General features: G+C 38.7%; 3 protein-coding genes and 1 long non-coding RNA gene across 7 annotated transcripts; 3 read left to right on the plus strand and 1 right to left on the minus strand.

The window, feature by feature from the left end:
• Positions 1 to 54,474: 54,474 nt before the first annotated feature.
• Positions 54,475 to 61,240, plus strand: LOC127620011 (endoplasmic reticulum membrane sensor NFE2L1-like). 2 transcript variants are annotated; one of them, XM_052093067.1, is made up of 4 exons: positions 54,475 to 55,337; positions 58,346 to 58,462; positions 58,724 to 58,807; positions 58,920 to 61,240. In XM_052093067.1, the coding sequence occupies exons 1-4, from the start codon at positions 54,822 to 54,824 to the stop codon at positions 60,105 to 60,107; spliced, it is 1,905 nt and encodes a 634-aa protein (XP_051949027.1). In that variant the 5' UTR covers positions 54,475 to 54,821; the 3' UTR covers positions 60,108 to 61,240. The 2 variants fall into 2 exon arrangements, with proteins under 2 accessions (XP_051949027.1, XP_051949028.1); XM_052093068.1 differs by having other exon boundaries at positions 54,475 to 55,208.
• Positions 61,241 to 66,470: 5,230 nt separating this feature from the next.
• Positions 66,471 to 73,529, plus strand: LOC127620024 (chromobox protein homolog 3-like). The gene is made up of 5 exons (XM_052093090.1): positions 66,471 to 66,678; positions 67,383 to 67,522; positions 67,662 to 67,830; positions 67,906 to 68,000; positions 72,888 to 73,529. Exons 2-5 carry the CDS (start codon positions 67,389 to 67,391, stop codon positions 73,012 to 73,014), a joined length of 525 nt encoding a protein of 174 aa, XP_051949050.1. The 5' UTR covers positions 66,471 to 66,678; positions 67,383 to 67,388; the 3' UTR covers positions 73,015 to 73,529.
• Positions 73,530 to 76,006: 2,477 nt separating this feature from the next.
• On the plus strand, positions 76,007 to 94,866 carry LOC127620133 (sorting nexin-10A-like). 3 transcript variants are annotated; one of them, XM_052093238.1, is made up of 8 exons: positions 76,007 to 76,065; positions 76,208 to 76,405; positions 91,012 to 91,051; positions 92,054 to 92,140; positions 92,704 to 92,804; positions 93,014 to 93,112; positions 93,734 to 93,949; positions 94,205 to 94,866. In XM_052093238.1, the coding sequence occupies exons 2-8, from the start codon at positions 76,254 to 76,256 to the stop codon at positions 94,374 to 94,376; spliced, it is 867 nt and encodes a 288-aa protein (XP_051949198.1). In that variant the 5' UTR covers positions 76,007 to 76,065; positions 76,208 to 76,253; the 3' UTR covers positions 94,377 to 94,866. The 3 variants fall into 3 exon arrangements, with proteins under 3 accessions (XP_051949198.1, XP_051949199.1, XP_051949200.1); XM_052093239.1 differs by lacking the exon at positions 76,007 to 76,065 and having other exon boundaries at positions 76,133 to 76,405; XM_052093240.1 differs by lacking the exons at positions 76,007 to 76,065; positions 76,208 to 76,405 and adding an exon at positions 89,713 to 90,131.
• Positions 94,867 to 100,621: 5,755 nt separating this feature from the next.
• Positions 100,622 to 101,702, minus strand: LOC127620134 (uncharacterized). The gene is made up of 3 exons (XR_007967673.1): positions 101,609 to 101,702; positions 100,870 to 100,968; positions 100,622 to 100,741 (listed from the first exon to the last, which is right to left on the minus strand). It is a non-coding gene; the product is annotated as an uncharacterized LOC127620134 (long non-coding RNA).
• Between the last annotated feature and the right edge of the window lie 42,477 nt (positions 101,703 to 144,179).

Genomic DNA, 144,179 nt, shown 5'->3' on the forward strand with positions numbered 1-144,179 from the left:
TAAAATTAGGATGAGAAAGAGCGGACCAGGAAATAAGGTGAAAAATGGATCGGAGCCACAATGAGCTGAGTGACGTCAGAGGCAGAGCAGAGTTAAGGCACACGATAGCAAATTAGCAATGTTAACATTAGCAGCTGAGGCAATGAACGAGTAAATGTCATTATAGTTTAAAAGGGCAAAGAGTCGAAGTTATCTAATACTAGATACAAAAAATTGCAGTCACGTTTGTCTAAACAGGTTGCGTTTGTCATCAGTCACCGAGACAGCAAGTGGACTTTTGAATCTGAAAAAATGAGTGGAATAGCTCTGTTGTTTCAATCAGCAAGATAGAAATCACAGAAAACCCGGATGTATTTTACCATCTTACTTGACAAGGAGGATGGATTATATGTGTCACGGCCAGGCACAGGGGAGAAGGCTACTAATGTTACATTATGTAAGACACAAAGTTTTGTTTTCACAACTCAGCTGTGAAATCGGTGTCAAATGGGTCTGTGTCTCCCGGCATCTGGGCCCCAGTTTTCAAATAATAGACGGGTCCGTTGCGGGTCTCTTTGGGTTTGCCAAGTGAAGACCTCTGCTGGGAATGCTGCTAAAAGTAAGTGTGCCACACCAAGTATTTTTTGTGAAGCAAAGTTCAGAATCTGACAAGGTGCTCTCAAGTGAAGGAATAATTGCTTACCATTCTGTTGTGCACGGCCATAGTTTGCACATTCATGAAAAGTCTCGCAGGCCAGGCTGGAGGAATCATTCATACCCTCTAACATTAAAAAGCAGTTGGATGGCCTGGTTGAAGCTGGTGACATGTGAGCAGATTTTCTTTTGTGCAGTGAGAAACTTTTATTCAGAATCTTGGATTACATCCAAAATTGGAGCCGCTCATTGGGGCCTACTGAGAGACATCCCAGAGTGGAAAGACATTCAGAGCAGCCTCGAACACTTCTACTTCAGTAGCACTTTTGTTTGATGAAACCATGCTCTTTGATGAGTGGGCTTGCGTGAAAAACATTGTCACTCGTCACATGAACATCGAACATGAACAAGACGGCCGTGTCTGTGAGATGAACAGACATTTTTCAGAGTCTTAGCCAATGCCGTGGAGTTTGTTTTATGCCTGCCTGGTACAACTGCATCTGTGGAGCGTGTGTTCTGCAGCAAGGACACCGGATAAATCTCGACTCAGTGTAACGGTCATGAAGGCAATGCTGTTAATACATCTTAATTTTGGACTGGACTGCTCTGCATTTTACGATAAACTCTTGAAAGAGAAGTGGACACTGAGAAAAATTGCTGCCAGTGAAAAGTACAAGGTGACAACAGTTATAGATGCGAATGCACTCTCTATTTCGCATTGATCTGCACCTAGGAAAGGATATATCAATTCCATTTTTGCTGGGAGGGTGGTGTCCTGTATTCCACAAGCATGAATCTGGTCACCCTATTTAAATGGGTTGAAGACACAGAGTTGTATCTCTTAAATGTAATGATAAACTCACACAATGCATCAGCAACATAGGATAGCAGCATGCTTTACATAAGCAAATCAGTGGCATACCTGCTGTTTCAATAGGCAACATAAATATGGGATTATAATACCACAGAAGCACAGAAAAGATAAAAGTTTCTAGAAATATACAAATGATTAAATAGAACGTAACAAAATGTGAGCATGACTGCAATTGGAAACATACACTTACATTAAATGAACATGTGACTAGGCGAACAAACATTGACCAGGTGTTAACTGTATACGTAGAGATGAACTATTACAACAGGGAGATGGTGAACTCTGGTGGTGAAATGGAGAATTTTTGGGGGCAGAAGTGTCACTATGCATGTTTGTACAGTTCAAGTGTAATTGGGTGTGAGTTTCTTTCATAAATATTACCCAGTATGTGTGTTTAAAGTGTGTTACAGAAAACTGATGTTGCTGAGCTAGATCTCTTCAAATATGCCATAAGATCATCCCTTTCCTCCTCCTTTTGGATTCCAACAAATGTCAAATTTGTTCCAGGAATGTACGTCTTTGGGTTCTATAACTACTCTATAACTGTGTCTTCATCCCAGGTAATGCCTAAACCAACCACACTGATGATTTTATATATTTTAAAAGTGTGAACCGAATGCACACTATTACTTCATTGTGCAGAATGGATATGCTTTGGTGAGGTTACATATATACCTTAGGTTAAACCGAAAGAATAACATTAAAAGTATTCTTTCTATGCAACTATACCTGTTTGTCAAGAATTGCAATACAGACAGCTTGAATGAAATTGAAAGAATGTTAATCACAGTTAGCTTTCTTTCTCTCTGTGTCTCTCCCTCTTTCTCTCTCTCTCTCTCTCTCTCTCTCTCTCTCTCTCTCTCTCGCCCACACTCACTCTTCTCCATGTTGGCCTGTGTGTAGGATTAGCCAGGAGCTTGACCATTCTTGTGACCAAAGAGGTTTGGGTCAACCTTGTGCTTACCAAGTGGAACTATAGCATTTCTGAACAAAGATCTTCTTTCCTTTTGCTGTGTCTCCTCCTTCCATTTTAATGTAATATAAAACATATATAAGATATTACATTGGGCAACAGACAGTATATATTTAGGAGATACAGTGTTAGGGATAGTACACTCTAAATTTTCCTGGGTTATTTTTTAAACCAGATTGTTGAGTTGTTGGTTTGTGTCTGCTGGGTCATTTTGATAGGTTATATTCACAGTGTTGGGAAGTTTTTAACCCAACTTTGCTGGGTTAATGGCTGGGTCATTGTTATTTTTACCTCCTGTTCTGAGAAAACATCCTGAGGGGAATCTTCCTCAGTAAAATTAAGATTTGTATTCATTTATATTCATATTAGTCATTACAGTACAGACAGGAACAACTTTTTTTTGTCTCACATGATTATTTTTGTTTTTAAATGTATTTATTTATATTATATCAACACAATACCAAGCTAGTTTGGCAGCTAAATTATTTAATATCTGTTAAGGTCACATTCTTTGCTCAAATGGTGACAGAAACAATGTGTACACCCAGAGGGCCGTCCCTCACATAAGTCACATAAGCTTGCCGTTAACGGCTCCATCAACGATGATGGGAGCCAATGACGTGCACAGAATGGGGGCCACAGGGCCGCAAGCCCCTGTCCCTTTTGTTCCCAAATCTAAAGGTGCCCTTCACAAATGTAAAGGTGCCATTTTAAGTGGAGGTGTCTTTAATACAGCTCAAATCAGTAACCTCATGCCAATACGATCTGTTTAAATCTCTCACCATACACTCGACACATGGGAACCTGTTTTCAGTCCTATTCAATTGAAAGCAAACTGAGTTATGTCTTTAACAAATAACATCCTAAAAGCGCATCTAACCTGCTCACGAGTATGAATAGCCTACCTGAAAATTCATATTTTGTTTAGATTTGAGGGTCTACATTTTCTGGAAAAGATTAGTTCCTTGGGCATTGCTTGTCTTGGGGGGTGACTGTGTCATTCTGACTTATTGCATTAATTCCAATATTTTTTCTCAATTTATTGCATGTGTTTTGTCAAGCATCTCCATTTTGTGCATCAACAATGGACTCCAATGGAAAGAAAGGGTTTTATTTCATATTTCCTGTGTGTGGGTGTGTGTTTAGAAAATGTAAAAAATACTATGTTGCTCTGGTGATTGTTGATGCATCCTCAGTTCCTTGGCAACTTGTAGCGGGCCATTTTATGAATCAGAATGAAACGGTTAATTAGAGAGCCTAATTTGTCCTCCTCACACCCTCAGTATTATTCAGCATCGTACTGCTGAGTGCATTTGCAGGTGAAAGCCAAGTGACCTTCCATATTCAGCCTGGTCCAAAGGGCATTTTTGTAACTAGTAGCCCAACTAATCAGAACTGTGACATTATAAATCAGAGAAATTGATTGTCAACTCCCCTGTTGCTGGCCAATGTCATGACAGGAGTGGGTGGCAACGAGTATAGGACAATAAGAGCTAGATTTGTGTGAATAGCATTTATAGTATTTGCTTCAATGCTGATTAACTCTATCTGGCTGTCTGGGGTTCTTGTTTAATGCACTAGCATTGTAGATGAAGGTCAGTGCAATGTCTGATTTTTGAGACAAATGTTTAAATGTATTTATCATTGAGGAAAGACCGGAAAAACTAACAAAGGGAAAGAAACAAAATCTGATGTATTCGAACTGGGTTAATTCAACACTTCCTATATTTATGCGTCATTATCAAAATAAGGTGACAAATGTGTCCCTTGAGTTTTCAGTCATGAAAAAGATTTCAAATTGTGAAGCCACCCCATTTAAAATGCATCTTTCTATTAACCTTTAATTAAATAATTTGAAATGCTGTGACCATTTTGTTTAACAAAAAAAAAAAAAAAAAGGAAATGCAATATCTAAAAAACTTTGTCCCCTTACACTACTGGTACACTACTGGACATTTGCAGTTATTTAACTGTTTATTTTTTACTCATTTAGTTTTCTCATGTCAAGCATTAGTGCAAGACCTAACAAGTGAGCAAAAAAAGCTAAACAAAATAATTAATTTCAATAACTTAAAAAGAATGTGTGTCCCTTCCCTTGATTTCATATCATTGGTGTTATCAATGTTAAAAACTTGTATTTTAAAAATACAAAAAGTTGTGGAAAAGAACGTCCAAATTCAAAGTTCAGAGGAAGAAGGGGCTGCTCAAATGTGTATACAGGGCGGCTGTGGCTCAGGTGGTAGAGCGGGTCGGCCACTAATCGCAGGGTTGGCGTTCAATTCCTGGCTCACATGACTCCACATGCCAAAGTGTCCTTGGGCAAGTCACTGAACCCCAAGTTGCTCCCAATGTCAGGCTAGAGCCTTACATGGCAGCTCTGCTGTCATTGCTTTATGAGTGTGTGGATGAATAGGTGATTGGGACACAGTGTAAAGCACTTATATAAGTGCAGACCATTTACCACTGTAAAAACTGATTTTAAGGTTTAGTTGTATCAACTAGATTTTTTGAGTTGACACAACAATAATTTCATGCTAAAGTTGGATTAACAATCAGAAAAAGAATCAGCTTAATTGCCAAGTATGCTTAAAAATACAAGGAATTTGTCTTGGTGACAGAAGGTTCCAGTACACAACAATACAAAACAGCAACAAGACATAGATAATAATAAAAACAAATAAAACTGAATAGAAAATAAAGTATATAGAATACACAATACAACGATGCCGATCAAAAGTTCATCTGAACAGCGGTAAAACAATTTCTTATGATGTGTTACATTCATACGAGCAGACAGAGAAGTAAGTTTAAATTAAGTTTGGAGCAGAAGAAATAGAAATAAACCTTGTGTATATTGTCAGCTTTACGCTAAGCTACAATGCTATTTCTAGCCATTTAAACGTTACCAGGCATGATCAAGAAAATTCACGTTGGATCATAACTTCTTTTCTCGTAAGACCTTTAATACTAGGGCAAAAATCTTATTCTTGATGATAAGTTTTGTATTGTTTTCCAGTAAAAATATCTAAAAATCCTTAAAAAAAAAAAAAGCTGCACATAATTATTACTCAATGGAGCAGTTTTATCTGTTCATGAGATGGATAGCCTGAAGGAAAGAATGTTTCCTGTGCCTGACGGTTCAGATGCTCAGAGTTCTGAAGCATCGGCCAGAAGACAACACTTCAAAAAGGAAGTGGGCAGGGTGACTGGGGTCTAGAGTGATTTTTCCAGCCTTTTACCTCACTCTGAAAAGTGTCTAGTTCTTGAAGGGAGGGCAGGAGGCAACCAATAATCCTCTCAGCAGTCCAAACTGTCCTTTTATAGTCTTCTGATATTCGATTTCGTAGCTGCACCAAACCAGACAGTTATTGAAGTGCAGATTACAGACTCAATGACTGCTGAGAAGAACTGTATCAGCAGTGCCTGTGGCAGGTTGAACTTCCTCAGCTGGTGAAGGAAGTACAACCTCTATTGGGCCTTTTTCACAATGGTGTCAATGTGGGTCTATCACTTCAGGTTCTGTGAGATGATAGTGCCCACGAACCTGAATGACTCAACTGCTGCCTCAGTGCTGTTTAGAATGGTAAGGGGGGACAATGTTGGGGTGGATCTCCTAAGGTCCACAATCATCTCCACCTTTTGAGCATGCTCAGCTCCAGGATGTTTTGACTGCACCAGACAGACAGCTGTTTAACCTCCCTTTTGTATGCAGACTCATCATCATCTCAGATGAGGCTGATGACAGTGGTGTCGTCTGCAAACTTCAAAAGCTTGACAGAGGGGTCCTTGGCAATGCAGTCATTGGTGTAGACTAGAAGAGTCGTGGGGAGAGCACACATCCCTGGGGGGCACCAGTGCTGATTGTACAGGCGCTGGATGTCAATTTCTCCTGTCTCACAAGCTGCTGCTTGTCTGTCAGAAAGCTGGTAATCCACTGACAGATAGACATGGGAAGGTGGAGTTGGTGTAATTTAGTCTGGAGTATAGCTAGGATGATGGTATAAAAAGCCGAACTGAAGTCCACAAAAAGGATCCTTGCATATATCCCTGGTCTGTCCAGATGTTGCAGGATATGATGCAATCGCATGCTGACTACATCCTCCACAGACCTGTTTGCTCAATAAGCAAATTGAAGGGGATCTAGAAAGGGTCCAGTGATGTCATTCAGGTGGGCCAACACCAGTCTCTCAAATGATTTCATGACCACAGATGTCAGGGCGACAGGTCTATAGTCATTAAGTCCTGAGATTTTTGGTTTCTTTGGGACAGGAATAATGATTGAGCATTTGAAGCAGCATGGGACTTCACACTGCTCCAGTGGTCTTAAAAATCAGTGTGAAGATGTGGGCCAGCTGGTTAGCACAGGATCTAAGACACGTGGGTGAAACTACATCTGGGCCATGTGCTTTCCTTTCGGAAGACATGGCACACTTCCTCTTCACAGATCTTAAGTTCAGGTTGAGTAGCAGGAGGGGGGATGAAGGGGGTTGCAGTAGGTGTTGGTGTTTGTGTGAAGTAAAGGTCAGAGTGGGTGTGGGGTGTGAGATTGGGCCTTTCAAATCTACAGTAGAACGCATTCAGGTCATCAGCCAGGTGTTGGTCCACCACAGGGTTGGGGGTAGGAGTCCTGTAATTTGTAAATTGTTTCATGCCACTCCACACTGATGCTGGGTCGTTAGCTGAAAACTTGTTTTTCAGCTTCTCGGAGTATATTATTTAGCCATTCGTATCTGCCATTTCAACTCAAAGTTGACTGAAAAGAAAAGATTTGCCGGCTCCCAGCATGCATTGTAGCATGAATAAATAATGAGTTTATTGTGCTATAGGCTTATTTTTTTTTTGTGATTTGTGGACTTCATGTGTGCTGTTTTTGTCATATCTGTTAGTTAATTGCTTTGTGGTGATGCTAATATGTTATGTTTTATTTAATGGTGTATGTTGAGTGTCACCATTACTGAGATTTGTATTGAATGTCCAGGCTTTGCTAGTGTTCTTAAAGCTCTAAAATAAGAACTTAAACATAAAAAATTGTATATATTAAAGTTAATAGAAAAATCCTGTTAAATCCAGATAACTACAAATAAACAGTTTTGCCAATGGAATTATTGGTGTGATAGTAGCGTAGTGGGATACACAAGTGGGCTTGTGTGTTGCATGCCTAAACTTCAATATACACTGGAAAAAGCAGGTTGTCCAATCTAAACAAAAATCAAGTATCTTAAACATGGGCAAGCGGATTTGTAGTTTCCATCATGCATTGTACAGGACTTGATGCAGAGAGTAAAAATTAGTTATTTTATAAATTTTTGAGAAGGATGAGAAAAGGGCGAGACTTGAGTTTAAAGGTGCACTAAGTAATTCTAATCCAATATATATTTGTCAAATTCTGCAAAAGAAATCTAGTACTTGTACACAGCCCTGGCTCTGTAAATGTGACAAAAACGTGGAACAGGCCGATCCACACAACACTACTCCACCCAGTCAGTAACAGGCGGTGGTTCTTGCTCGTGCACAGGATGGGGGGTGGGGGCAGAGCCAGAGGAGAAAAGGGATGGCAAATTTGGTTGATGCGAACTTTCTAAACTCCAAGGAGGACAAATGGTTAAGAACCAAACCAAAACAAAAAGGTCAGACGAATGTTAACTAAAAAAGAAAGATTACGATAAGTTGAGGGCTAGGAGCCGCATCAACATCAGCAATGCTTTTCAGTTGTGGAGAGACCTCTGATAAATAAATGGCTTGAAGACGATGCAGAAGTTGTTATTTTTCTTCTTGATAGGAGGGTAACATACATTTTGCTATGTTTCACAGAACCCACGTATGCTGGTGTTGCGATGTTAGATTTAGTAGCAGGAGAGATGTGAGTGTCTGGAGCTGGTGTGCGTAAAACCGTCTCGGCATGAATTTGAGGGGTGGAGCTTCCAAAGGAGCAATGAAGGGAGGGGTGTGTTTGTTTTGGCAGTTGAGCTCATATATCAACATTGTTTCCCAGGAATCACTGAGTGCACATTTATTGTTGTTATTTTGGGATTTAGAAGTGATAATGTTATAATGGGTTATCACTGTAGAGAAGACTGGAGCTTTTGCTTATGGACGTGTTAATGGCTGCTTAATTGGGTCTTTTAAAAATAAATGTATTCCATTATGTGAACAAATTATATTTTCTGACATAGAATTAATGATCTATACCAAGAAAAAAATATATATTGATGTTACTTCATTGATTCACGTGGAACCGATTTAATTCAAAGCAGTTTTTTTCAGTGTGCCTACTCTTTTACCTAACCTGTAGTTCTTGTTCCTGGTGTTCATAGATGGATGAACTGATAGCCTTGCTATCAGGAGGCATATCAGGTTAATTCACAATTTACTTTATTCAAACCATTTACAAGCAGACAGAGTACAGATGCAAAAACATAAATGTATCAATTCATCAAACTGACAAAACATCTCCCGTAAACCGCAGTCATTTCCGTGGGCTCCATTAGTCTAGAGCCGTGTATTTTGTGCTCTTTACCATTTCTTCTGAGTCTTCTGTTTCCAACATGTAGTCGTGGATTTGAGTCCTATGAGAGATATAAAATACAGCAATTAGCGTAACAAGGATTACAGGTGTTAATATGCAGGGGGCAGAAAATCTATATTTCTGAAGTTACTTGTCAAAATGGCAAAGTTATAGGGCTGGATTCACGAAAATGTTCAAGAAAAAATGTAAGAAAGTTCTTAGGAAAAATTATAAGATGTTCGTAAGAACATTCATAAGTGCTATTTTTGAAAAGTTCTCAAAAATCCAAAAAGGACATTGTCTGATCAGCCTGCTAATGGAGTCGCCTTGTCTAATAGCCTACATCAAATTCAATACATCAACTCTGGCAAATATAACGATAAATTGATTTATTTACCTTTCTTTAAAGCATGGTTTGAAAGATGAAAATAAAACTATAATTAAACACAAGTCAAAAATGTGTTTTGATCTAAAAAAATTAAAAAAAAAAAAAATATATATATATATATATATGTAAACAGCCCATTGCGATAGAGCATGTATTTGAAACAACCCAGTAACTTTAAGATGTTATTTATGACGATTTTTAAGAAAAATATAGAGAATGTTCTTAAGAAAAAAATAGTTTATTTGGTAATTACACATTTCTTAAGTTGCACATTAAGAAGAAAATGGTAGTTAAGAAGAAATTTCTTCTTATAAGAACATTTGGTGAATCCGGGCCATGTTGAATTTCAAAACGTTTACCTTTCTTTTCGAAATGGTGATTCAGGTGTGCGTGTGTACACACTAAAGGCACGAAAAGGGTTTACACTGAATATGTCCCGCCTCCCGAACCTTTGTGGGAGTGTTGCTGAGGGCCCCATCCCTGAGCGCGCACACATAGTGCAGGACCGGCCGAACCGCTGAGGGAGGTTGATGGTGGACTTGGGGGCGCGGTCACCTGTGGCCGCCTGCGCATCCCGGCCGAAGCGAAGCGGTAGAGTGGCGTGCAGGTGTGCTGGTTTTACAGTTATCGGGTGAAGTCGAAGGATAGTGGGAGAGCTCACACGAACACTGGTTGGGGCAACATTAAGAGTAAAGTCCTCAATCTCCAAACTCCGTGGAATATCTTGAGTGATCTTTGAACAACAAAAAAATACATATGTTCTTTGTAAAAGGTGTAAACGTATAGTTGTTACCGTTAAGGAGGTATTTCTGTCTGATCTGACCCTTATGTTACCTAACGTAGACAGGTCGATTCAGTCAATATTTCTGACTTGAATAGGCCTAATTAAGTCTAGTCCCAGTCCTAATTAAACATATAAATTATGAAATATTATTAAATATGCCTCAAGTATTCTATAAACAAATTAATCTCCATTGTGATTGGATCAGTCATGTGAGCCAATATGAGTTAAAAAATAAACATTTTTTAAATTTTACAAAAGTTATTACAAAACTTATTACAAAAGTAATAATTTATTACTTAGTTATTACAAAACTTTGATTTAATCACCTTGAACAAAAATGGAAAAACATAAATATGTATTTTGTCTAAAATTAATGTGGTGATTTCAGGCATTCTCATTTAAAATTACCTAAAATTACCTAAAAATCAAACTTATGATATTGCACGCAATGATCTCTCTCATTCCTCATCTGGAATATTTTGCAGTCTATAGTGAATGACTAAACAGGTGTTAAGGAAAGTACAGTTTTTGTTACTGTTTAATGTTTTGGGAGAAAATAAATTAAAAATCTGAGCCTTTAGCCCTGTTACCCTACCACATAAAGCACATTTATATAGGTAACCTGAAAAACATTATTACATAGAAGAAAAACCACAATGTTAGTCAAAAGGTTTATTGAATCAATGTAATTTCAATTTCTCCCAAAAAAAACCTCCCCCTTTTCCTTTAGAAAACCACTTAGATTGTGCTGACAACACTGACCCAACAAATGTTCAAATGTCTATAAACTTTGCTTTACATTTGACTTTTGGACCCACAATTTGGCACATCTGTGCATTACCACCCAAAATGTCCTGACTGCTCAGGCAGTAAAGGCCTGAGAAACTTTACAAAAAGAGAAAGAGTAAAACACTTACCCCTGGAAACACCCCCCATGTAAATCTATTAGGATCAATGTCACCTGGAAGGGGCAATCTGTGAGCAGTAACCTCTCTCAGAATCAAGCTGCTCAGGATGCTAAGGGCTAAAGAGAGGAGAGTGGAGTAGGACATCTTACAGTCTTTCACTGAAGTCTACATGCATCACAGGGATTTTATACATGTGGATCTGTGCAAAGTAACATGCTCACAATGACATTCCACAAAATGACATTCCACTCACAGCATTGCATACTTAATAACACACTAATGACCTTCTTTAATGTTTCATAGCAACACAGTGACAGGTCCAACTGAAAAGGAAACAAAAGTGGTTACCAATGGTGCCTAAGGTCTCTCTACATGGTCCAGAAGAAGATTAAGGTACAGAGGATATTTTCAAAAATTGAATTTCATCAGTGATCTTATAACTCTACACTTCTGGATAAATCATATATTTTCTTAATTCCTGCTGCTGTTTTTTTATGCAAAATTTATGCTGACAACAACTGAAAATGTATCTCCTTGTGGTCTTACAAATTCAGAGGAGGAGGAAAAAAGGACAACCAATGAGGATGTCAAAAAATCTCACATAAAAAGTGCACTTCATAATGCTAAATTTAGTGTAACATTAACAAACATACTGCAAACAACAGCTGTAAACATAAATACTGCTACATAAGACCTATTGCACATTTCACATGAAAAACAAAACCAGTGGGCTCACTCCAGATTAGCTGAAGAAGCATTCCATGCCGCAATAGTTTAAATCAATTAACTGTGAATCTCATTAAGACCTCAGTTGCACTCAGATATTTTTGTAATTGAGCAACGTGTGACGCTTTTCCATGTAAAAGATGGAAGACAATGACACACAGGAAATGTCTGGATGGGGTGTTGAAGACCACAGTGTTGCCCTCATCAATGGCTTGGTATTTTATTTAATCAAAGATGGATTTTAATTGCATTACTGTCATGCAGATGACATCCATGGCAGTGAGAGGTGGGGATATTTTAAATCTATATTTAGTGCTATTTAGAAAATGAGTTTAATTATTAGTGTGTGTAGTTTACTCTGTTATATTTAATAATGAATAATATATATATATATATATATATATATATATATATATATATATATATATATATATATATACTGTGTATATATACGACAGTTAATTCAGGTCCTCAAATCTGATTGGACAAGAGATGTTCCATGAGCGCTGATGGTCTGACACATCAGTACTCCGATGGTTCACTGTGTGTGTATCACTCCTCTTGTGTTCGTGCCATTCTAACCTAAAGTGTAAGAGCAGTGCAGACCTGTTAAGAGCTATGCTTTGTCTTTTTTTTTTTTACATTACATATGTTAGCCAGCAGGTGGTGGCAAAAGATAATTTTTGTGTGTAATATGAGCCAGTTAGGTGAAGTGAATCCACGTCAGCCACACTACACTACTAACGCTAGGAAATAGCTTTAAATGGCTTTAAAAGAACTACTTCAGCATTACGGCTCATCATATCTGAGAGACACAATAGACTGATTAATTACACAATTGGTGCTGTTTAAAATGGCGGAGGATATTGCGGTTTCTATATTGATCGACACTTGCACACCGGCTACTGCGAAACAGGGAGAAATACCCCCTCTTGGATGCTATATTTCCACTGAGAAAACTGATCTTCAGAAAGTTGACAGCATCTCTGCTTGGGTGTTATCACATGTGCTCCATCGCTCTCTCTCTCTCTCTCTCTCAGGCACACACACATGCACACACACACACGCACACACACACAGTTTGGTTTCCATGTTTTATGGGGACTTTCCATAGACATAATGGTTTTTATACTGTACAAACTTTATATTCTATCCCCTAAACCTAACCCTCACAGAAAACGTTCTGCATTTTTACATTTTCAAAAAACATAATTTAGTATGATTTATAAGCTGTTTTCCTCATGGGAACCGACAAAATGTCCCCACAAGGTCAAACATTTTGGGTTTTACTATCCTTATGGGGACATTTGGTCCCCACAAAGTGATAAATACATGCTCATACACACACTCACACACACACACACACACACACACACGTTGGGTTTCCATGTTTTATGGGGACTTTCCACAGACAATGGTTTTTATACTGTACAAACTTTATATTCCATCCCCTAACCCTAATTTCGTGTTTTCCTATCCTTGTGGGGACATTTGGTCCCCACAACATGAAAAATACACACTTACACACACTAATGACTAAATAACTAATGACACTATGATTACCTAATGTACTCGGCCTGCGGCCTCGTGCCTGCGGCATAATCACAGCTGTGCTGATGTAGGGCCATATCACACCCTTGCTTGTGTGATATTGCTTAAATATATATATATATATATATATATATATATATATATATATATATATATATATATATATATATATATATATATACAGCCTTGGCCAAAAGTATTGGCAGTGACATTAATTTAGTGTTTTGCAAAGTTTGCTGTTTCAGTATTTGTAGATTATTTTTTCACATGTTTCTATGGTATACTGGAAAACAATGAGTTTTAAAGGCTTTTATTGGCAACACTCAATTTATGCAAAGGGTCAATATTTACAGTGTTGACACTTGTTCTTCATAACCTCTGCAATTCACTCTGGAATGCTGGATATCAGCTTCTGGGCCAAATCCTGACTGATGGTGATCCGTTCTTGCCTTATTAGTGCTCAGAGTTTATCACAATTTGTGGGCTTCTATTTGTCCACTCGACTTTTGAGGATTTACCACAGGTCCTCTATGTTGTGTTGTTTCTTACTCAAGGTTGCACTTTTGTTTCAGGGATTGACTTTATTTACATTTGACACTGCTATTTGATGAACAAACAACATGGATGTAACCTATAGCAAGTAAAACACATGAACAGTATGAGATGACTATTGTCATTTGAGTGCACTATTTACTCAACAAGTGCCTGAGAAAATACTGATGTGTAACTTTATTGTATCATTTGTGTTATGTGTAGCTCAATATGTTTTTGACAGCCAGTTGCATCTCATGAAAATCTCAGTATGAATGTTAAAAATCATGTTCTTGATTTGTCCTGATTTTTTGCATTTTCTCTTTGATATATGAAAAATAAAACTATTCTATAGTTTACTATAACTTCTTTCATTTTCTAATCGTCTTAAAAATATTTAGAAAATTTGACACTATCCTTTTTATCTAATTATAGATATAAATGCAGTGTAGAGTGTTTGGGAAAATTCCCTTGCATTTAAGGGTTAACCCTTTCAGGCTCAGACAGAGAAATTATTTTAAACTTTTTTTGTTGTTGTTGTTGTCATGAAATGTTACAAACCATCAAAACTTAACTAATGTAGGGTAATATTTTTTAAGGTTTGGGTCAAAGGTAATTTTTTATGTGATTTCAGCAAGTAACCACCCTGCAATAAAGGGCTAGAGATGATATTAGAGAAGATGTGTATGTGTCTTGGTCTCTGCATTGGAGGAACAGTTGTCTCCATACAACTGTGATTATTTAACACCCATGAGTATGTTGATTGCCATTTAGTGATAAGAATGTTCACTGCCTCTTTATTTCACTGCCATATTGTGTTTTGCTTCAACCCTTCAAATCCAGCTCTCTGTTCACTCTCCTGATCTTCAACAGTATTATGATCTCCATCCCTACACACACACAGCATCACTGCCTCCATTTCCCTTCCTCATCATCTTCCCCACTGCACTCTCTCTCTCACTACTTGAATAATCTGATGGTATATCTCTCTAAAAATAGAAAGTAGAACCATTTTTATATGTGATTGTGTTTTCTGTATTTGCATGTTTTGTCCATGTGACAGTCTATTTAGCATAAATGCATAGATGTTACTCTGCAAAACCACCATATTTAACCTAATAATATTAATGTATTATACAGTTTATGATTATGATAATTTTTTCTTAATTATTATTATTATTATTATTATTTTTTACAAATTCTCATTCTGTAATATGTAACCTTCAATAAAACTTACAGGATTGTGAAAAAAAGGCGCAGAATAAAGTGGTAGCAAGAATTTGAGGAACACCAGCATCAACCACGAAGACCCAGCTTTACAGAGAAACTACAGCTATTACATCACTTCATGTTTGCTACTTTCTTTTTATTATGCTAAACAACATCAAATATTTTCACAAAATAGAAAGACTCATACTTTAAACTCTAATGCAAAAATATAAATGAAAAAAGAAGAGGTGGTTTCGCACAGTAAACTGTGCCTGAAAGGGTTAAAGGGAAAAAATTATTATAGTTTATAATTAGCACCAAATGAACATACAGTATAGCACATACTTTTAAAAACTATGATGCCATATGCTTGGCATCATACTAACATATAATATAGCATTCAGTTTAACCATCTGTCATACAGTTGACATTATTATGTTAACCTGCAATTGTTACCTCAATGATCTATTTCTTCTTGATTGAACCTTAAAAATTACTTTTTGTAAATTTTGCCATATAATATAAAAGCAATCCATAGAACTAAATGGTTAAATTAATATCTTTAGAAGCAATATAAGGGTGGGTGACAGATCAATATTCAAGTCTGTTTTTTTTTTTTTTTTGTTTTTTACAATAAATCTACATTTACCCTTTCACATTCTTTTAAATTTAGAAAGAGAAAGGGGAGATTTCTGGTAAAAACAAATAAATAAAAAATAGGAAATATGGATCTGTTTTTCATTTCTTATTGCTCTCTGTAGTTTCACACAAGATGAGGTGCTTGCGCCAGTAGAAATGTAATAATGCCCCTATTGCTTCTGCTCAAATACTGGGTCTCTGAGGTGATTACTGTAAATTTTGTATTAGTTTTCATGCAAGTTATTGTACATAAATAAAAATGCCACTTATTTCTATAAAAAAATAATACAAAAAAGTGTTGTAATAGGCCTAATAGAAATATTATAATAATATTTTTCCCCCTTTTTTTGTTATGTTACGAAAAAATTTTTTTTTGTTGTTGTTGTGTACAATGTTATCAAGTTTAAATAGCTAAATAATATAATTTTAAGTATTGATGGCGTCTCACCATCTCAACATTTGATGAATTCCGCATTTTTAATGGCGAGAGAAACAGACTGCATTACTTTATATTTCTACTGCCAAATTTATATTATAGTCCTATAAATAACATCACATCGATCATTAAAATGGGAGGACTACATATTGACCTAAAAAAAAACCCTGCTAAAAAACCACCTGGGCAATTGTATTTTCTGTTTATCAAAAGTTGATATTTCGGACACCAGCAGCAGAAGAGAAAATGTAAGTAGATGATCCATGGCTCATTTGCATATATCGCACAGTAGTTGTCTTCAAACATAAACTATGCAAGTAGCCTATCCGAAGCCTATTTTCAACTGATAGCTACACCGACTCGGCTGTTTTCCTCTTTATATCAAAAAACCGTTATATAGCTCAGGAAATTCAACAACAGCGAGTTTATTTTTGTCCATTTTGTGTTTGACTACATAAAAGTTAAATGCCGTTTGATTGGTTGTGAATAAAGTCAGTTCTGATTGGTCAGTGACAAGCGGCAGCGATATGAAATATGTGTAGCCTATCTTGCGCGGTGTGTGCCGCAAGCAAGCGGCAGGTTTCTCGTAAACGAGTTTGGAAAGCGACGCCGCTTCGACTGCCGCCTCCGTTTTGCCGCCTGCTGCACCGCTCTCATTGAAAATAAGGAAAGCGCGGTGAAAAATCGCCTTAAAACCGCTGTTATGGATACCAACATAGTGAAAGTCAATAAAAAGTTTCTAATTTATGCAACATATAAATAATATAGAGCATATTAGAATAGTAATAGATTGTCAGTGATAATAAGACATAGGCCTACATTAATTCAATTCACACAATGTTTGTTATAGGGTGAGGTCATGTGAGGCCTTTCTTACCCAGCAGGGGGCAGTGCAACATTACAACGCTCTTAGCCAAAACTACTTTACTATAAGAATTTAAACTGTGTTTATATGCAGTACCGTAAGTTTATGGTAATTCAGTTTTAACTAATTTAGTCTAATTTTTACAACACATTTTGCTGGAATGTTTAAAAAACGTTTAAACTGTAAATGCACAGCACAGCCCACAGACACGGGTGGAAAAAGAGGGTAAAACAGGAGAGACAGATGTGATACAGATGCAAAAATGTATATGATAACTTATACCTGGGGTGTGGTCATATCTTTGTGCTTGGCTAATGGCATTACCTTCTAGCAACTATCCTTGTATGAACTAGGCTACTAGACATAGAAATGAATGTAGAGTTTACCTATTGAAAATAAGCTTTTCATTCATAACCCTCACGCAATATGGGCTCCAGTTGGTGGGTTTGTTTTTCTATGTCAAAGTGCCTCAATGTTTTTTCAGATGCCCCATAAACACTGTTAAACATGGATATTCTATTGCCTTTTATGTAGCTTGTTAAAAGATGTAGGCTCAAGTGTGCTTCATGTACAAGTTTATTCAATCCTTCATTCAAACTGTAAGCTATTGAGCCCCACTGTACTATTTTCGTCACTCATGTCTGCCCCAGTTGATCAAAGACCAGAGCAAATAACCACACTACATTCTCAGACAAAAGGTTGAGACAAGACCTTACCTTTAACGCAAGACCTAAGGGTTGTCCAATCAGATGCCTGCTGAGGTCAACATGTTTCTGCCAATCAGGAGTAAAGCGGATGGCACGGATGAAGGAGCAGGAAGTCTAGGAAATGGCCTTAATGACAGAGGAGGGGTGTGTTCACACATGTGTGCTTAAGCATGTTACTATTTATGTACATGTTCTTGTTTTATCAGAAATGTGCATCTGTAGCTTTGAACATGTGGTCATGTATGAGTGCAGTGGAAATAAGAAACACAAGATGATGAGAAGTATAAAATATAGATAGATAGATAGATAGATAGATAGATAGATAGATAGATAGATAGATAGATAGATAGATAGATAGATAGATAGATAGATAGATAGATACCTGTAATAAATGCACTGTAAGTCGCTTTGGATAAAAGCGTCTGCCAAATGCAAATAGATAGATAGATCAAAAGTGAATGGGAGGGAGAGGAGAAGGAGAGAGAGAGAGAGAGAGAGGTGGTGTGAAGGAGACCACATCTCATGGGGGCTTGATCTTTGATCTCTAGTCTCTTCTTTCTGCAGATTCCTAAGTTGTGGCTGACAGTGATGATGGGGTCGAAGTTGGGCGTGCTGGCCATTCATAGAAAAGTGCAGTGGGTGTGGGGTGAGAGAGTGACCTTTAACCTTTCTATGCAACTGAACTATGACCCCAACACTTAACCTGATGGCAAGTGGCCAAACAACCACCACTGTTAAAACTGGACTGCACTGTTGTCAGCATTTCCCACCTCCTTATATATATATCCGGTCTCTCATAGCTCCTAAATCCCATAAATAATCCTAAAATCACTTAATTGTGGTATCATAAAAGTGACAGACACTATCTATCCCTTTCTACATCTTTTTTATGTTTCTCTCTTTCTATTTTCCTTTCTTTCCTATCTCTGTCACATTCCACTACTACATGTGGTAACATCTAAATCAGGGGTCCCCAAACTACGGCCCGCGGGCCGAATACGGCCCGCCCCCACATTTGGACCGGCCCTCTGAACAATGCCATGCAGAGAAATATTTTTACAATTTAATTTTAAATACGTTTTAATCATATCATATTTGTGTTTGATAATACATATTGGCTTTCAAAATAAAATTTCCCTTAGTTATAATTATTAAAGTAGCCAAATTATTTGTTAGATTCACCCGGATTAACGTTCCGTCGTGATCGAGCGGGTGCACGCGATCCAGCAAGAAAATTTAAAGTGACAACAAAATGGCCAAACGGTTGGGAAAGAGAAAAGTTGATTCAGAATGCAGGGTATTTAACCAAAAGTGGACAAGTGATTATTTTTTTGTTCAATGCAAAGAAATTGCTGTTTGCCTCATCTGTCAAGAAACAGTCTCCGTGTTCAAATACAATCTGCGCCGACACTATGAAACCCGCCACAGAGACAAGTATGCAAGTTTACAAGGCCAAATGAGGGCAGACAAAGTGTCGAAGCTAAAAAGTGGACTATCTGCTCAGCAAAATACGTTTGTACGGCAAACCCAGTTGAACCAGTCATCCATTCGAGCTAGCTTTCAGGTAGCTAAACTGATTGCAACCTGCGGTAGGCCATTCAGTGATGGTGAGTTCGTAAAGAAATGTATGAATGCTGTTGCGGAGGAGGTGTGCCCCGATAAGAAAGACGTCTTAAATGTGGTGAGTCTGTCCGCAAGTACAATCACCAGACGAATTGAAGAACTGGGGTATAATATGCCCAGCTGAAGGAAAAAGTGAAAGAATTAGATTTTTTTGCATTAGCGCTGGATGAAAGTAATGACGTGCAGGACACGGCACAGCTGCTCATTTTTCTTCGCGGAGTTAGCTCAAACTTTGAAGTGTCCGAGGAGCTGGCAGCCCTAAAAAGTCTCAAAGGTACTACGACAGGGGAGGATAAGTGTGCCAAACGATAGAAGAGTTGGATCTAGACTGGTCTAAGCTGGCCAGCATCACGACTGACGGAGCTCCTAGTATGTTTGGCGCGTCAAGGGGACATAGTTCACACTGATTAGCCTAATACGCATGAGTAAGTAAATAATTTGATTTCAATAGCAATGAATATGAAAAAATGTCATTACGATAGTAATAATTCTCTTTTAATAGGCTGTATATCACTTGATATGTATGGTGCATAAATAATAAATTAATCTAGCATTAGGAGGCATAATACTGTAAATCCATTTAAAATCATAATCAAATCTCCACAATAAATCACTCCGGCCCATGCCATTTTCTGTTAGACTACGGCCCTCCATTATAGAAAGGAAAAATGATGTGGCCCTCATAGAAAAAAGTTTGGGGACCCCTGATCTAAATTAATGGATATATAACCATTTGGTTACTCCAACAAAACCATTTCTATGGACTAGATCAGGTAAAAATATAGCCTATTAAGGGAACAATCACAGGTTACCACTTTTTACAGTGTACCCTACTACCTGATTAAAGCACATGACTGCTGTGCATTGAACAAGCACTAGACACCTTTAACGGTTACACATCGTCACCATGTCCAACAGACCCGCCTAAAACGTTTAAATGTTCTCCTTCCGCTGGACCCCATGTGAGTTGTAGGCCCCCGGGTTTCAGCTCATATAAGCCCAAGTGTTAATGCACCCTAGCACAAGGGTGAAGATACATAGTACCAACGAGATTATGAGCACCAATCACATTAGAACCAGCAGGCTATATTTCAGTCATGACAAGTTTTGAAAAGATTTAGCACATTAATGAGGGGATGACATATTAATAGGATATTGGTCTTGATGAATGAGATATGCTACGCTGCTGCTTCTTTGCTACTTCTAGACTTGCTACTGCTAGAGCATAAACAGACATACTGAGTACGGCATGTGGACATGGTGCTGCACAATTACACTTAAATATACAATCATGTGTAGCAGAACTAGACATCTGAAGCTGAGGAGGAGGGTTTCAGAGAAAACTGCAGAGAAACCAGCTGATTTGCAACCTGAGCAAACTTAATTGTAAGGCAAGTTGATTTGCTACCCGAAAATCACATCAAAAGGACTTGTCAATTTATGTTAGCCAAATGGCTTGACATTTCATATGTGATTGAACTGATTGACTAACAGATAAAAAGCTGTCAGAAATTAGTCATAGAAACGGACGGCATGCTTACAAAAGACAATAAGAGACAGACAGCGAAAGAGAGTCACTTGCCAATGGAGATGCAAACTAGCCATGAACTCGAGCTGTCATTAGAGCTCATGTTGACTGATGACAGATATGTAAGAGAGGCTGAGAAACTATGGGCCAGAAAAACAAAACATTCAAATGTGATGATAAAACAGGGTTAAAATTCCACACATTTTTTAAATGTAATTTAATGCTACTCCCCAACATCCCTAGACGAGCTTGGGGTCTTTTGATGAAAAGGTCCTTTAAATTTATCATATCATATTCATAACTCTAAACTGGTATATAATTTAAGTTGACAAAAATAACATATTTTAGTTGACGACAATGTTCAAAATGGCAAAAACATTGATCAAACTGTAGACAAAACTTTAACCAAATGTTCAGATATATTGTATGTTGAAATGTATAAACTTCTTGTTAAATTTTAATTATTGAAACCAGTTAATATCATGTAGAATATTTGTTTTCTTTATATATTTTATATATATATACAACAGCATGTTTTAATTAAAATTTTTATTATCATCATGATGTGACTTTTTTTGTCTGGTCTTTTTGGATATAGGTCTATTTATTGTACTTTCTATTACTGTACTGCTTTAGTCAGATCTATATGTTTCATCCACTTATACAGTATTGTATTTAAGCATGTAAGCCTTACTGTGGCAAAATTATAGTCATTTACACCCAGAAGACATTATTGCTCATTTTGTTGCTCAATGAAGTTCTCAGTCAAGTCTCATTGACATCAAATTTGTCTCATATTACTTTAGAGTAACATAGACTCACTGAGCACTTTATTTTATATGAGTTACTGTTGCCTTTCTATCAGTTTGAACCAGTCTGGCCAATCTCCTCTGACCTCTCTCATCAACAAGGCATTTCCGTCCACACAACTGGTGCGTGCCATGGTCAAAATCACTGAGATTACATTTATTCCCCATTCTGGTTGATGTGAACATTACCTAAACATAAGCTAAAGCTCCTGACCTGTATCTGCTTGATATTATGCATTGCACCACTGCCACACGATTGGGTGTTCCCAATAAAGTGCTCAGTGATTATAAATACACACACACGAGACAGCTGTTACATACAGTAAGATTATAGATCTATAATATTAATATGGATAGCACATTCAGAAAATGTGGTCTTGAAAAAATCTGAAAAAGGTTCATATTGAAATTGCAGACTTTGGTATCTTGGCAAATCACAGTTTGTAACTGTCTTTTGCTCAGGAAGAATATCTAAGCAGGAGGAAAAAAGTGTATATTTTGATCTACATTACAGTAATTTTGTGTTTTGGAGAAACAATTGAGGTATTAAAGAGATCTAATATGTGATTTTTCTTATCTATGGGCAGCCATGCTAATAAAGAAGGAACAAGGAAAAAGAGGAATGGAAAAAAGAAGATAAAGAGAAACGAGTAAATCTTGTCTCTCTTTTCCCCCCACATACTACACGTACGTACTCTCAGAGGAATCTTGTCCCCTTGAGATATTAATTGTAATTCTTTGATCTCCTACAGCTCTATCTTCCCACTGTTATTACTGCATTTCATTCTATTTTCCACCGTCAATCCTGCAAACACAATGTGCACCCACACAGACACCTCTAAATCAAAACCCATGGATCCCTTTGGAGGAATGTGTTTGCTTGGGCTGTGCAGTCAACTGACTGTGGCATTTCCTCACTGTGTGTGTGGTGATAACATCAATGTGTTGAAAGGCACAATCTCAACTCTTGGCACCTGCCAAATGGTCCAATGAAAACCACTTTGCAACTGTGTTGAAAGTGATTGGGAGTGAGTGAAGCAAAGGAACCAATTAAAAACAGCTGGGACCAAAACACTAATGCTGATTGACATCTCAGTGTAGCTCAGACAAATAAAATCAGTTAAAGAAAACATTCGCTTGGTTTAAATTTTATGGATGGATTCAATATTTCAAGCAACACCAAAAGCAGCCAATACATGTAAACCAGAGAGGTGAACCATGAAATGTCTGGGTAAGTCTAGCTATGCATAACTGTGTTTACATTTGTAAATTATAATGTACAATGCTTTTTCTGTATCAATTAGTTGGTGTTCATCCGAACGCTGTTGGCATATGCATTTTCTTAGTCTACAAAGAGGGGAAAAAAGTTTAATGTCAATCATGCTGACAATTTCTCTCTTAGCACATCCGGAGCTGACAAACAGATGAGGGTTTAGCAGACAGATCTTTTAAAAAGTGAAATGAATGGCTGGCATAAAAGAATAACATCTGGTTACAGAAGAAATGCTTGTGATGTAATTTTTGTGTATGTCAAAATGGCAAGAATGTATTTGTATTTGAATTCTGCTTCAACTATACCAAAGACCAAAACCAACTCGCCTCTTTTTCTTCATCAGTTCCACTGAAACCAGGGGAAGTGCACATGTAGCCTACTCAGTAACACAAGTATGATAGGAACTGTGACCTTTTTATTGAAGAGTTGTAGACTTGTCATTTATTAACTATTGTTCAAAGGTAAGACATCAGACAACAAATAGTAACACTTATACAGAGCATTAACTATGCAAGAGAATCAAATAACAACACACTGTGGACTAAGAGCCTGTGTGTGTGTGTGTGTGTGTGCGCGCGTGCAGGTTTGGGTAGTTTACGAAGAAATGTTTTTAGGTTACAAAATGGTAATTACAAGGGTATTATGCTATAAATGTGGTTTATGAGGACATTTCTAGTGTCCCCATTATTCAAATCGCTTAAAAATCATACTAAACTATGTGTTTTTAAAAATGTAAAAATGCAGAAAGTTTTTTGTGAGGGTTAGTTTTAGGGGTAGGGGTAGGGATAGGGGATAGAATCTATAGTTCAAACAGTATAACAATCATTATGTCTATGGAGAGTCCTCATAAGGATAGCCGCACCAACATGTGTGTGTGTGTGTGTGGGAAGTGGGAAGAATAAAAATAAGAGAGAGACAGAGCAAGTGGGAGAGAGAGAATGAGAGAGAGAGAGAGAGAGAGAGAGAGAGAGAGAGAGAGAAAGGGAGGGAATTAGTGTCTGACAGCTATGACTGATGATATATTGGTTCTACAGGCTGAAACAGTAGATGGTATCAAGGATACCCAAGATTAAATCAACCATAACACACCCTCACACACATTTTCCATTTACTGTCTTTGACTGCTTCACTTTAGTGTTGACTGAATCTCATCAAATGCGCAAGACACCAAAGACTCATAGATTTACTTTCAGATACCCTATACCACCTGTATTGGGCATTCATTAATGTGCTATTTCTTCACTTTCATGCATATCATGTAGACACTCACATACACTTACAATCTTCCCTACAGACTCGTTAGGATTCTCACACATTCTGCTAATTGGTCGTTTTGAACACTGATGTCATTGTGCAGAGAATGAGGTCACAATGATTGGTCTCTGAGAGAGACCAAGAGAGACAGACAGACATAGAAAGAGAGAGAAACAAAGAGAAAGATGAAGTTAGAGGGAGAGAGACAGACAGATGGGGCTGGGAGAGAAAGACAGACAGGGGTCAAAAGGCAGACAAAAAGAAACAGATAGGAGAGGAAAAAGAGGAATATTTGTTTTTTTTAAGGACATATTAAAACTATACATCATGAGGACTATGAGCAAATATTAGTGTAACTATATTTATACATTTAGGACAATTTGTTGCTTGTCTGTGCAAAACTTGTTACAATGCTAGGGAGTTGTGGGTGGTTGCTAGGGTGGTTGATTTCTGGCCCAATTCAAAAGGTCCATATGGCTTCAGAGACCCCCCCCCCCCCCCCCTTTTTTTTATTTGCTACCAGGTGCAAAATAATAAGATTGCTTAGATATGTGATAGCACACATCAACAAGCGGTTTGAGGTTTAATGCTTGCATTAGTGGTTTTGAATAGCCATATGTATAAGCTAATTACTTATCTAAAAAAGTAATCATATTACTAATTACTTTAAACTTATTATATAAAACACTTTTCAAAGAAAAAATTAGTTTTTCCGCTCAACAAATTCAAAATAATTTCAGTTTTTTTCTCCATGTTTATTGTCATACACTCTGCACCACACTTTGATCCCTTAAGTTAAGGCCCAGGTAGTTAGGAGTGGTGGTGGCGTAGTGGGCTAATGCACACAACTGTTAATCAGAAGGTCATTGGTTTGATCCCCACAGCCACCACCATTGTGTCCTTGAGCAAGGCACTTAACTCCAGTTTGCTCCGGGGGGATTGTCCCTGTAATAAGTGCACTGTAAGTCACTTTGAATAAAAGTGTCTGCCAAATGCATTTCTGCTTCAGTTGTTGTAGTGTTGATTCACATTGTTTCTAGATTATTGTGCAGAGTGATCAGATGCATTTTAAATAATTGCAAAAAGCTTAATTGGCCTTAAAGTCAAACTTTATCACAAAAACCCAAATTTCACAGTTTTTTTGGTCCTGGTACAAAATGACCAGCCAACATAATTTCACTAATCATATCAGCAGCACCTGGGAAAGTGTGAACGAGTACTAGTCAGGTTAAATCACTCTATCGTTCTGATTGGATTATAAGAGCAGACTGATTGATATAAAAGGAGGGAAGAAGTGCTTCCAATCATTGTGTTCTTGTTAGCAATGGGTACCTCTAAAGAAAGACATGCAGCCATCATCGCTTTGCATCAAAATGGCCTCACATTCAAGGAAATTGCTGCAAAGAATATTGCACCTGAAAGAACCATTTACCGGATCATCAAGAACTTCAAGGAGAGAGGTTAAACTGCAGAGAAGGAGGCTTCAGGGTGTCCCAGATTGTCCAGCAAGCGCCAGGACCGTCTCCTCCTGAGGAGTCAGCTGCGGAATCTTGTCACCACCAGTGCAGAGCTTGCTCAATATTGGCAGCAGGTTGGTGTGAGTGCATTTACTCGCACAGTGAGGCGAAGACATTTGGACAATGCCCTGGTGTCAAGAAGGGCAGCAAAGAAGCCACTTCTATCCAAGAAAAACATCAAGGACAGACTGAAATTCTGCAGGGAATACATGGATTGGACAGCAGAAAACTGGTGCAAAGATATTTTCTCTGATGAAGCCCCCTTCCGGCTGTTTGGGACATCTGGAAAATCGATAGTCTGGAGAAGAAAAGGTGAATGCTACCATGGGTCCTGTGTTGTGCCAACAGTTAAGCATCCTGAGACCATTCAAGTGTGGGGTTGCTTTTCATCCAAGGGAGTGGGCCCTCTCACAATTCTGCCCAAAAACACTGCCATGAATAAAGAATGGTATCAAAAAGTACTGCAATAGCAACTTCTCCCAACGATCCTGGAGCAATTTGGTGATGATCCGTGCCTTTTCCAGCATGATGGAGCACCATGTCACAAGGCAAGAGTGATAATGAAGTGGCTTGGAGATCATTCCATTGAAATTTTGGATCCGTGGCCAGTCAACTCCCCGGATCTTTATCCCATAGAGAACCTGTGGTCAATCCTCAAAAGGCGAGTGAACAAGCAGAAGCCCACAAATTGTGATCAACTCTGAGCACTAATAAGTCCAGAATGGAGCGCCATCAGTCAGGATTTGGCCCTGAAGCTGATATCCAGCATACCAGAGTGAATTGCAGAGGTTATGAAGAACAAGTGTCAACCCTTAGTGTTTTAAAACTTATGAAATGTTTATCATTGTTTTCCAGTATACCATAGAAACATCTTCAAATACTGAAGCAGGAACTTTGCAAAACACAAAATTTATGTCACTGCCAATACTTTTGGCCACGGCTGTACTTTACAATTTTCATTTTCATCTTGAGCACAGCTTTGAAAGTGTAATGTGAATGGATGCTTTCACACTTGCGCAGAACAAATGCTTTTTCACTCTGAAGGATAAAGAAGAAGAAAAACTGAGGATCCTCCATTAGAGGAAGCAAGAACAACGGCTGTGTCTCTATTGGAAGGCTGCATCCTCTGGAGGTCGCATTTGACTGCCACGTACATCATCGAGGCTGTCTCATTTAAAGTGAATAGGACACTTAGAATGCAGTCTTCAAATGCGACCTTCTTTCACAGGAATTCGGAAGATGCTTGAGGTGTATCCTTCGTGGAAACTCACAACCCACAATTCTTTGCTTCAACAAAATGTCGAAAAACAATTATGCCAATTTGCCCATACATATGATGTTCAAACGCAAGTAACGTTAATTCTCAAGTTGAAGTATCTCAGTAGATGGCGCAGAGTATATAATATGTATAAGTATATTAAAATAAAAAATAAATAAAGTATTAGACTAAAAGTACACATGTCAAATCTATTTTCTTTTTTCTTTACATTATTATAACTCTCCTAAAATTGACCTCATACATTCCCTTCTCACTCAAAGCACTCGCACTTGTTATAGAGTGGCGTGCAGTCATAGTTACCATGTTACGTTCTGTTACCTTTGTCCTACAAAGGCTGTCTCATTTAAACAAGGCTTGTATTAAGGAGGATGCTCAGTATACAGCATCCTACTTAGCATGCAGCCTTCCAAAAAAGACACAACGAACAACAACAAAACAACAGAGAAGGATGTGTTCTTCGGCTACTGCTTGACAGTACAGCCCAATTGTGTGTATTGCCCTCTAGTGGACACTTTTATCTCAACAGTCAAGCTTGTGCATGGCTGCACATTTGTTATTTAAATATTTGTTGAACAAAAGACTAATTAAAAAAATTAAGAAAACAGAATACTCGAGGTAGAGCAAGGCAATAATATATATTTTCAATCAAGATACAGTAAACAGAGATAGTCTACTAAAAACACGAATTCACAAAACATCAAAATCAATAGAAATTAAACACAATAAATGAATACTAAAAAAATTATAATCAAATAAAACTATATAAAATAAGATAATGATAAAAATAATAATAATAACTGTCACCTTCAGGAAATCAGGAGGTAACTCTTATAATGAAGCCATAATTTTTTTAATCAACAGAGTTTTAGTGGCTTTCTTGTTAAATGATAAACAAAGAGAGTCATAGAATAATTTTAGATAGATACAGAAAAGCCTAAAATTGGGCTTAGAATCAGTGACTTTACATTTATGGAGATGAAACTGTCCACAGAGAGTTAACAGTTTTAACCTGTCATCCATCTCATTTGACCCGGAGTCCCAAAACAAAAAAAGTAATATTATTTCAAAAATAAAATGTTTGTTGTAAGCAGAGAAAATAAGCCAGGCTACTTATTTCAACAACTCCTTTGCATAGTCACATTCAAAAAACAAGTGTGGTATTGTTTCAAGGGAAACTTAGAAAGAATAGAGTTACAGGGATAGTAATTATGAAGAATTTTCAGTTCTTTCATCCTGTTAGGTAACAGAAACGTATTAATGCCAGTCCATATATTAATAGTAGCAAGAGAAGGATAATTTAATCTCCAGTTGAAAAGAGCTTTGGGGTGACAGCTGATTTGCTTAATAAGGATTCTTCTAATCCAAACATTGTTACATTTATCATTGGCTAGCTCCATTCCTCCAATGGATAATTGTGGAATTTCACAGACTGACACTCTGTAACTAAAGTATGACTTGAACATATGCAATAGTTTAGGTGAAATGCAATTAATAACCCAGTCATAACTCTAGGTGAGGTATCCACTCCAAAAATGGCAATTAATTCAGTATAGGAACAAAAGGTGCCATCCTTTTTTAACAAATCCAAAATATAAATTACACCTTTGTCAAACCAATTCTTAATAAAAATAGATTTTTTTTTTGCACACAGCACATTCTGATTGTTCCATATGATACTCCTATGAGGGGAGACATTGTGGCAGAAGGCAAGCTTATGAAAATTAGCAAGCTTGACCGGAAGTTTGTTGCATTTGAAATTGTAGGCCAATAAAAAAATGTAACCCCAACATTTTAAAAAAATTATTTAGGAATATAAAACCATAATAGATTAGGATCAGCATTCAGGCAGTGTTTAATCCAAGCAATCTTGAAAACCCTATTGAGAGTACTGAAGTCCAAAGCATTCACACCTCCCTCCAAAGTATTTCTTATCAGAGTCTTCCTTTTAGCATTTGGCAGTTTTATCCAAAGCGACTTACAGTGCACTTATTACAGGGACAATCCCCCCGGAGCAACCCGGAGTTAAGTGCCTTGCTCAATGACACAATGGTGGTGGTCGCGGGGATCGAACCAGCAACCTTCTGATTACTTCTGATTACTAGTTATGTGCTTTAGCCCACTATGCCACCACCACTCCGTAGTATAGAGTCGATAGACAAGCAGGTTTTTGTGTCAACATATTAAAGACAAAGCTGGGTAAACAATCCTTGAAATGTCTTCAGCTTTAGTTATCAAGACACGACCATAGATAGTTCGATTTCTTTGTAGCCAGCAGTTGAAGACATTCTTTAATTTCTTTGTCTGTTGCAAAAAAAATCTCAAATTCTATCCGCAGGTGATTTACTTATTAAGATGCCCAAATATCTAACAGTACTTTTGACCACAATACTTTCTACATGACCTTTATCAAGACTGTGAACAGGTATAATTGCACTTTTATTTCAGTTGACCTTAAGACCAGAAGCATTAGAAAACAAATTCATAGCATCCAAAATAACAGGGACCTGTTTCTAATTTTTTTAAAACAGACAGGTGTCATCTGCCAGTTGACTAATTAGAAAAGTGTGTTCCGCGAATAAGATACCCTGAATATCTACACAACGAGTAATACAAATATTGAGAATCTCAGTGACCAACAAAAACAAAAATGGCGAAAAAGGACACTCTTGTCTGATGCCCCTGCCAATCATAAACCAGGGAGAAACACGATTCACCAAAGATACATTGATGTTGCTATTTTTGTAAAAAGTCTGAACTATTTTAACAAAGGAAGAGTCAAAACCAAACTTACACAAAGATTCAAATATAAACTCATGCTCAACCCTGTCAAAGGCCTTATAAAATTCTAAAAATAAAATAATTGCATTATCGTTGATCAATTCCTTATAATCTAAAATATCTAAAACAAGTCAAATATTATTTGCTATATGCCTACCTTTCATAAAGCCGGAGACAATTTATTCTAAGCATGGTTTCAATCTATTTGTGTAAAGGGAAGCTAACAATTTATAATCCAAATTAAGTAAAGTAACAAGGATTCTTTGTTAGGTTTTGGGATTAAAGTGATCAAACCCTGCTTCATGGACTCAGTCAATTCCCCTTGTACACAGTCTTTAAACGTTTCCAAAACAAACATTTTAATGTCTTTCCAAAAGTTTCTTTAGAATTCAAAAGGAAGTCCATCTGGACCTGGGCATTTATTGAGGGGAATTTTCTGAATAATCACATCCAACTCTTCCAATGTCAAATCCATCTCACAAGATGACTGATTTCCATCACTTATAATAGGTGTTAATGCTTGAACCCTCTCAAAAAAGCCATCAGAAAACTGTGGTTTAAAATAAGAAGTATAGAGCTGTGAATAAAAATGTGTGCGTGGACTGTCGCAGAACGCGTACAGGCGAAGAATACTTTGGACTTTACAATGACTCATTAGGGGGCGCGTGTGTAATGTTACCTAGGGGTCACCATGTATGTCTATTTTTCTCTGCATGACTTGTGTTTGATTATTGGCTTTGTAGTTCTTTTCATTGTCTTTATTTCATTGGTTCTTGTGATTATTAGTCCCAGCTGTTCCTTGTTTTCTCATTAGGTCCATGTATATTTAATCCCTGTGGTTTCCTCTGTTCATTGTCACTTCTTAAACCTTCATGGTTGTTCTGTTCTGTTCTTTTAAGTTTCTTGCGTTTATATTGAGTTTATATTAAAAAGCCTGCTCTTAGATCCTCTTTCTCTCGTCTCGTACCTGCAAACATTATAGCATGCCTTTCAGCTGTCACAGAAACACAAACAGGCCACATATTGACAATTCATGATTTAAATGTATTCTACATGTATATATTTTTTTAGAAATACAGGTAACCTAAATTATGTACTTCCAAGTAATTAAGTTAATAGAAGTCAGTGCCTGTAATCTGATTACATGTATTTAAAATGTAATTCTGTACACAAATTTTGGACTAAAAAGTAATTAATTACTTTGCAGTCAGATTACATCCAACGCTGGCATTAGTAATAGTGATTATTTCCTAAGCAAACACCACTTCTTTGTTCCCAGCATATGTAAACATTTGGCCCCTGTATCCTGTTACATAACCTTTACTCTCTAAACTCATTCTCTTCTGCCACCTTTATGAGAATGTGAAATAGCCTATTATGTGCATTTTCTTTTTGAAGTTGCTTTCTCCAGAAGGTCTGTGGTTGGTCTTTGAGCCACACACACAAACACCCAAGCACATAATACCTATATCAGTCTTTCTCCTCCATCACGTTTCATTTTTCTCTCTCCCTTTCTATTTTTCTTTTTCTCTCTCTCTCAGCACATAATGAAAGACAGGCGGAATCGTTTTCCTCCTTTCAACAAATCTTCTGTTTGAGCTGTCAGCCATGGAAACACTCACACTTCACTGACCCCTCTCTCTCTCCCCTTCTATTCATAGTCACACAGTAACCAAAAAAAAACACATCCATACACAACAAACATATACACAATTTGGAATGTACACAATATAGCATACAGTATTTCTAAATAAGGACATACTGTGTTACATACTTCAATTGCTTTATATAAAGGTAATTATAATGACTTAGGACTGCGCTAGGCCAAACCCTTCCCCTAAAAGAAAACGTTTAGCATTTTTTAAATTGAAAAAAATCATTTTTTATACTTTATTTATTAACTTTTTTCAAAGGATATATTTGGATGTCCCAAAAGTGTACAAATCTTTCCCTTTTTTCAGATTTAGCTAACTTCTGAGTAAAATGTTGTTCTCAAATTATAGCTAAATAACTTTATTAAGCTAAGTAATATATTTGTTTTTGTGCTCATTAGAAAAGGATATGCATTCAAACACCAAATCCAAGTCTACCAAATCCTTGTTAATTTGTTTAAATACATCACTTCATGATGTTACGTGTTTGTATAGTATAAATGCTCTATGCAAGTGAGTGTAAATGTATTAGGTATTATGAACAAACAATTAACAATATATTTTTACAGATAGATTTTGTTATATTTTAAGATGAATAAATGGAACCTTATATTAAAGAGTTAACAAAATCTTTTTATGCTAGACTGTTTGATCGCGGCACAATTATTATTTCTAGCACAATTATGAACCACATTCCTTGTGGGTAGCCAGAAGAGGAGACTTCTGGGAACACATAGATAAAAAAAAAAACAAGGTATACCACTGTTGCTCCGTGTCATTCTCACAATAAATATATGTGTGCGACTGTGGTGTGTGAGTGTGTGTGGGTTACTGTATGCATACCAAAGGGAAACTACTGTCACAATCCAGCAACCCCATGGTTTCATTTTAAAGTAGGACCAGGTGACACGTACCAGCATGCGTGTGACTGCTAATTTCCTGCCCCACTTTGAATGCAAGTGTATGTATACACACACGTCTGAGTGAAAATGGCAGCTCTTCCTCTGAAATATGGCAGCTATTGGCAAGAGGGTTATGAGTGAAATCAATCGGAGTTGTTGCTAATTGTCACTTAGCAATATGTGTCCATCTAAACAAAATTAAACTTTCACCTGGGAACCATCAAACTTAAACTTAGGGGTTTACTAACTAATGGCTTCCAGACTCCCTTTGTGTGTAAGTGTAATTGAAATGGTCACATAAGGCATTTTGTTGGCAGCCCCTCTGAAGGAGCCCAGTTGCTTTACAGACCTCATTGCCAATAAAACTTTTTTTGAGATCCCTCCTATTCTTTCTGAAGAAAGAAAGAAAGAATGAAAGAAAGAACAAACAAGATGCAAAACAAATAGCCATACTATAGATATAAAATGAGCTGGAGAAACAAGGAAAGCAGTGAGTGATGTCACGGCTCATTTTGCTGTTGCTCTTAGTCGCTGGAGCCTAGGAGCTGCAATTTGATCATCATCTTCATTCCTTTTGAATGAAAAATTTCCATTTTTTATTTCCATATTGATGACAAAACCGCTTAGTGTGAAATTGAAGTGCGAGAATGTATGATACACAAATATTCATCCTGAAATCGTGAGCATCTCTGTGTGTGTGTACCTTCATAGGCAGCTGTGAATGTTGGATGGAGACTGTTGGAGCCAGCGGGAAGCCTTCTGGGTAATTTAAACATTCTATAGCATTAAAATGGTCTGTCAGAAAATGGATGGTAGGTTGGCTGGTTTGAAGTAGAGCAAAAGAAAGTAGAGCAGTGAGAAAGGTGTTCTGCTTCTATTCAGCTGTTAACACTTTGGAATATTTTTCAGGATGGTGAGAATTTCATGAAGCTTTGTGTCATATAAGGGACAATTGGGGTATTTAAGATTAGAAATGTATTTTATTCAAATAAACAGATTTAAACTTTTCTATTGCCATGCCTTCATCACTTCTTCTTTTTATAATTTGCAAATGCCTTTTATTTATAGGTTGTATTGTTTTAGCCTTGTCCGAGACCCTGACTTTTAATATTAAACTATTAAAATACATTATATAGGCCTACATACATATTTTTACATGTTTAAAACTATGATAATCTAAACCAGGGCTATTCAACTGGTCAAATTTAAAAATGTTAACATTTTCAGTGGGCCACATGAGATTATCGGTTGTCTTTGGGGCTGTTCACACCGAATGCATGTTGTGTCTGTTCACGCTGTTTTGCAATGGTTTTCCTATGTAAAGTATGCTAGACTGAAGTCGCACCATGTGTCAATATTTTTACAGTGTCTCGTGCAAGAGCACCCGCTTTTTTTAGACACTTTCCAGAGGTTGTGCCATGAATGATCGTTATCCGTCATTTTGACACAATGGGAAGTTTAAATAACTAAAATCATGGATGACTAATAAGCGTGAGTTTGAGACTTATGTCTCTGCAGAACAAAAATGGGCTTTTCCCAATCAGTGGGAATTTTCAAAACATTGAGATTCCTTACTTTCTTTGGATAGTTTAGAAATGTCCATCCTGGTTTGGAAAAGCCCACTGATTTCTACTTTGAGATTCCCTACTTTCATTGTATACTTAAGAAATGCCCATCCCAGTTTGAAAATGCTCACTGATTTGAAAACACCCATTACTGTTCCGCAGAGACCTATACTTGGTGAGTTTGTAGAAACTGAAAAGTTCTGTTCATTAATTTGGTCAAGAAAACATTTGATTTTAAAAGTTTATATCATTGCATATATAACAAACTTAGATTTGGGAAACATCTGATGCAACTTAACCAACACACTGTCGCATGCTTGGGCAATTTTCTCCATTTATAAAATCAGTCTTAATTTTTCCCTATGATTATCATTTATTGTTGTTGTTGTTGTTTCAGAATTTCAAACTACAAAATTTTTCTCATGACAAAAAAATTAAGCTATAAACAGATGTTTTATTTATAAAGTGAACAATATTATAGACCTATTATAACATGATATCTGATCTAAATTTTATGTTAACAAAATATTTTTGACCCACATGCCCCTAAGTTTTTTTCAATCTTGCCCACTTGTTAAATTTGAATAGCTCTGATCTAAACAAAGAGTGAATTAAACATAAACTATTTTAATATTAATTTAATATTCAATTCTTATCAGAATACTTGTTAACCAAAAGTGTCAGTGAAGAATGCTTGAGATATAATATGTAGACAATATAGACAAATGATAGGTTAAGTTAAATATCACTTGAGAGCAGAATATTTTTATATGCCATTATTTCCAATCAAGTCGTAATTTTGCTAAATTACGTAAATAATTTAACATTTCTATTGTTGTCATTTCCACCATGAAATGACACTGTAGTGGGAATTTTCATGACTTTCACACAAAGTGAAAAATTCACAGTGGCAAAAGTTGTGTGGCCAGACATGTTGACTCTGATTGATAACAACAATGCCTAAGTGAATGATTTTCTAACGATGAGGAAAAGAGGAAATCAGCATGATATTTAGCAAGACATGCATGCTTGTCAATTACACTATATGATTCACTGTGCATCTCAGACTGTGAATCTGTGTTCATGAATTTTATTTGATATTTTCTCCCTGTCAAATTAATTAGCTTTTTCAAATGGGAGAAATGAGGCTTGGCATTGACGTCATGGTAACCACAGCCAACCGTTGCCGGGGTAATGTGATGTGCTGGCTGTGCCAAATGGATGATGTTGATAAATGTTGAGATTTTGGAATGGGAAAAGCTTGGGAAATTTCAGAATCAAAGAGATTTTTGGTTTCTCAAGGCCTACGAAGGAAGAATGACAATGTTTGTGTGTGGGTTTACTTGCTGACAAGAGATTATGTCTAAATCTTGCTCTAAAGTGCTCGTTATTTACCCTGAAATGTTACAGCTGAAAGTATTTTGATAGTGGAAACATTGATCCATATCTAGGTTACATCTTTTTTTTCTGTTCCTTGGTATACACAGTTTGTTTATGTGTCTGCATGTGTATTTATGAGTTCTGTAAATGTAACCCAGCCCATATAGTTTAGGCTTAATCAGAATTTTTTTTTGTGTACTCCTGCACTTGATTTGGGACTAGTTTTACATGTGTATGTGTGTGTATTCCCGTCTCTAATTGCTGTTTGTTTTATTTGCTTTGCTCCTTTAATCAGTGCTGAGGCCCCTGCAGCCAGCGGAAGGAAACCATATCAGACAAGCCCAGTCTCCAAAGGAATAACAAAGCCACTCAACTGAATCTGTGGCTTTACATGTAAAACATAAGCACCACCATCATGTTTTATTCTGTTATCCTACAGTATGTTATATCTGTTAGAACTTTATATAATCTGACTGCAGTTTTTTTTTTTTAAAGGAAAATGCACACTATTTGTTTTGTTGTTACATTAGCCAAAATCTAGCTTGATTAAATGGAACTTGAGAGGAGAGTACATGTGTGTTAGAGGCTGTTCACACAGGATGTGCTCTTACGTTCAAAATAGCACGACGAAGCACAAAGGAATGAAAAAAAGTATTAAGATTTGATTTATTGGGTTTTAACTGGACACAGCAACTTAAAACACTGCGGTCATGGTGTGAGAAACTGAAAAAAGCAAGATGTGTTGCAATGGTCAAAGAGGTCCACCTAGCACACATGTTTACATTAAAAAACAAGGCCCCTTAGTCTAAACCATATTTCTTGTAGAATTCAAGCTTCTTCAGATTGTTATAATTGTTCCCACCTGCAAGATCAAGATATAGAGAGAGGGCAAAAAAGGTGAGTGGACGAAATCACTCCTCTTGTCACATCAAATGAAGTTACTTTTGACTCCCAGTTTCTCCAGCTGCTCGATGATAATCAGGAAGGATTTCTTAGCAGCCTCATGAGTGCATCAGGAGGTAAGATCACTAGTTGACTCACAGTGTGATAAGTTATCTGATGTCCATGATTGTCCATGATTCAGTGCACTGGCATATCTCTTATCCCTGACCTATGAACTGTGTTTAAGGGCCTAATCAAAGTCTGCAACATCTCACCTCATCTAAGTGTGTGTGTGTTCATGTTTCTGAAAAAATAAAAAATAATCTTTGGGGGACATTTTGGGGCATAATTTATTCCCCACAAATATTAAATGCACAACAAAAATGCACAAAGTTTTCTTTTAGGGTTCACTGTAAACTCAAATATGTTAAGAAAGCTCCCAAGTTTAAGTTAATAGAACATTCAGATTGTGTCTTAAACATGCATGTTAATTGCTCTTAACTTGAAATATTGAATAAGCTACCTCATACATATTATTGGCACTTAACTTTAAATTTAACTCACTGGCTGAACTTAAATTTACCATTTTAGCTTAATTTGAATATTTCAAGTAGAAGGAATCTGACTCGCTACTATTTGCCAGAACTAGCTAGTACAGTGAATACTAGCATGTTGAATGCATGCTAATTGGAAACACTATGCTTTGATTAGTACAGTAATTGCCCTGTTGAGTGCCATGCAAAACCATGCTAGGAAATAAAAATCCCTTTCCCAGTTTCAATTAAATTAAAGTTACTCTAAATTTACAAGAGACAAGTTAATTTAACTCAAAACATTAAAACTATTCAGATTACTTAAAAGGTGTCAGTTTCATGAAAAGTTTCTAAATACTCATCCAGTTTAATTTATTAAACTAATTTTTCCCTTCACAAAACAATTAATTATTTTGAGCATTAAGATTGGTCAATATTCAATATAACCATTAACAATAGAAGTCTATATGTCCTTGTGGCAGGGCGGAGGGCGGAGGGCGGGCCGGGTCGTGATTCTACACACCCGGTCCCTTATCAGGCTAATCAAGCCTCCGAGAGGGATAAAGGTTGAATGCGGAGGATTGTGTTGGAGAGAGAGATAGTTTACGGACATGTCCGTCGTGTGTGTGTGTGTGTGAGCGTGTATTTATCACTTTGTGGGGACCAAATGTCCCCATAAGGATAGTAAAACCCGAAATTTTTGACCTTGTGGGGACATTTTGTCGGTCCCCATGAGGAAAACAGCTTATAAATCATACTAAATTATGTTTTTTGAAAATGTAAAAATGCAGAAAGTTTTCTGTGAGGGTTAGGTTTAGGGGTAGGGTTAGGTTTAGGGGATAGAATATAAAGTTTGTACAGTATAAAAACCATTATGTCTATGGAAAGTCCCCATAAAACATGGAAACACAACATGTGTGTGTGTGTGTGTGTGTGTGTGTGTGTGTGTGTGTGTGTGTGTGTGTGTGTGTGTGTGTGTGTGTGTGTGTGTGTGTGTGTGTGTGTGTGTGTGTGTCTTCTGTTTGAGTTTGAAATTAAACTATTATTTATATTGACAAGCCGGTTCTCGCCTCCTCCTTCCCATTTAACTTCTTTACAGTCCTATTTTGTGTGAGTGTGTTCTCTGTGTCAAAGGCAGGATGTGGGACTATTTCACCACAAGAGATCTGTGGATTCTTATCTATATTTAAGATTATCTCCCAAACACAAATTTAACATAATTAAACTAATCTACCTTATTTAGAGCAGTTTAGTGTGTAAAATGGAGAGTCATTATGATGCCACTAAATGACAAGCCTTTTTGATGTTTGACACTTTCTTAAAATATACATACTCTATGTATGTTAATATGGAGTATGTGGTCTAAATTTCCACAGAATAAAATGTTGTGCCAATATGCAAAACAAAAACACTATATGCATAATGATGCCAGTGCCATAATATATATATATATATATATATATATATATATATATATATATATATATATATATATATATCCACCATGGAAACACACATGTAGACAGACATATGTACACACAGGCACTCTTTAAGCTTTTCAAATCTGAACAGACGTATGTGGATTTTGGACTGACTGGTGTTATTCTATGAAACCACAGGGCTGTCAACCTCTCACCCGGGTGGCTGGTCAACTGTCCCACCTTCCACCTTTCACTGTTGCGCTAACATTTATATCAAAGTGACTGTTATATTTTCTAGCATACCTCTGTCATCAGCAGAAATTAACAATGTTTTTCTCCAAGTAATATGCAATTAAGTCTTATTTTAATCTTTTGCGGGGGTGTTATCGTTGAGCGAGCTATATTTATGTTTCCATGCATATTTCTGCCAAAATAAAGACAGTAGTAGGACTTTCCTTTTGATTTTTATTACTTCTAATGAATTCCTGAAATAAAACTGTTCCTCAATGTCTCTCTCTTAATCAACTCAAAATGGGAGAAACTAAAAAAGTACAGCCCAATAGCCCAGATGTGTAGCTTTCCCCAGCAAAACTTCATAAACCCCCAAAACATATTTTCATTTTCTCATACATTGCGTGACCTTGATGTAAATCAATGACTTCAACTTTTTTGTTGACTGAGGTTTTGCATCTGTTTTAAATCAATCTGAGGTTCTCTTTTTGTCACCAAGAGTACAAGAGACTGAGCGATACAAACAGTCACGCGAGTGGTCAGTGAATTGTTTTTTATATATAGAAATATTGTAGTTGAAATAGTGAAGGGAGCCAGCCACTGATTAGTGGTTTAGATTAGACAGTTCAAGTGATGAAAATAAAGTATGAACAAACAACGTTTGCTGGTGCACAGGAAGAACAGTTCATACCACTGATGGATGATGTACCATGGAAACGTTTTTCTTTATTTCTGATCATTGATCCCTTTTTATATCGCTTAATCTCTAAAGTGATCATTTAAATATATCAACTGTCAGTCAGTGTGGTTGCAAGTTCTAAAAAGCCCCTATTTTAATGGTGAGTTAAAGAAAGAAAAGAGTGATGTCAGGAACTGAACCTCTTAACACTGGAAACCCTAAACCACCTTCCATCATCCTTATACAAAACACACAGATGCCCCTCGGCACACACTAACACACACACACACACACACACACACACACACACACACACACACACACACACACACACACACACACACACAATACTGTATCTTTTTATTCAAAGTAAATCTCTCGCTGGCCACACAATGACACACAGTGGTAAAAATGTAAGTTATCATTATACTCCATTTGTTAGTGTGTATATATGCAGAAATGAAAGACTTGATGCCTCTCTGCTTGCTCATTATTTCTACATGTTTAAATGTATTAAATTTGCACTGAACAACAATTTAAAAAGACAAAGAATGTTGTTGTAATCTCTATTTAAGTCACAACTTCTACTCCCCATCTTTACTTTTTTATTTTAGTAATTTGATTATCTATTAGTTAACTCTTTAACATTCTCTGCTAGAAATACTGAAGGGAAAACATAATTGGTAACACTTTACAATAAGGTTCCATTTGTTAACATTAGTTATTATATTAGGTGTCATATACTAAAAATGAACAAATAATTTTTTTAAGAATTTATTAATCTTTGTTCATTTTAGTTAATAAAAATACAATTGTTCATTGTTAGTTTACAGTGCATTAAAGGTATAGTTCACACAAAAATGTAAATTCTCTCATTATTCACATACCCTGCCATCCCAGATATGTATGACTGTCTTTCTTCAGCAGAACACAAATGAAGATTATTAGAAGAAGATTGAGCTCTTTCAGATCCTTATAATAGAAGTACACGGGTGCCAGCATTTTGACAGTCCAAAAGTCACATTTAGGCAGCATAAAAGTTATACACACTCTCCAGTCGAAATCAAGACATTTGTGTAAAAAGTAAATCGATAATTAAAAAGTTATTAACTTTTAAAAAGCGCTTCCTACCAACAACTGATGCAAAGTGTGACGTAAACGCATCGGTGAGTTCACGTGAGAATTCGGACAGAAGAACGAACGTCATATGAGTGTTTGGCCATTTCAAATGGCATCAGAGCCCTGGATGGAAGTGCATTAAAACGTTATAATTATCGTCTTGCTTCTTACATAAACCTATTCTGTCTGTCATTTTGGCAGATAAAAAAGAAACAAGAAAAACATTTTAACCTATTGCGTCAGTTTTGACTTAACTCTTTGTCCCTCACATTCCCGCTGTGCATGTGCCGTTTATTCCCTGTATTAATATGCATATTAGGTGCATATTAACCAGCACTATCATCATTTACACCTGGTTTAGATTAGTAGAGTAGAGGGTATCTGATTTCATGACTGCATACATCAATCATTACTTCAGTGTGTTAAAATGATAATAAAGTGCAAACTGCATAATAACAAAAAGAAAACACAAATAAAAGCAGCACATCATTTCAGTTATATTAGTGGAGTAACTGTTAACTGAGCTTCACAGATGTGATTCTCACGTTACTCTTTATGTTCACACCAGGGACTATGAAGTTCTGTGAAATTGTGCAAGTTTAAAAACCTTGGTTTAGCGCAGCAGTTAATTGACTGTTAGACGTTTCACACTAGAACTTATTGGTTTCACCAGACTCCAACAAGGGAATTCTAAAAATCTATCATTAAAGCAAGTCGACTGTCATGTATGTGCCATTATAATAGATGCTATGCCCCTCAATGTTCTAGTACTTATAAAATGAAAACAAGTATGACAGAAATTTTACAGAGAGTGACGAATAAAGTCATTTTTGGAGGCAACCTCTGAACATGATGTCACACAAACATCCCTAATAATTTAATCTCAGCACGAAACACCACTAAGACATGCACATCCACGTCAAAAAGCTCAAGTGACTGTGAAAGTAATCCACAAATAGGCAAATTGTCAAAGGGTGTGCATTTTATCTTACTAACTCGAATGAACAGCATAACAAAATTAATCAAAACAACAGACTCTCAATATTTAGCAGTGTTTGATATCTAATACAAACCAATGCATCAACAAAACCTCAATGCAATGGCATACAATTAAATTACATTGACATTGATGCATTTGGCAGACACTTTTATCCAAAGCACTTACAGTGCACTTATTACAGGGACAATCCCCCCGGAGCAACCTGGAGTTAAGTGCCTTGCTCAAGGACACAATGGTGGTGGCAGTGGGGATCGAACCAGTGACCTTCTGATGAACAGGTTAGTGTTTTAGTCCACTACACCACCACCACTCCGCACAATTAAATGGTGAACGGTGCTTAACTAATCCAACCAATAGCAAATTAGAAAATATTTTGCTTTTAAAACTCCCAATGAAATTCATTACGCATAGCATATGAAAACGATAAAATTGCTTTTACGCAACATACCTGAATAATAATATAATTTTTCAAAAGAATATATGAAAAAAACACAACTTATATACTTTTTAACTACAAGTGTTTTCTTCCATACGTCTCTGTGATGAGCGCTCATGAGAGGGATGATGTAAGCTCGTTAGTTAGATCACGCGTCACATGGAAGAAGCATGTCTTTGTTTACATAGTTTTTTTATTATTATTATTATTTGTAAATCATTTTTAATTTTATTTTATATTGTTTTGAAATTGTTTTGGACTGTGAACGGCACTTGGTCTGTGCAAGTTTCTATTGTAAACAATTATGCGCTTCCTGCCTCCTCTTCCACGTGACACGTGACCTTACCAACGAGTTTACATCATCCCACACATGAGCGCTCATCACAGGGATGTATGGAAGCGAACACTTGTAGTTAAAAAGTATATAAGTTGTGTTTTGTTTCTCAAAATAATAAATCGTTTGCATTCAGAAGAACTTTAATTGTCGGAGTCATGTGGATTATTTTGATGCACCCTAAATATGCAGTTTGGACCATTAAAAAAATGGAGTACATTCACTTGCATTGTTTAGAGGAGGAGGCCTGAAATTAAAAAATCTTAAATTCAGTTTTTATGAAGAAAGAAAATCTTGGATGGCCTGAGGGTGAGTAAATAATCAGCAAATTTTCATTTTTGGGTGAATTATTCCTATAAAGTCATTGAAGGTGGGGATCTGATTTTCAAAGTTCAGAAAATGAGCAGTTCAGAGCTGGGCCTAATTCACAAAGTTTTGACAATTTTAATCTGCTCCAAACTATGCTCTACCAACTTGTTGAGAAAACTGTAAAGGTTGAAAAATACACCTTTAAAATGATTAGTAGAGTAGGCCATACACATTGTGCCTTGTACTGCATTATCAGCTTTAAAAACTTGGGACAAGACTTTAATTTAATCCCACCAAGGACGGAAAAATATAGCCCAAAATTGTAATCGAAAGTTATCTTTCACAATTGTGACTGTATTTCTTGTAATTGCAAGTTTTACTTGCACAAGAATAGTCACAACTGTGAGATTAAAAGTCTATTTTTCTATTTTTTTATTCTGAGGCAGGATCCTTTTCCCACACCTGTAAAATGTTACAAATGTAAATAAATACATGTAAATGTAAAACAAAAAGGTATAAAAATTATTACATTTTTCATTTGGTAGAGCTGGATAGTGCACAGGTAATCACAGACACAACCTGAGAAATGCTGAGAAAAAAAAGAGCAAAGGAAAAACAGACAAAAAGCAGTACACACTGAAAAGACACTGGAAATCATCAAGTATGCCAAGAGGGTGAGGAAGAGCAAGAGATTGAAAGAGAGATTAAACTACTTGATGAGAGGTTAGTCTCTCGGTCAGTCAGTAAACCTCAAATAGAAGAGGGATGGTGAATCCTCATTGGTGACACTCAGTCATCCATCAAATTGGCAGGTGAACCACAAGCGCCCGTGTCACTGGGCGGAACTTGTCTTTCAAACACCCAGCAGCTGCTAAGATATCACGATGAGAGCTGGAACACAGCCAGGCTGCCCTGACCTTTTTACCCCTCTGGCACTTTCACACAAGCACACACACATGCAGCCAAACAATCTCACACAATCAAAAGATTATTACATCTTTATACAGACACACCCATAATCTTATGCCACGACATTCTCATGGACAGTGAAAACAAAAATATTTCCTTCAAATTGTGGTTTATAAGATCATAAGAAAATATTTGCATCCATTGAATACCCCACTGCACACACATACAACTCTCATAACAAATGTAACTTTGGTATTCCAATTCTAGTTTATATCCGTTATGCACACCTACACACACATTTAATTGTAAAATAAAAAAGACGACAGATTATTGTGTGAAAAACACAATAATATCATGTTTGCGAGAAATGGAACCCACGGATCTGTATCACAATGACAACAGAGATGACAGATGGCTGCATCTTCTAAAGAGACTCTTTCTTAATAAACTGTACTTAGTATGTGGGTGTGTTTTCTAGAAATTATTGCCTTTCAATGCATCAATACAGAAATATTTACTTTTTGGTTCTAGAAGATAAAAATTAAATAAAATGTTCTGTTTCTGGAGAATTAAAGATAAACGTTTGAGAGAAAGAGGCCATATGGGTCCTTGAGAAGTTTTGTAGTCTGGGCAGCTGGAGTGTGTGCGTGTGTGTGGGGGGAGTGGGAACCAGAGGCCCCCTTTTCCAGCTGCTGTCCTAACTTTTCTTTTATTTCCTTATTTGCCACTCTTTTGTGGTTCTTCCTTTTCTGTTCATCCATTTCATGGACTCTAATTTTCCAGACTGCAAGTCTTTGAAATGCTGCTCTCAATGAACCACAGAGGAAGAAAGAGTTTGAGATGTTTATCTCAATCTGTACCTAGGTGTTTTGACTATACCGTCTACTGAATGTTAGATTTAACTGTTGTGTAAAATTTGCCAATAAAATCCATTGAGCTTCAGAAAGTCAGAGTGACCTGATGAAAGAACCTCATTCAGCTGAAGTGACTCATCTCCCTCCATTATGGAGAACATTAAAAACACATTCAGCACAAATGAATCTCAAGCATTCAATATTGTTAGCTTTTGACCAATCATAATAACTACATAACCAAACAAACTCACTTCCTTTGTTAAAGTGTCAGACACTGTCACATAAATCTAAACTTCAGAGAGTCTCAATCTGATCCAAAGTACATTTTATTTGCCTATTCCCATGTATATCCACACACATAATGTATTATTTTCTTTGGCAAAATATTTAAATTGTCACCCTGAGATTGTTCCTGAGATTCTGGGTCAAATGTAAAATGACAGGAGTGGTTTTACAGCATCTGGTTATTGCCATGTGTGAACAGAACGCTGACAGCTACTTGATGGTGGCTTAAGAACATATTTTCAGGGAAATAATTTTATTAAAACTTGATTTAAGTTAGAGAGTGTGTGAGGCCTGTCAACAGGGTTTATATGTACATATGTGCAATATGGCAGTCATTATAGCTAAACCAAAAAAATAAATAAAACACTTTTGCTTGTCAGGGCAATTAAAAAATAACAAAGTTGACACAATTGGTGCTGGACCAGCAAACATTTGAGAACGTTGGAATCTGGTGTGTGTGTTTGACAAAGCAAGTTTCAGTGTTTTAAGAAAGAAATTAATGCATCACAAATTCTACCCCCACCCAAAAACATCTGTCCATCATTACTGCCCCATCCCCCTCGGCTTTTGAACTTTGACCTACAGCATACAGCTCCACTTAATTGCCCCCCTCTCCATTTCCTCTCTCTCTCTCTCTCTCTCTCTCTCTCTCTCTCTCTCTCACTGTGTTTTCCTCTCCTACTTGAATACAGAATTATTTATACATTTAACAAAGACAATGTACATATGACAATGTTATCACCCATAACTGACACACTATAACATCTTGAGACCGCAGCGTGAAAGCTGTGTGAAAGCTGTGTGCAAACAACTTGCTCCACTACTAGCTTTTGGCGACCTCTCCTGGACATAAATTGAGCTCACATGTGCCCATATGCCCTACAACATGTACCACTTTGGCCACTGGGGCAGCGTTTTGAAATTTCGGTCAACGTATACTGATTTTGAAGAACGAAAAGTCGGTCTACTATTTCCGATTTCACTGTGACATCAGGCTGGCATTTTCCATTTCCCTTTTTGATTTTGAACAGTAGTAGCACCTAATAAACATGCACAAAACAAATCTAATAATTCTTGAGCAAATAGTTTTCCAAAAAATTGATGGCAACATATGTGGACAGCAGGACTAAGTTGGGAAATTTTAAATAATACCAAGCAATAGATATTCAGATTTTTTTTGTTTGTTTGTTTGTTTATTATGTTTCCAGGTGTGTTGTTATTGATGTTTTTGAGATGTTACAGACATTACATCAGAAATTAGCATAATTAGTTTTGCATTAAAGTAATGGCTAGCATCATCCAATCACTGACAACCATGATAAAAAAAATTTATGACATGTTATCAATTCTAAATCTATGTACTGTTCACCATTGTATCATGTCTGACATGATGAGTGGTTCAAACATCATCTGCAGCCTGAAACTGAACTTTTGGTCAGATTTTACGATTGAATGCACTTAGCTGCATAGGAAAGCTATAGGATGCTCCCTTGGTCCCTAATTAGTGGATGACTTAACTACCAGTGTGCTGTCTGTCTGCACTTGTCTCAGAACAGTTCAAAATTCACCAAATTTTCACCCTAACTCCATATTAAACCTCTGAAAGCAAATTTAGTTTAGTTTTTGGATGAACCCATTGATTCTCCATGTGATAATGCACAGTACATTTTCATTTACACACATTAGTGTATATTGTGTTTAGTAGTGTGACATTACTGACTGTTCTTTTTACTAAAACAGGTTTCAATAAAAAAAACTGAATTAGGTTTCTTACCAGATGTAGTTTTGTTGGAGTTTCTCCCAAAGACAAACTCCACTGTGATCGGCACCATGTTGTTTTATCATATAACTGTGTGCGACTAACGTTTGACCATTTACTGACAGCACAAAGTTTCCTGAACTGAGATCATTCTGTTCAAATTAAATAAAATGATGCGTTGCCTATAGCGAAGCCAAAATACAACATACACACGTGTTGCACACGGTTAAATGGATTAGCAATCCATTTAACTTTTGGGTTAATAAAAGTATTTTTTTAATTAGTGCAGAAGCAATGCTAACTGTCACATAAAAAAATATATATATATAACAAGCAGGATTTCTTATAAGTGTGATGTTTGGGATCAGTATTTTGTGGTTTTGAATGGTTGTTGTTGCTCACATTGTTTTTGCCATTTTTATAATTTCTTTAGAAAAATTACGAGGCAGCTTTTGTTCCTGTTTTAAAACACTTTAAAATTTACATGGATTTTTCCCACTTGGATTTCTCTCAATCTTTTCTCTCTTTCTCCTTTAATTTTGTGTTATGATTTAACACCCTCCTCTTTTATCTGCCCTTCCACTCTCATCCTCTCCACCTTGACATATGGTCAGTATATATCATCCTTCCTCAGTGTCTTTAAGTGTATATCTCCATCTATCTGTGCTCTTCCTCAAATCAATAGCAGACTGCAGACACATTAGTGTTTTGTGAGGGGGAAGAATACAGGTGATCCGGTATCGACCAGGAGACATAGACACACTTTCAAATACTTACACACACACACACACACACACACAGAACATGTTGGTGTGGCTATCCTTATGAGGACTCTCCACATATGAGGACTCTCCACAGGCATAATGAGTTTTGTACTGTATGAACTATAGATTCTATCCCCTAACCCTACCCCTAAACTTGTTCTCATAAACCACATTTATAGCATAATACCCTTGTAATTTAGCCTAATAAGTTACCAGTTTCTAACCTTTAAAATAAAAGTGTTGCACACCAACATAATATGTTGTCAGATTTTGTACAAGGAGCTCTATGTGGAACCTAGTTGACAGCGATCCCTTTTGGCCAAGTAAATTGCTCCCATCAGTGCTGCTGATTTTAAGGGTTTGACCACAGCAGGGCGCTACGGAGCTTGCGATTGTCTTTAGATTCGTCATATTCGGACATTTTGCTATTGGATATTTTGAGTGATGATGTAACCAACAACGGACAAATGAAAATGCGGTAATTAAGACAGCGGCTCTGATTGGACAGGGTTGAAATGTCAATCAAAGAGCGGCATACGCAAAACAACATTTGTCAGTCAGTTGAAAATGTGCAAGGCAACAGGCAACATCTCCGCGCTCTCATATACAAAGCACAGATTTAATCAGAGACAGTTCTTACATTACTAGCGTAACTGAAATAAAACATACTAATATACTACTACTACTAATAACAATTATTATTGCTTTTGCTTATTATTATTGTATTAAATACAATTCATTATATAATAGTGTATAATTTATTTTAAAGTTTTAAATTATTATTTTATATGATTATACTATTAGAAGTAGCCAATATAATTATTATATGCAGTATAACACATAATAATAATAACAACAATACACAATAGAATTGAATTATTGGTTGTAACTTTTAAGAACATCCTTAGCCTACTATAATTGTTGTATTTGTCTTTATTCTTTATCTGGGTCCCCATTAGCTTCCACAAAGTGGTTGTTAGTCTTCCTGGGGTCCACACAAAAATACATAATAAAAAAAATAACTATATGTAAATATATGTAAATATATATATAAATATATAATATATATATAAAATATATATATAAAAAAAATATATATATATATATATTCTGCTTTAAGTAAAATAAAACTCAAATCACCAGAAATAATTAATAGTAGTGTCAGTATGATTATTGCTATTATTATATTTATTGTCATAATTATATGATCACATTTTGTTATTGCCACAACTGCTTGATTGCAAAATAAAAAAAATATTATATAATTCTACAAAAGGTTATAGAATGTATATGCGACAAAGCATAATTTTCCAAATAAAGCAGTAATATTAAGTTTAGGTTTATACAAATTTAGGCTCATTGTTCAGTTTGGCTTTTATTTTATTTTTTTAGAAATGATAAAGTTATTTACCCAGCTACAAAAATATGATCATATTATATCGGTATGATTGATATTTACATAAAAAAACAAAAATAAAGATGAAAAGTTGAGATTAATGGTCATGTAGGTTTTGCAGTCTTGCATTTAAAAAATTTTTTACCACTGTTGTGCTCACTTATAACTAGGCCTATTACACTTGACATGGCATATGCTCATTTAGCCAAGGGATATTCTTCTTTCCACAGACCTCAGCCAAATGAAAACTACTTCCTTTTTGCCCTTCAATCCATGTGCTATCCCACAAAACCTTGCATAGAAACGGATGCTTATGCGCATGCCCAATGTTGCCCAGTAGTTGGTTTGTGACGTCGGAGGTTTTTAACCTATCACAAACACAGCTAACCTCTCTCTCTCTCTCTCTCTAATATTCTTGATTTTAAGGGAAAATAATTATTAATATGTATTAATTACATAACTCTATCAACATCCATTTATTCTATAGATTATAGATTTTTTATTTCAAAATATAGTTGAATTAAAATATATTTTACAGTTGATGAAATTCGCTACAAATATATTAAATAATACTTGACCCTTGTCATTTATTGAATTTTTTTAATATATTATTTTTTTTGCACAGCTGGTTTAAAGTGATCAAATCCATGTGTCAAAAATGTGTTAACTTTATACTTTTGTCTTTTTTCCAATCAAATGTTAAATGTATTAAATTGGTGTTAACAGCATATAATTTACATTTGACCAATGAACTATCATGGTTATTTTTGTGGAGATTGAAGGAAGGTCATTGATTTCCACACTTCTACTGCATTTCAAGCATCACCAATGAGAAATCAAATAACGTGTGTGACTGTGGACTAGGATCCATGAATCCTCCCCAATTTTTCTTTCAGTAAGTTCACTGAAATGGCAGAAGACCTCGATAACTTTGGTTGCAGAAACACAAACCTGATGGTTAAATGTCAATTGATTATTTCTTAAGCAAAATATAGCGTTGGGCATTGTTGGGGATTCAAGCTGTCAGAAATGGAATATCAATGATACAAAACTATGAAACAAGTATTTTTTCTATACATGTCAATTTTCAGTTGGTTGACAAAATGAATTAATGGTTTAAAGGAGAATCATAGGCTAGGCCTACTGATGTAACCTAGCCTGTGGCGGATTTAGGCATTTTTAAAAGTCCTTTTTGGGGGTAAGAATGTATTGTCACCAGGGCTGGACTGGGAAGAGAAATCTGCCTGGGGAGTTGATCCAAAAGTTGTTGAGCGGAGGGGGGGAGGTTCGCTGTCCTTTTCTGCGCCATTTTGTGGTCCGTTCTGCATAACGCGGTGGCCCATTTTTGCTTATCGCGGCCCATTCGGCACGTTTGGTGACCGACCCACCGGCGCGCTCGGTTCTCCCGCTGGCCAGTCCGCACCTGATCGGCCCTAAATTGCGTCAGCCCTCCGGGAAAATGCCCGGTATGCCAGATTGCCAGTCCAGCCCTGATTGTCACCCTAATCAAGCAAATATTAGGCCTACATCTTTTCCTACATACATTACAACTTGTGGACAGTTTTGCCGCTTCATTTGGTGATCGTTGTGCTGCCCTGATAGACTGAACACCAGGGCAGATGCATATATCTTCTCCCTCATAACGAATATTATCCATAGCAAGCTAATTAAACATTAAACATGATTGTCACTAGAGGGCGAAATGCAACTGTCATATTTGCAGATCAAAGATGGAGAAACTGGTGTGTGAAAATGGCCGCTGGAGCACTTCAGGTGGCTTCACCTCCTGCTGGCAGTTTAATGTTGCGTCAGCGATCCAGTTGCATTTCCCCCCCTTAAGTGTTTAAACTTAAAGGTACACTCACTAACTTTTGTCTTGTGTCATCTTGGACTTACACTGACACCTAGCCAATAGTCTCAGTTTCAAAGGCCATTGTAGAAATGTAGTATTCACAGTCAGCCATGATTACTTTAATCAAAGAGTGTCTAATAACAGGACGGTTACTGAGATTAAGTGAGCAGTATTTGGCTGGACATGTGGTTCTTACATGGCAGTCCCCATGTGCAGACCCTCTCCATGAAGAATAAAACAGCTTAATTTTAATGTGAGTGGTCATGATTTCCTACATATACTAAAAAATTACAATTCATGTCTTTGGGAATTAAACTTTTTTAATGAGGAAAAAATGACTGAGTGCACTTTTAAATTAGTAGCAAATTATCAAGATGCATGCTTGTGTAGCAAATTTATTATCAAGACGATATTAAAAAAGTCAAGTAAATTGCATGATTATTAAAAATAATATTTTTTCAAATTAACAATTAGAACAAAGGAAAAGTTCACCAAAAAATGAAAACTCTCCCATCATTTAATCATCCTCATGCCATCATGACATTCTTTCTTCTGCAGCACACAAATGAAGATATTTTTAGAAGAATATCTCAGCTCTGTAGGTGATACAACGCAAGTGAATGGTAGCTAAAACTCAGAAGGTCCAAAAAGCACAGAAAGGCAGCATAAAAGTAATCTACAAGACTCCAGTGGTAAATTCCATGTCTTCAGAAGTGATAGATGTGGGTGAGAAACATATCAATATTTAAGTACTTTTTTCACTAAATTGAAAGTAGATTTATGGTAGATAAAATGACTAAAATATTTCTCTCTTTATAGGTATGTGGTAAGAAATAATTGGGGTTTTTAAGAACTTTCAGAAAAGTGAGATATACATGGTCAAATATGAATAAAAAAAATTGCTTTCCAACCTTGATGTCTTAAAAATATAATAATGCATCTGCCGCCATATATTATTCAATCAATTCAAGTTCTGCTTTAAATTTAATAAAATTGATTTGAAATAGTTTCAGTTCCAAGGTAATTCAGATAAAAATGGGATTCTGTAACTATAGGCACTTGACCATATATATATATATATATATATATTTTTTTTCAGTATAAAAATTCAGTATAACTATCTTCTATCTAAAATTGAATTTCTTCACATTCCATCTCTATGCAATAATTATTGCAGCAATATCAGAAAAGTTTGAAATAGTTAACTACAAAAACTACATATTCTCTCATGGGAAGTGATAGTTACCTTGATATTTCATGTTGTTATATTGGCACAGTGAAACCATAAATGTGGGAGCCAGGCAAAATCAGTTTGTCCAAAAAATATTTTTTTTTAAAACAAAACAAAAACACTTGCATTCACATCACTCATGATTGTTTGGGACAAAGTGCTATGTCACATATAACCAACTAAATTCTTTCCAGTACATTTATTCAGCCATTTACTTTATAAATCCAGGTTCATGAGAAACCTCATCGCAGCTGTGGTACACTAAAAAAAATTCCAGTAAAAAAACAGTAATCTACTGGCAGCTGTGGTTTCCAGCATTATACTGTCAAAAAACAGTGCATTACCGTTCTTGAAATTAACAGCAAGAGACTCTTTTTGACAGCTACAGTATACGACTGTAATTTAGCAGCCTATTGCTGTTAAATTACATACCATACTGTAAAAAATAATCCTGTAAAAAAAACAGTAATCTACTGGCAGCTGTGGTTGCCAGCATTACTGTAAAAATAGGGTGTGTTACCATTCTTGAAATTAACAGCTAAATACTGTATTTGTCAACAACAGTAAACATCTGTAAGTTAGAATCATAGAATCATAAATGCATATTACACCATGCATTTTCTGTTTGTATATGTGGATTACAAAAGATTAACAATGCCAAGTTATGAATGTTTTTTTATTCTGAAACAACAACATATTTATCAACATGCACGATAAATAAATAAAAGTATTCAAATAATATTCAGTGCTGTGGTGCAACAAAAAAAGCACCCATCAACAAATCAAAATACACAAATGACTTAAGTAAAAAGCAGAACATTTATCAAAACAAAAAATTTGAAATTACTTACCTTTTATATAAAATACAAATCTACTATCAAATCAGGCTTCAAAAAACACCAGCCCATTTTTATATAAAAACAAATGTTTATAAAATACAAATCAGTAATAAAATAAAATCATCCTTCAGCAACACTCGAGCCCACCATATTATGTGAAAAACTAAATTTGGTGGGGAGTGTCAGCTACATTTTAAACAAAGTCTCACTCAAAGTCCATCAGTTTTGTTTAAGAGATTTGATGCAAACATATTTTATGCAGTATTTACTCAAATTTGCATAAACTTGAAAATAAAAACCTTGAAAACAAAAATTTTTGGCCATCCATTGAAAAACCATTGGAATTTTAACACTTCTGTTAATCGGCCAAGCAAACACGGATATTGGCTGATATGGCCAGACAGACAGACAGACAGCCAGCATGGTCAAACAAAATTTGCATACACTAATATTTTGTTGGACCTCCTTTAGCTTTGATTAAGGCATGCATTTGATTCTGTGGTGGCCAATTCATGTGTGAAAATGATTCCTCATGCTCCTTGAACCACTCTTTCACAATTTGAGCCTGATGAATCTTGGAATTGTTGTCCTGGAATATGCCTGTGCTGTCAGGGAACAAAAAATGAATCGATGGGATAACCTGGTCATTCAGTACATTCAGGTAGTCAGCTGATTTCATTTTATTGCCGCATAACGTTGCTGAGACTACACCTGACAAATTGAAGCAACCCCAGATCATAACACTGCCTCCAGAGGCTTGTACAGTGGCAACTATGTATGACGGCTGCATCGCTTCATGCACTTCCCTTCTTTGACACGCACATCGATTTGGTATAGGATTAATCTGGAATCTGGTTTTGTCCGATTAGCCTCACTAAAAAGTGGCTTTCTTGTGGCCACACAGCTGTTTAGTTCCAATCCTGTAAATTCTCATCATATGTGAGTGTGGAAATGCTCTTACTTTCACTTTTAAACAGTCACGAGTTGTACTGTCGATTTGTTATACAATATGACTTCAAGCATTTTAGTGATCTCCGATCATGATCATTCAAGATTTTTTTCGACCAAATTTCTTCCTCGAAGCTGACGGTTCACCACTATCCTTCCAGGTTTTAATAAAGCGATGGACAGTTTTTAACTCAATTCCAGTGATTTCAGCAATCTCCTTAGTTGTTTTCTATGCTTGATGCAGGCCAATAATTTGCCCCTTCTGAAACACGGTTACATCCTTTCCACAACCACGGGATACGTCTTCCGACATAGTTGTTTAAGAAATTAGAAGCTACACACTGCATTAGTTTGTATTAGCTGAAATCACTGCAATAATGGTCCAATCATAGGCCTTTAAGTATCTGCTTATTTAAATCCAAACAGTGACCTTACTTTGATTTTTTTAAGGCAATCAGTTTGCATGCTTTTTTTTAAATAAATGTACTTATTTGGCTCAAGGATGCAAACATAAATTTTTAATGACGTTAACTAGTTACAAGTAAAGGAGAATGGCTAAAATTAACAATAATAACCCTAATAGAGACTTCACACAAATCACAACTATCAACGATAAAAACAACAACAATAGTCATGAGAATTAAAACTATATACATTTTCAAATAACAATTTTAATTTTTCTACGTAAGTTTTCCCTTGGTTTGACCAAACATAGATAATTTATTCAAGCACAAGGACTTATGGACAGCCACAATGTTTTACTTGATCATTTTGAGTTAGTAGTACTCGAAGCTAACTTTTAAAGAACTTATACATTATTGAGTTATGATCCCACAAATGTGATATTTCAGGGACTGTTTAATGAGAAGAATCATGTAAATGTTTAACTATAGATAGATTTCGAAATAAACATTTATATAGTTATTTATTTATTTATTTATTAAAAGTAGTGTTCGGTAATCGGGCTGATGAATCTATATTTTCATCTCGTGTCTGCAGTAGGCTTAATCAGGTAAACAGATCAGTGGCGACTGCACCACCCAATGACATCCAACACCGTTGAAAATGCAGCGGGTTAGTAGGTCAAACAGCAGAGGGTGTAACCTGATGGTTCAATACATATGCGCAAAACGCTTGTTCTTCGTTCTTAAAAGGCTAATTTACTTAAAGATTTACATACCAACCAATATCATTATCAAACCAAAAATATGAGGAAAAGGTTTAAAATTTACTCCAAGAGCGGAAGTGTTTAAACGTATCAGAAAGTATTCTTTTTTGTGATTGGCTCTTTAAAAAAAGACAGCAGGAATGGGCCAATCAGCGTCTGTTGCGAAGGTATTTTCGTCGCGTGTGAGGGGGATTTTATAAATTATGCAAATTTGAGCTGTTGTTCCCGTTCGCGAATGAGAGGTTCGATTCAGTATAGCAGGGGAGTTTTATTGTTCTTAATAATATAAAAGTTTGATCACCTGTCGTACAGTGCTGACTATATTGGATGAATATTACTCTGTTATGCGAGTTCAGAGGATGGCATTGCACCTATGAATTATGTTAAATGGCAGGAAGTTATGAAAAGCCGGTAGTGTGTTAGTGCAGCAAACAGTTTCGCCGGTCGGTGCTGCTCTTTTGTCTGACACGGAGAGTAGTCAACGCGTGCTCTTTTGTTTGGGTTTTTGTCTTTGTTTAACGGCAAACGGGCGATCTCTGTTCTCGTTTTGGCCTCTCGCGGTTATAATATCCTGTTTTGAAACATGCGACATATGAAGAAATATTTCACCGAGGGACTCATTCAGTTTACGATTCTGCTGAGTTTGATAGGAGTTCGCGTGGATGTCGATACCTATTTGAACGGATACTTATCGCCATTGATAGAGATAGACGGAGGGCCGAGTTCTGCATTCATTCAGACCCCCTTTCACCTCTACCGAGACACCGGGGCGGGCCATCAAGTGCATCTTAAATGTCCCGAACTGGATTATTATTTCACCAGTCGCAGGCTGCTGAATGAAGTGCGTGCGCTCGGGTCTCCGGCCCGTTTCCCCACGCATGTCAGTGCATGGCTGGTGCACGTGGTGCCTGATGATGGCTCTGATGTCGGCGAGCCACACGACCAGTCCGGGGACTCTGGTAACGATGAGGTAAATACCGAAGATCTCCGGGATGAGGTGGAAAATGAGCGCAGGACTGGAGAGGGCTTGGTGCTGTCAGTGTCTCAGGATCAAACTATTTCAAGGCCTTGCTGTGTAGATGAAGAACTTTCTAAAGAGGTAGCAATACTGGACCATGATATTCATTACCGTTCAGTATTCTACAGTTTATTATGATGATTTGTCGTCATGGGTTAAGCTTGGAGCCACACATGAAGTGTTTTTAGCTGGGTTAGCTACTTAGCTTCATAGCTATCAGTGTTTTGTACAAGTGGGGACACTTACAGTTGAAGTCAGAAGTTTACATACAGTTAAGTCATTAAAACTCGTTTTTTTTAACCACTCCACAGATTTCATATTAGCAAACCTATTGTTTTGGAAAGATTTTTTTAGGACATCTACTTTGCATGACACAAGTAATTTGTCCAACAGTTGTTTACAGACATATTGTTTCACTATTAATTGACTATATCACAATTCCAGTGGGTCAGAAGTTTACATACCATAACTTAAATGTGCCTTTAAGCAGCTTGGATAGGTCCAGAAAATTATGTCAAGACCATTCAGTCTCTTAGAGGTGAAGGTGCGAAAGAGCAAATCAATCCCAGAACAACAGCAAAGGATCTTGTGAAGGTGCTGGAGGAAACAGGTAGACTAGTATCTATATCTACAGTAAAACAAGTCCTATATCGACATAATCTGAAAGGCTGCTCAGCAAGGAAGAAGCCAATAATCCAAAACCGCCATAAAAAAAAAGCCAGTCTACAGTTTGCAAGTGCACATGGGGACAAAGATTTTTGGTTCTGGTTTGATGAAACAAAAATTTTAACTATTTGGCCATAATCACCATTGTTTTGTTTGGATGAAAAAGGGTGAGGCTTGTAAGCCGAAGAACACCATCCCAACCGAGAAGCAGGGGGGTGGCAGTATCATGTTGTGGGGGTGATTTGCTGCAGGAAGGACAGGTGCCTTTCACAAAATAGATAGCATCATGTGGAAAGAAAAATATGTGGATATATTGAAGCAAAATCTCAAGACATCAACCAGGAAGTAAAAGCTTTGTTGCAAATGGGACTTCCGAATGGACAATGACCCCAAGAATACCTCAAGTTGTGGCAAAATGGCTTAAGGACAACAGTTAAGGTACTGGAGTGACCATCACAATGCCCTGATCAAATAAATAAAACATTTGTGGGCAGAACTGAAAAAGAATGTGCGAGCAAGGAGGCCTACAAACCTGACTCCGTTACACCAGTTCTGTCTGGAGGAATGGGCCAAAATTCCTGCAACTTATTGTGAGAAGCTTGTGGAAGGCTACCCAAAAAGCTACCCAAAAAGTTTGACCCAAGTTAAACAATTTAAAGGCAATGCTACCAAAAACTAACATTGTATGTAAACTTCTGACCTACTGGGAATGTGATGAAAGGAATAAGATCTGAAATAAATAATTCTCTCTACTATTATTCTGACATTTCACATTCTTAAAATATAGTGATCCTAACTGACCTAAGAAGGCAATGTTTTCTATGATTTAATGTCAGGAATTGTGAAAAACAATTGGCTAAAGTGTATATAAACTTCTGACTTCAACTGAAAGGTGAAAACGAAACCGTTAACGAAGTACAACCAAATATTTGATTAAATGTGGCATAATACCTTGTTTTAGTGGCATTAATGGTGACTATCGTTGTAGGTATGTAGTTGCATTGTTTTTAAATGGTTATTAGCCACATTAATGTTTACTGTGTGCAGAGGTGATTTATCTGACTATATGTTAGTTTGACTATCGGTCACCATGGCCACCAGATGTAGGTATTGGTCGAGTACAGTAGGAGTGAGGGGCAAACTTTTACTCTTATAATTTGTCATTATACACGTGTGTTATAAAACACATTTTGTGGGGGAGACATATAACCGTCTATGTAGAGAGTGTCTGAAACTAGTTTTGGGTCCAGGCCAAACCTGTTCTCTTTGAAACATTTATTTTTCATGTCTTGATCTAGCTTAACCTCATTTCTGAAATCCTTTGTCATGTACTATTCCTATAGCCACTTATGAGAGTTTCTTTAAAACATAAAAAATTATTCTCTCTGTGAAGGTTGCTAGTAAAATATGTGAAGTCCTTTGAACCTGAAACACATTCCGTTTCTATTCCAGGGTTCAAAACACTAAAAAGGAGTATAGCATAAACCCAAGTATTAAAGGATCAGTTCACCCAAAAATTAAAATTCTCTCATCATTTACTTGCCCTCTAAGATGTTTATGACTGACTTTCTTCTTCTGAACACAAATTAAGATTTTTAGAAGAATATCTCTGCTCTGTTGGTCCATACAATGCAAGTTAATGGTGACCAGAACACCAAAAGCTCCAAAAAGGAGATGAAGTCCGCACAAAAGTAATCCATATGACTCCAGTGGTTTAATCCATGTCTTCTGAAGCAGAAGTGGTTTTGGGTGAGAACAGCCTAAAATGTAACTCCTTTTTACTGAACATCTTGAGAGCAATCTCCTTGACGATCATGTTTTCAAGCTCGATTAGACTTCCTATAGCGCCATGTAGTGCTCTGCGCATGCATCAAGCACTAGGATGTGTAATCGTGCTTGCAATCATGATGGTCACTAGAGACTGCAATGACAAGGTCTACGGTGAAAAAGGAGTTACATTTTGGTGTGTTCTCACCCAAAATCCTCTGGATCGCTAAAGAAGACATGGATTAAACCACTGGAGACTAATGGATTATGTTTATGCAGACTTGATCTCTTTTTTGGAGCTTCAAAAGGCCTGATCACCATTCACTTGCATTGTATGGACTTAGAGAGTGGAGATATTCTTCTAAAAATCCTTGTTTGTGTTCAGCAGAAGAAAGTCATGCACATCTGGTATGGTATGAGGGTAAGTAAATGATGAGAATTTTTATTTTTGGGGGAACTATCCCTTTACACTGTTGTGTCATCACGTACACTTGTTGAATATTTCTATTTCCATCAAGAATTACTCACTTAATCAGAGGTAAAACATTGACATTTGGGAAATGAAAATGAATGACATCATACATCCATGTTTAAAGCTTCCTAAAAGCAAAAGTTTTTAATTCTTTGTTGTGACATCCATATTTCTTTGTCTCCAGGACACTTTACTGAACCAAGAAAATGAGGACGACGAAGTGAAAAATGAGCGAGGGCAAGAGGAAATCAGCCTTGATTCGGTGAGCCAGCTGACTCGGAGCTCAGCATTAGAGCAAGAGGTAAACGAACACTAACCTCACTACCTGTATAACAAGAATGATGTATATCAGTCAAGCTTTAATAAATTAATTCAATACACTGCATTCATTTTGTTAATACTTCATTGTGATTGAATTTGAATGGCTTGTAAGATTTCTGGTCATCTCCTCAACAAGCTGAACTGAAAAGGGATCTGATATCAATTCAGCGCCATAGTAACTGTATTGGTGGTGTAAGATATGAAATATTTGTTTTTATGAGCTTTTTTCTCTTCTTTCTAGGATTCTTCTAGCAATGCCCTCCCTCCACCTATTTCTGGGCTTGAGCTTACTCCACAGTGGCAAGACTTCCTCTCTGAATTTGATGTAAGTAACGTCTGTGGAGAGAATGATGGATTCATTGGTTCCAGTAATTTAATGGTGCAAGTCTTTTGTTCCAACTAAACAATTGAATTTTATTTTTGCCTTCCATCAACAGGATTTTGACTCCCAACGTATATCAGATTTAGAGGTTGATCTTCCCAATCCTATCAGCTATAATGTAAGCCTGCAAGATGCCATGGTAACCAGGGGAGATTCAACTAGTTGCAGGCCCACATTTAGCCGAGCACCCCTCTTTCGTCTAGAATCTACAAATTCTTCCCACTCTGATCCATCTCAAAGTTCAGCAGGGGCACTTCCTTCATCACTCTTCTCTTTAATGGGGAACAGCTCTCTTAATGAAACTTCCCATTTACAGGTTGGAGGTTATCTTGATGAGGCTGTTTTTGAGCAGATAAATATGATGGATCTTGGTACAATTGATCCTCGGATGCTGGACTGCTTGCAGGGTGACATGGACACTCCATGGCTGGAAGATTCAGACTCTGGTCTGTCTTTGGAAAGCAGTTCTAGAAGTCCTGCTTCCCCGTCTACATCATCCGATTCATTTTGCGAGGATGAGGGTGAAGCTACAGGCTACAGCAGTGAGGTGGAGTCCTTATCTTCCAAAGAAGGAGCCTGTGCTGCCACTTACCGTCATTGGTCACCAGTGAACCTGAATGACAACATCTGGCATGACCACACCTACTCAGTCCCACAGGCTCAGAATTCCACATCTACTGGCTGGGTCCAACCTATCAAAGTTATTAAACAGGAAGTGATGAGTGAAGATGAAGTTGAACCAGAAGAGATGAGTCGTGATGAACAACGTGTGCAGGCATTGGGTCTTCCATTTTCAGCCTTTCAGATTGTCAACATGCGTGTAGATGACTTCCTGGAGATGCTGGACAGGCAAAATCTGTCAGTATCAGAAGTCATGCTCTTGCGGGATGTCCGCAGAAGAGGAAAAAACAAGCTTGCTGCACAAAACTGCCGCAAGAGGAAGTTAGATGCAATCATGAGCCTTCAAGGTGAGGTTGAGGTCCTTGCAGCACAGCGAGAGGCTCTCCTGCGGCAGAAATCCCACACTTCCAAAGCACTCTTTTCTGCAACAGAACACTTTCAATCACTCTCACGGACTGTTCTGAGCCACCTCCGGGATGAATATGGGCAGCCTCTAAGCTACGAGCATTATGCACTTCAGTGCAGCGCTAATGGAAGGGTGGTGGTTCAGCCTCGCACAAACACAACATCAAGAACAATGACAGGGGTAAAGACAAAGCGAAAGAAGGACAAAAAACCTTAAGAGACTGTGTGTGTGTGTGTGTGTGTGTGTGTGTGTGTGTGTGTGTGTGTGTGTGTGTGTGTGTGTGTTTACATATGTTTTTTTATGTTTTATGAAAGGCTGAGTTTTTATCCTTGATAAGATGTTCTCTGTTCCTACAAGCCATTCGTAACTCAAAAGGAGGACAGAAAAACTTTAATAATTACTACAATTACAGCATGGGAGTAGCCACGTTCACTTGCAGGAGAGAATGTAATGAAAACACTGGACATGTGTATAATAAAGTGTGAATAAAAATAATTTCTAAAGAGTTCATTAGAAAAGAGGAAAGCACATTTTCTTTAACTGTTAATTTAAATGGAAAGTTGCTGAGTAAAGAATGTTTGCGGATAGAAGCTGATGGTCACTGGATGGATGACCATGTTAAAAAAGTCTCACTTGCATCGCTATTTCTTGCAGGATTGAGCTTAAGCACACCGGTTCAGCAGTGATTTCAATTTAAACTACTCTCACAAATGAATCCGTTCACATGTTGCATAATTTGCTCACAGTCAAGCATTGTGTAATCATCGGTTCCCCCTTTTCTGATTTTTGCAATTGGCCAACCATCTGGTTAATTACAATGTATAATATTGCTTTGAACCAACCTTTATCCAAGCAAACTGCTACAGCACCACCCTCATACTGTATACATAAATACTGTGATCAAACGGTGATCACACTGCTTAAACTGTTCCCATTCATCAAAATAAATGTCACTTGCCTAACAATAATATCTATGTTGTGTTCTGATGGCCTTAATAGCATTTTTTATCAATGGTTTATAAAGTTGAATTATTTTTTATGGTCTTGGTGAGTTTTGTCTTCCTCATAGCACAACAAAATTATTCTGAAATGGCAAGTACTATATCAGCTTAATGAGTGGTTAATTTGAGATTTATATAAATATAATACTGGACCCAATTTAATCTCTTGTTATTGTCATAGTGGATTGATTTTTGTTGTGAGTAGGAGCTGCTTTGTTTTTCATCTTTTCTATTCTGTGTGTTTTTGAAGAATTTGTGTGAATGGCGTCGGAATACCTACTTTTAATTTTAAACAGGGATGTTCAAAATGTGGCTCTTATATCTTTTAAAATAAAGGAGGAAAATGAACCGCTCAACTCAATGGTTTCCCTTTTGTTTCCTATTTATTTAATTCCACAGAAAACACTTAATCGTTCCACTGATTGATTGAATACTCTATCAATTATTTTGCTTTCAAAGCAATTTCAATTAAGGTGCATAGTTAATATTCTGTTTATAGCTGTGTTCTGGCAATTAGGACAGGTGACACCTTATTAAGATTAGGCTGCCCTATACAAAGTTGGCAATTGTTAGAGAAGTCACCAACATTCCAACATTTATTAAATGTGCCGCCCTTGAGAGAATGGGATGTGTATGACTTTCTTCTGCTGAACACAAACAAATTTTTTCGAAGAATATCTCCGATCTGCTGGTCAATACAATGCAAAGGTATGGTGACCAGAACTCTAAAAGCTCCAAAAAGGAGATAAAGTCAGCACAAAAGTAGTCCATCAGACTTCAGTGGTTTAAACAATGTCTTCTGGAGCTATCCAGTTGGTTTTAGGTGAGGACAGACCAAAATATAACTTTTTTTTTTTTAATGTACATCTTGACAGCAGTCTCCTTGATGATGATTTCAAGTTTGATTATGCTTCCTATAGCGCCATCTAGCACACTGCATGCGTCAAGTGCTAGGAAGTGTAATAGAGCTTGAAATCATCATCAAGGAGACTGCTGTCAAGATATACAGTGAAAAAGAAGCTACATTTTGATCTGTTCTCACCTAAAACCAACTGGATCGCTTCAGAAGACATTGATTAAACCACTGAAGTCATATGCATTATTTTTATGCTGACTTTGTGTGGTTTTTGGAGTTCTAGTCACCATTCACATAATTTGTTACCAACAGAGCTGGGATATTCTTCTAAATGTCTTCGTTTGGGTTCAGCAGAAGAAAGAAAGTCATACACATCTGGGACGGTATGTGGGCAAGTAAATGATGGGAGGATTTTCATTTTGGGGTGAACTATCCCTTTTAGTCAAGCTCTTTAGCTTTTGGTACATTCAACCAGTCTTTCAAATCAAAGTATTAAAAAAGTGAAGTCCTTAGTACAGTATATGTTGAACTGTGGGTATGGCAAAAGCACAATAAAACTGAGAATAGGCAATATAATCTCCCTTTCAAAATAACTACTTTTCATTGGGGAGTGTTGGCTGACCCACCGGCCCGCTTGGTTCTTCTGATGGCCAGTCCGCCCCTGATCAGCCCCAAAATGTGTCGGGCCACCGGGAAAATGCCCGGTATGCCAGATTACCAGTCCAGCCAAGTTAAGATAACATGAATCATATGGCAATTGAATATGACTACTCAAGTTCTCTTGGACAATAGAATGGCTTTATGATCTAAGGGGTGGGCTTACTTGGTGTAGGCTTGTCGTGTAGTGGGTGTTCCTAGTCCTACAGGATGCAAACATTTTCGTTATGAGAATCTCGACCCCATTACTAAAAAAAAAGTTTGTAGTCATCACTTTAAAAGGGATGATTTGATAGAACCAAAGAATTCCACTGGATGTCGGGGGTTGACAAAGTGCGTCGGCCCACTGGGAAAATGCCCAGTATACCAGATTACCAATCGAGCCATGGCAGTGCCCATCTTGTTTCAGTGGAATAACTACACTGTTTTGGCACTAAGTGATACCTCTGAGGTATGGCACAAGAGAGAAGTTTCACTACAGTGCATTACGATTACGTGTGCCCATGGAACTTCAATAACTGGAGATCTAAGGAATTGCTGTTCTGTAAATAAGTTTTGACATACAGTGTTTGACTACAGGCAGGGGTGTAAAAAGTACTCATAAATTTAAAGTGAAAGTATGGATACTGAGAGAAAATGTTACTCAATTAAAAGTCCAAGTATCTAGCCAAATCCATACTTGAGTGAAAGTAAAGTCATTTTTATTTGTATAGCGTTTTTCACAACACACATCGTTTCAAATTAGCTTTACATAAAATCATGCATTAACAGAAAATGACACTGTAATATATATAAAGTCTTAGAATCATAATTTAGTTAAATATGATTGTACATTTTGTATAAAAATAAATAATTAAATAATAATTGTATTTAGAACCCCAGTGAGCAAGTCGAAGGCGACTGTGGCAAGGAAAACAAATCTCCATAAGATGTTTGTTAATGGAGAAAAATAACCTTGGGAAAAACCAGACTCACTCTTGGGGCCAGTTCCCCTCTGGCTAACAGCATGACTATAATGCCAAAATTATGAACTGTAAGATAAATAACTAATGGACTAATGGTAAATAGGAAGATGGTGCCATGAATGGCCTCCTCGATGTGGAGCTCTCCAATTCTTTTGCTATTTTAGTTTGTTTATTCTGTGTTTAGTCATTTTTTCCAAATAGTTTTACCAGGGACGAACTGCTGAACATTTAGCAGCACATAACAGACAATCTATTCAGACATTTTGCTGGAAATTTTAGTAGGAGGCGCATCTGTGTTGTTTAAGTGCTCTATAGGGGCTTTTTCACTGCACAGTCAACAAATGGATGCTATCTAAACCGAATGAGCAATTGGAGGTTAAGCCACGATGGAGGATGGTACGTTAACTCTATACTCTGCTTGAAAGCTTCACTTTATTTAGTTGACCAGCTAGTGGAATCTTGCTTCTAAAATAACCATTCCAATTGAACTGTAACGCTTGTGTAAATTCACCATGCAACAACTGCTTTATTCAGCACAATGAGCTAGTAGCTAACAGCTAGCGGTTGTGTTATTGCTTTGGTTAGTTTGTGTCGTGTTTAAGATGATGTCACGGCAGTAGAGGCGGCGCTACTATGACGATCAGCCTATAATCCCACCCATGTTGAGGTTCCACTAAACTGCAATGGAAATGCAAGCTCAGAAAACTAAAGCAAGTAGAGTTGTTGCGAGTCGAACCGTAATGTGCAGTGGAAAAGTGCCATATGAGACACATGTGAGGGATTCGAGCCGGTCAAGCTCCAACAGCGCAGCTTTCGAACAGCGCTACTGAGTATTCATCTAGCGAATCGTCGCTCTCTCCCTATCAAACAGATGAACTACATTTCCTCATCAGTAAAAAGAAGAACTTTTCAAACTCAGCTGCCTTGTGCTTCACAGAAACCTGGCTGAGTGAAGCCATTCTGGACAGCGTGTTACATCTGCTGGGCTTTCAGCTGTTCAGAGCAGATCACATTGCAGAGTTGACGGGGAAAACAAGAGGTGGTGGAACATGTTTTCACATCAATAAATGTTGGTGTACAGATATAACAACATTAAAGAAGATGTGCTGTCCTAATTTGGAAGCGCTCTTTATCAACTGTAAGCCTTTCTATTCACCTAGGGAGTTTTCCTCGTTTATTCTGGTGAGTGTTTATACTACTCCACATGCATGCATGAGCGCAGCACTGCAGCAGCTGGCTGATCAGATCACAGACACGGAGCAACAACACCCGGAATAATTTATTATTATTCTAAGCTCACCTGTGAACTGCCAAAATACAGACAGCACACTACATGCCCCCACCAGGGACAAAAATATACTGGATCACTGCTACACAACATTAAAGGATGCATATCGCTCTGTCCCTAGAGCAGCTTTGGGTCTCTCTCTGATCACTGTCTGGTTAATCTTCTTCCAAACTACAGGCAGAAACTTAAATCAGCTAAACTGTAGTAAAGACTGTAAATAGAGGGACCAATGAAGCAGAACTGTAACAACAATGCTGCTTTGACTGCACTGAGTGTTTTGAAACTACAGACACCAATCTGGATGAGCTCACAGATACTGTGAGATCATATATCAATTTCTGTGAGGATATGTGCATTCATACTAGGAGTTATTTAACATTCAACAATGACAAATGTTTACAGGAACACTCAGAGATGTCATGCCAAAAAGGATGCACTGACACACTGACTAAGGCAATTAAAGTGGCTTAAAGAAGCTACTCTGAGAAGCTGAAAAACAAGTTTTCAGCTAACGACCCTGCATCAGTGTGTAGAGGCCTGAAAGACATTGCTAACTTCAATGCACCATATCCCCCAACACTGTAGGGAACCAACAATTGGCTGACGACTTGAATATGTTTTACTGTAGATTTGAAAAGCCCAGTCACACACCCCACACCCACTCTGACCTTCACTTCACACAAACACCATCGTGGTCGCTATAATGTGGTTCTCGCTCTCTTGGGGCGCGTGGTGTGTTGTGCGTGGATGCCGTTTTCATTTTCATGGCCAAAATTAGTTGAGAAAATGCAATTGCAGAATTTCTTCATGTGCAAAGAAATGACTAAATTTGATGACTAAACAGAAATCTGAAGAAACTGCTATCTACCATTTAAAAAAAAAACATTTTTGTCTGAAATTGAATATAGTGCTAAATAAGAGTTTATTATTATTATTATTATTTGCAATTTTATGTTTGTTATTTACTATATTAAATTGGGTGAAATATTGGCATTGACATATCGGCCAACCTGCTCTCTGGATATCGTATCGGCCATTAAAAACCCCATATCGGTCAACCACTAATTGACTCCATTGTGAAAAAGGCCCAGCAGAGGTTGTACTTCATTCACCATTTTAGGAACTTTAAGTCAAGTTTCAGTCAAACAAAGCACATCCAAACTGTGATCTGTAATAATTTAGTTTAAAATTAGTGCTTTGGTTGAAAGAGATTGTGGCAGCAGGGGTGTGATCGAGGGGAATTTTTTACATTTTGTCTTTGTTTTTGCAAATTTAGGGTTTAGTGTTTGCATTTCTGATCAAATATTACAGAGATGCAAACTATTATTTTGGCTAAGGTCACCTTTTTAAGCTAATTTGACCAATTGTTTGGTACAATTTTCAAGATTTTACTTCTTAAATCCCATTTTAAATTTAAACTTCTTTAAATCATTAAACAAATCATCCGAAAATATACACCTGGAACACCTGATATGACTTTTTCAACATTTTCACCTCATGTGTTTGTACCCCTGAATGTAAGTCATGAGGTCAGTAGTGCAAAACAAAGGCTTTGTGCCGTTCTCATTTTGCGGATATAAAACTGGTCTAAAACAATGAATAAATTTTGAATATTCTGTCATTTTCTAGTATGTTTTGACTTTCAAAATATAACTAGATATAATGCACTTCTAAATATAGTGATTTCTGATTTTTACATTACAAAAACCTCGGAACAAAGATGTTTTAGAAAACACTGTTGCTCCGCCCAGTGAAAGTCTCATTGGACATACATGAACACGCAGAGGAGTGGCATTACGTTCTCACGTTCGATTCAGTCTGGCCTTCCTCGAGACAGTCGGAATCGGATTCAGTTCCATTGATTTACAAAGAGCGAAAAGTTACATATATTTTTATATTTAAAAAAAAAAAGAAAAAAGTTTGCACCCTTTTAGATTGTATTATATTTAGCTGCATATATTTGCAGGTCGGCTATCGACAAGACTTGTAACAAACGTTTTCGTCCTTTTCCATTGTGGAGGTGAGTTTTCGCGCGCATGAATCTCGTGTTGCAGAACACTCCATTGTAGTTTGATGCTCGATTGCTGCGATGCAAAAAAAAATCTTTATTTGTTTTTTCAAATCCTTTCTAGTTGTTTAATGTAACATATTTAATATGGAGCAATGCATGACGCATTATAAGAACGTTAAATCGTTTTGTGGAATCACGTGCTCTTTCCAATTAGCTAGCAAGCTAACTCTGGGTATTTAAACATTTATCGAGTTCGTTTTTTAATATAAAGCTAACTTATATTTTTTTTAAACCGCAAGGCATTGACCCGGATTGAAATTAATTAACAACAACAACATCCGAAAGGATGATATCCAATAAAACTTTTACTCGGGCCTGTTCATTTATATAGGCGTAGCTAGCTCGATAACGTTAGCATACATTAGGTTCGTAGTTTGCTTACCATGTATTTCGATGTTCGTTTTACTTCAAGGTATCAGTGGATTTTTTTGTTAGGCAGCCAGATAATTTACAATGATAGAAGTGGCATTTACTTTGAGCAAATGCAAAAATCCTCCATTTATTTAGCAGGTTTTAGCCATGCATTGAAAAAGCTACTTTTTCTTTTCAACTTTAAATTGGTTTGAATGGGAGTGCTATTTTGTGAATTTTAAGGAGAAATTACTATTAAGTGTGCTATCCAGTCTTTTTATTTGATCCAATTTTTTTTTTAGGTCAACATGGGTAAGAAACAGGCTGTCAAATCAAAGAAGGACTCCCAGGAGGTTGAGGAGTTTGTGGTCGAGAAAGTGATGGACCAGCGATTGGTCAATGGGAAAGTAGAGTTTTTCCTCAAGTGGAAAGGTTTCACAGAGTGAGTATTGATAGGACCAAACTACTTTTATTTTCCCCACTGAATGAGGAAATATTATTTTCCAACTATGTTTTACTAGAGTTAGTGGAGGTCTGGTGTATACAAGTATATCAGAATATTTTTTTTATATTTTCTAAAGGGCTGACAACACATGGGAGCCTGAGGAAAATTTGGACTGCCCTGAACTCATTTCAGCTTACCTGGAATCTCAGAAAGGAGTGGTTGAGCAAACTGATTCCAATAAAAGAAAAACCTCCACTAGTGAACCAGAAACCGAGGAGAGCAAGGCAAAGAGAAAGAAAGAAATGGTAAGGCTATTTTTTGTTTCACCATTGATTAGGTCCTGCTCATTAATTAAAAACCTTTGATTTGTGTGTCTCCAGTCTGAGAAGCCCAGAGGGTTTGCAAGAAACCTCGAGCCAGAGCGTATTATTGGGGCAACTGATAGCAGCGGTGAACTCATGTTTCTCATGAAGTGGTAAGGAAACATTTGTAATATCCAGGAGGGATAAAAGAGCAATCCCAACAGGCTCTCACTTCTGATTAAAAGCCATAAGGGGACAGTATGTATACACACTTCAGCCACTCTAGTTTGTAGTGCTGCCCCCTGATAGTCCACCAAATGTTAGTCCATGAGAAGAGTCTTGGTCGACCAAGTTTTGATTGCTTGGTTGGTCCGAAAAAACCCCCACATAAAAACCGGTATTACCGCTGGTTGGACGCTAGGTGGTACTATGGGGTAATTTTTGTTAAGCAGGGTTAGGGTTAAGCCTACACAATAAAGCAAGACACCTTGATTTCAAACTTTGATCTTTATTTTTTATTTATTTTAACTAAAAATTCAAATGAAACTGGAAAAAAAACAAGTGCAAATAAAATGTGTGCATCTCTCTGGCAAAGAACCTACTTCATCTGTGTATTCTCTACCGGTCGGGTATTTAGTTAGTTGTCTGGGTAAAATACATCATGTGTGAATAAATTAGTTTTGTTCCCTCCTTCACAATATATATATATATATCACAATATCCAATTACATCGGTCTGAGGGATCTGTGAATATTCTTGCTTTATTGATTAGCATTGAAAATTAATTTATAAAAAAACAAAAAATGTATTACGATTTCTAAATTAAAATTGCACTCCAAATGAAACGAAAAAGCTTATAAAATAATGACGTGATAAAATAATTTTTATATATATATATATATACCTACCTTTCCATTTACCGTCAGGCAAGTATCCATCTAAACATGCAGGCAGAATATTACTTGCTCAAATGAAGGCATAAAAACAGTTATAAATGTAAAAATAAATAGTTATATTGATAATAATCACTGAAATATAAAACATGGGTCGAGGTGAACGTGTTTTTATATCATTTTATGAATTAATCACAGATGTATAGGCTGCCGAGTTGTGGTCACAACAAACTGCTGAGATGTCTGAGGCAATATGTAGCACTCATATACGATACTGTTCTTGCACAAAATAAATAAAATAAAATTCAGAAGGCAGAAACAAAGAGAGTAAGAACCTTATACATGTGTGTTCCACGAGACTGCATGCGCATGGACGCTTTTCTGTCATCTGTTTTTAATAATAATGTTTCTTCAAGCGCGTGTCTGTGTGACTTCCGGCAAATTATTTGTAATATTAATTCGATAAAAATAATACTAATTTAATACATGGGAAAACGAGCCAAATATCGTTTTGACATCGTCAAAAGCATCAGTTATTTGCGATCACTTTGATCATCGTCTGTTGGCAAAACTAATGTGCATTTCTCTCTATAAATTAACAAAATGTTCAGACCGTCTCCTTGCTGGTTTTTCTGACACATTCAGGATCATTCCAGCTTTTGCCGGTATCTCTGTGGCTTGCTTTGCACGTGTAAAATTTATATTTTAAAGACTCATTATTACTAGGGCTGTCAATTGATTAAAATTTTTAATCGAATTAATTACATGGTGTCACCCTTTAATTGCACATACAAATATTTGCTGAGAAAGCCCCTCATATAACTAACTCAATATATAATGATTATACATATTTATATCAATATATAATTATACAGTTATCTTTAAATATTTAAAATGATATATATTAGGGGTGGTGGGAAAAATAGATTCTTGGATGCATCACGATTCTGAATCTATTCACAAACGTCAAGCATCGATTTTATGAATGTTTCTTGCTTAAGTAATGTTGACCGAACACAAAAGACGGACCTCATAAGTGTGCAACTACAGCGCCCGGACAGTCTTTTGGCATGCACTTAACACGAGACCCAGATGGCTCGGCAGGAAATTCGACCGGCACCCTCGGCATTAAAAGCAAGTGTATGGAAGCACTTTGGATTCTATGAAGACGAAGGGATACGTGAGTTAAACAAGAGCCACACTGTATGCAAGTTGTGTCAAACTAAAATAAAATATTTTGGAAACACGACAAACATGAAAATCCATATTACACGTTTCCACCCGGAGGAAGAAAATAAACTGCCGGTTGTAGCTGCGAACCAGACGACAATCGAGCAAGTGATGTCAAAGCTTCCACTCAGCTCTGAAAAGGCTACGAGAATTACAAATTCGATTGGCAATAAATATTGCAAGGATTTGCGTCCTTATTGCCAAGGATTTGCGTCCTTAACCAGGGTTTTAGGGGTATGTTGCGCACGTTGGAGCCGAGATCCAACATCCCATCTCGTAAATACTTCACTGACACGGCGATCCCCATACTATACAGCGAGACCAAAACTGATGTGATTGAGTCGCTAAAGAAAGCAACAAGAATAGCGCTAACCTGTGATACGTGGACATCCAGTGCCACAGAATCGTATGTGACTGTAACTGCACGTTTTATCACGGATGAGTGGCAGATAGTGTCTCATGTGCTTCAAACAAGAGCAGCCCATGAGAGCCACATGGGTGCAAATATGGCTGAGCTGTTAAAGAATGTAGCAGAGGAATTTAGTTTAAAGTTAGAAGCTTTAGACTCTTATTTATCATTGTATAAGTGCAATTTATATTTCTTTAATTTAAGTGCAATTTACAAGTTATTCAGAATATGCCACAAGCATAATTTTTGTATGAGAGCTGCTAGTACAGAAAGCTTTGTATGATTTTTGGCTCCGCAAAATGTTAATTTTTTTTTGTCTGATTTGACTTGCCACATTGTTTCCATTTGTTGTATTAATAAAAGTTATTGGAAGTAAATTGATTATGAATCATTACAAATATTTTGCTTTAAAAGTACAAAGCATTCACAGGGCTTAAAGTATTCCGACCGGGGGCCGGATTTCCGGCTTGAGGGCAGGTCCGGCCTCTGGCGCAGGCAAAATTTATTAATCAAGCTGCAAATTACAGTCGGACGCACTTTCGGCGCGGACGCGCTTGGAAAAAACGAGTGCGCTGCTTCCATTATGAGCGCGCATACCGCGCGGCTGCATTTGAAACTGGGAACTTGAATGCGGTTTAATATTTTCGAGTCAATTGATTTCACCTACCAATCATATGAGAGGAGCGCAGCTCTAACTAACGTCACAAGCCTATCAGAAGCAGAGCAGGGCGGGTCCTGGCAACAGTGTGATTGAGATCCATACCTCACGTTAGCGTCGTCGGTGAAAGCATGGAGCGCAGAACTCCAGAAACAACATTAGGTGACTTAATGTCATCATGGATGAAAAGAAAGGAGATGTGAGTTGGTTGATTTCGTTAATTAGCTCAGGTCAGCATAATCATATTTTCTGTCTACACCTTTTGATGTTAGCCTTACGTTGACTGAGCTAACATTAACATACACTGCTGCTAGGTAACTTCAGACTGTTAGTTAAATATTTAATGTAGAACATTCTGTGTAGCTTACTAAAAAAACATTATGTGTAGGCCTACCATGAAAACGAGTCCACTTTAAACCGCTTTATTTTCTGTCAGCAATGTATGACAAGTAACGTTGCAGTGTGTACGCACCTTTAGTGCTGTCAGCGTTAACGTATCGCGATTTCTTTTTTTTTGTCCAGCTTTAATGTTTTAAAATATTTAACACAGTTAACGCTGTATCCGTTCTTTGTCATTCTTTAGCTCTTATTAGTTATTAGTTTGTCCACCAAATGCTTTAAACCGTTAATGTGCGACAAGACAAAAGAGAACGCACTTCAGTAAATGTCCTCCTCACACACACACACACACACACACACACACACACACACACACACACACACACACACACACGAGGCACAAAAAGTCGCGAACCAGTATCGAATTCTCTTTCGGCTTGAGCGAACAATAACACACACATTTATGCCAAAATGTCCGTTTTGTCGAGTATCCTCACAAGAATCAATCATTATTAACTTTAAATGAGTTAAATAAAATCTTAAATGGAAGTAAAGAGTAGTGAGAGAATGAGACGCGTGAGATCCTGTCACCAGCCGTAGATCTTAAAGTGACAGTAGCCACTAATTCTGTCTGTCAGTAAAGTTAACCAAAGAACAAAGGGAACAGAGAAAACTACTAACTACTCTTTGACTAAAGAACGCTTGTAGCTTTAATAAGGATTAATCGAATTTAATTTATAATTTATGCATTGCGGACTATTTTATAACCCTAAAATTTAGTATACTAAATAAAATATCAGTGATACTGGCCTTCATTAATAAAAAGATGCCATTAAGATACAGCCGTAATACTTAAAAATAAATGGTTCCATTTGAAGATAAGTCCGTCTCTGCAAAACAACCCCCCAAAAGTTCAGGCTCAGCCATTTTTTTCACTTTAAGCCCTGCATTCAGTGAGAAAAAATTCTGTATTGAAAAAGATGCATCGTTAATCGTTTTATCATCGAATCGCAGATGTCTGAATCATAATCGAATCGTGAGGTGTCTAGCGATTCCCACCCCTAATATAAATATATATATTGTGAAGTTTTTTTCTTCACCGTAAACTGTGTGTTGCTCATACAGCTAAAATTTCACTTACTGCGCTCTGGAGTAAACAAGTGGTACTACTTGCTTGCATTTCTCTTCCTTATTATGGTGCAATTAATTGCATTATTTTTTGTAAAATTAGCCCTGACAGCCCTAATTATTGCTTTTTAGTATTTTTTTGTAATGTAGAACAGTGTTAGCAATGTTACTTAAAACATCCTGTCTCAGCCCTGGATCTCAAACAATGTTTTAAGCTCTTTTGGTCGGGGGTAGTAGCCCTACTAGCTAGTTGTTGTTGTTCCCACTGCTCCACATGCAAAACCTCATTCAAACCAGATTTAATTACATTTAAGGGGCTACATTGGACTTTGCCTACTCTCATTATGTATATATATATTTTCTTCTTTTTTTTTTTAAATAAGAGATGTCTTTTGTTCTATAGGAAGGACTCTGATGAGGCAGACCTGGTGCCTGCGCGTGAGGCCAACACTCGCTGCCCACAGATAGTCATTGCTTTCTATGAGGAAAGACTTACTTGGCATTCTTGTCCTGAGGATGAGCAGCAGTAGCACCCCAATTCTTGATTTATGCTTTACTGTCTTCCACCCATATGGTGTGTACACTTTTGTTTGCTGAAGTGTGGGTAACATAACGGTGGGGGATATTTTTTTAGTGTTGCAATTGGGCTGGAAGCTATGTGCATGACTAGAAAACCGATGAAAGGATGTATAAGTGGGACAAGGGTTTTTTTTTTTTTTTTTTTTTGTTAACAATGTAGGATGCTTAAACTCTTTATTTTGATCAAGTGTCAGCAGTATTGTTTGCCATTAATGCACTGGGTTGTTTTTCCTTCACCCTGTTGTAGTCGTCTAAAGAGATCCAAAACATCCTTTCTACTCATTTGTTCATAGTTTCTTTTGGTGAACAATACTCTCATTATCGTAGTGTTTTTTTTTTTTTATTATTGTCAACGTTTACATGAATATTGGATTAGTGTCTGTTGCTGTAAATGTTTGTGTAAATATGTCTTTCCTTTTTTCTTTTGTTCAATAAAAGTTTACATGCCTGCTTTTAATCTGTTTGCATGCTGTGTCCTAAACATTATCCAAAGCAACCAGTATTTCCAGTATAAAACTGTTTTGTCAGATGGCATTATGGTTTCATTATTTGGCATGGCATTTCGAGGCATGCTGTGTTTGACATCACCAAAACGCTGGATAAATGCCATGACTTTGCTTTTAGTTGTGTTAAGAAACACTTGATCTAATTTATTGGGATAAAACACAATTCACTTTTTGTACAAATGCAACTGATCTAAAACATGTCTCTGAACTGAGTTACGTGGGAAAACATAACATTGCTCAATGAAGTCATAGGAAACTTTTGACCTACTTATGTCATGGGCCACAAAATGACCAGATTATGCAACCCAGTCACATGACTTCAGGATTAAAATAATTTTAGTAATTCTTACAAAATTCAAATTAGTCCTGTTTTCTGAGCCCCTGTGGTTTTAAAACCAGTTCCTTAATAGATTAAAAATGAGATTGGAAATATACAGCCCATCTTATTGCAGAATTCATTTTCCTCCGAAGTGATTATTTTTTTTGGTAATCTCTCATCTCCATTTGATTTTCTACTTTTTTGTGTATTTATGGAAAAACTTTTTTTTTAATTTTTTTTCTCCTGCTGTTGGCAAACGTCCAGTTGGATAGACACCAGCAGAACAGTATTGTTTTTCAATAGTCTGCTTCTGTGACATTTGTAGTGAAGTGTTTCATTTACTTCATTTATGTAGGCAATTTTGTGCTGTTTCAATCTCTAGACATTTGGAAATGTTGGAAGAGAATCACCCACATTATGTAATTATGCCTACATTACATTTACATTATGCTTGTAAAGCTTCAATTGCACAGTAAGTCATAATAGTCATTTTCGATGTCAGAATCATTCACCAGGCTCATTTTGTGTTTGTGTTGGAGAAAGAAAAAAAAAAGTCTCATCAAATATACAACTTGGAAATTCCTGCCCAGACATTCTTCACAATATATTCTGTATATCTAAGGCTCACACAGAGGGAGTGAAGAGAGGTTAGCCACTGGTTTGTGTACTAAACCAACGTGGCCAATAATGTAATTGCAGTCTCTGACCTCTGCTTCCTTCCCCATCAGGGTCAGAGCTCATTGAGTACATGTTCTGCACACTTTATCTGAGGTTGAATACACACATATGCCTCTTTAAATAATTATGAAACCGTAATATTTCATGTGCCAATGGGAGCAAAAATGGCTTCTTCAGACTTTCAGATTGCACATCAGGCAAATTTACTGAAAAACTTTGTCATCTGGGTTTTAACTAGGTCTATCAAATTGGAGAAAACAGTTATGTACAATGTGATAGTGTGTTTGACTAGATAAAGATTAATTGATTACATTTTGAACAAACAAGAGAAGGGGAAAGGGCTTTTTTTGGGTCTATAACCACACTGCCATAGAAAATACATTTTACAACCATTTGCTTAGCTGGTAATTGGTCTCATGATGAAGATTAGCCATGTAGACATGGACTTTGAGTTTGTTTAGTTGGTTTGTTTTTGTGCTTTCAATCACCTACATTTGTAATGCCATCCTGAAATAAGCAAGTCAGCTTAAAGTGATAGTTCACCCAAAAATAAAAATTCTCTCATTTACTCACTCTCATGCCATCCCAGACAAGTATGACTTACTTTCTTCAGCAGAACACAAACAAAGATCTGTCAAACAAACATCTGAGAGTCACATGTGTTGCCTGTTTAGTTTCACTTTCACAAGTCTTACACATCTGGGATGGCATGAGTGAATGATGAGAGAATTTTCTTTTTGGGTGAACTATCCCTTTAATGACGAACCATGACTGAATTTTCATTATAGTCATAATGAAAATCTACACTGGTTTTCTGATGAATGTGTATATGTGCTTACTGCTTGCACACTAACATAAGGGATAGACCTCATGCTACATAACAGCTAGCCAGACTGCCCCCAACATCCACCCAAAATATTGTTGTTCCAAATGCCCAGTCCTCAATATTTCATAAACCACATGCAACGTGTACTTTATTGATCTCTGGATTAGGTAATCTTTTCTTGTGTGACGTGATTTATTGATGTGGTGGACTGTATTGAGATTTTTGGTACAGTATTGATAAATTAAAGTCCAGCTTCCCACCCTACTGGAGCTTTTGATTAGATTATCAGTAAAAAGGAATCTGGTCAGATATATTCTGGTGGACCAGAGACCAGAGTTAAGATTACACAATCAACAAACATCAGGTCTTTGACAAATATTTTTGAACACTCATGGAATCTAAAATGCTTACAACTGGTTAAAAATTGGGGAAACATATTATAGATTTAAAAAAAAAAAAACACTCAACAAAATCACACTCATCTCCTTGAATTACAACAACCCCTTGCTCAAGTTACACAACTATTGTAAGTAAATTTGACTCACACACTCCACCCAATGGAGCTGCCCATGTATTCCTTCCTCTATCAGTATATATAATCCAGTAAACTGTGTGATTTAAACTGGGTCTTCTGTGTGAATTTGAATCTCTCTGTGAATTTTCAAGGAAAAGGGTAAAGAAATATATATCAATTGGGGGGAAATAAGTAAATAATAACAAAACAGAACTTAAAATAAATCAAATTATAAATGTAGGTGTGTACAAAATATATTTTTTTATTTACTTCTGCTTATTTATGTGTTCATAACCAGCAGAATCAAACAAGTAGCTGAAGAATAGCTGAAAGTTGCATGATACACTATGTCAAGTAGTGAAACAGAGAATACTGTAGAGCAGGAGAGCACTCAACTCTTACCAAAGGAGAGGAACTTTGCAAGCAGTCAACCCCTGATAAACTTCCAAGCAAATCAAGACTTTATGGAGGACCAAGACAAGGATCAACACAATGAAAGGTAAAGCTAAACATGCTGAATCTATATTATATATTTATAATAAATATATAAATATCCAAAATAGACAGAGCTAAAACTTTTTTCTTGAAACACAAAATTCATTCAATACATACTGTTTATGGCATTATATGTTTATAGTAATATTACATTTTTACAGAAAAAAAATTAACTATTATAGAATACTTATTCAATGTCTCATAAACAATAGATATAATCTACAAACATAATTTTGTACAATAGTTCCCAAGATTGTATCCTCTGGCTACATAGTGTAATTTTGGTAAATGTCAGATAAGGATTGCTTGCATATTGCAAATATAGAATGCATGCAAATATGAAACAAATATTTGTGTTCTTGTAAATATCTAAACTCTATATTATATTTTTAGTTACATTTGATGTCTTTGAAGAATGGTCTAACAAAATGGCTAGCATTCTAGCCACTTTTGAACACTTCCAAGAAATGGAATATTTGTTGGCACGTCTATCTGTAGTGTGCAGAAAATGTCACAGATGCCAGACAGAAAGTCAATAGCTGCTCTCTCCACAATCCACAGAAAAGGATATATAGATGGTGAGATAGTCGTGGGTTGTGGCATGCCTGTCACTGACCATCTTGTGGTGGCTGTCATGTCACTTGCCATCTGCATTGTTCCACTTTAAATTTGTTGTAAATAATCACTGTGGATACAAAAATATCTTTTGGGGTTTTATTCTGATGGCTGCTTTAAAAAAAAAAAAAAAACAGTGGTCGATGGGGCTGTATATATATATACATATATATATATATATATATATATATATATATGTAGTTCCATATTTCATTTTGTAGCTCATATTTAGAATAATTTTTTTGTAATTAATTTCCTTATATGTATATATATAAGGAAATTAATTACAAAAAAAAAATATTCTAAATATGAGCTACAAAAATGAAATACAGAAATGAAATATGGAACAACGAAATACAACAAATGAAATACGGTAGAGGCTAATGTCAAAAGAAAATACAAACAGTGCACAATACAAACCTTACCATAAGCTTCAGCATGCATCACCTTAATACATGTTTATATAATTCAGAGCACCCTATGCACTTAAGTACTTGTTCAAACCACTCAAAGCATCTTACATTTATCTTACAGTATTTTATGCATTTAACACATGCATCAATCACTCAAATCATTTTATGTATTTTTAACCAGGCTTTAAAGACACGTATACCATTTTAAATACTACATTTCTCATTACACATATTTTCACATATAACATGTATTACACTTATTCACTAAAATGGAAAAAACTGGGCTATACATCGTTAAATAAGATAGTCCCAGTCCTTGCATTCTATACACATGCTATACACATGCAATCCATGTGCATCTTTCAAAAATGATCCATAACAAACACTCAATTTTAACATACGACTCTTGTGAACACATATTTAATGTAATTTACCCAAATAATTATCAACCAAAGAAACAAAACCTGGAGCTCTCTTGCACAATGTATGTTTTCATGTTCCCTATCGAGAGGTCTCTCCTATTGCGTAAGAAGCTTAAGAGAAATATTGTTATCAAAGTATTTCCCCAATTTAATAATTGCACCCCATCTGAAAAACTCCCCTTTATTCTGGGCGAAAAAGCTGAATGTGCAAATATAGCAGCAAGATATGTAGCATCCTGTCATCTCCTGAGGGACAACCAGAACTAAAGAATGAACATCCATAAATATATTATTAACATTTTTATTTAACCCCCACTCACACCACAAACCTCTCACTACACATGAATGTAGATCATGTTTAATTCAGTTTATATAGTTCATCAGTTAAAGTTAACTTGAAACATAATTAATCATAATCATTTTTATTATCTGTTTTTCTTTAATGTTTTTCAATGTTTTTCCTTATATTATATTTGCTTGATCAAATCCAATTTCAATTGTTCTAAACTATTTTATATGTTGTTTTAAAAAAGCTTTGGCAATACAAAATGTACTTTTGTCATGCCAATAAAGCAAACTGAATTGAATTGAATTGAATATTGAAGTCTTTATGTAAAACGCATTGCAGCTGCACAGCAGACAGTGATGAGCGAGGCAGCTCGGTCATTGGCTGTGCTGCGGCAACTGCTCGAACCAGTGACGGGGCGACTTAGAACGCGCGACAAATGGGGGCGCGTCCCGCATTCGCGCGCCCAGAGCCTGCTGAAATTAGCATATGAGGGCTATATAATGAACGTCCCGTCATGCCAGTTCTTTTAGATTTAATCTCCTTCAGCGAAGACCTTCTCTTCGCCGGATCCTCCAGATTTTTGGAGTCTTTCGCCGCTGTGGACAAGCTTACAGTGGGACTGCTGAGAGGACGCCAGCATCTTTAGCCGCCTTCGAAGCCTTCTGCTACGCCATCCGGCGCACATCGCATATCCTTTACTGAACAAGCGTTCGCCCCCGCAACGCTTTTAAGAGTAAAAGAGTTATTTTCCAGGCGTTGTTTCAAATGCCTTCAGCCTGCGCCTCGTGCAGAGGCCCTCTTTCCGACGGAGATCAGCACACCATCTGCACTCACTGCCTGGGTCTGGACCATGCAGAAGCTGCACTCATTCAGGGCGGATGCCCTGAATGCGACTCCTTGGGCCTCGCCGAGCTGCGCACTCGCTTTGCCGTTTTCACCGCAAGCGAGCCGGCTGCCCCTGTGCTGCCACCTCTTTTCGAGCCGCGCAAGAAAAAGCGCCGCTCACAGAGGCTGCCAGAGCACCCCGACTCCGGTGATGTCACGCCGGCTCAGTCCCCGCGGGCATCACCGCTACCAGATGTCTCCCCGCCGCCGGTCCATTTCGCGAGGGTGGACCTGCACCCCTCCAACAAAGCGGTGGGTCTCGTCTCGTTCGGCACATCAGGGGACGACGACGGAAAGGATGACAGCCTCTCTCTTGACGCTGCATCCGACGACTGGCTGGGCTCGTTCGACCCCGCGCCATCGGCATCAGCGGACACGAACGCGGGCACCAGCATGGACTCGGAGATCGTCCGTATCCTGTCTAAGGCCGTGGAAGACCTCGGGCTCGACTGGTCTTCTCCGGAAGAACCCGCCCGCAGCCGGCTGGATGAGTGGTTCCTGCAGGGGCGCCGGCAGGCCCCCCGACAGAGACCCTCTCCTTTCTTCCCTGAGGTGCACGACGAGCTCACAAAGTCGTGGAAAGCCCCGCTCTCGGCTCGCCTAAAGCCTTCTTTCTCTTCTTCGCTCTCCTCAGTGGACGGCGCGAGAGAAAGAGGCTACGAGGCAACTCCGCCCCTAGAAGAGACTGTGGCCAACCATCTATGCCCACCCTCCACCGCTGGATGGAAGGCCAGAGCTTCTCACCCATCGAAGCCGTGCAGAACCACATCAGCTCTCACCGGTCGCGCATACGCCGCCGCCGGTCAAGCTGCGTCAGCGCTGCATTCGATGGCGGTTCTACAAGTGTTTCAGGCCAAACTTCTCCACTCTATGGACGAGTCTGGACCTGAACTCGACGCTTTTAAGGACCTGTGCAGTGCTACGGACGTAGCTCTGCGAGCCACAAAGGCCACCGCCCAATCCATTGGCCGGGCCATGGCTAATTTGATCGTCCTTGAGCGCCATCTGTGGCTAACGCTAACGGAGATGAAGGACGTGGATAAGGCACCCTTCCTTGACGCACCTGTCACTCCGAGCGGCCTGTTCGGACCTACGGTGAGAGATTTCACGGAGCGCTTCACTGAGGCGCAGAAGGATTCGCAAGCTATGCATCACTTCCTGCCTAAGCGCTCCAGCTCATCTCAAAAACCGCCCCTGCAGCAGCAGCGAGCCAGGGCAGAGCCGCCCGTCTCCCAGCCGAAGAGCAGACCTGAAAAGGACGCTCGACGCCGCTCGCGTTCCGCTGGCCAAAGAAAGCCGCAGGAGCAACGAGGCCCTCGACCCAGAATCACCCTGAACACAGAGCCTCGTAAGTCTTCCTAGCAGCAGGAAGAAAGAGAGGGAGTACGCGTCTCGCAAATGCCGGACCGCTCCTCACGAAACATTTAAAACATTACCCAGTCCCCTTACAGGCGGCTGGAAATGTCTATACAGCAGTCAATGGGCCAGTCATAAAACTCGCTCACCTGCAATCAAACGCCGTTTTCACGGTGACACACAGAAATCACCAAAAGAGTCATTTTCTGCCTGTGTCACTAAGGGTTCACATGTCCACACTAAAGTGCGCATTCCCACATATCAATACGGTCCAAACAGTGCCAAACACCTCCCCAGCTCAGGCTGGATGTCTCAAAAATGTAGATTGTGTGCCTATTGTCATGTACGCACCACTACACACAAGCACTGTTCCCACAGTTATAAACACTTCCCCAGTAAAAACGGGAAGTGCTATATGGGTAGCGCGTGTGCCTGCCGTATTGCACGCACCCCTACACACAGCTACCCACACAGTTTCAAACAGCTATGCCGCAAACATCACAGATGCAATGCGCGAGCTAAGAAACTCCCCGCTAAATGCGGAAAGCTTTATGAATGTGGCGCGCGTGCCCATAATGATGAATGCACCCCCACTTCCAAACACTGTTCATACAGTTTCAAGCACCTCTCCGACTCATGCTGTGAGCATTCCGGAAATAGCGCATGTGCCTGTACTCTCACACGCACCTCTGCACTCGGCATTCAATACGGCTGCTCAGCGCGCACCTGCGCCTCTGAGAGCCGTAGATTCTGTGTTAGCACAAAGCGATTTGCCGGCGGGGCCCATACATCACTGCGACACGCCCCCAGCCGGCATTCAGCCCATATCTGTGCGAGCAGAAGCCTGGGAAAAAATCCCAGACATGCCGAAATGGGTTTTGAACATAATAAAACATGGATACTCACTTCAATTCGCTCGCAGACCACCCCGCTTTTCAGCGGTGGTCGAGACGAAAGTGAGGAAAGATGTGTCACATGTTCTACGCACCGAGGTGCTCAAACTGATAGAGAAGGGCGCTATAGAAACTGTTCCTCCCTCTTTGAGCGAGGCGGGTTTTTACAGCCGCTATTTTCTCATCCCGAAAAGGACGGTGGCCTTCGCCCCATCCTGGATCTCAGACATCTGAACAAAGCGTTAATGATTCGCTCGTTCAGAATGTTAACAACCAAACATATCCTCGCGCAAGTTCGCCCGGGATTGGTTTCTATCAGTGGATTTGAAAGACGCTTACTTTCACATCCCGATAGCGCCTCACCACAGGCCCTTTCTGAGATTCAGCTTTGAGGGACAGTCATACCAGTACACAGTACTAGCATTCGGCCTATCATTGGCCCCCGTACATTCACGAAATGTATGGACACGGCACTTTCCCCTGAGACAGCGGGAGTGCGGATACTGAATTACCTCTACGATTGGCTAATCATAACACAATCAGAGGTTCAGTTAATGACACACAGATCTTGGACTATCAGCCATTTACAATGCCTGGGTCTGAGAATAAATTTTGCAAAGAGCGTGCTATCCCCAGCCAGAATATTTATTTTCTGGGAATAGTGCTAGACTCAGTGCAGATGACAGCGTGCCTCTCAACAGAGCTGCGCTCTCTATTCGACGCCTTGCAACATCGTTCAGAACGGCGCGCACGCCCCGTCAAACGATTTCAGAGAATGCTCGGTCTCATGGCCTCGGCATCAGCTGTACTCCAGCTAGGATTGTTGCACATGCGTCCTCTCCAGCGCTGGCTCAAGAGCCGTGTCCCCACTCACGCGTGGCGCTCGGGCCACTTTTTGATCAGAGCGAATCACGGCTGTATAAAAGCCCTGACGCCCTGGAAAGCCATAAACTGGTATCAAACTGGCGTGAGTCTGAGCATGAATACGCGGAGAAAAATGATCATGACAGATGCCTCCAAAATAGGATGGGGGGCCCTTTACGAGGGCAGGCCTGTTTCCGGCTTTTGGTCAAACCCGGAAAAGCGCCTACACATAAACTGTCTGGAAATGAAAGCGGTCGCCTTGGCTCTCAGAGCCCTGCTTCCGTACCTGCAAAACAAACACGTCCTGGTCCGAACGGACAACATGATGGTAGTTTCGTATATAAATCGCCAAGGTGGACTCAGGTCGAGCTCCCTGCACTCTATGGCCAGGGAGCTCATCCTATGGTCACAACACCACCTGCGCTCGCTAAGGGCAGCGCACGTGCCAGGCGTCCTGAACCAAGGAGCGGACATGCTATCCAGAGACAAAGTTCTCCCAGGAGAATGGTCTCTCCACCCTCTGACGGTTCAGTGGTTATGGCGAACCTTTGGTGAGGCAGAGGTCTACCTCTTCGCCTCCAAGGAAAACGTGCACTGCCCTCTCTTCTTCTCAAAAGCACGGACGCTTCGCCCAAGTTTGGCCGAGCAGCCCTTGTATGCTTTTCCCCGATCGCGATGCTGCCTCAGGTCATCAGTCGGATCAGGGAGGTGAAATGTGCAGTGCTCCTGGTAGCCCCACTCTGGAAAAACCAGATGTGGTTTCCAGAGCTGGTACAGATGATGCAATCTGCCCCATGGCCGATTCCGCTGAGGCAAGACCTCCTCGGACAGGCCAGCGGGATGATTCTTCATCCCCACCCCGATCTGTGGGCCCTCCATGCATGGCCCCTCAACGGGTTCCCGAGAACCTCCCCAGTGGAGTTCTGAAAACCATTACTGAGGCGCGAGCCCCTCTACGAGGCTTTGTATGCCCAAAAGTGGAAAGTGTTCAGTGACTGGTGTGATACCAAGAGCTTGAACCCCAAAACGTGTGAGATACCAAGTGTACTCGCCTTTTTGCAGGAGCTGCTGGAGGCGGGCCGCACACCCTCCACGCTTAAAGTCTATGTGGCTGCCATAGCGGCGTCACACAATCCTGATAAAGGACATTCATTAGGAAAAAACGATCTGATCGTTCGTTTCCTAAGAGGCGCTAGGAGGATGAACCCTCCTCGCCCACCTTCGGTGCCGATCTGGGACCTGGCCACGGTCCTGGACGCACTCAAAGGTGCCCCGTTCGAACCTCTCCGAACCGTGCACCTCAAGCAGCTCTCGCTCAAAACCACGCTCTTGCTGGCACTCGCTTCAGTTAAAAGAGTGGGCGACCTGCACGCGCTGTCATCAAGCGCTGCTTGCCTGGAATTTGGACCTAACGACTGCAGAGTTGTCCTTAGGCCAAAGCACGGGTATATTACTAAGGTGCTCTCTACACCCTCCAGAACACAGGTGATATCTCTGGCAGCGATATCGTCCTCAGCAGACGAAGGTGGTGCAAATTTACTCTGCCCGGTCAGGGCGCTCAGAGTATATTTGGAACGTTCTGCCCTGTTCAGACAGACGGAACAATTATTTGTATGCTTTGACGGCCGAACTAAGGGTCTCGCTGTCTCAAAGCAACGAATATCGCGCTGGATAGTGGATGCTATAGCGCTAGCTTATGGAGCCAAGGGCCTTCAATGCCCCTTAGGCGTCAGAGCTCACTCTATGAGGAGCATGGCCCCCTCGTGGGCATGGTCGAGTGGGATACCCATTGAAGATATTTGTGCGGCGGCAGGCTGGGCCTCGCCTTCGACATTTATCAGGTTTTATAACCTACAGGTCCCCTCACTGCATTCCAACATTCTATCAGTCTGACTGTGGAATGAACTGGAGTATGTATATGCTGGGCATCATCTCCTCCCTTATAAGGTCCGTCTCTGACCGACTTAGAGGGTTTATTATGCGTACCAGTACACAAAAGCTCAGTACATGAGATATGTGCTTGTGTTTGTACAAGGAGCGCCCCACCTTGAAGGCAAGGGCGCCCTGTCATACATTACATTTACATTTACATTTATTCATTTGGCAGACGCTTTTATCCAAAGCGACTTACAAAAGAGGAAGAACATCAGCGAATCATCTTAGGGAGACAGTGGTACAAAAAGTGCCATATTACAAAGTTTTACTATCATCATAATAGTATACAAAACAGATTTAAGTGCAACAAGAAATGTAAATATTTTTTTTTTTTTTTTTTTTTTTTTTTTATTATTATTGACCGGTTAAGTGCTTTTGGAAAAGATGTGTTTTTAGCCGTTTTCTGAAGATAGAAAACCCCACTATACCCCACTATATAGCTCGCCGCTGGCCGGCTCGTGGAATATCACTTTGCTTTAAGGCTCAGGCACCTGCCTCTGGCTTTATAGAGCGAAGTCAGCAGGCACGGCGTATTACATGGTGTTCCCATAGCGTAAGCTACTTACGCAATAGGAGAGACCACTCGATAGGGAACGACTCGGTTACTAACGTAACCTCGGTTTCCTGAGAGAAGGGAACGACTATTGCGTAAGCTGCCGTGTCTGTGCTTGGTCAGTTCGCTTCAGTCGATTGAACCTAAAAGAACTGGCATGACGGGACATTCATTATATAGCCCTCATATGCTAATTTCAGCAGGCTCTGAGCGCGCAAATGCGGGACGCGCCCCCATTGGTCGCGCGTTCTAAGTCGCTCCGTCACTGGTTCGAGCAGTTGCCGCAGCACAGCCAATGACCGAGCTGCCTCGCTCATCACTGTCTGCTGTGCAGCTGCAATGCGTTTTACATAAAGACTTCAATATTTCTCGAGAAACTGAGATTTCCCATAGCGTAAGCTACTTACGCAATAGTCGTTCCCTCCTCTCAGGGAACCGAGGTTACGTTAGTAACCGAGTCGTTTCTAAACAGCACACATTAGTAGTGGGAAGTTCGGATCATTTTACTGACTCGGATCTTTGAGTCTCGTTCAGCAAAATGAACGAATCTTTTTTCGAGTCATTTCGTTCATTTCAGCAGAATATAATTAAATGTCATGTTAAATAGCCCAAAACATCAAGTAGTCTACTTACGAAAATGTTGATTCAATTTGAAATAAATAAATAAATAAAAATAAACTATAGGGTAATGCAGCCAAAGCCAATTTATAAGAAACCGAAATGTTAATTTATTAATTGGGTCTTAAGTTTAAGCTATTGCAGTTAGTTCACCTCACCTCCTTTTTCTCCGCCTCTTGTGTCATCGGGTTCGAACTTCAAAACGTTAAAAACACTTAGTTGTCGATGTCGACTCGTCAGTGTCTGTGTGTGGGCCGTGTGGTGTGACACAGCAGCCAATGCACTCACTGACTGCATGCACATGCAGCATACCGGTCCGGATCCGGAAAGATAAATGATTAGTTCAAGTCTCGACTCTCGAGTCTTCGGGTTTGGGTTCGGCCGGGTCCGAGTCTTTCGTTCTTCCTGTCAGTCCCATAGAGACTATGCTGTCAGTACCGGAAAGAGAAATGATTAGTTCGTCTCTTCGGTTCGAGTCGTTCGTTCTTCAAGTCAGACTCACAAACCCATAGCACAGCACTACTTCATGTACCTTATGCGATGTTGCGCGCATGCGCGGTCAACACAAAATGAACGAATCACTCTCTGAGACAACTCGGTAGTCCCGAGTCATATTAAAGATTCGTTCAAAATGAACGAATCGTTCATGAACGACACATCACTAGCACACATTTGTGTAACAAGAGATAGAGCGGAACTCTTTGAGGGACCACATACAGTTTATGACTAGAGTTAAATTGACATTTCTTTACTTGGCTACATATGTAAAGCTATTTTTAATATCAGCTTCTGATAAAAACGGATTCCGTTTTTTTTTTTACCTCTATATTGGTGTGCAGTCTACGGAGCCCCCGAAGTGACCTGTGCAAAAAAAAAAATCTAAGAGACTTTCGCGTCGCGACGAAACTATCGCGTGCGCACGAGATACTATCGCGTGCGACGACGAAACTATCGCGTGCGCACGAGATACTTTCGTCGCGCACGAGAAACTATCGCGTCGCGCACGAGATACTATCGCGTGCGCACGAGATACTTTCGCGTGCGCACGAGACTATCAGCGTCGCGCACGAGATACTATCGCGTGCGCACGGAACTATCAGCGTCGCGACGAGATACTTCAGCGTCGCGACGAGAACTATCGCGTCGCACGAGAAACTATCGCGTCGCGCACGAGATACTATCGCGTCGCACGAGAACTATCGCGTGCGCACGAGATACTTCAGCGTCGCACGAGAAACTATCGCGTCGCGCAGCGTTACAGTTTCGGTGTGTGTATAGCTCTTTAACGATTAGCGTCATTGCCATCATTCATTTACTCAAAGATACTGAGAGCATGGATGCGCATGAATTTATAGAGATATATTTTAAACTTGGCCTTCAATACAAAGACATTACTGTCTATGACATTTGTAATACTGTCATGGCTGAGACACGCTTTGATCTGCCAAAGGACACTAATCAAGCAATAGCAATAGACTTGTACTTGCATTTAACACGAGAACTACCGAATTATATAACTACTAGAATGGCCATAGTGATCATTCTGACCGTTAGACTGTACCAAATGTCATGTCATATTTACATTCGACACTTCTATTGAGGTTTTAGAATGAAGCTTCTAATGTCTGTTGTCATATTTTATATCGTCATCACCCTAAAAATGTATTGAATAAAATAGAATAATATGGATCAAATGGAGCATGCTAAGCATGAGATAGTCCTACATAATACGATCTTTTTTTGTAATATATAATAGTGCTAGACTATACACAAACATAGGCCTATATATATATTAGCTGCTATAGATGCCCCGGAGGAAGGTGCCTCGCTTTACAGCAAGTTTTTTCACTGGAATCAAAATCCATGAATAAATGAATCTGTTATATTAATAATAAACACCAGGACACGAAATTTTAATTCTAATGAATGTGAAAATGTATTAGTTCATCGACAACCACAGAACTTGCTATTGTAGCTGATTGATACAAATTTGATTATTTATATTCTTTGTAAAATAAAAACAAATCAATACAATAGCTTATAAAAACATCAGCAATGTGTATTTCAATGCATAGTAAAAACCTTAGACATGTATGAAACACATATTATAACCCAACATGGCCAAAGCGGTTAATAAAGAATATAAACATTCGCTAAACTGTGGGAAAACTGATTTAGAAAGCAATATTTGTTTTACTGTGAGCAAAAATATCATGCTGTAAAACTATAATGAAAATAGTATGCTGTAAAATCATTATGAACGAATTCTCCTAAAAGTGGGCTCACTTGAACAAAAAAGGGGCCCCCATTTTAGGAGAATAATTTAATATAAATAATCAAATTTGTATCTGTAATCAGCTACAATAGCAAGTTCTGTGGTTGTCGATGAACTAATACATTTTCACATTCATTAGAATTAAAATTTCGTGTCCTGGTGTTTATTATTAATATAACAGATTCATTTATTCATGGATTTTGATTCCAGTGGTGGCTGCATAGGATTGTTTCCAATTTCCAATAACTCCAGAGCGTTGTAAAGTCCAAAAGTCAACATGTTTTGAAAAAGGATAGATGTAATAATTTCCAAAATTCACAACATGTTTTTATCTAACGAAATATTCCGCCTCAATCCATGTTTGTTGGCGTTTAGACTTTCAAAACCCTTTTCACTGTGGTGGAAAAAAACTTGCTGTACACAAAGCCAGGCACGCACCTTCCGGGGCAGTCTAGCAGCTAATATATAATATATATAGGCCTATGTTTGTGTATAGTCTAGCACTATTATATATTACAAAAAAGATCGTATTATGTAGGACTATTCATGCGTTAGCATGCTCCATTTGATCCATATTATTCTATTTTATTCAATACATTTTTAGGGTGATGACGATATAAAATATGACAACAGACATTAGAAGCTTCATTCTAAAACCTCAATAGAAGTGTCGAATGTAAATATGACATGACATTTGGTACAGTCTAACGGTCAGAATGATCACTATGGCCATTCTAGTAGTTATATAATTCGGTAGTTCTCGTGTTAAATGCAAGTACAAGTCTATTGCTATTGCTTGATTAGTGTCCTTTGGCAGATCAAAGCGTGTCTCAGCCATGACAGTATTACAAATGTCATAGACAGTAATGTCTTTGTATTGAAGGCCAAGTTTAAAATATATCTCTATAAATTCATGCGCATCCATGCTCTCAGTATCTTTGAGTAAATGAATGATGGCAATGACGCTAATCGTTAAAGAGCTATACACACACCGAAACTGTAACGCGTGCGACGCTGATAGTTTCGTCGCGACGCTGAAGTATCTCGTGCGACGCGATAGTTTCTCGTGCGCACGCGAAGTATCTCGTCGCGACGCGATAGTTTCGTCGCGACGCTGAGTATCTCGTGCGACGCGATAGTTTCTCGTGCGCGACGCGATAGTATCTCGTGCGCGACGCGATAGTTTCTCGTGCGCACGCGAGTATCTCGTGCGCACGCGATAGTTTCTCGTGCGCACGCGATAGTATCTCGTGCGCACGCGATAGTTTCTCGTGCGCACGCGATAGTATCTCGTGCGCACGCGATAGTTTCTCGTGCGCACGCGAAAGTCTCTTAGATTTTTTTTTTTTGCACAGGTCACTTCGGGGGCTCCGTAGCAGTCGACAAACTTTAAGAAAACAGATCTGCTGTGTTCTTAGAACTCATGTATTTTACTGAAGTCAATAGATATGTAGACACACTTTTTTATACATGTAAACGTATGGACGTTATTGAAACTCGTTATAATTATTATAAGACTATTATTGTTGTCTTTTGATAAAAGTCATGCTCAGCAGCTCACAAACTGTAAGGAAATTATAGATTTGCCTTGTTCTTATAATGCTTAAAACCTCTACTAAAATATGTCTACAGACATACATATTTTAAAGGATTACAATTTTCTTTTGATCATTGATTAAGTGGCTAACTCATTTTACACAAGACACTCATTTGTCACCACCTTCTGGCATCAGCAGAAATGATCACTGAATGAATCATTAAATTTATCTGAACAATTTTGGTGAACATAGTCAAAACACTCGAGCCACTTGGATACATTCAAATCCCACAATGCACAAGCACTAAGTAAAATAATACATTTGTGCACATGCACAATTGCCATTGTTTTAATTGATTAAATAATTTATTCAGGACCAGCTTGTACTCAGTCTTTTATTATCATGTGTGAAACAGAAGCAAGTGCTCCACAAGATGCCCTTTATTTTTTGCAGCTAATTTAGCTACATTTTGTAATTAATTTAAATTATTTAATCTTTAGAATACTACAAATATATGTATATAAGACCAATATATTGATAGAATACGTATATCATAGCCTACTTACAGTAGGCTATATATGAATGTATATTGTAAAATATGATACTGCATTGTAAGTGTTGGGTTTGTGCGAGCCATCTACTCACAGCTGTCACACTCAACTTTGCTGATTGGCAACTTCCTCTGAATGAAATAGCTCGATAAGACGCAAAATCTCGGACTTTTCCAAAGTCACGTGCTATTTGCTTCTAATAATAATAATAAAGCTGCAGCCTCTGCTGCTATTACACGTAAATAAAAGGCACTAATAATGGAAAACACACGGGTAAAACGAGATACTGAGAAACCTTTGGTTTTGAATGGTTGGTTGGTTGGTTAATGTAAGCGCTCACGGTTGAGAGAGCCGCGCATGCGCGAGTCTGAAAAAACTTTCACTTCCCCTCTGGTAAGCGAATATCATATATCCGTGACGCAAAATTGTCACTTACAATCACATTAGTTCCAGCGGCACCTGTGTTGACTGAATCGCCCGGCATCAAGACACTAAACCGAGATAAAAAAATACGACAGAGAAGGTGAGAACAGCCAATTAATGCATTCTAAACGTTAAGGTGAATGGGCTATAATGAGCTTAAACCCCGTTGCGTTGGAAAAACTTTAGCATTGTTGATACGGACGAAGTGCAGATGCTGCCCAAGCGTCTCAATGGACATTGTAGCCGTTTAGGGAGATTTTCTAACATAAAAATTACTGACGCATTATTTGTTTTCACAATGTAATAATTTTTCTTGGCATATTCTGATTTCTTTAAATAAAACAGATAGGCCTAAATAAAAAATAAATCAGGTTAAAAAAAAATCAAGTTCGCTTATGTTGTTACATTTGGTCAATTTAACATGGTGACATTTCAATAATCTCAAATATGATAAAATACAAAAATGGGTCAGAATGAAAGCCTCTGAACAATTAATCTTGGAGTTTCAGTTTATTGCGCACAGGGTCACTTTAATTTCTCTGCTGGCCAAATTATCTTTCGATTCCCGGTAAGAATAATTAAGTTGTTTCAAAATGAATTCGTGGAGTATCAATGAAAATCTCTTGACTGATGGGACATTTATTTTAGAATGTATGAGAAAAGTGGTCTACTTTAACTAATACTCTGTTGAATGTCTTTAAGTAGGCTTTGTGTGTATGATTTAGTGTAAGGTTGATTTGCCTTATTTATATCCCAACATTGCCCATGCAACAGTGGACCTTCCTGCAGTGTTTGGTAGTCTGTTAGTTGTAGATTAATCACAGTTGGGTGTTTTATTGTCGTGTTAAAGAGTAAATTGTCTTTTACAGTTGTAACACTTAAAAATGTGATGTATTTAAAGACTTGTTTTCCTCTATTCCTCTTTGTCCAAGGGAAAGAGAAAATGATACAGCACTGACAATATTCTTTCTCTTTTTCAGTCAAGTCTCTGTGATGGAAAACACAAACTATGTGAATAAGGTCTGTGTCTTGTTCGTTTTTTGTTTATGTCTGTATGTCCATGGTTTGATGCTTTTAACACCATACATATTACAGATACCCCAAAATATATTTTCCTGATCATAAATACATTTTTGTCTGAGTGCGATAACACATGGAGGCTTGACACTAAAATGACCTCACTGAAATCTAATATGAGGATATTTGCAACTTTCAACATATACAACTTTCCCTTACTTGGTCTTATGGATAATTTTGACCCGGTTTTAAAATGGTTCTAAATGGGGCCAAAAGTTCTGCAAGGTCAAGGAAGGGTCAAATAAATGAACACTTCAATGTTGTTAGAGAAAAACCTCTTATGATAAGGGGTTACATTCACTTTGAAACTGCCATTGCATCATGACTTTTGTCTGGAATTTTTAAAGAGGGAACTGGGTAACACATGAATCCCCCAGCCACAGTGGACATTCATGCTGGTACATTTGTTTGTGTACCTTTTAAAAGTAGCTGCAATACAGAATTTCCCCATGAGCTCACTAGAAATTACAGTCCTCCAATGAGTCACTGACTTTTCAAAAGGTTTAATGAAATAAATCTTACATTTGTATAAATGATTGCCTGCATTTAAAATAATTTTAGATGGGTTATGTTAATCTGAAATGTTTGTGTATCTCTCTTTATATTCCTTAAAGTCAGATTAGGTGAAACTGAAATGGTTTGGATCTGTTGCCTTGTGTGTTTTTAGGGGAGTGTTTTGTTTGACCTCAATTGGGGACAATTGGTGTGTTGGCTGTAATTCCACATTGTCTGTTGATTTGAGAAATTCCTTTCATTCCACAAACCTGTGCTAAGCACCATCCAGATCTCCAGTTAGAGGTCATGTGAATTAAAGGGCAGAGTCCGAATCAGTGTTAGTCATGAAAGAAAAAGTACAATACCGTTTTTTGATGAGTCACTTCCTTGACACTGCTTTACTGACTATAAACACATTTTCACTGACATTTTACTTTGTTGTTGTTGCAGGAGTTTATTAGTGTATGGGTACGGGATCCTCAGCAGCACAAGGAGGATTTCTGGCACATGTATGTTGACTATGAGATCTGTCTTCATGTGAGTGCAATACTCGTATGTTTAAATGCACCTTTGTTAATAATAAATGTTGCTGCTCAGACAACTTTATTTTGGATGGATGTTTGGCTTTATGCCTGTAGATATATTTCCATGATCACATGCTAACCAATGAGAGCTGTCTCTCTGCATGCAATGAGCCTTATTGATAAATCTCAAGTGGAGCATATTTTTGTGAGAGTATTTCGTAAAACCTTTCTAAAATGGTCACATTCAATCCAAATGGACAATTGACATAAAATGGGATTTATGAATGATTAGCACCAAAATTTGTTCTGCTTGAAGGCTCAATGACTTTTAGCTTTAAATTTGAACAATTACTGCAATGCTAGAAGGAAACTGTGCTTTTAATGAGTCTCCAAGTCAAGAATTGACCTTGTTGTATGTTGACAAGTGTTTTTTTAGGGTTTGATCCTCTTCCCATGGTTCATATTTATTATGACTAATAATCTATAGCAATTATAGTTTTTACAAAAAGTTTGCACTGTTTGGCAGAACATCAAATCAAGAGAGTGTTAAGTTTATTGTATACTTCTTGTTTGTAGACCAATAGCATGTGCTTTGGAAAGAAAACTTCTTGTGTTAGGAGGAGGTATAGTGAGTTTGTTTGGTTGCGTCAGAAACTACAAAACAACGCTCTGCTCATGTAAGTAAATTTAAGGATATCACATTCTAAGCCAAAACAGCAATACAATATTACAATATATTTGCAATAAAAAAAATACAATAAAAAATCATTATGACTTTATATTGGTGTTTATTTAATTTGATGTCATTGCATGTGTAACTTGAGCTTTATGGATCCAAGCATCATCTCCCCTTGTCTTTGTTAAATCATGTTTGTTTCATCTGTAGAGAGCTGCCTAAACTCCCTCCTTGGAATCCTTTCTTCAATCTCAATAACGATTTCCAGGTCACTCAGCGGATGCAGGGGCTACAACAGTTTCTTGAGGCGTAAGTTTCTTCAGTCCCTTTGTGGCACTCTTCCTCTGGTTCTTTAATTTCATATTATCCTGATTCAAATTTTTCCACTTTGTAATCGTAATACATTTGATGTCTTATGTTTTTCTGTATTTTATTATTAATGGGTGATGTATTGTTTAATAAATACATCAGTTAATTTGGGTGTTCATTTGACTGTCACACTCATCTCAGATTAGACATGAAGCAAACAGTAGTTTTGCCACCTTGTGGATGCTCTGAGTCACATCCCTCTTACTCCACATGGAGACTGATTTAATATTTTAAGCATAGAACTCCAACAAACTTTAACTCTAAACAAAAGAAAAATATAATACATGAAATGTATATCACACACACACACACACAAGTATAGAAATTCAAATAGAAATTAAATAAAACATTTAGAATTATATTTTAACCTGAATTTCACCATGAAAACAACAATAGAAGCTGGCATGGCATTACAAACAAAATGGCACTAGATTATTGACCATTGGGGCTTTTAATGGAGAAATTTCCCACTTTGAGTATAGCCTCATCACTAATTACTAAAAATGATTTTACTCAAAGCAAGTTATTTAGTTAATTGGTTGTGTATGTGTTTGTTTATAGAGTTCTACAGACTCCATTACTGTTGTCAGACAGTCGGCTGCACCTGTTCTTGCAGTCACAGCTGAGAATTGAAAAAATGGATGCATGTGCACGGGGACAAACGCACTACACCGTTGGGCAGGCAATACAGCGATGTGTCTGTGATGCACGTTTCCCTTTGGAGGAGCAGCTTCGAGAAGAAGACCACAAAACTGGCTGGGACTCAGACTGTGACAGGTGTGTATTTATGTACCCCAACTTTTTTCAGATTATGTAAATGGCTTAAATTAGATTGATTTGGAGATGCTTTGAGTTCAGATGGTTTAGGCATGTTAAGCATGCTATGGTAATCCTTTTAAGCTATAAATACTTATTAGTTGTAGAAGAGCCCTTCTTTTGATTAATTATTAAAAATATATTGTCTGTTCCAATTAACAATATGCAGAAATTGGATTTTGTATACAAAAAATATTTGTATATGTTTCTTTACAGTACAACATCCTCTGGCTTGGGCCATAGTGTCGGACCTGCCTCATCTGTTGAAGAGGATTCCTTCCACAGTGAGAGCCTTGCACGTGAATTCCAAGTCACAATTCCTGAGACAGAACTCTTTAGCAACCAGTCTTCATCTAGCAACAAGCAGCATGTGCACTCTGTTATATAAACTGAAAAGATATCCATTCAAATGTGCACATGTTCATACATGTATACTCTGTGGTAAAGAGAGCCCCAACTGCTGCTTACAGCCTCCAAAGTTATATTTGGATGGATGATATTGAGAGGAAATGAGGTCTTGATTTTGCTTTATTACATGTTCTATTTCTATTATTTAAATGTTTGTGCTCAACACATTGAATCTTCCTCAATGTCTAAAGCGGACAACAAACATATGGAGAAAATTGGAGTCAGTTTTTTTCTTCACTGACACTTCAGGTGTAGACTGAGTTTAATATGGGCCTGTCAAAGAAGCATTTTAAATACAAATATGCTTTTGTTTAACAGATTTTAAAAGAATATCAGTAAGACGATAATGTATCCTTGACTGTTTCTTAAAATCATATTTTCTATTAGCATGGGTGCTGAAGTCTGTAAATGTATGATGAAAAGATTTTATTAAACAAATATGCTTTTATTATGATTACATAAAGCCTTAAATGAATAAATGTTTTTTTTTAAATCTTTGTCTTTAGTTGTGAATACAATCTGCTGCACATCTGAAGAAAATAAAGCATGCAAATTGCACAGCCTTAAGCACTGAAAGAATTTAACAGTTGCATAGAAGTGAATGCTGTATCACTTGACAAATTGAATCATACACAAATTATTTACAAATATAGAAACAGAGAATACAGTTTCTGCTGATGTACAAGTTTTTCATTGTTCACAAATGATAGAAACCATTATAGAAATAAAAGGTAATGTGCAAAGTATTCTATTTGTTAGAGCACAAATATGCCCATGATTTTAATTACTTTTAGATGAACATCTCTCAAAAGAACAATAAAGTTACGAATTTCAGTAGAAATTAGTTTCTTTTGGCCATATTTAAAATCAAACCAAATTTTACTTGCAAGTGTAAAGTGACTTGTAAGTATCACAACTTACTCAATACCTCGGCAATTGGGAACAATGTAAAAAATATAATAGAAAAATCAAACCGTAATAATAATAATTTGCAACATTTAAATGTTTATGGCAGTATTTCTGATCAATATATTGTATTCTTTGTAATGATGTCAAGACTTTAGACAATTAGCCAATTAGCTTCTGATAGGAGGTGTACTGAATTAGAGGTGTACCGGTGGATGTATTTTAAGGCCTACCTTCAAATTCAGTTCCTCTTTGCTTGACATCAAGAGAAAAATCAAAGGAAATCAGCCAAGACTTCAGAAACAAAATTGTGAACCTCCACAAGTCTGGTTCATCCTTGAGAGTAATTTCTAAACACCTGAATGTACCCCGTTCATCTGTACAAATACTAGTACACAAGTATAAACGCCATGGGGCCACACAGTCATCATACCGCCCAGGAAGATGCATTCTGTCTCCTAGAGATGAATGTTTGGTGCGAAAGTGTAAATAAATCCCAGATCAACAGTAAAGGACCTTGTAAAGATGCTGGAGGAAACCGGTAGATACGTATATATATCCACTGTGAAACAAGTCCTATCATTATAACCTTAAAGGCTGCTAGGCAAGGAAGAAGCCAATCCTTCAAAACTGCCATTAAAAAGCCAGAATACAGTTTGCAAGTGCTTATAGGGACAAATATATTAAGTTTTGGAGAAATGTCCTCTGGTATAATGAAACAAAAATGTAACTGTTTGGCCATTATGGCCATTGTTATTTCATTTATTTATTTTTAAAGCACAAATAAACACAACAGAAGTTGACCACTGTGCTGTACAAATGAAGAAGTATAAAACAAACCACACACAATACAGTAACAGACAATGTTGTGTTTGGAGGAAAAAGGTTGAGGCTTGCAAACTATAGAACACCATCCCAAACGTGAAGCATATGGGTGGCAGCATCATGTTGTGGTGGTGCTTTGCTGCATGAGGGACTGGTGCATTTCACAAAATAGATGGTATCATCGGGAAGGAAATGTATGTGCATATATTGAAACAACATCTCAAGACATCAGCCAGGAACTTAAAGCTTGGTTGCAAATGGGTCTTCAAATGGACAATGATCCCAAGCATACCTCCAAAGTTGTGGGAAAATGGCTTAAGGACAACAAAGTCAAGGTAGTGGAGTTGCCATCAAAAAACCCTAACCTCAATCCGATAGAAAATTTGTGGGCAGAACTGAAAAACATGTGCGAGCAAGGAGGCCTACAAATCTGACTCGGTTACACCAGTTCTGTCTGGAGGAATGGGCCAAAATTCCAGCAACTTATTGTGAAGCATGTGGAAGGCAACCCAAAATGTTTGACCCAAGTTAAACAAATGAAAGACAATGCTACCAAATACTAACAAAGTGTAAGTAAACTTCATACCCACTGGGAATGTGTCAAAAGAAATAAAAGCTGAAATAAATAATTCTCTCTATTATTCTGACATTTCACACTCTTAAAATAAAGTAGTGATCCTAACTAAGCTAAGACGGGCAATGTTCTCTACGATTAAATATCAGGACTTGTTTAAATGTATTTGGCTAAGGTGTGTGTAAACTTCTGACTTCAACTGTATACAGTGGCGACCAAGAGTTTGGAATAATTTACAGATTTTGCTCATATGGAAAGAAATTGGTACTTTTATTCACCAAAGTATCATTCAACTGATCACAATGTATAGTCATGACATTAATGTGAAAAATTACTATTACAATTTGAAAAAAAATGTCCAGAACTTCTTAAACTACTTCAGAGTTCATATAAAAAAAATCCTCCACGTGCAGCAGTGACAGCTTTGCGGATCCTTGGCAATCAGGCAATACAGTGATGTGTCTGTGATGCACGTTTCCTTTTGGAGGAGCAGCTTCGAGAAGAAGACCGCAAAACTGGCTAGGACTCAGACTGTGACAGGTGTGCGTTTATGTACCCCAACGTTTTTCAGATTATGTAAATGGCTTAAATTAGATTGATTTGGAGATGCTTTGAGTTCAGATGGTTTAGGCATGTTAAGCATCCCTTACCAAAATAAAGTATACTTCAAGTTCATTTTATTAAGTAAACTTAAGTAAAGTTAAGTAAAGTATATTTTCAAGTATACTTTACATACTAAGTGTACTTATATCAAAGTACTAGTAGCATACTTGTAAGTGTACTACTTTAATACTTCTTGGGACTAAATTGGCCCACTTTTTAGTATATAAAAGTATACTTTTATGTATACTTAAAGTGTAAGAGTAGTAAACTTTAAGTACAAAACTAGTTTACATCCAAGTTTTATTTTGTACTGCAACTATACTACAAGTGAACTTATAGATATACTGCTAGTTTACTAGTTATATACTTCTAGCCTAGTTTTTTAGTTTATGAAAGTACACTTTTAAGTATACTACTCAGCAAACTACTGGTTTAATATTTTTTATACTGCAAGTATACTTGTAAGTTTTCTTTAAGTGAACTTAACATCATACTTATAAGTTTACTATTTATATATTATATTTGCACTTTAAAGTATACTACCATGTTTCTTTTAGGTATTAGTATTTATACTTGAAATATGCCTACCTGTACTTTAAGTAGACTTGACGTTAACTCACATGTACACTACCAGTGGACTATACATAGAAAATACTCACAAGACAAATTCAGGAGTGAAAATAGTTGTTTTCTTTATAAATCAAAGTTTTCAAACAAATATTGTTTTGGATGCCCAGTTCAAACAAAGAACAACACACAGTATGAACATAATATTTAGTGTAACTGGATACCCACACACAGGTTGTACTTCTCTAGTTTTTGCCCTGTTAAATGGCAGAGGAACCACAAAACTAAATGTTCTTTTCATACAGTCTTCTTTGCAATGGCTTGCTTGACGTAGCTTTCGTTGTTGCATTTGTTTCTTATGATGCGTCTCACATCGTGCATGCTGATGTTAGGAAACTTCGACAGAGCATGGCCTGTGAGTTAAAACACAAACACAAACAAATCAAAACATTACTTTATAATAGATTTTTCTATCACACCAAATTCACCATCATGCATGCTGATGTTAGGAAACTTCGACAGAGCATGGCCTGTGAGTTAAAACACAAACACAAACAAATCAAAACATTACTTTATAATAGATTTTTCTATCACACCAAATTCACCATCATGAATTAATACAATAAAACAGTCAAAGGAGCATGTATGGACATGCAATTCAACTTGAGCCTGATTTTTATCAGATACGTTTCTGAATATTAATGTAATCTGCAAAATGCTATATTTACATGCAGCTGAAAATTTCCTTTAAACGTCTACCTTTTCATAGATTAGGGTTAGTGTTTTTAGGGCATCATCAAAGTGGCTCTTTTGTTTGCAGCGTTGTGAGATTTTTTTTTTTTTGTTGCCACATTCACAAATCTGAATTGATGATACCAGATTCGACTTTTAGAGATTAGAGGCTTTTCACATAATGTTTGTAAGGTACCATTTTTCTTCCATGTTGGAGGTAACAGTAATTGAATTGACCCACCATCACCTCCAACATGGACCACTGCAGTCATTTTGTAAAAAGAACTATGAGTAATGTGTAGGAATTTATTTTGTAATGAAATGTATTTATTTAAATGCACTCACCAACTATAGCTTCAAGTTTTGTGTTATTGAGTTGTGGCTTGGATTCCACGTTTTTGTGTGCCCCTGATTGTCTCCCCGTCAAACTTGAATTGGACAGTGTTTCCCTGCCGTAGACAAGCACAGCAAGGTCCCCAATGTAGACCGATGGATTTGCAGACCACAGACAGTTAAGCTTTCGTCTAGGGACTTTGAAATCAGAGCCTGGCACAAGAGACACCTGCAAAATAACGGAGTGATCAGTTAGTTTGCAATTGGTCATACATCGTTTTTACACAACAATGTTATGAAAATACAATCATACACATTCCCCAGGAACTCTACCTATTCATCAACTGTGCAGTATGCATATTAACCAAGTTATTATTCCCTGACCAGACAGGAAATCTGGGAGGCATTCCCACATTTCCCAGCAAAAAGATTAATTAGGGTGCAAAATGCTACTGTGCCGCGCAAGGGAGAGACTTGCCACACTGCTCTGTAGTGTCTCATTCACATTAACCTTTTCATTGGGAAATGTGGGAATGCCTCCCTGATTTCTTGTCTGGTTAGTCAATATACATAATAACCAGTTAACATGCACATTTACCACACAGTTGAATATGCAGATTTTCCAGGTAATGTGTATAGTCACCGCCAAGTCGGTTACAGATTTACTGGGAAATCATATAATTAACATTTTCCCACATGGACTGTAACATATCTATGCATGAGAGTTAGTTACCATATCATCAGACACCACTTCAGGATAAATGCGTGCAGAAGCTGATGAGTCTACAGATGCTGTGGGTGTTGACCAGGTAGATGCAGAAGTTGAGGTCTGATATGTGACTTTTTCAATTACTTCTTTCAACTTTGTTACTACTACCGGAAGCTGTGTTAAGAGAATGAAGATATAAATGATTATAAGACCAGGGTGCAAAAGCTTCATGACTTCTCAGAAGTCTCATGACTTCATGTTGAGACTAATTCCAAACATCACAATAGTCACTTAAAGAGAAAAAATACATTAGGGTGTCTGCAGGTTTCAGTAAGCTAAATATAAGACATATTAAGACTTTTTATGCCACCTGATTATATTTCATTTAAAAAATTTAAGACCAATTTTTGACAATTTTGTGCCTTTTCGAAGGCTCTCACTAATATTTAATGACCCAAGGAATCCTTCCAGTTTATATAATGACACACACCTGCAAATCACATCTCAATAGTGAAAGATTCAAAAGCTAAGGTGAGCGAGAACAGCTGTATTTTTTTATGGACCCTATAAGTTCTTAAAGGTTCACCCAAAGTAAACCTCCGTCACTGCTGCCCTGCTGACTTGGTGGATACTGGGGGAAAGTTGTCAGGGTTCACGCACTAGGCAGCATGAAGGTGTTTTCCAAATTGACTGGCAATGTTTTAAATAGATTTCAAGATACGATGTCTTGAAGTTAAGTGTTGAATGGACAGACAGCCGGACCAACTTAAATTCTTAGGCTCTGACTTTCAGTGGGGCAAAGATTTTTTCACATTCTTGAACTGCAATTTATCAGTCCAGATAGTTCCAGTTTGATTTGGTAGGTTGAATATGTATGCAATATTTTTTGATGTTGCTTTATTTTCTCTGCATTTTGTGATCTTATCTATACAAGGGCAGATTATTTGTTTCTTTAAAATCATAAAATTACCTCTCATGGCATCTAGCATCTCCTCAACATTGTCTTCTTTCAGGCTCTTGTTCTCTCTTTTAAGTTCCTTTATTTGCAGCGGTGCCTTACTCCAGTTCCTGGGCACTCCTCCTTTTCAGAAGTTGACTACACCAAAACACAATGATATAAAAAAACTCTACTGTGTCAAACACAAGATGAAATAGTCTGCATCTTCTGTAGCAGCAAAAGTCACATACAAGCTAGTACTTGAATGACTAACTTAAATAATTTACCTCTAAAGACGCTTGCTTAGCCATCAGCTCCTTCTTCAGGTCTTCAATCATTTGGTCTGCTGTCTCTTTTGAGGCACAGGTTGCCTTTTTGCTCTTTTGCTGTCAAAATGACAATTTAAAGTTTTTCAGTAGCATGGATGTGCAATAACATTGATTCTAAAAACAAATTAGTTGTTACTGGAATCAACTGTACCACAGAGAGAAAAACAAGATTTGAGGCTAAGATTGGCCAATTATTGTTTTTTCAAGTGATGGCTCTGAGGGTTTAAAGGTTTTGATGATGCACCCCATCTACAAATATCAGCTAAACAAGATTAACAGATGTTTATTTGTCAGAAATGGTGAAATACTTCCAGTATTAAATCAAACATTAACACATTTACCAACGATCATAACTATCATAAAGCAATCATAACAGTGAAAAAAAGCGTGAGAGGGAACACAGAAATGGCATTACTTTTAATTAGTGATGTAAAAATGCCAAACTGAGATGCTAAACACTGATTACATTTAAATGTGGCACAATTCTCTCACACTCTTTATGGAAGGGACAAGTTGTTGCAAATATAAAGTTATGCAAATTTAAAACAAATTCAGCATTTCATTCTTGAAAAAGAATTCCCTATTGATTGTTTTTCAATGAAGAGATCATGTGGGTCAGAACAATGGGAAGGAAGAAAGTAAGGTTTTGCTTTTCAGTTTAAGTTTTCTGCACATCAATAATGAGTGAGAGAATTACCTGTTTTGTTGGCCTTTCGTCCGCCTCTTCCACATCCTTCATCTACCTCTGTTTGGCTTTGTCTTCCTCTTGAGTGTTTGGTTCCAGATGTCTTCACCCTTTATCCCTCTTCTTGCAGAGGTCACAGTAGTTGTCTAAGTGAAAAAGGTTTGTGTTTTGAGCTCTCCCTAACAGACAGCTTGTTGGCAACTTAATGTTAAATTACCCTATATTTAAAATGATTAGCTCCCAAAAACACAGAACAGACCAAGTTATGCTAAGCCTTGAAACCATTAAGCTAGTTGACAGATTAAGCTAGCAAACTTACCCCCGAGCATTAACACCTTAACAGGAAAATAGGCTGGGCCATCTTTCTTTTTTCTGCCTTTGTTCCACTTTACATTTATCCATCCATCTTCATCCTCCAGTCTTGGGCACTCTGTGATCATCTTTGAAGATTTTAGCTAGTCTTTAATACTTATCCAATAAATTTTTCCAACTTCCACGGTCTTGTCCTTGAAATAATATATGGCAAATGACATGGTGGTGAATAAATAATGACAAGTATGTTTGTTTTTGGCAACCGCGACCGTTAGGTGACATCAAAGATGCTGAACCGTCGGGTGAGATGCGCGCGAACCACAGCTCTTTGACGCAAACGGTGCAAATGGATCGCACGGCCTACCATCGCGAGAGGTGCGCGACTGCATCGAAAAGCATTTTGGAATCCAGCAAGCGGGAGATTATTACCTTGCTTCTGTACTCTTTGAGCTGGCTACCTCTCGTCCAGTTTGACGTTGACAGCAGTTGTGTTCAACCGTGTGCAACACGCGAAATAATGGCAAAACATCTTGAACCTTACAAAAGATACTTGCGAGGCACAGACGCATTTTTACAGCCTCTCTCTCTCTCTCTCTCTCTCTCTCTCTCTCTCTCTCTCTACTCAATTCAATTCAATTCAGTTCAATTCAACTTTATTGGCTTGAATGTTAAACCACAATATTGCCAAAGCTGTAAATAAATTACAAAAGGACAATTCATTTCATACAGTTCATTAAATATAGTAAATAAAACAGTAAAAGTGTGTGTTTGTGTGTGTAATATATATATATATATATATATATATATATATATATATATATATATATATATATATACACACACACACACACACACACACACACACACACACACACATATATATATATATATATATATATATATATACACACACACACACACACACACACACACACACATATATATATATATATATATATATATATATATATATATATATATATATATATATATAAATAAAACAGTAAACATGTGTGTGTGTGTGTGTTGTGAATTCAATTCATATGGTTCATCAAATAAATAAAATAAAAGTATGTTAAGTAAAAGTGTGTGTTTGTGTGTGTATGTTACATAAATATAAAAATTAAAATAAAAAATATAATAATATATATATATATATATATATATATATATATATATATATATATATATATATATATATATATATATATATCATACAATGAGGCACATATATAACGCCATATATTTCCCCAATACCACTTTCAAGTAGCCTATAGAAAAGGCCCTCGTGCCAGATGGAATCAAAGGCTTTTTTGAAGTCAACGAAACAGGCATATACCTTTAATGTTTAATTCATGATCAATTAAAGCCTGGAGGGTAAATATATGGTCTGTTGTGCAGCTTTTTGGCAAGAAACCAATTTGGCATTTATGCAAAATATTGTGGTCATCAAGAAAGTTGACAAGTCGTTTATTAATGATGTTGCAGAATATCCCAGGTTACTGTATACACTTAGTCCTCTGTAGTTTTTTGTATCATATTTATCTCTGGATTTATGAATTGGGGTTATTAAACCTTTGTTCCAGATGTCTGGAAAAGTTCCAGTTGATAAAATAGTATTGAATAGTTTTAGAATAGCCAATTTCTAACACTGTTTCTCTGTGGGAAAATAACACTGTACATAAAAAATCAGGTTCAGTTCCACCCATGCACTAGTTACTCTAAGCTATTCCACCCCAAAGCTTACCTGTTACCATAAACTTGAGCATGTAAGTTTAAATGATGGTGTGTAAAACATATGCTGGACTACCTTAAAGAAGCCAATGTGTGGCTGTGGGGATCGAACCAGTGACCTTCTGATTACCAGTTATGTGCTTTAGCCCACTACACCACCACTCTCCACCACTTTTGGATTTAATATACAAAAATGTTTGTATATGTTTCTTTACAGTACAACATCCTGTGGCCTGGGCCATAGTGTCGGACCTGCCTCATCTGTTGAAGAGGATACCAGTTGTACATGAAACTGGTGTTGAGCTGGTAGAATTCAATGAAGCTGTCAGCTGAGGACATGTGAGGCGGCCATTCTCAACTAGAGACCCTGATGTACTTATCCTCTTGTTTAGTTGTACATCTGGGCCTTCCACATCTCTTTCTGTACTTGTTAGAGCAAGTTATCTTTTGTCTTTGAAGACTGTAGAGTACACTTTGTTTTTTGGCAGTTTCAAGCATTGTATATTCCTCAAAACAACGATTGACTGATGAGTTTCTATAGAAAGCTATTGCTTTTTTTCTGTTGCCATTTTTGACCTAATATTGACCTTAAGACATGCCAGTCTATTGCATAGTGTGGCAACTCAAAAACAAAGACAATGTTAAGCTTCTTTTATTGAACCAAATAGCTTTCAGCAGTGTTTTATATAATGGCAAGTGATTTTCTAGTACCAAATTAGCAATTTAGCATGATTGCTCACGGATAAGAGTGATGGACGCTGGAAATTGCTTTTTTTTTTTTTTACATCAGAAATGTCCTGACTATTCTTTGTGATTAGTTGAATGCCACTTTGGTGAATGAAAGTACCAATTTCCTTCTGAAACAGCATTCTGAGATAATATTCTTCTCACCAAAATTGTAAAGAGTGGTTATCTGAGTTACTCTAGACTTTGTCAGGACTAGTCTGGCCATTCTCTGTTGACCTCTCTCATCAACAAGGCATTTCCATCCACAGAACTGCTCCTCACTGTTTGTTTTTTATTTTTAGCACCATTTGAAGTAAATTCTAGAGACTGTTGTGCGTGAAAATCCAAGTAGATTAGCAATTACAGAAATACTCAAACCAGCCCATCTGGCAACAACAGGATCGATTTGGAGGTGGAGGGTCCGTCATGGTCTGGGGCGGTGTGTCATTGCTTCATCGGACTGAGCTTGCTGTCATTGCAGGTAATCTCAATGCTGTGCATTACAGGGAAGTCATCCTCCTCCCTCATGTAATACACTTCCTGCAGGCTAATCCTGACATGACCCTCCAGCATGATAATGCCACCAGCCATACTGCTCGTTCTGTGCATGATTTCCTGCAAGATGGGTATGTCAGTGCCATGGCCAGTGAAGAGCCCAGATCTCAATCCCATTGAGCACATCTGGGACCTGTTGGATCGGAGGGTGAGGGCTAGGGCCATTCCCCTCAGAAATGTCTGGGAACTTGCCAGTGCCTTGGTTTGAAGAGTAGGGTAACGTATCACAGAAAGAACTGGCAAATCTGGTGTAGTCCAGCAGGTGTATATAAATATATATATATATCACAACACCGAACTCAGAGTGGTGGTGGTGTAGTGGCTAAAGCACAGGGCTGTTAATCAGAAGGTCGCTGGTTCGAACCCAAGACCACCACCATTGTGCCCTTGAGCAAGGCACTTAACTCCAGGTTGCTCCGGGGGGATTGTCCCTGTAATAAGTGCACTGTAAGTCGCTTTGGATAAAAGCGTCTGCCAAATACATAAATGTAAATGTAAATTTGATTCCTGGAGGGACCTTTGCTCGGCTTTGGGGATCAAAACCAACCCTGAATTGGCATTTTTCTTACTGGACAGGTAAGCTTACATAACTGCAAAGCATGTGAAATATTGTGCCATATGGGTTGATCTGTGTAATTTTTGCCTGCTAACGCTGATGAATTGCAAGCTACCTTACTTTGTAACATTCAGATAATTTCAATGAATGTCTCTTTATACTAAAATCAGGTATGCAGGATAAATTTAAGCAAATACACTAGTTTCTTATTTGTAGTACAACATATGACATAAAAAACATACAATAGTGCAACATAACAGTGCAGTGCAACAGTAATCTGTATGGTATAGTTTGGTAGTTTGTAGCTGTATGTGTGTATCAGTATGCTTTGTTAGATTAGATTTCTTTAGAATAGATTCAACTTTATTGTAATTGTGCAAAATACAAGTACAGAGCCAATGAAATGCAGTTAGCATCTAACCACAAGTGCAAATAGCAATATATATATATATATATATATATATATATATATATATATATATATATTAGGGCTGTCGAGTTAACACATTAATAACGAGCGATTAATTATACAAAAAAAAAAACGCATTTAATCGCATGCTTGTAGTACCACCTGTATACTCCAGAGGGCAGTAAGTGAAATTTCAGCTGTGTGAGCAACACACAGTTTATACAGTGAAGAAAACAACACATGTTTTACTAAGGGTTTAAATGTGAACTAAGGGATCTCAATATGTGTTTAAAGATTGAGTATTAAACTACATTTAACTTGACACAGTGACCTAAACATTTTATTTTTATGACACAACACACCCGAGACGCGACACAAGCATGTCTGACGCAGGTCGTATGGTAGGGTGATCAGGAAATTGGAAGCTTTGTCCCGCGTCCTGCAAGTCATAAGCAGTGTCCCGCATTTCAATTTTGTCTGTATAATTTTTTATCTTTATTATTATTTCGGCATCATTTTATTTCATTGTCCTTTAATTACAAAATCACTATAAAAATTAGTTAATAAGAAAACACACTGAACATGCGCAGCGCAGCCTTTTTTTCTTGCCAGAGCGGAAAAAAAAACTGCAACAGAAAAATTTGTCTATCCGGAGCTCCCAAGAAGAAAAAGTGTCTTTGTTCATATAATAAAGAATTGGAGAAAATATATACATGGTTAAAACCAGTTACAGGTGACCCTAAAAAAGGAGAGTGCAGGGTATGCCACCGAAGTTTCACGGACAGCTCTGCTGAAGCAGTTCAGTGCCCCAAACATGACAACTCTGATATCTTTGGCTTTGAGCATTCCTGTCACCAACGTGTTCGTGAAGAGGGTGTTTTCACTGATGACCGCTGCGTGGACAGAGACAAGGAACTGAGCATCTGTGGACCTCATCAAAAGTGAACTCCTGGTGAAAGTGAACACCTACACCTGCCAGGAGTTCTACAGTCATAATGAATGAGAAGGCCCTACTCAAAGCAGCCAGATCAGACAAAAAAATGTAATTCAAGATGCACTAAATCCGGTAAGAACGCATTTAATCTTTCTAGTCTTTAATAATGGAATTGATGTGCTTATTTATAAAAGTGCTTTTTAACTCTTTCCCCGCCAGCGTTTTTAAAAAAAGTTGCCAGCCACCGCCAGGGTTTTTGACGATTTTCGCTAAATTTTAATGGCCCGCAGAATATTTTCTTCCATGAATATATGAAGATGCTTTATATCAAAATAAAGATCTGAGCCTCTGCTTTTAGGCAAAAAAAAAGATTTTATTTTATCTTCATTTGTTCTTTTTTTATTGCCACTTGAACAGAGGTAGGTTTTGTCAAAAACAACATTTCGGACAAAAAGCTGAGAAAAAGGCATTTTTATCAAACAAGTGCTTTAGCATTAGTATGGTGTTCCACTTCATGTTTGAGACGATCGCAGTCTGTTTCTTTGATCAAAGAGTTGCGTACTCTTTCAAAACATGCTTGTGGTCTTCCTTACCATATACCACCTAAAACACGGATACCCGGAAATTCCGTGTTTGGCGGGGAAGCGTTTTTTCATAAAACCCGGAAAATTCCGTGTTTGGCGGGGAAAGAGTTAACGATTAGATTATTATTTTCACTTTTCACTTATATTTACATTGAGTAGGTCTGAGGTGTTAAAATTAGTTTGTATCGTAGACCTTGAGTGACTGCAGCCGGATAAGCAACCACAAATCCTCCACCCTCACTTTGAACACTGGTGCACCACAGGGCTGTGTGCTGAATCCAATCCTCTACTCCCTCTTCACCCTCGACTGCATACCTAAGCATATCAAGTTTGCAGATGACACCACGTGGTAGGCCTGATCAGCGGTGACAATGAGATGGCCTACAGGGAAGAGGTACAGCACGTGGTAGTGTGGTGTGCCAACAACAATCTCACAATCAACACCCAGAAGACCAAGGAACTGATTGTGGACTACCGGCGGACTAGGAAAGGACACACACACACTCCCACTCAAGTCCAAGGTCCAGTTGCAGAGGGATGGGCTGATGCCAAGATCAGTGAGCTTGGAGATCAGCTTGGATGGGATCACTGTATTGAAGGCAGAGCTGAAATCAATGAATAGCACCCTGACATACATGTTATTTTTGTCCAAGTGTGTCAGGGCGGAGTGAAGAGCTGAAGCGATAGCATCCTCAGTTGACCTGTTGGGTTTGTAGGCAAACTGATATGGGTCCAGTGTTGGGGGCAGACATGTTTTCAGGTGGGAGAGGACCAGCCTCTCAAAACACTTTGCTATGATGGGAGTAAGAGCAACGGGGTGGAAGTCGTTGCGGGCAACTGCAGCAGCATGTTTTGGTACTGGTACAATGGTGGCTGTTTTGAAGTAGGTGGGGACAATGGCCTGGACCAAGGAGAGGTTGAAAATGTTGGTGAAGACGTGCTATTCGCTGGTTTGTAGTTTGTGAGGTCATGGATGCATGTCCACATACGTTGGGGGTCATTGTTCGTAAAATTGTCCTCAATCTGCAGTTTGTAGTTGTATTTGGCTGCTTAAATTCCCCTCTTCAGATTGGTCCTGGATAAAGTCTAGGCTTCCTGGTCACCAGATCTGAAAGCAGCATCACATGCATTCAGCAGGAGTCGGACTTCCTTGTTCAACCAGGGTTTCTGATTGGGGTATGTTTTAATTGTTTTATGGGTGGTTACCATGTCGACACACCTGTTGATGTGTTGCAGAACAGAATTTGTGAAGCTGTTAATGTCGGTGTGGGAGTCCAGATTGGCCTGATAAGCAAACACATTCCAGTCTGTGTTCTGGAACTCATGCTGTAGTGAAGAGTCTGCTCCTTCCATTCACACTTTTACAGACCTCACTGTGGGTTTCACACGTTTGATGATGGGGTTGTATTTGGGGAATAGGAACAGGGATAAGTGATTGGATTGTCCAACATGGGGGAGGGGGGGTGCCTTTGTAGGCATCAGAGATGTTTGTATAATCATGATCAAGATTGTTGTCTCCTCTTGTAGGGCAAAAAACTTTTGATAAAATTTGGGGAGTGCTGTCCTCAAATTGATGTGATTGAAATCGACAACAATGATAAAAGCTCCTTCCGGATGTGTTTGCAGTTTACTAACAACAGAAGAGAGTTCCTTCATGGCTTGCTTAGCATTAGCATCCGGGAGGTACATATACTGCAGCGATTATAGTAGATGTAAATTCATGGGGCAGGTAAAAGGGTCTGCACTTGATATAGAGGTACTCAATATCAGCAGAACAGTGGGATTTGGTAATAACAGCATCGGTGCACCAAGTTCTGTTTACATAGATGCAAACACCCCCATCTTTGCTTTTACCAGAGTCCACAGCCGTTCTGTCAGCTCTATGGATACTGCGCCTATCTAGCTCAATCAGGCTGGTTGGAATTGTGCTATTGAGCCAAGTTTCTGTGAAAACCACAACGTTGTAGTCCAAAAACATTCGCTGAGTAATCCGAAGCCGTAGTTCGTAGATCTTATTTGCCAGAGACCGTACATTAGCGAGAAAGATGCGATGTGGGTTTAGCTTTGGCCGGCAATGACAGTAGTGCATACAATATTGTAAGTATAAGTACCAAGTAAGTCCTAAAGTGCAGGGTAGGGGGCTGAAACATTAAGAAATAAAACAAAAAGCCACCTTTACCTTCAAGTCATGGGTCACTAATCAGAAGCACTTAGCCAGAGCAGGGGTTGCAGTGGTGGGGGGTGGGGGGGGGGGTCGAGATGGTCATTTATCACTGGCAGTTTCATGGTGAGCCTGAGAGGAAAAGACAGCGCAGACTCTGCAGACAAACGACCAACAATAAAGAGAATTAATCAGCACTGATTACCTGACTCCCCACAACTGATAATAGAGCCTAGGAGAAACAAAGAGAGAGAGAGAGAGAGAGAGAGAGAGAGAGCGAGCAAAGAGCAAGAATGTGTTACAATGCAATTAACAGGACATGAATGCCATATTTTTCTATTATGCTTTAATGCTGTGTTTTATTTAATATTTGTTTCAATGTGCCCCAGAGGCCAATAACAGAGTCCTGTAAAACCACTAAACATTCCTCTGAGTTCTTGGCTGTCATTGCCCTGTGGTCCGTCAATACAGTGATCAGAACTCAACAGTCTGATGGATTAAACAACTCAACGAATTGGATTCTTCTTGATCTGCAACGCCAGCTAATCATTAAATAATAATGCACCTCAAGCATGGTCACATGCTCATATTCTCCATTTAGCTCACCAATCACTGCCACATCTGATTTTGAAATCTGAGATGACAAGAATTGGCCATTTATACAGGCTGTCTGGAATGCTAACATTCAGGTAAAGGCGAGACTGTGATAAATCAATCACATCTGCCCTTTTATACCCAATAGCAAAAACATCAGAAACTACATAAGGACTATTCGGCAGAAAAAAAACATTCAATTTATAAGGAAATTGTTATCATAAAGGGTTTATGTTAAAAATGAAGAGTATTTAATCTGATCAAGCATTTTAAAATACCTTTCTGTCTGGAGGCAATATGAAAATCAGTCCCCAGACTGTGTTGGAGAAATAAATGTATTAATATTAGAATGTGCATCTTTTATATTAAAGAGTTTAAAATATTTTCCTGTACCTCATAGGCCTAAAATCTGATTAGCGTTTGTCTGTATTTAAATATGCCGTGTGTAGACACATCAATGAAAAGTTTGATGTCAATAATGCCAAACGGGTCTTTGGGTCTTGTCTGTCACATGACCAATCACAACGTGGCATGTTTGGATATGTGAAAGTGTGAATGAGATTTGAGAGCTAAGGCAGAGTGTATTGTCTATTATTTAACAATAAGGCTATCTTGGCTTTTTAGAAGACTTGGAATATAGCACTCAAGTTTTATTGACTACTTTAATGGTACTTTTAGGTGCTTTTTGTCCTGTTCAGAGTTTGTTTGTCACTGTAACATTCTTCAAAATTCTCCTTTACTGTACCATATGTAACCGGGATTCTAACAGGCGTCTCTGGGATGGGAGGCGTGTGCGTTGACAAGGGGGCTGAAGGCTACAGCCCCTAGCATCAGACTCTAGTGGGCCTCTTGAGGCCAGGGGAGTGAGGTTTACACACTGCACAGCTACATTACAGGCTGGCTACCATTACACTCACCCACATAAACCTCACTCCCATCCGAGTCACGGCACCACTGTAACCAGTCCTGCTCGAACAGGATAGGGCACGGAGGGCAGGAGGCGGGCACGCTTACAAGGAGGCTAAAGTCTACAACCCCTATCCTCAGTTGCTAGTGCAAGTTAATTTTATATTGCTTTATATAGCTAGTTAATGACAGAATTTTCAGATTTAGATGAACTATTACTATCACATTGAAATATGATCACTCTGTGATTACCCATACCTGTCATGTTAATGATTTGCTGAAATGCTTTGGAGAACAGCATATGTCTAAAGAGTGAGGCCAACCCATTGCCAAGGATATTTTGTCAAGCCTCCCATAAAGACTTCCCTTGTGCGCATTGGTTAAACTGCCACATCCAGTCTAAATGAATGCTCCTTAATGGACACTGATGGGTGCACCTAATCCAATTCCTGTGGCTACTAATCAGCTGGGGAGAAGGAACAGATGGATTAGTTTGTGGGTCCGTGCGTCCGTTATATTGTGGAGTAATTGCTATGTTTCTCTGGTTTATTGGCTACTGAGATGGTGGGATTTTTGTTGCTATGACAATTGTTCTGAGTATACCCCACTGCAGCTTGGACAAAATCACTTGGACAGAATTAGTGTCAAGGATTTAGATATTTGACTAAGACTTCGGTATACATTCTGTTTGCTTTTACTTTTTCCTTTCCTTAAAATGTTGATAAGCATGATTGCCAAGTATGGAGTGTCTATTTACACTAAGAGCAAATAGCCCATCTTGTTGGCAGAGGCTATTTACACTAACTCCGCCCACCACTGCTCAGACCAAACTCAAGACAGCCATGACAGATTTATTTGGGGTCAATTGCTGATCAAATGAAGGCAGGCATATTTGAATTTTTCACGATGGGGCAGAGACATTAAATTGGTTAACGGGTTAGACATTTTGTGGATTAAGAGACTGGATATCTAAGTGATTGTTTGTGCTCCAATAGTCTGGTGGAAACACAGGATTTTACGACAAAATGCTTCACCATGTGCAGCTGTAGTAGCTCTGAGTGTAACAACAATATGTGTATGTGTTGCCATGCTGGATACAGGTTTGAATCCCACCCCTTGACATACTTTTTCCCATGTCTCTACTCTTAATATTTCCAATAATACTACTTATAGTACTTCCTCGCATTGATTTGGTCACAGTGAAGGTTGGGGAGTTGATAGAAGGATTTGATTCCGATAAAATTAACAATGGTTTTACTATGTGTTTTGGTGGAACTATATAGTTCTGATGTACTAACCATGGTGTTACTACAGTCAAATGTTGTTAATATTAGATAATAGTTACCATGTTTAGTTTTGTGGTTACTATAATTTTACTAGAAAAATACCATGGTGATGCTATGGTTTCTGTAGTAAAACCATGGTTAATTTTTGTAAGGTAGTTTTAGGTGTAGGGTGTCTGAGGGACTCCAAATAAACACAATAAAATTATGCAGTGATGCCACTATACTGTATGTTAGTATTTAAACAGGGGTGTTAGAGTATCTGCCACTAGAGTATCTAACACTATTTGCACTGAGTGCAAAGATGATGCTTTTTGTTGCTTTTTACACTGTGTAAATGTAATCTATTGATATTTGCACTTAGTGCAAATAGCCTTTGCCTTCAAAGTAACTTTGACATTAAAAAGGATATACATACCATAAAAGCCCCTCTTTGGTATGAACAGTTCATCACACTACACAGCACAGTACCCATCAAATACAAGTATATTTAGAGTCAGCAGCTTTTATTGTGACAAACATTATTCTCATGTTAGTTAATGATGTAACAAAGTGACTTGTAATGGATGCCAGTCATGCACAGAAACATATTAATAATAGTGTGGATGATGCAGCTGCAAGGCAGCATACATGATCATATTTCCTATTTCATAATGAAAGAGGGAATGATGGAGAGAGGGATACAGACAAACAGGAAGACAGAGGAAAATAAAATGGCTAAGTGACTAATGGGGGAAAGAGGCAGAGGGAGGAAAAGAAAAGGGGACCATCTGCTCATCTCTCCTCCTTGTTTTACCCCCTCTACATCCTGATGACTACCTTCCCTTGTATCAGTTCAGATTAGTGGTCGACTGATATGGGTTTCACAGTGGCTGATACAGATACCGATATCTAGAGCAGGGTGGCCGATGGTATACATTATATGATGCTGATTGACAAATAATAAAATGGTAGTTTGGCAACTGAAACATAAACAAAATTGCTGCAATGAATACCTTTTACACATATTATCTCAAAATATGAAAATGACAATTAAAAAACTAAACAAAAACAAACATGTTTATTATCTACAATTGACAAAGCTGTCGATACATTTGGAACTGACATACATAACTGACATACATGACACTTGCACATGTACATATGCCATTCTTTTATACTCAAGTCCTATTATTTGTATGTATATTTATACTCTTACCTTGTTGTATATTCTGTGTCTCACTGTAGTGTTCTGTGTGCACTTGTTTCTCCTATCATCAAAACAAATTCCTTGAGTACGTGAGAACACATGGCAATAAAGTTAATGCTGATTCTGATATGCTCCCACCAAATCTATTACAGTAATCGGTCAAGCAGGCAGTGTTAATGGCCAATGCAGGTAATCTCAAATTGGCCCAACAGTGTTTGATTAATCAGCCTGACTGAAAAATCTGTTTATCAGTCACTATTAATTTTCATTGTATGGAAAAAAGATACTAGGAATTGGTGACTGATGCTACCATTCTGCCTAACATCTCCTTTTAAGTTTTGCTTATTCCTCCGTGCACAGTATGCTTGAATCCAATTTCTTCATCACCAAAGTCTGCACGAACAGTCCGTGTCCAGATATTCTCGATGCGCGCACAGTCCTCATTTGTCTGTATTGTAGGCGCATGTGCTAGCCACTGACTGTACTAAAAGAGTATCACGAAGCAGTCTTAGTGCGCATGCATCTAATGCATTGGTATTTGTTTTTTGCCAAAAAAAAAAAGTATACTAGGGAAGGCAACACGGTTAACAATACGTGATCTTATCAGGAATACAATAAATTCTGCATTGTTTTTCCTTTGTAAACATGCACTGGACGAACATCCATACCTGCTGCACTGTGTCTCACACAGTACTGGCGCAATTTTAAACATTGTGTCAAGTTAAAAAGAACATCAGGTTTCAAAAACGCATGTCGAAACATGTGTTCTGTTTCAATCGTTGCACTGCGTCTAGATTGTTTTTAGTGCAAGCGTCACAAAGATTTAATGTTTTGAACAAGTTGAGCTTGCAAAGAGGTGACAATATTCTAGATTGTTCTGCACCAAGCAAAGTTTCATCACTTGATAAACGGCAAGATAAACGACACCTGCTCTAGTGTGCTGAGGAACCACCATGCCTTGTATGTTTACTGTTACAGTACTGTTTAAAATGTTGCCTACGATGCTTACATAAAATACAGCCTTTTGCAACACGTTGAACAATGCACTGCAGCCTCCAGGTGAAAGTAAACAGGCGCGGACTGGCCATTGGGAAGTTTGGGAATTCCCTGTGGGCCGGCTGAAAAACGGGGCCGAATGGGCCACGATAAACTGAAATGGCCCGCCATGTTATACCCCCGGTTTCTATGTAAAATCCCAGGCTGATTTCTCTTCCCAATCTGCCCCTGAAAGTAAATAAGCTACAGAAATATATTACTATTGTATAAGACAAATCCTCAAAGTTGTAAAAATAATACAGTATCATATTATAAATAAAAATTAAAATTGTTTTTATAAAAATATATGTAGATAAATATTATAGATGGAAATCTTGTATTAATTATCTTTAACTAGATTTTTATTTATTTAAACATTTTGAATGTACTTGGCTACAATGACTGATAGGATGAGTTTGAAATTATTATTTAAAATACATTTTCTGTATTTTTTAAGCAAAAAGTAGGCCTACTTGTTTGTCATTTTCAGTTTTGTTCATTGGTGCTTTAATATTAAATAAATTAAATAACTGACCAACAAGTGCAGTATTTGGGACAAAAAGCCCTCCTGCAGGGGCTTAATACCCCACTTAAAAACACACTCTCAAGTGGAGGGAATAGTTTTGTTATGAAAACCTTGTTTAAATTGGGCTTACATTAACTGATCCAAACACAATGACGATTCCTTTGTTTATGGAATACTCGAGATGTTACGAAATTCCAAATGTGATTGAAATTAACAGTAAATGTGTGCACCATTTTACCAAAGACTGTTAGCCTACTAAAACGCCGAAATCGAGACGTATCTTTCAGAGACCTTATTAAATCCTCCAATTATTGTGAAGACATAAATAACTGCTTCCAATTTCGACTTGTCACTCAAGGGCAGGATCAAGCTCCAGGGAAACAAAACAATTTAAATTACGATTCTCTTGCTTTGTGTCCGACCTCTCTTTTAATAGTATAATTATGCCGCCATTCTTTCGCTTGTCCGCATGACGATACATCACCTCCTGCGACCCCGGTGATAAGCGCCCTTCTCGAGAGAAAAGTGAGTAAAAAACAGCTGCTGTCCACTTTTTTTGCCAGAATGCCCACCACTCCCCCCTCTCTCCCTTTCTGTCTCTGTGACAGCATTTCACCGCAAGCTGCTGAGCCCCCATCTATAATTGTCCCTCGACTCTGTTGCTGTCGGTAAAAATAGAAAATCCATCACCGAGACAAATGGCCATTAAATGAAGCCCCACACAGCAGATAGGCAAAGCGGCAGATGAGTTTTAATTGTCTCTGTGTGCTCATATGAAATCAGTTCATGACCGTGGCGATATGACCGAAGGCCTTTAGAGGTTGTGGTGGGGGCATATTCTTTAGGGCTACATGCAACCCAGTCTAGTGTCAGCGAATAATTAAAAGGCTTTTAATATCAGACATATGAAATGACAGCAGGCTATAGCAGTCACCTTATCACTTACGTTTATAAACTTAAATGCGATACATAAAGATGCATTAATAACAAAAAACTAGCCTATGAAAGGTTTTATATAAAATGTTGAATACCAGCTTATAAAATAAACTAATATACAAAATGTACTCTACATTCTTGTGTTCTTAAGGGATCTATATAGAGCTTTTTCTTCTAAGTGTATAGGGTTGACCGAGTACAGTTGTAACGGAAAACACCTCGGTTACGTATGTAGCTCTGAGACCAAGGGAACGAGATATTGCGTTTGCTAATGCATATGGTGAGTGCCCTTCCACATGACCTAGTTGAAGCCATTACAATAACGGCAATATTCAAATATTGGCTATTAGGGATGCACCAAAATTTCGGCCGCCGAAAATTTTCGGTCGAAAATGGCACTTTCGGTTTTCGGCCGAAAGAGAAAAAAGGCCGAAAATATGAGCCGAAAATAGGCTATATACCTCCTCGCCCCGCCCCTCAGTGCTCAGATTTCACTCTGGATCGATCTAGCCCTTATCACGGCGCTGCCAAACAAAGGCCGATCATGTCAGCGGTGTGGAAATTCTTCAAAGTTTCTGATAAGGACATCACATTTGCGATCTGCAGTGTTTGTTCAGCAGAACTTTCAAGATATATATATATATATACACAGAGTACAGCAAGAGATTCTACAGGAAAGTGTCACAACTAGCGCAGCTACAACACAACTTGAGGCGTATCTCGCTGAACTACGCCAGAAGTGGCAATCCCCAACGGTCACATAAACAAAGACCGCTTTCCTTTGCTTGCGCGGATTGCGCACAGGTATTTATCTGCCCAAGCACCAGCACAGAGAGTGAGAGACTGTTCAGTGCAGCATCTCATGTTCTTGATGAGTTTAGCAACTTTTGTTCTTGAAGAGAAACCTGTCACTTGTAGTTAAATAGAAATCGGTCCAATATGATGTGTATAGCAATTACATTACACTTGTTCGTCACTTGAGGATACATCTGTTGTTTACAGTTGAGGTTGGATTTTGTTCAATTACTGCTGTTTTGCACTGTTGTTTTGCACAATAATGTTCACTTAAAGTGTACATACGTTTACATAAACAGAATAGAGCACTGATCTATATATATAATTATATATTATAGTTATATATAGATTAGTGGAATAGAGGCCCTCTGCCATTCTGTGTTCTGCCTTTTTGTTTTAATAAAAATTACTGTTGCATATTTAAACTTTTTGAAAGATGCTCGCTAAGTTCATTACTTGACTGTTGCTTTTGCATATAATAGTTTTCTAAAACTTTACATTATTTGGATAATTGTTAATAAAATCTGTAAAATTTGATTTTTACAGAATTGAATGAAGAATAATATTTAATAATGTTTTAATATATTTTTTGTCCAATATTGTTGTTACTTTCAATAAAAGTGTGATTTATTTTATTGGTTTGTAGTTTTTCAATTCAGATTCATTAAATTCATGAAATTAATGAAAAAGTATAATTTTAATACAATTATACACACAATAATTGTTTTTTTTTTTTTCTTAAATAGGTAAGAAAAAAAATTTCGGCCAAGTGCATCCTGGATTTTCGGTTTCGTTGAAACACTGTGAATATTGTCCTTCTAATGCAAGTTAGATCTTTCATTTTCTTTATGCATATTTCCAATAGCATCCTCTCTCTGTGTGGGAAATTTTAAGAACATGGTCTACCTTAATACGAAATTATTAGAGAACATCGGGGTAATTTTTTTTTCAGTTTCTTACGCTTTCATTGTGATCGTTATTTCTGAGTGACCAAGAAAGAAAAGGTTTTCTTGCAATTATTTATTTGTCTACCTTCAATTCATTTATTTTGGGTCATCCTAAGATGTAAGGTCACAGTGAAAATGGTGATCGGTGGGGGACAGATGTAACTATAACTGTACCTGCCAAGAGTTTTGTTAGCTTTTATTTGATCAGAAAGCTTAAATAAGCAAAACTAATTAATGAATTAAGGTATAAATTGTGTCAGTATATTTCACTTAAGTTAGGAATAATGCCTTATTTAGCATATTACAACTGTCCTGATTACTTCAGAGAGTAATTGTATGATTTATTTTGTTAGTGGACATATAAAGCTATATCATGTGAAAAAAAGGCATGTGTATTCTGCTCTGTATTTGTGCAGACACTGTTCAAACTTTACTCTCTCTACCCTACTAGTAGACCCTAGCCTGTAGTTTTATGTAGACAATAAGCTAGTATGGGCCTACATTTATCCACTCTGTAAAACATGTTTTGTCAGGTAGGCTAACCTAAAAAATGTGTAACCTCTGAATTTAATGTTTAGTAAATTGTTTAGTATTAGTAAATGTGTCTAAATTAACAATACTGACTGGGTTTCACCATCAAAGGTAATTTCTGGTCAGAAATAGCTCCTTAACAACAGAACATTTTCACATTTTACACTTTATCACACTCAAAGAGATGGACATGTAAACGTTATTTAATTGTAGTGCCAAAAAGACCATGAGACATGAATGACAAGTGATACAAATGTTTTAAATATATGATCAGAACATGATGAGCAGAAAGAAGAATGACAAATAGGGATGTTCATTTAACACATCTTAAAAAGACAAATAGATTCTTCAGAGAGGTGGTAATGAAGTACATGAAAAGCCACTAAAGGGTACTGACTGTTTGGTGTGTGTGGTGTGGGTGAGGGGTCAGTTTCCAGCTTCCAGTCAACAGCTGGAAGTACAAAATGTAAGAAATACTCACAATCACTGGTGGAACAGCTGCCACTCCCAACAAGACAGAAGATGGAATATGATACAAGCACTTTTCAATTTGTTTGCCATATAACATAACATGCTAATGTGAACCATCCAACCGTTCTAATAAAACATATATGTCAAGTAGCCAAGAGGGAAAAAAAATCAAGTGATGTTTAGGCCCAGAATGAATCTGTACACACAGAACACTGCAGAAAACTTTAGTGGCATTGTTTATAATAAATATTGTTGTTTATTAAGTATTTTGGCTAATTTCATGATGGTTTCATCTACCAATAAGAGTACTGAGCTTTCGGGAGTCACATGACGCATGCAAGGAGTGGACGTGTGAATACTGAGGTCTGCACACTTTGCTAGTTTTATTACTCTTTGTGTCATAAACCGGTGAGATTTGATACACCCTGATTCTTAACTGTTCTAGGAAGACAATACGTAAAGAAATTCATAATCCTCATGCTCTGGAGACATTAAAAGACACTTACATGCGCAAGCTGATTCACCTGAGAAACAGGCCGAAAGCCCCAGACTCAATTCGGACAGTGAACTGAAAGAAATGACGTGTAAATTGATGAATGTGTCAGCAATGCTAACGAAGTTCGTAGCAGACTTGGAGGATCTTACTGTGATACATCGATCTATCACTTCCATGGAGATGAAATTCACTGAGTTGGTTACAAGAATGTCAGATGTTGAGAAATGGATCAATTATTTGGAGTCAACGGAGAGGGAATTAGCAGCTAATCCGCTTGTGACCAAGTTAAATTTGGAACATGCTTGGGAAAAACTGGAGGATTTGGAGAATCTTAATTGACAGAACAACGTCCGAATTGTTGGAATTCCTGAGCATGAGGAAGACAGAGATATGGTGAAGTTCCTAGACGGGCTCCTCCTGAGTCTGCTTGACATAACAGGCCAAAAGCAGGAAATCGAGCAAGCTCACAGTGTCCCGGCTTGCAGATCCGTGGAAGGAGACAGGCCCCGATCGATTCTGACCAAATTTCTGAGATCATCCAATAAAGATCTTGTGTTACGTGAGGCGAGGAGTAAAGGAAGGCTTTCTTGGAAGAACCACAAAATTTTCTTGTTCCCTGACTTTGTGAATTCGACAAGAGAGAAACCTGATCAATTCAAGAAATGCAAGAATCTCTTACATCAACAGAAGATCGCTTTTGCTCGGATGTTTCTGGCCAAACTGAGAATAGTTACTAAGGATGGCATAGAGAATTTACATGCTCACAGCAAGCATTATCCTATATAAAGACATTGGAGTGAGTAAGCCATTTGCCTATTGGGCCTGTCTTACTGAACATACACTCGACTATCCGAGGAAACTGGGCGCCTTTTTGTTTCATTTTGTGCTGGTTCCGCCTAGTGGAACTGCCCAGTGCTGGCTAAAGTAAGAGCAGGGGAGTCATTACATTGATAAGTAAACATCTACAATTCAAATGTCTCAAACAGATTAATGATAAATTAGGAAGAGTCATTGTTTTAGCAGAAATTCAGGGGCAAAGTTTGATTTTGGCTAATATTTACACACCTAACGCTGATGATCAGGGCTTTTCTATAGATCTTGAATGGATGTTTCAAGCCACTGACACCCCTCATGATATAATATTGGTAGGAGACTTTAATCTATTGATGGACTCAATCCTTGATCTTTGTGAAGCAAAAGTGTGTAAGCCCCCTAGAGCAACACAGGATGCGTTAAAATCTTGGTCTTGCAGATATTTGGAGACTTGAACCCATCTTGTAGGGACTATACTTTTCAGTCCAAGATTTATTTTAGAATATATTTTTTTATATCTAAGTCCCTCATTTCATCTGTTGTTGATAGCTCAATTGGAAACATCTTAGTCTCAGATCACGTCCTGGTGAGTTTGGAGGTTTTGCCATATAAGGAGAAAAAGTAATCATATGTTTGGTGTTTTAATGTATCCCTTTTGCAAAATCCTGAATTTCAAGAAATGTTAAAGGCTGAAATCAACGTTTATATGGAAAACATGGAGGCACTTAAGGCAGTTCTTAGGGGTCAGATCATACAGTATACCTCATTCATCAAAAAAATCCAAAGCACAACAACTTGTAGAGTTGGAAGGGAATATTAAAAGTGCAGAGGCAGAGCTGAAGCGCCGAATGTTGTCTGATGGCATAGGATTGAAATACAGGTATAATACTATTTTGTTGCAGAAGGTGGAGTTTTGGTTATTCATGGGAAGACAGTCATACCTTGAGAAAGCTGAAATCTGCTGGTGGTGAAATATTTGAGAATTCTATCTTGATCTCTGTAGTTCCACGTCTTCGTCTACTGATGATGATATTCAAAACTTTGTGGAGCCATTAGAACTCCCTAAACTGATGACTGATCAAAATAATTCTCTTGATTCTGAAATATCCTTGGAGGAGCTTGGCAAGGTAATTAAAGCCTTGCCTACAGGCAAGGCTCTGGGGCCAGATGTCTTTGCTGCTGAATTTTTGAGATCTTATGCCTCAGAACTGGCTCCACTTTTGTTAGAAATTTATATGGAATCATTAAAGAATGGAAAGCTACCGCCAACCATGACACAAGTCTGGATCAGTCTGATTCTTAAAAAGGACAAAGGTCCAAGTGAGTGCAAGGGTTATGGTCCAATTTCCCTAATCCAGCTAGATGTAAAAATATTGTCAAAAATTTTGGTTTACAGATTAAGTAAAGTTATGACATCTCTTATACATATAGATCAGGTGGGGTTTATTTGGGGCTGCAGCTCTTCTGACAACATTTGGCATTTCATCAATTTAATATGGTCAGTGGCAAATGATCAGACTCTGATCGCTGCTATCTCACTTGATGCTGAAAAGGCGTTTGATATGGATTATCTTTTTGAGATTTTGGAAATATATGGGATCAGGAAAGTTTTTATTGGATGGATTAAGTTACTTTATAACTTATATTACTTTATATAAGTTACTCAACCCCTGCTGGGTTGCCCTCTTTCCACATTATTGTTCTGTCTTGCCCTGGAGCAATTAGCAGCTGTGATAAGAAAGGAGGATGATTTTCCAGGGGTGGTGGTGGGAGGTATGGTGCATAAGCTTTTGCTTTATGCAGATTATATTTTATTATTTGTCTCTGACCCCATTAGATCTCTGCCTTGAATTCACAGAATTATTAATACCTTTTCTAAATTCTCAGGATATTCATTACCTTTATCTATTTTTGGGAAGTTTAGTGTTATTAAAATGAATTGTATTTCAAAGTTCAACTACAGTCTCTACCTTTAGATGCCCCCCTCTCTTATTTCAAATAATTTGATAGCATAGCGAAGACTTTTATTTGCAATGGTAAGTGTCCTAGATTACATTTTAAGAAGTTACATGGGCCGATTGACAAAGGTGGGCTCGGCCAACCCAAGATTTTGTTTTATCAATATGCATTCGGTCTCAGACATTTGGCTTATTGGTCGCTTCCAGCTGAGAGAGCCCCTCCCTGGTTTTGTATTGAACAGGAAGTTCTTGCCTCTATTTAGCCACTGCATAGCCTTTCTATCAAACTTATCGGAGAAGTTAAGTTACACCCCGTTATCTCGCATTTGCCCTCAGTATGGACAAAAGTGTCCAGAATGTTTAATTTGGAAATGTATTTAAATGTTGCCTCAAGCATATGGCTGAATCCTGAATTATGTATTGATAAGTCCCCTTTCTGCTGGTCAGAGTGTATTGAAGGAGGGTTACTACACTCTGTGACCTATATGAGAGTGGAGTGTTGAGATCTTTTGAAGATTTGGTTCAACATTTTGGGATTCCTAAATCTCAGTTTTTAGGTAACTTTACCACCTGCTCTTTACTATTTTTGGGAGTAGCATACACCCCCCTAAAGCAGCAGATACTCTGGGAGAGGTGGTTACTGCTTTTGGAAAAGGTCATGAGGCATCAGTGTATTACTCCCTGCAAATTCAGAGTCTTGGGGATGGAGCTTTAACTTCTATCAAGAGATTATGGGAGAAAGATTTAAACTTGGTATTGGAAGAAGTGTGGGCTAGGATTTTAAATAACGTCAAGTCTGCATCTAGAGATGCAAGGGAGCATCTTATGCAATTCGAGATTATACATCGATTCTATTGGACCCCCTCTAGATTGTATAGGATCTATCTTAAAGACACACCCACCTGCTGGAAAAGCCAAACAGAGGATGAAGACACGGGCCATGTATTTTGGTTTTGTGTTGAGATCCAGAGGTTTTGGATGAAGGTTTAGTGTGTTGTGTATAACGTGTCGGGCACTCGGATTTCGTTTTGCCCCAGATCTGTGTTTTGGCTCAATTGACAGCATTTGTGGCATAATGTTGATTACCACAAAAATGTATTTCAACACATCCCTCCTTTTCTTTAAAGAAAAAGCACAAATCTGGTTTAAAGTGAGCCACTTACAATGGAAGTGAATGGGGCCAATTTGTAAACATTAAAATACTCACTGTTTCAAAAATATAGCTACAAGATGTAAACAATATGCATGTTAACACAAGTTTAGTGTGATAAAATCGCTTGCTAACTTTTTCTGTGTAAAGTTATTATAGATTTGACAATTTTTGCCAAGACAACGTAACGGCATTAAACCTAACACCCAAAAAGGACCCTAAACTAAGGATTTAAACAACTTTACAGCTCAAATAATATGCACGTTTTTACAGAAGAATTAATATAAGTGATTTATAACATTATAAGCTTCACATTTCTGTTTTTAAACCCTTTAAAAATAGGCCCCATTCGCTTCCATTATTAGTGCCTCACTGTAACTTCTATTTTTGCTTTTTTTTAAAGGAAAGGCAGGGACATGTTGAAATAATTTTTTTTGAAATTCAGCATTATGCCACAAATGCTGTGTATTTGAGCTGAACTTGTATTGAACTCAGAATATTCCTTGAATACATTTGATTATGTTTTAATCCATCCCACACAATTCCGCAGATTCTCCCTCAAATCAGTATAGAAAATGTGAAAAAAGCCTGCAATTTCTGTCTGGGCCTGGTGCCTTCAACATTAAAATCAGCTATATAGTAATCACCTGACTAGGCTGGTGCAAACAATTAAGAGTCAGTCACACCCTAGTTTAGCAAGCTCAATATGGGTATTATCTACACCTTACAAAGGAAGTCCAAAAGGCTCCCTCTTAAAATGTAAATTTTTCATCATATTATTGTGTTTTAGATATCATTTGTATGCAAATGTTATGCATTGTGTTGCTTTTGTGACTGTGTAAATTAAGTTAGCGCAATACTTGTAATATTGTTGACACACTGATCAAATGTGTTGCTTAATTGAGACAAGAGCTATGATGTGATGATTCTCTCTGTATGTGAGTGTTTGTGTTAGTGCACATAAATGCATTATTCATAGGTCAATTTAAATAGGAGTTTTAGTCTGTACAGCAGCCTTTTAAATCTCACACCAGTCTGTCCTCCTCTGATTCACAACAGAACTTCATCATATACCTGACAAGGAAAAGAGTGACAAGAAGAGAACAAGAGAGAGAGAGAGAGAGAGAGAGAGAGAGAGAGAGAGAGAGAGAGAGAGAGAGAGAGAGAGATTTTAGTATGTCTAACTGACAGGCTGCAGTTGCTGTGGCAACTCAGTAACATCTTTCTCTGCCAGTCAGGAGGAAATGAGCTGCCGTGTAGCCTGTCGACCATCTATCACTCTGTACTCAAATGTTCACACACTCACACCATATGCACATTCATTATTTCACACACACACACACACACACACACACACACACACACACACACACACACACACACACACACACACACACACACACACACACATATGTTGTGTTTCCATGTTTTATGGGGACTTTCCATAGACATAATGGTTTTTATACTGTACAAACTTTATATTCTATCCCCTAAACCTAACCCTACCCCTAAACCTAACCCTCACAGAAAACTTTCTGCATTTTTACATTTTCAAAAAACATAATTTAATATGATTTATAAGCTGTTTTCCTCATGGGGACCGACAAAATGTCCCCACAAGGTCAAACATTTCGGGTTTTACTATCCTTATGGGGACATTTGGTCCCCACAAAGTGATAAATACACGCTCACACACACACACACACACACACACACACACACACACACACACACACACACACACACACCCCCCAACAATATGTTTGTATTTTGTTCTTGTTGATAAAACCTTTTCAAGCTCTTCAGAATGATGTTGAAAAAGAGATAGGCCTAGAGAAGGAGTGAGAGAAGGGGATGTGTGGTAACAGAATAAGCTTAATAACTTGCTTCTCCCTGCTGTTGTAGAAATAATTATAAGTGCTCATCTGTAGCTCATTATCATAATACATTTACAAGGAGTGTGCAATGTCATTAATTCTCCATAGACATAATTATTTTTATACTGTACAAACTATATATTATATCCTCTAACCCTATCCCTAAACCTAATCATCACTAAAACCTTTTGGCATTTTTATGTTTAAAAAACAAAACAAACATTGTTTAGTATGGGTTTTACGCCGTTTGAATAACAGGGTGTCCTCATAAACCACTTTTATAGCATAATACCCTCGAATACCCTTGCAACTTCCCCCACACACAGAGACAGGCGGGAGTCTCTATGCATAAAACTGCCCTATCAGCATTGGTAGAATCTACCAATAGGTGGCAGAGCTATAATGGTGCCGCATTAACTTCTCCCATGCTGACAGTGTTCTCTATTTCAGCCATATATAATGGGGAAAGGGAGAGAGACCAGGAGAGAGGGTGAAATCTTAAATGCTGAGTGATGGCTAGAGAGAGATAACATGAGAGAAAGAGAAAGGTATATAGAGTGAAAATGAGAGAAGATGTATAGAGAGAGAGAGATGAATTGAAAGGAAGGGAAAAAATCAGAACACAGAAAGAGACCCCTGAGGGCCTGGAAGTCTGATGCCACTCAAGCTGCCTGTGTTATACACAAATACACACACACACACACACACACACACACACACACACACACACACACACACACACACACACACACACACACACACTCCTATCAGTACGAGGACTCTCCATAGACATAATGATTTTTATACTGTACAAACTATATATTCTATCCTCTAACCCTACCCCTAAACCTAATCATCACTAAAACCTTTTGACATTTTTATGTTTAAAAAAACAAACAAACATTGTTTAGTATGTTTTTTTTACACCATTTGAATAACAGGGTGTCCTCATAAACCACATTTATAGCATAAGACCCCCGTAATTACTAGTTTTTGGTCAATTTGGTCAATTTCCTCATAAATCACAAAAACATACTCTCTCTCTCTCTCTCTCTCTCTCTCTCTCTCTCTCTCTCTCTCTCTCTCTCTCTCTCTCTCTCTCTCTCTCTCTCTCTCTCTCTCTCTCTCTCTCTCTCTCTCTCTCTCTCTCACACACACGCACACACACAATGAGAGATACAGTATACATTTGCAAAAAAGCATGTCAATATGAGCACTGTTCCCTTTTTTATTTACAATATTTCCAGCATCCACATCTTTCATCCACAACAGGCAGTTTGTGTGTTTATGGGTGCAGAGCCAAAGGCGATAAAGCGACAGCTGTCAGAATGATGAAGTGTCCGTCATACAGGATGTGAGCTGTGAATGAGTTCAGTGCTGCTGTCTGCATCATTGACTCACATCCTCCGAGACATTCAGAGACACATGTATTCAAACTGAGACCCTCATAGAACTCCCAAACAGTCTGAAATCCACATGGTGGTTGGTGGATTTTGTTTTTATGTCCAGCTACATGTGACACTTGTTATGACATTATGTCAATGTTATGACAATGCTATGACATTCTGAGCCTGTTTTCTAAGTCCTTTTCCAACATTAATTTAAATTCTTTACAAAACATTAAAATATTTAATTCTGCTTAAGAAAGGATAGAAATCAAGAGATGCATTATTGTATTCTATTGACAGTCATAATTGTTGTTATGTAAAAAAATAAACCAAATCAGCATTTAATTTTGTGATTTTTAAAAAAAATACTAATTCATAATTTGGTGATGAAATAATAAACATTCTTGTTGTTCCTTTTTATGTCATGTTGTTTATCTGAGCCACCTCAAGCATGTTTCTACTGAATGAATCAGTAGCTCCTCCTGTCAGTATAACCCCCCTCTAAATGCTGACAAATCTTTTGTCGCAGAAATGGTCCAATATAAGATCTCTAGTGCCATCTAATGGACAGTTGAGTTAAGAGGGTGCATGTCAAAATGCAAAGCAAGTTTCTGTATTTACAATAGGCTATGCAAAATCCAAACGGTGATTTATGCTCTCATATAAGTGCTCAGTTTTGTGTAGGCTACTGTTTTCAATGCATCTAAAGTGCCATAGGAATAACACTTCAACCAATTCCTTACAGTTAACATTAAATGAACAATTATCAGTCACAAATCTTTAAGCATTTTTCTGAAAAGAGACCATATCTTACATTGAGAAATTCAATAATCAACGGTTACAACAACAAACGATTTCATGGATCCAAAGAACATGTTTTGGGCGGACCATTCATTCTATGTAGCGTTTTTAAGTACCAATAGAACGTAAATATGTTAGGCTTTTTTAAAAGTAGGCCTAATTTATGACTGTTTTATATTAGAATTTAAATTAAAAAAAAAATAGACTGAATAGTGCTGAAGTTGTTTAATAGTATTTTTTCTGAATGGATAAATAACAATGAATTGTGGTTTAAACAGAAGTGGTTTACGTCATTACATTTAAAAAAATTACTTATATAAATATGAATTAGAGCCCTTGAGAGAGAAGTTTGTACAAATAGGCCTACTAGTGAAAATGTATCATTTATATTATTAATCACTAATAAATCAATTTTTCAAAGTTACTCTAATTGACAAAAACTGTAAAGGTCTAAAAATAACATTCAAGTAACTGGGTTTCAACGGCTTGTCCTCTTCACCATGGATGGCTTTTTCCCCCCTTTGATCACTAGGTGCCGCGCTGCAACACTTTACGAAGACTGTCGACGAAATTGCGCATGGAAACAGACAAATGAAGAGTTCAGTGCGCGTCTCCGAGTGTGATTTTACGTTTACATTTACATTTATGCATTTGGCAGACGCTTTTGTCCAAAGCGACTTACAGTGCACTTATTACAGGGACAATCCCCGGAGCAACCTGGAGTTAAGTGCCTTGCTCAAGGACACAATGGTGGTGGCTGTGGGGATCGAACCAGCAACCTTCTGATTGCCAGTTAGTAGTAATAAATGCTTCGCCTCCGACATGGTGTATTGCGCGCGTCTAAGTAAGGCCCTTAAACTGAGGCATGCCAAAAAACAAATGCTCCGGACGCCACACTATTTGTAACTATTACAAACAATTAACCTCATGGACGGAATAGGTCTACCCCCATTAATTTCGGCATTTCCACAACGCACTCAGACATTACCGCTACGAGATATCTAACGAGAATGCCCCGTTTATAGTTGAAATATTATAGTTTTACGATGATGGAGAGCATGATTTTGTTGTTGTTGTTGTTGTTAAAATAAAATTGGCTATATATTCCACTAACTCCAGTGAAGATCGTGTTAATTCTAATAGCCATGCGAAAAAACGTATCGGTTACCTAACGTAACCTCGGTTCTCTCTAGATGAGGGAACGAGTATTGCGTAAGCTAGCTTACGCTACGGGAAAGATTAATCTTTTCTGAGATATTGAAGCCAAAAAATTATCCTTAATTTTTGTATCCATTGTCAACGCAGTGCGGCAGCTGCAGACCTTGAGCGGGCTGGCTAGCGAGCTCATAGGTTGCTCTGTGGCAACTGCTGCAGCCTATAGACGAGCTTGGGCGAACTCGCATCCAATGAGAGGCGTCCGCGCGCTCACTGCATCAAAGCCCGCCAAAATGGGCGTGACTAGAGTGCATATAAGCGTAGTTTGTAGGCTGGAACCCTGGTTTTCATTGACTGAAGCGAAAAGTCCCTCGTGGCGCGAGCACGGCTGGCTATGCAATACTCGTTCCCTCATCTAGAGAGAACCGAGGTTACGTTAGGTAACCGATACGTTCTCTTACGAGAGGTTCTCTCGTATTGCATAAGCTAGCTTACGCTACGGGAACCCATTGTCAACGCCGTGCGCTCAAGCATCCACTGTATGAGCCCCAGGGAATTAAGGGGGACCCGGGGAGCCCTTATGAGTGGGGAAAAATATTTGGCGGCAAGAATGCGGGTCATTGATTGTGTAATACATAAGCACATAGTGGGAAGGGAACGACAGAGCGGCGGTGCCGGTCTGTGTGGAATGTGTCCCATCAGTGCAGCTCACCAAGGGAGCTGTAGCGTATTAAACCGCTAGTAGTTTTGCCTGCAGAGCGGGCACTTCCATATTGTAAAATCTGACAAAGGTGGAGGGGAAGTCCATCCCGCTGCCACACATATGTCGTGAATGGAAATCCCGCTGGACCATGCCCACGAGGATGCCATGCCTCTAGTGGAGTGAGCCCTAATGCCCAACGGGCATGGCAGGTCTTTTGACGCCGTATGCAGCAGCAATAGCGTCCACTATCCATCTAGATAGTGTCTGTTTCGAGGCGGCGAGACCTTTGGTGCGCCCTCGAACGAAACGAAAGCTGCTTAGAGCGTCTGAAAGCAGCGGAGCGCGCAGTATACAATCTCAGTGCTCTGACCGGGCAAAGGAGATTGGCATCGCGTTCGCTATCGGTGCTGGCAGCGCCGATAGGAAATGACCTGTGCTCTGAAAGGAGTACCGATCACCTTGGGAACATAGCCGTGTCTAGGCTTTAAAATGACCTTGGAGTCACTTGGTCCAAACTCAAGACACGCAGGCTGACAGACAGCGCGTGAAGGTCTCCCACACGTTTGACTGATGACAGGGCAGTCAGAAAAACGGTTTTGAGTGAAAGGTATTTCAAATCCACGGATTGAAGTGGTTCGAAAGGGGGCTTTCATAGTTTCGAGAACTATAGAAAGATCCCAGATAGGAACCGATGAGGGCGCGGGGGTTCATCCTTCTAGCTCCCCTGAGGAAGCGGATGACCAGCTCGTTTTTACCCCATGACTGGCCGTGCAGGGGTTCAGCGAACGCCGCAACGGTCGCCACATACACTTTGAGCGTGGATGGGGATCTGCCCTTATCCAGCAGCTCTTGTAGAAATACTGAGCAGCGACGACACCCCACATGTCCGCGGGTCCAGGTCTCTGTCGGTGCACCATTTTGAGAACACAGACCATTTTGACGCATAGAGTCTTCTCGTGGAAGGGGCTCTAGCGTGTATGATGGTGTTTATTACTCCTTCTGGCAGAGCGACGGGTAGTCGTTGATCACCCACGCATGCAGCCCAGCTCTGGGTGGGGATGCCAGATTGTGCCGCGAGCTTGAGAGAGGAGATCTGCTCTCACTGGGATGGGCCACGGCGCTGTCAGTGACAGCTGCGTAAGCTCCGGGAACCATGTCTGATTCTCCCAACGCGGGGCTATGAGGAGCACCGAGTGACGCGTTTCCCTGATCCTCTGCATTACCTGTGGCAATAGCGAGACGGGAGGGAAGGCGTAAAGCGGGCGTCTGGGCCAGTCCTGGGCCAGCGCGTCCTCGCTTCGAGAAAAATATTGGGCAGTGAGAGTTCTCTTTGGACGCAAAGAGGTCTATCTCTGCTCTGCCAAATAGGTGCCATAACGTCTGGACTGTTTGAGCGTGCAGGGACCATTCCCCTGGGGAATATTGTCTCTGGACAGTCTGTCCGGGCCGTCGTTCAGGTGGCCTGGCACGTGCGTCGCCCTCAGCGAGCGCAGGTGGCACTGGGACCAACTCAGTATGCGTTTCGTCAGATGGAAGAGGTTCCTGGATCTGACACCGCCCTGATGGTTTAGGTAGGATACCACAGATCTGTTGTCCGAACGGACCAGGACGTGGTGACCCTGAATGACCGGGAGAAAGCGCGCGGCGTGAACTCGACCGCTATCATTTCCAGACAATTTATGTGAAGGAGCTTTTCCTGAACTGACCATAGGCCGAAAACCGGAGAGCCCTCGCAGACCGCGCCCCAACCCGTGTTGGACGCGTCTGTCGAGATGACTTTTCGGCGAGATACAGCTCCCATTGTCACTCCCGCTGATACCATTCGGCCACTGTCCAGGGCTGCAGAGCTGATATACAGGTCTGAGTCACCTTGATGGGCTGGCGGCCTGTGGCCCAAGCCCGGCGAGACGCCGGGTGTTTAGCCAATGCTGAAGCGGCGCATGTGCAGTAAACCCAGCTGAAGTACTGCTGCGGCTGAGGCCATGTAACCTAGCACTCTCTGGAATTTCTTCAGAGGCGTGAGGCTGTTCATCTGAAAAGATGCGGCTAGTCACTGAACACGGCGTGCGCGCTGTTTAGATAAGCGAGCCGTCATTGCCACGGAGTCTAGTTATATTCCCAGGAAGGAAATGGTCTGACTGGGCTGTAGTGAGCTCTTGGTCCAATTGACTGCAAGACCCAAACTGTTCAGATGGCTGAGGAGAACTGCTCTGTGAGACAGAAGCTCCATATGTGACTGAGCAATAATCAGCTAGTCGTCCAAATAGTTCAGAATTCGCAAACCCTGACTCCGCAGGGGTGCGAGCGCCGCATCCATGCACTTCGTGAAAGTACGGGTGCTAAGGACAGGCCGAACGGAAGGACGGTGTATTGATAAACCTGGCCGTCGAAGGCGAATCTCAAGAATGGCCTGTGACGGGATTTATCTGAATCTGAAAGTATGCATCTTTCAGATCGAGAGAAATAAACCAGTCCCCTGGCGCACATGCGTGAGGAGTTTCCTGATTGTAAGCATTTTGAACGGTCTTTTTGCAAGCACCTTGTTCAAAACCCTGAGATCTAATATGGGTCTGAGGCCGCCGTCTTTCTTGGGAACAAGAAAATAACGGCTGTAAAGCCCCAACTCGCTCAGAGAGGGTGGCACTTTTTCTATGGCCCTTTTGCACAGAAGGCTTGCTATTTCTGAACGAAGCATGCACGCTGCTTCCGTGTTCACAGTGGTTTCGAGCCGCGCTCTGAAGCGAGGAGGGCGGCGATCGAACTGTAGCAAATAGCCCTGTTGTATTGTGCTTAACACCCACTTGGATATCCCTGGAATAGCTTCCCACGCTTTGAAGCGTAACGCTAGAGGGTGAATGGCCAATTCGCTCTGATTGCCGCACACAGAGCGCTGAACAAAATGTGTTTAGTGTGTTCATGCATGATTGCTCGCAGACAGCATGAACAGGCTGTTTTGTGAGTGACTTCCCGATTGGAATGAATGGGGAAAGAGTCACATCTGTACGTGATGCGCAAGCATAGTCATGGGCACGGGACTCTTACACATAGGAATGTTTGCTGGCCGTGTAACAGAGCGGGCAGAGAATGGGCGCGCGCACGCATTTGTGGGCGCCTTCATTGACTCTGACGCTCGAGCGGTTCGTAACCGCTTTATGAGAGCGTGCTCTGATAGGGGCACGGGATGTGTTATGCTTGTGTGTAGGGGCGAACACTGGGTTGTGGGCACTTTTTCTACACATAAGACATGTTTGCTCTTTACAAGATTTATTTGGGTCGCCGTGAAAACGGCGTTTGAGTGCAGGCAAGCGGGCAGTGTCACCGGCTTGTTGGCTGCTAAATTCACCACTGTAGTAGCCTGAGAGAAGGGGACTGACAGGGGCAAAGCTTTGACGGTGGTCCGCCGCGGCGGGACTGAGCCGTCGTTTGTTCAACAAAGTTAGGAAGACTTCGGTTGCTCTGGTTTCAGCGTTACCTTAAATCGAGGCCCGCTGGGGCGGCGGTCTCGCGGCGGCTGTCTGAGCGCGATCGAGGGCGGCCGCCCTGTCGACGCTGAGAAGTCTGAGTTTGTTGAACTGGGCGCTGTGAAGAGGCTCGTGCAGGAGGCTGATCACGTGAGCGGCCTGCAGAGGAGCTAGCACGACGCGGCAGGAAGAGGTTCATGGCTTGGGTGGCTTTCTGGACTTCTGAGAAGCGGTCAACAATGCCACTCACCGCGGAGCCGAAGAGACCGGTCGGAGAGAGCGGTGCGTTGAGGAACGTGGAGCGCTCTGCTTCTCCCATGTCGGCTAGTGTTAGCCATAAGTGTCTCTCGGTCACAGTCAGCGAGGCCATGCACTTTCCTAGAGCTTGGGCTGCAGCTTTGGTAGCGCGAAGGGCGAGGTCTGTCGCGCTCGTAGATCAGTAACAGCCTCTGGGTGCCTGCCTTTCTCATCCCACTCCGAAGAAGGTCTGCTTGTAGGATCTGTAAAACGGCCATTGAGTGCAGAGCAGATGCGGCTTGGCCGGGCGGCGGAATAGGCGCGCCAACATAGGCGGAAGTCGCTCTGCAGGCCTTAGACGGGAGCACAGGCTTGGAACGCCATCTCGCGGAGGGCGGACAAAGGTGTGCTGCTACCGAGTCCTCGACCGGGGGGATGGAGGAGTAGCCTCTCTCAGTGGCGCCGTCCACCGACGCGAGAGAGGTGGAGACGTGGGAATGGGTCCTGGCTGAAAAAGGAGCGTTCCACGACTTTGCAAGCTCCGTATGTAATTCCGGCAGGAAGGGAGCGGCCCGGGCCGCGGGTGTAGAGCGGCGATGGCTTTGAAGAAAGGAGGGCCTGTGTGAGGAGGCGTGTTAACTCCCCTTCGACTCCGGCGCGGGTCCTGCTGGATTCCTGGGCCGAGGAGGAGGCTTGGGAACCTGACCACTCCTCGCTGTCCGAAGCCATGATGGAACAGCGGCCCTTATCCTCCGCCTCGTCATCCGAGATGGCAGCAGTGCGGCGCTCGGCGGCAACTGCGCGTCCCGGGAGGGCGGGGAGGGTGAAAGCGATGCTCGAGGGAGAGGCTCCGGCGAGGCAGTCGCTTCAACCACAGTTTCCGGCAGCCTTTGTGAGTGGCGCTTCTTCCTGCGTGGCTGAAGGTAAGGCGGCGCGGCGGTTTCTGCTTTGAGCGCTTCGAGTCGAGCCCGCAGAGTCGGCATCGGTAGCTCCTCGCAGAAATCGCATCCGCCCTCAGTGAGGGCGAGCTCTGCGTGCCCCAGTCCCAGGCAGAGAGCGCAGATGATGTGGCGGTCTCCTGTGCTGAGAAGGGCGCGACATGAGGCGCAAGTGGAGCGAGGCATCTTGAAAAAGACGCTCGTACTCTTTTGTGAATAGTTCGTGAGAACTATCTTGCTGAATAAAAGGATACGTCGTCGGATGGCGTAGCTCGCAGGATGGCTCGCACGATTCTAGCGCTGTCCACGCTTGCTTGATGCCCCTCGAACGGCGACGCGGCTTCCAGGTCAGCGATGCGAAGAGCTTCGCTGAAGAGATGAAAATTAGGGTTCCAGCCTACGAACTACGCTTATATGCACTCTAGTCACGCCCATTTTGGCGGGCTTTGATGCAGTGAGCGCGCGGACGCCTCTCATTGGATGCGAGTTTGCCCAAGCTCGTCTATAGGCTGCAGCAGTTGCCACAGAGCAACCTATGAGCTCGCTAGCTAGCCCGCTCAAGGTCTGCAGCTGCCGCACTGCGTTGACAATGGATACAAAAATTAAGGATAATTTTTTGGCTTCAATATCTCAGAAAAGATGAATCTTTCCCGTAGCGTAAGCTAGCTTACGCAATACGAGAGAACCTCTCGTAAGAGAACGATAGAGTGTGTTTGGATATCTCTCTCCAGTTTACCATTAGAAAAGATGGAACATAGTTAAATCAGCATAGGCCTACCTGTGTTCTTTATGTATCAAAGATTTCAAATATTGCCTGTATTTTGTAACTACCACAATACCGTTAAATTCCATAAAACTCCCACTGTTCATATTTGTTTGACATTTTTTAATTGCGGTAGACTGTGTAACTGTGGACCTCGGTACTCAAGGTCAAAGTTCCACCCAGCCACGTGGGGAAAAGGGGGTGCTGTTGTCGAGATCAGACGCTGGAAGTATTGAGTAATTCCATTTATTGCGCATTTTCCTTGTGTCAATCTGCACATTATTTGATGCTTAAGCTGTTTGAAAATAGGTCTACAAGTACTCATAATTCTTGTTAATTGTTGTAAATAAGTGATGACACTAAATTACTGCAGCGCAAGCTGCTCTGAAACAGTCACGTGAAAGGTTCTAGGCATATGATTTCTCTGGTGTGTTTGTGTGCAATGCAATGGCTGTAACCTTGTCTTGACCTTTAATGGAGTGTATACTGTTATTTTTTCAGGATGTAATTTATTTGTACAGAAAACTCAACAAAATGAAACCAACTAGATGAATGTTCTGATCCCACCTACACTGTAAACATTTAATTAAAGTTTTACAGTAATTTTTTTTAAATAATATCCTATAGGCCTATTCTATAAATTACAGAATGTTATTGGATTTTGCTATGAATTCTGGGAGATGTAATTCAGGCAAAGTCTTAGAAAAAGAACCATTTATTTGAAAGCAAAATATCACCAACACTGAACTAGGGTCCCCTTTCGATTCAGTTCACTAGACATTGCTGTAAGTACTATGTGAAGTGTCCTTCACACAACCTTATTGAAACCCTTATACAATCATGCTAATCTTCTGATTGGCAATGGTGTCTGAGCTCCACATATTTAGGCACACAGTCGTCCTATATAAGCAGGCGCTCAGTCACCATTTCTTCAGTATTTTCTTTTTCAAGACTGCAAACTTCATCTTGGAACCCTTTCTACTTCGCCGTCGATAGGAAGACGTGAACAGGACGACTCGTCTTCTGTGCCCAGCACCTGCAAAGTGAGGCTTTCTGCTCCACTGTGTGTTCTGGTGAAGAGATCTCCACAACACCATCGAAGCCGTTCTCGGTGAACGGGTTCTTTCCTTCAGCCACTCGTCATTGATCAACGTGGTGCTTCAGTGAAATTCCTGCCTGCTTCCCACAGTGCTCCGGCTGGAGCGAGTGTATCCTTTATATATACAATATATACAATATTAACTTAAGATCCGTCTTTTTAAAAATGTAATTCCACAAGTGTTCCCTATGTTAATGGCACATCCCACCGCCTGATGAACACGACAGCTCCGTTCACTCCCTGGGCCGCACCCACACACAAGCAACTCTCATGGAAACATACTGCGCTCACTGAGAGGGCATGAATCTCTGGACATTGCGCTCTAGGATTTACCTTTTCTGAGGGAAGATCCAGCCTCTCGCACACTCTCACACACCTCTTCTGTGTTAAGGCCCGAGGGACCACATGAGGAGGCAGTGAAGTTGAGCTGGAAGAGTTAGTGGAGGATCTCATGCCGGCGCTATTTGGCAACACTGTGGAAGGCTTTTCAGAGTGCTTCATCGCAGTGCAAAAGCAGTCTTGAGCGATGAAACACTTTCTGCTAAAGAGAAATAGCACTTCCCCTTTCACGGCATGCTCCAGATCTAATTCCAGTCAGTGCCTGGCAAAGAATCCATCTCTCGCTGCCCCTGCACAGCTGAAATCTACTACTGAACCATCTGTGAATAAGTACCCACCGTCTCAGTGCAAAAATCATGCCGACAGAGAAACCCAGGCCGAGCAGCAGAAACGTTCTTGATATGCCCAGCCCCGTAAAGAGGAGCCCAGAGCTCACCGACATTCACGGCCCAGAGCCGATAAAGGCTTGAATTGAGGCACACAGTCTTTCTCTCTTCTTCCCCAATACTGTTAATCGGGAACAGGACATTGTTCAAAATGTTGCTTCTGTGTGTATTACTCAAACAAAGATTGTTCTCATAAAAGAGAAAAACGTATCCATTCCTCTTCACGTATCATATACCCCACACATTATGCTCAACCGCTTCCCTATGGCGAGCGGCGCTCTAACTCCTATACACCTAACGGGTGTGACAGACTGGGTGTTTTTGAACGATCGAGCACAGTTATATGATTCAGTTTGTACACCAGAGATTCACAGTTTCCTTGCAAAAAAAGCAATACAGACTATCCCAGACTGCGACACACGACGGGGTTTACAGCCGTTATTTTCTCGTTTAGAAAGAAAGACGTGGGGTTCGGCCCATTCTAGATCTGCAACGCTTGAAACGCATGCTCGCAAAATGGCCATTCAAAATGTTAACTCAGAAACAGTTCTTATCGCACATCCGTACTCAGGGCTACTCAGGTACTCAATAGATCTGAAGGACGTGTACTTTCATGTACCAATTGCACCGCATCACAGCCGGTTTTTGACATTCGCAAAGAGAACTGCATATCAATTCCTTTCTTTTGGTCTGTATCTGGCTCCCAACGTTCACAGAATGTATAAATCTGGCACTCACCCCTTTGAAAATTAATAGTGTGCATTTTTTAATAACCTCAACGATTGGTTATTACTAGCCCAATCAGAAGCACTACTGAGCGAACACAGAGACTTGATGCTTTGCCATCTGAAAAAAATCTGGGTCTGGGTCCAAAAAAATCTGGTCTGAATGTCAACTGGCCGAAAAGCACACTTTTCCCCAACCAGCAATTCTTCTTTTAGGAGTCGTTGTCAACTCCTCGAGCATGCGTGTGCACCTCACTAACAAACGTGTACAGACAATTCTTCGGTTTCTGTCTCAGTTCAAACTGGGGAAAACATTGCCACTGAAGTCATTGCCACTGAAGTCTTTTCAGAGAATGCTGGGTTTCATACCATTAGGTCTGTTACACATTAGACCTCTCAAGTACTGGCTCAAGCGTCATGTTCCACATCGTGCCTGGAGCCTTGGGTGCATGTGCATCACAGTGACTCGCCGCTGTCTGTTTGCTCTAGCACCATTGACAACTCCTGCCTTCTACCAACAAGGTTTTATGCTGGGTAAAATTTTCAGAAGAAAAGTGGTGACCACAGATTCACCCAACACAGGTTAGGGCATGGTGTGCGATGGACACCCGACTTTCATGGCAAATCAACCACCTAGAACTACTGTCTTTCTTGCTTTGAGAGCTTTTTATTCCCGCATTGTGAATCACCACATTCTGATTTGTTCAACACAACAGTAGTGGTGCACATAAATCACCAGGGCAAACTGTGATTGTCACAATTAATGAGCAAAACACAATGCTTCCTCCAATGGAGTAGGCGACATCTCCACTCATTGTGTGCGACACATGTCCTGGGCTGTCTGAATTTCAAAGCAGATCTGTTGTCACGCCAGTGATCATTACCAAGGGAATGGAGACTTCATCCTCAGTCATCGATAAGGATTTGGGAAAAAGCTAGCAAGCAGAAATCAACCTATTCGCATCTGTGGAGAACACTCACTATCTCCTTTGGTACCCCATGTTCCAAGCCCCTCTGGGCGTGGACACACTGGCTTACAAATGGGCGGCGAAACGCAAGTATACATTTTCCTCGGTGCATCTCCTTCATTCTGTCATCAGCAAAGTCCAAGAGGACACGGAAACAGTTCTGTTAATTGTGCCGAAATGGCCAAATAAGTCCTGGTTTCCAGAGATAGAAATACTAGATGGCCCTCCATGGGAAATACAGCAGAGGAGAGACCTTCTCTCTCAAGCACAAGGCACGATTTGGCATCCCCAGCCATAGCTGTGGAACCTACATGTGTGGCCTCTGAATGGAGCACATCGGACGAGCCAGAATTGGCTCAGTCAGTGATGAACACAATTTTACAGGCTAGAACACCATTCACAAGTTACCTTTATGCACTTAAATAGCATGTGTTTGAAAATTGGTGCTCTTCACCTGACACAGACCCAGTAAATTGCCCCATAGCTGAGATTTTGACATTCCGTTAAGAGCGTCTGGACACTGGTCTTACCCCGTCAATGTTCATGGTTTATGTAGCGACTATCTCAGCATACCATGCCCTGGAGGCTGGCTCTTCCATAGGCAAAAATAATCTAGTCATAAAGTTCCTTAGGGGAGCGAGGCGTTTGAAACCCTCTCACCCTGCTATGGTGCTGACTTGGGACTTAAATCTTGTGTTGAAGGCACTCACAAACTCCCCGTTTGAGCCACTTGAATCTGTTGAGCTGTGGGTGCTTTCCTTAAAGACCACACTCCTATTGGCTTTGGCCTAATTTAATTGGTTGGATGACATGCAGGTGCTATCAACTGACATTTCATGCCTGTAGTTTGTTGTAGAAAAGGCTACATGCCTAAGATTTTATCAATGCCCTTCAGGGTTCATGTGGTTTGATTGCAAGCCTGCTTTACCCCACCATTTAATTCAGATGAAGAGCAATTTATGCATATGTTATGCCCAGTGAGGGCATTGCATACATATGTTGAGCGCACCCATCAGTTTAGGCTGTCGGATCAGCTCTTTATTTGTTATGGAGGATGCACAAAAGAAATGTCAGTCTCCAAACAAAGGCTCTCTCACTGCATCATCAATGCGATCGCCCTCGCTTACGAGTCACAAGGCACAAATTTCCCTATTGGTTTCAAAGCACATTCAACCAGAAGCATGGCCCCTTCATGGGCATGGACAAACGCTGTGTCCTTACAGGACATTTGTTTGACAGCAGGATGGTCCTCACAAAACATGTTAGTAAGATTTTAAAACCTGGACGTGGCTTCTATTTCCTCTCAAGTCCTCTCTGTATAGAGCGCTTCTTATATTCGAGCAGGTGAGCCCAAGCCCTTATTATGGGTGGGCTACTGACTATAATCAGCATAGCCATCTATTTATATGCTGTTGAACTGTATGTTAAAAGTCATAAGCACTCCCAAAAGAAATAAAACCTACTTTCCTAACCTTGCATGGTTCAAATAGATGGCATCCACCACGTGGGACTATTCATATACACTTTAATATGACTTATAAGTCATCGGTCTGTGGCCTGTGACTCCTTATGAATATCTCTATGTAGTGTTAGAAATCTGAGAGTGTAATGTCACATAGTGTGGCGTGTTGGGATATCATTCCCCATAGTGCCTACAGCAATGTTGAGTGAACTGACTTGAAAGGGAACGTCCCTGGTTACACATGTATCCTTGGTTCCCTGAGATGAAGGGAATGAGACACTGCAAAAGCTAGCTGCACTACTACTTCAAGTCAAGTCCAGTCAAGTCAATTTTATTTGTATAGTGCCTTTCACAACACACATCGTTTCAGAGCAGCTTTACAGAAGATCAGCATTAACAGACGATAAAACTGTAATGTCTATAAAGTCGATGTATCATCATTGTGCAATTTAGATAAAATACGATTCTTAATCGTGTTTAAAAATAATTAAATAATAATTGTATTAATAACCCCAGTGAGCAAGCTGTAGTCGACTGTGGCAAGGAACACAAAACTCCATAAGATGTAGATTAATGGAGAAAAATAACCTTGGGAGAAACCAGACTCACTGTGGGGGCCAGTTCCCCTCTGGCTAACATTATGAATGTAATGTAAATATTACTTGTGTATAGTTAAAATCATGGTTTGAAATGATTAAACTAAGTAAGGGTTAAGGGTCAGTGTTTAAACATCGATTGTGTTTGAACTGTAAGATTAATAACCACAGTCTTTGAAGTCCATCTTGATTAATTGCAGAAGTTCACATAGATGCAATTGTCCTTGTTAATTGGCTGATGAAGGCTTTTGTTGGCAATAGTTAGTCTATGCATTCCATTTAAAGATTGTAGTCCATCAATAGACCGAGGTGATCCAGGTTGGATTTGGCATCAGTTCATCCTCTGAAGTCCATCATAATAGACTGAAGTGATGTTTGGCTGGCACCGGCTGCATTTAGTCATCATCATTCAGCGACATGTAGCAGTGGAGTCCAACAGGAATGGTGCTGGATCCAGCTGGTTCTAGTGACCTCAGGATAGGAGTCCCGAGGTTGAGACAGGGAAACAAATAAAAAGATGTAAGCATGGATGCCATTAAATTTATTGCAGAGTTAGAGATCATGATCACTGTTTCTGGTTTCTGGTTTCTGGTTCCGGCAGACCCAACTAAAGCAGCCTAATTGTGGGTTGGAGGATAAATTAGGTGTATGCCTGGCTAAATAGATGAGTCTTTAGTCTAGACTTAAACTGAGAGAGTGTGTCTGCATCTCGAACAGTGTTTGGGAGACTATTCCATAGTTTAGGAGCCAAATATGAAAAGGATCTACCTCCTTTTGTGGATTTTGATATTCTAGGAACTATTAACAGGCCAGAATTTTGCGATCTTAATGAACGTGTTGGAATATAGCGTGGTAGAAGCTAGACCATTCAAAGCTTTGTACGTAGTTAACAGAATTTTAAAATTAATACGGAATTTAACAGGTAGCCAATGTAATCCTTGGTTCTTGTTAGCACTCTGGCTGCTGCATTTTGAACCAATTGAAGTTTATTTATTGATCTTGCTGGACATCCTCCCAGTAATGCATTACAATAATCTAGTCTTGAGGTCATGAACGCATGAATTAGTTTTTCGGCATCAGCAACAGAGAGAATATGCCTTAATTTAGCAATATTTCTTAGGTGGAAGAATGCTGTTCTACAAACATTTGTAATTTGATTTTCAAAGGACAGATTGGTATCAAATATAACACCTAAGTTCTTTGCTGTTGAAGATGATGTAACAGTACATCCATCTAGAGTCAAATTATATTTTAGTAGCTTATTTTTAGAGTTTTTGGTCCAATAATTAGAACCTCTGTTTTGTCAGAATTGAGTAGAAGGAAATTTCTGGCCATCCAATCTTTTATTTCATTGATACACTCTGCTAATTTTGAGAATTGTGAAATCTCATCAGGTTTTGAAGAAATATAAAGTTGTGTATCGTCAGCATAGCAGTGGAAACTTATTCCACGATTCCTGATAATATCTCCCAGGGGAAGCATATACATGGAGAAAAGCAGAGGCCCTAAAACTGATCCCTGTAGCACTCCATATTTTACTTTTGTTTGGTTTGACAATTCCTCATTTACATAGAAAAAGTGGTAGCGGTCTGCTAAATATGACCTAAACATGCTAATGCAACTCCACAAATTCCAACATAATTCTCCATCCTATTCAAGAGAATGTCGTGATCTATCATGTCGAATGCAGCACTTAGATCTAAAAGCACTAGAAGAGAAATGCAGCCGCGATCAGATGATAAGAGCAAGTCATTTGCAACTCTGATAAGTGGGGTCTCTGTACTGTGATGAGGCCTAAATCCTGATTGAAATTCTTCATATATACTATTTCTCTGTAGAAATGAACATATTTGGGAGGATACTAACTTTTCTAGTATTTTGGCATAAACGGGAGATTTGAAATCGTTCTATAATTAGCAAGTTCTCCAGGATCAAGTTGTGGCTTCTTAATAAGCTTTCTTTTCTAAAGTTTCTTGGGACATGTCCTAAGCATAGCAAGGAGTTAATGATATTAAGAAGAGGTTCTGAGATTACAGGAGATACCTCTTGTAAGAGCTTAGTTGGTATAGGATCTAACAAACAAGTTGTGGCTTTTGATGTTTCAATAAGTTTTGTTAGCTCTTCATGACCTATGATAGCGAAGGATTGGAGTTGCACATGAGGAAAATTATTAGACACTTTTTTCTGAGGTGCTATGACAGATGATTGCATAATTCCAATTTTATTTCTGATTATTTCAATTTTATCTGTAAAGAAATTCATGAAGTCATTACTCTTCTGCTGCGATGTAATATCCGGTTCTGTTGAGGCTTTATTCCTAACCAATTTAGCCACAATACTGAATAAACATCTAGGATTGTTGTGGTTATTTTCTATGAGTTTACTAAAATATGTTGACCTGGCAGCTTTGAGTGTGTGTTTGTAGCTACAGACACTATCCTTCCATGCACTATGAAATACTTCTAATTTTGTATTTTTCCACATAGCTCCATTTTCCGAGCTGCTCTCTTGAGAGCATGAGTGCGATCAGTGTACCATGGTGCAGGGCTTATTTCTTTAATTTTCTTTAATCGAAGTGGGGCGACAATATCAAGGGTGCTAGAGAAGACTGCATTTAAATTGTTTGTTATTTCATCAAGTTCTTCTGGGCTTTGGGGTTTATTGAGTGTATGAGATAGATCTGGAAGAGTATTAGTGAAGCTATCTTTAGTGGTCGAAAGAATAGTTCTACCTGAATGATAGCGTGGTGTAAATTGAGTAACATTAGTTGAGTGCAGCATACAAGAGACGAGGTAATGATCCGAGATGTCATCGCTCTGCTGCAGAATTTCTTCTATATTATCAACATCAACTCCATATAAAATAATTAAATCTAGCGTATGGTTATGGCGATGAGTTGGTCCTGTTACGTTTTGTCTGACTCCCAGAGAGTTGAGAATATCGATAAATGCTAATCCCAATGTATAATTTTATTATCTATGTGAATGTTGAAGTCACCAACAATTAAGGCTCTATCTACAGTAACTACAAGATCTGATAAAAAATGTGCAAATTCACTAAGTAAATCAGAATAAGGTCTATACACTGTAGCAAGGGTAAAAGACGACAGAGATTTTTTATTTATATTTGACGGTGTCACATTAAGCATTATTAGTTCAAAAGACTTACATTTATATCCTGTCCTCTGAGTAACACCAAAAACTTCACTGTAAATTGTAGCAACACCTCCTCCTCGACCCTTCAGACGACCCTGGGGGAGTAGAGTCATTTAAACTAATATATTCTTCCGGTTTATGCCAGGTTTCAGTCAATGATCTGTAATCATTTCATTGACAATTAGTGCTTTGGTAGAAAGAGATCTAATGTTTAGTAGCCCTATTTTTATATGATGTGTATTTTTAATTTGTTTGTTTTGTTCAAGTTTGACCTTAATCAAATTTTTTCTAAATGATTTAGTGAGGGTATTGTGTTTTGTAGTTTGGGGAACAGACACAGTCTCTATGAGATATCTAGGTGATACAGTCTCTATGTGTTGTATTTTATGTGACCTGTGTGACGTCTCAAGGCAGCTAGCAGACGTTCAGATTAACCAGTTTGTCTGCTTCCTGACCTGGGCCCCAGTTAGTCAATTACTATTATTATTAAGACTATGAGCCAAATTACTAGAGAGAGTGGCACCTTCCCTGGAGGGATGGAGTCCGTCTCTCTTTAGCAGGTCAGGTCTACCCCAAAAACTCTTCCAATTGTCTATAAATCCTATTTTATTCTTCAGACACCACTCAGACATCCAGCCATTCAATGACACTAATCTACTATAAACCTCATCACCACGACGAGCAGGGAGGAGATAACTTCAGAATGTAACATCAGTTACATAATATGAATGACTAAAGGGGCTCAGACACCATTGCCAATCAGAAGATTGGTGTGATTTTATAATGGTTTCAACAAGGTCGTGTGAAGGACACTCTCCATAGCACTTACAGCAATGTCTCGTTCCCTTAATCTTAGGGAACCGAGGTTACATGTGTAACTGGAGACTATTTTTCTGATTAAATGTTGAGGAAGCACAGAACTAACCTGT

This window comes from Xyrauchen texanus, chromosome 26 (genome assembly GCF_025860055.1).
Source record: "Xyrauchen texanus isolate HMW12.3.18 chromosome 26, RBS_HiC_50CHRs, whole genome shotgun sequence".
In the NCBI taxonomy this organism is placed as follows: domain Eukaryota; kingdom Metazoa; phylum Chordata; class Actinopteri; order Cypriniformes; family Catostomidae; genus Xyrauchen; species Xyrauchen texanus.

What these genes read in the sequence shown, in the direction of transcription:
- LOC127620024 (XM_052093090.1), top strand. Translation starts at nt 67,389, where the DNA reads ATGGGTAAGAAACAGGCTGTCAAATCAAAGAAGGACTCCCAGGAGGTT. An exon ending in AAGTGGAAAGGTTTCACAGA is followed by an intron (nt 67,523 to 67,661) that starts GTGAGTATTGAT and finishes TATTTTCTAAAG; the next exon opens with GGCTGACAACACATGGGAGC. An exon ending in CAAAGAGAAAGAAAGAAATG is followed by an intron (nt 67,831 to 67,905) that starts GTAAGGCTATTT and finishes GTGTGTCTCCAG; the next exon opens with TCTGAGAAGCCCAGAGGGTT.
- LOC127620133 (XM_052093238.1), top strand. Translation starts at nt 76,254, where the DNA reads ATGTCAAGTAGTGAAACAGAGAATACTGTAGAGCAGGAGAGCACTCAA. An exon ending in CTACAACAGTTTCTTGAGGC is followed by an intron (nt 93,113 to 93,733) that starts GTAAGTTTCTTC and finishes GTTTGTTTATAG; the next exon opens with AGTTCTACAGACTCCATTAC. An exon ending in TGGGACTCAGACTGTGACAG is followed by an intron (nt 93,950 to 94,204) that starts GTGTGTATTTAT and finishes GTTTCTTTACAG; the next exon opens with TACAACATCCTCTGGCTTGG.
- LOC127620011 (XM_052093067.1), top strand. Translation starts at nt 54,822, where the DNA reads ATGCGACATATGAAGAAATATTTCACCGAGGGACTCATTCAGTTTACG. An exon ending in ATGAAGAACTTTCTAAAGAG is followed by an intron (nt 55,338 to 58,345) that starts GTAGCAATACTG and finishes CTTTGTCTCCAG; the next exon opens with GACACTTTACTGAACCAAGA. An exon ending in ACTTCCTCTCTGAATTTGAT is followed by an intron (nt 58,808 to 58,919) that starts GTAAGTAACGTC and finishes TTCCATCAACAG; the next exon opens with GATTTTGACTCCCAACGTAT.